Consider the following 121,896-nt stretch of genomic DNA (forward strand, 5'->3'; position numbering starts at 1 on the left):
ACAACCTAAAGGTACAGATTCTTTTTTTTTTTTTGTCCATCATGGGGCTTGAACTCTGGGCCTGGGTGCTGTCCCTCAACACTTTAGCTCAAGGCACTGCTCTACCACTAAAGCCACAGTGCTACTTCCAGTTTTCTGGTGGTTTATTGGAGATAAGAGTCTCACAGACTTCCTTGCCCAAAATGGATTTGAACCATGATCCTCAGATCTCAGCCTCCTGAATAGCTAGGATTACATGTGGGAGCCACCAGAGCCCAGCTAAGGCACATATTTTTAAGGCAGGAATAATTACATAAAACCAAATTGGGAGAAAGAACTAGTAGAACTTAAGACTTGAGAATGACAAAAGGCAATACATTTTAAATTATGCTACACATTAGCCAGTTTTTTCACTGGTAAAGCAAAATACCTGAAGCAAGTTACTTATGAAGAGGCTTATTTAGTTCAGTTGTAAAAGTCCAAGGGAATGACACCTACATATCATCAATTGTCTCACATCCCAAATACACTTTTCCTTTGTTACTTTCCTGATCAGGCTACAAATTTTCCAATCTATCTACTCTGTTTACTTTTTTTTTTGGCAGTTGTAGGGCTTGAACTCAGGATGTAGACGCTGTCCTGGGGCTCTTTTGCTCAAGGCTAGCACTACCACTTTGAGTCACAGCTCCACTTCCAGTTTTTGAGTGGTTAATTGGAGATAAGAGGCTCACAGTGTTTCCTAACTGGGCTGGCTTTGAACTAGAATCCTCAGATCTCAGCCTACTGACTAAATAGGATTATAGGAGTGAGCCAACAGCTCCCTGCTGTCTGTTATCTTTTCATCTAAAATCTCCCTGTAAAAGCAACCAAAAGCAGCCAATAAAATCCATTCTACAGGCATATGCTTTGTTATTTTGAAATATTTTCTGCCAGATATACTCCAGAATTCTGTGTTTTGGAGGCAGAGGCTTGAGACAATGTCACACTAAGTAACTAAGGCTACAATGAAACTCATAATCCTCCTGTCTCAGCCTCAAGTGCTAGAATAAACCAGCATTCTTTTTTTGCCAGTTGTGGGGCTTGAACTCACAGCCGGGATGCTGTCCCTGAGTTCTTTTGCTCAAGGCTAGTGCTCTATCAATTTGAGGCTCAGGTCCACTTCTGGTTTTTGAGTGATTAATTGGAGATAACAGTCTCCTGTAGACTTTTCTGCCAAGGCTGGCTTTGAACCATGATCCTCAGATCTCAGCCTCCTGAGTAAGTAGGATTACAGGTGAGAGCCACCCACGTCTGGCTTAGACCAGCATTATTAAATCCAGCCTTCCACAAAGTCTTTTTTTTTTGTTTTTGTCAGTCGTGGGGCTGGAACTCTGGGCCTGGGCGCTGTCCTTCAGCTCTTCAGCTCAAGGCGAGCGCTCTACCACTTGAGCTACAGCGCCACTTCTGGTTTTCTGGTGGTTTATTGGAGATAGGAGTCTCACGGTCTCTCCTGCCCGGGCTGGCTTTGAACCTCGATCCTCAGATCTCAGCCTCCTGAGTAGCTAGGATTACAGGCGTGAGCCACCAGCGCCCAGCTCCACAAAGTCTTAAGGCATTAACATAATACAAGTTCCTTGTCATGGCACAACAAAGATTGTCTTTAATCCAACTTCCAGTTGAATTCTCATTTCCATCTGAAACTTCATTAGCATAAATTTTACTGCATACAGTTCCACCAGCATTGTTGCCATAACAATTTACCAATCTCTAAGATCTAGTCTTTTCCAATCTCTTCATCATCTAAGCATTTACCAGAATTGCCAATAACTTTCCATATATAGAAGTCTAAGTTTTTTCTAGTCTGCTTCTCTAACACTTCCAAGTACTTCCAGTTACCTAATTCCAAAACTTTATACATATTTTCAGGTATAGTAATGGTCTCAATCTTAGTTCTTTGGATCTGAATTGACCAGCAAAGGCCTATGTGTTAAACAAATGGTCTCTAGCCCATGGCACTGGTGGAAGGTGGTAGAGTCTCTAGGAGATATAGTCATTGGGAGTGTACCCTCAAAGACTATTATAGGACCCTGTTCTCTTCCTATCTCTTTTATCCTTGGCCATGAGGTAAATTGGCTTCTATGATCACATACTCCAATCATAATATGTCTCACCATAGACTCTAAAAGAAATGGGGATAACTGACCACTTCTAAAAATGTGAGTTAAAATAAACCTTTCAAAAATAAAAAAAATAAATATACCTTTCCTCTTCCCATGTTGATTACCTCAGGAATTCTGTTACAGTGATAGAAAGCTGACTATTATACATACTGATGAAAAAATGTTTATTTACTCACAGTTTTGGAAACTGGAAATCCAATCACAATAGTGCATATTCCATCAAGTATCCCAAGGCAAATGGAGAGAACAAATAAGGAGAAAATATTAGATATTTCAAGACAGAAAGAAGAGAGAGGGCCAGGTTCAAGCCAACAAGCCTCTCTGAAAAAGTATCAAGAATTTGCATGAGACTACATTAAACTTTCATGGATGCAGTGTCCTAATTAATCTATGGACCTCCTTCTAAGAGGACTCTCAAAGGTCCATACCATCTCCCAACATTGCCACATTGGGAACATAAACGTTAGGAAACATTCAAACCATATATGAACCATTAGGCAGGGCATGGTGGCTCATACCTATAATATCACCTACTTGGAAACTTGCAGAATTATGACCCATATCAATTAATAAGCCAGGTATGGTGGTGTGTTCCTTTGATCTCAGCCAAGTGGAGGCTATAGTTAAGAAGATTATGATCTGAGGCCAGTCCTAGGCAAAAATGTAAGACTCTACTTGAAAAATAACTAAAACATAAAAGGGTTGGGTTGTGTGTAGTTCAATGATATAATACCTGCTTAGCAAGAACAAAACTCAAAGTTCAAACCTCAGCAATGCAAAACTCAGTACAAACCATAGCTCACTATATATAAAAACAACTCAAAATAAATTTTTAAAAGAACACCTAAGTGTAAAACTTGAACAAAACATGGAAACAAATAACTGTGGATTAGGAAAGTTTTCTTAAATCTGACACTTAAAGCAGAGATTTAAAGATACATTACTTGCACTTTATTAAGTAAAAAAATTTTCATCAAAAGATCTCATGAGGCCAGGCACTAGTGGCTCACACTTGTAATCCTAGCTACTCAGAAGGCTGAGATCTGAGGATTGTGGTTCAAAACAAGCACAGGTGCAAAAGTCCTTGACTCTTCTCTCCAATAAACTACACAGAAAAAGCTGGAATTAGTGCTGTGGCTCAAGAAGTAGAGCACTAGCCTTTAGCAAGCCCTGGGACAGTGCCCAGGGCTTGAGTTCAAGCCCCAGGACAGGCACAAAAGAAAGACGCCATGAGGTCAGATGCTGGTGGCTCATATACCTATAGTTCTAGCTACTCAGGAGATTGAGATCTGAGGATTGAGCTTCAAAGTCAGCTTGGGCAGGAAAGTCCATGAGACTTACTCCCAATTAACCAGCAAACAGCTAAGGAGTTTAGCTGTGGCTCAAGTGGCAGAGCACTAGCCTTGTGCAAATAAAAGCTCAGGGCGCTGGGCTAATGGCTCATGCCTGTAATCATAACTACTCAGGAAGCTGAGATCTGATGATGGAGGTTCAAAGCCAGCCCAGGCAGGAAAGTCCATGAGACTCTTATCTCCAATTAACCACCAGAAAAACCAGAAATGGTGCTGTTGCTCAAGTGATAGAGCACTTGCCTTGAGCTAAAGAGCTTGCCCAGGCCCAGAGTTCAAACCCCAGGACCAGCACACACACACACAAAGTTACAATGGTTATCATTGTGTTACATTGTGAATTTTACTGAGTTGTACTGGGTAAAATGGCAGTTTCTATTATACAAACTTTACCATAATAAACCAGCAGTTACTATATCAATAGTCAGTGACAGTCAATGATTCTATTTGAAGTGAGATACTATAACTTCAGGAGAAGCATCTGAAGAGCCTCTTGACAGGGATCTTAGCAAACACTGCCAACACAAGGATACTGGTAGTTCACTGAGCTAGTTTACCATTCATCATGTCATCATCAGGTGCTGCCTTGCTGAGCTTCAAGACCAGATGCATTATCCATGATTCTAAAGATCTTCGGTGACCATGGAAAGTATATGTCAGTCTTTGTGTTTGCATGGGAGAGACCATACATATCCCAAGGACTATGAGTGGAGCTGATGTGATATATCTGTTGCCCAGTTACAATACATAAAGCCAAGTAGCAAATTCTTGAGGATGTAAAGATGCAAGATGCTATAGAGCACCAAGTATAAAGAAGTAGCAGAAATGGAAGACCCATGTACAAAAGCAAAGCTCTACATCATTCAGAGATGTTAGAACATGAAGACAAGATTGGCCCTGAATTAATCCTGAGCTATCTGTCTCTGATTTTTATAGGATTCTCATGCCTGACTTTACACTTAAGTGACTGAAAAGAACAGAAAGTTTAAGGTATTTTGACATTATAAACTACAATTATTAGATTATTTTAAGAACATTCCCTTTTAAGGAACAAAGTTGCCTGGGCAACTGACAGGTGCTTTTAGCCTAAAAAAGGAAGAATCGGGGCATGTCAATTTTTTTCTCCTTTGCAAATGATCTGTAGAAATAGCAGCATCCATCAGACATAAAAGAACTGAGAGGACACTTGATTGTCAGGACAGAATTGTTAGAAAAGGAAAAGAGCAATGGTCTGCTATATGGCAATTATATAGCAGATACTGGATATTGGAAATTGGGGATTATATGAAACAGAGATGGTCCTGGAATGCTTGTATATACTATGAAAATCCCATCTCTGGAGTGACTAAGCCCTTGTGCTGGTTGGTCAGGTTGGGTCAGCATGCTAAGGCTAAAAGTGGTAGCAAATATTTTAAAAAATTGAGCAGAGATTGTCCCAACCCGCAGGACGTCAACGAGGGCAGTGAACCTAAGTGAGAAGGAATGAAGGGACAAGAGACACGAAGAATTGACAGCAAGACAGGGATTCTGATCAAGCTGCCAATTTTTACTTATGCTTGGAATAAGGAAGCTTTTTCATTGGCCGTTAAGGAAGCTTTTTCATTGGCCGAAGCAGCTGAAGGATGTTTGCTTAGGGCCAGGTGAAAAGGGGGTAGTTAGTAGCTGCAGGGTGTTTACTTAGGGCGGGGTGAAAAGGTTGTATTCTGTAAACTCAGCCTCAAGATGTTCCAGTGAGATAGTCAAGCCTATCATGTGGAGAGACTCCCTTTTGGCTTCCAACAAGAGATAAATAGTAGAGCTGAGGCAACTAAGATGCGCATGCCTTTCAAATTAGCAGTGACTCTATAGATCGTGCTTATACATACAGTACAAAGCAGTGGTCTATGACCAGAAGAAGTGGAATTGACTTTCAATGTGAACCAAAAGAAGGCAAAGAAAGCATTTAAAAAAAAAGAGTGGAACACTGATAAAAGAAAATGTAGAGCCAGATATGGTAGTGCACCCTGTAATCCAGCTTATCTGGGAGGCAGAGGCAATAGGATCTTGAGTTCAAAGCCAGCCCAGGCAAAATTGCCAGCAACATCCTGTCCCAAAAACATAACTTTTAAAGTCGGTAGGGACTGGAGATGGAGTTCAAGTAATAGAGCTCTACCTAGCAAGCACAAGGCTTCAATCCCTACAACTACCAATAAATAAATAAAATATGAAGTAGAACAGAATTCAACCTACTTCTTCCTTACATTTCCAAGGGTAGGGCTATGTTTACCAGAATCCTGCAAGCGTCACAGCTTAAATATTTATCCAACATTCAGGAATTAAAATTGATCATAATATAAAACCAACTGGATTACAAAAATTACTTGAGCAGTAGAAAAGTAAAATATATTAAAGTCATTCATCAGACTCTACTGTTGCTAGTAAATGATAATTAGATAAATCTGTTTTCTAGAGTTGCTAGCAAAGGTTGTCCAGGCTGCTCTTATTGCAAGGAGTAAAAAGAGCTGGCCCTAAAAAGCCAGCACTGCAGATGGAGTTGGGAGAGGTACTTCCTGTGTAATAGGCAGGGGGAAAAGCACTCAAAAATAGTGGAAATTGGGGAGGGGAGACAGCAAATCAAACTACAAATAGAGAGTTCAAATATATCATCAAGGGACTGGGAATGTGGCTTAGTGGTAGAGTGCTTGCCTAGCATGCATGAAGCCCTGGGTTCAATACCTCAGTACCACATAAACAAAAAAAGCCAGAAGTTGTGCTGTGGCTCAAGTGGTAGAGTGCTAGCCTTGATAAAAAGCTCAGGGACAGTACTCAAGCCCTGAGTTCAAGCTCCAAGACTGGCAAAAAATGTGTGTGTGTGTGTGTGTGTGTGTGTGTGTGTGTGTGTGTGTGTGTGTGTGTGTGTGTGTGTGTGTGTGTGTGTGTGTGTGTGTGTGTGTGTGTGTGTGTGTGTGTGTGTGTGTGTGTGTGTGTGTGTGTGTGTGTGTGTGTGTGTGTGTGTGTGTGTGTGTGTGTGTGTGTGTGTGTGAGAGAGAGATCAACCAATGTGTTTAAACCTGGAATTCTTAACCTTTTTTGAGTCATAGGACCAGCAAAAAATAAAAATTAAATGAAAAGGCATTTTTGCTGCAGCTCATGCCTGTATTCCTAGCTACTTAGGAGGCTGATATCTAAGGACCTTAGTTAAAAGCCAGCCTGGGCAGAAAAGTCCATGAATTCTTTTTTATTTATTTATTTATTTTTACTTTTTTATTTTTTGCCGATCCTGGAGCTTGTGCTCACGGCCTAGGCAGTGTCTCTGAGCCTCTCTGTGCTCATGGCTAGCACTCTACCACCTGAACCACAGCACCACCTCTAGCCCTTTCTGTCTATGTGGTACTTAGGAATTGAACCCAGGCTTCCCGCTGTTAGGCAAGCACACTATCACTAAGCCATATTCCCAGCCCTATTTTTTAATTTTTATTTATCTGCCACTTGGGCCACAGTGCCACTTCCAGCTTTTCCTGTTTGTGTGGTACTGAGAAATTAAACCTAGGGCTTCATGCATGCTAGGCAAGCACTCTATCACTAAGCACATTCCCAGCCCTGTAAAACTCTTATCTCCAATTAACCAGCAAAAAGCTAGAAGTAGAACATTGGCTCAAGTGGTAGAGCACCAGCCTTGACTAAAAAAAAAAAAATCTATTTTTTTGTCAGTCCTGGGGCTTGAGCTCTGGTCCTGGGCACTGTCCCTCAACTCCAGCTCAAGGCTAGTGCTCTACCACTTAAGCCACAGCACCACTTCTGGTTTTCTGGTGGTTAATTGGAGAACAGGATCTCACAGGTCTTCCTGCCCAGGCTGAATCTGAACTGCAATCCTCAAATCTCAGCATCCTGAGGAGCTAGGATTACAGGCATGAACCACCAGTGCCTGGCTGAGTGAAAAAAGTGAGAGTGTGAGGCTCTTTGTTCAAGCCCAATACCATCACAGAAAAAAAAAAAGAATAAGAAAGAAAGAAAAAAAGGCATTTTATTCCACATGACCAACCACTCAGAAATATTTAAAACTAACAAAATATGGCAAAAAAAACCCTCTATCTGAGCTTTGATAAAATTATAACATTCATTATGAATCTCAAAAGAAAAATGTGCGTTAGTTTTTGTAGAATAGGGCTTTAAAAAGAACACAGTACTATTTGAAACGAATACAAATCAAATGTCAGAGAAAAGTAATTAACCTCTATTTATTTTTTCATTTCTCCTAACATTTACCTAACTCAGAACATAGTGACTAGGTTTTAATAGATTTGGAGGAGGAAAATAAACCCAGCATATTACCCTTTAAACAAGTTTTCTTCCAAAGTCCATTTCAACAATAGCTTGGAAATTATTGTACTAGCAGGAGAGACCTAGCATTATACTTTCTCATAATAGGGCCAAAGAATCCTGCTGGCATCAAAATGCACACATTCCAAACTTCTTACCTTAGTCAAACAAAGAAACAAGATACAGACTTTGTTTCATCAGGAAAGCCTTTGAAAGGAAATTTGACAAATGAGATGAATTATGCTTTAAAATATATTTTTACTATCTTAGCTATTACTTGCACTTCTATATGTACTTCTGTTAACTCTGTTGGCCAGAACACAGTAACTTGAGCTTGTCATCCAATAGGCAACTAGAAGTTCCTAGTCACAATAACTTCACAGCAGAAAGTCTAGTCCCAGTCCACAAAGACACACAATTTAGAGTAGATAATAATGTTAATCTCTTAGAAAGTTTCTGAATGCTCATGGACAACAGCAAGAAGTTGTATTTGCTAGTATAAACATTCAAATAGTTTACTGATTTGCAGTTAAATTAGCGTAATCTATACTGGTTAAGAACATAGATTTTGGGCTAGGAAGATGGCTCAGTGGTAGAGCGCTTGCCTTGCATGCCTCTGAGGCCCTGGGTTCGATTCCTCAGCACCACATAAGCAGAAAAAAAAAGCCGGAAGTGGCGCTGTGGCTCAAGTGGTAGAGCGCTAGCCTTGAGCTGAAAAGCTGAGGGGCAGCGCCCAGGCCCAGAGTTCAGGCCCCACGACCGGACCCAAAAAAAAAAAAAAAAAAAAAGAACATAGATTTTGCTAGGTATTGGTGGCTCAGACTTGTAATCCTAGTGAAGTGCACCCTGAGAAGGGGCCCAAGCTGGTATGATTCCATTTTGACCTTTGCCTTTGTTTTGGGGATTTTAGATTCCTTGGGCCTAGTTCCTGGAATGAAAAAAAAATGCATCTGGTCCCCCTCCCCTTAACAACCTAACCCACCCTGATTGTTCAGTTAGACTGACTGATAAAACAGATAGGTTGTAATCTGGCTCAAACTGGTGACACCAGTTTACTTACAGTAAACCCCGCCTTTTGCACATGCTTACAGTAAACTCCACCTTTTGCCCTCCAGTAGACCCCACCTTATCCGCTAAATTTGCATGCCATTTTAAACCAAGGTGATAGGCTGGTTTAAACAGCCATTACAGACTAACTGTAACCTCATTGGCCATCTGTGTGTGGTCTGATATGGCTGCACAATCCTTTGTGTGTATTATGATCCCATTGGTCACCTGAGCATGACCAGCCAGGCTCGACCTTATGGATTTTGCCTTTAAAAAGCAAAGTATGTGGGCTGTTTGGTGTCACAGTGTCAGCTCCCGAGCTTGTGCGTTGGCCCTGACCAGTCAGTGTTAGAACCTTCAATAAAGTTGCTTCTTTGTTAACAACTTTGTTGCTGTGGGTTCTGTCACTCCGGATGACTAGGTGGGCTCGCCTGACTGAGTAGATGGTCTTCCGACTACAAGGTGGGCTTGCCTGCCTGAGTAGGGGTCTTCCTACTACACTAGCTACTCAGGAGGCTGAGATCTGAGAATTGCAGTTCAAAGTTAGCCCAGACAGAAAAGTCCATGAAACTCTAACTCCAATTAGCCAGCAAAAAATTCAGGAAGTGGAAGTGTGGCTCAAGTGGTAAAGTGCCAATCTTGAGGGGGGAAAAACTGAGTGAGAATGTGCGGCATTAATTAGTTTAAGCCCCAGTACCAGCACACATACCAAAAAAAAAAGAAAAACAGTCTTTTGCCAGGCATTGGTGGCTCACACCTATAACCCTAGCTACAAGGAGGCTGATATCTGAGAATTGCAGTTCAGAGCCAGCACATGTAGACAAATTCAAGAGACTTTTATCTCCAAACATCAGCAAAAAAGCCAGAAATGAGAGATCGCTCAAGTGGTACAGCATTAGCAATGAGCAAAAACCTGAAGGAGAGCCAGGTGCTGGTGGCTCATGCCTATAATCCTAGCTACTTAGGAGATTGAAGCCAGGAGAACACATTTTGAAGCCAGCCCAGACAGGAAAGTCTGTAAAACTTCCTATCCCCAAATAATCACCAAAAAGCCTGAAATAGTGTGGTACAGCATTAGCCTTGAGGGAAAAGTTAAGAGAAAATGCCCAGGCCCTGAGTTCAAGCCTCAGTTACAGAAAAAAAAACCGACTGAAAACAATTTAAGAGACTCCCCCGTCACATTTACTAGTTGTGTGACTTTGTAAAAGTTATACTCCTCTGAGACTCAATTTCATGATCAGTAAATAAGGAATATAACATAAGCTATCTATTAGACAATGTTGTTGTAAGAATTAAATGAATGTCTTTTCCAAATCCTCTCCTAAAACCTCACTCCCTTAGTAATACAGTCCTATTACTTCTTCACCAGTCAGATCTCGGCAGCCTCCTTCCAGGAGCATGGACCTGGGAAAGCTCTAGGTGTTCCACAGCCAGCCCTTCCCCAGGTGAGCATCCAGAGTTATTAGATACTATGCAGTACAGTGGGGTGCCGCTGGCTTAAGCCTGTAATCCTAGCTACTCAAGAGGCTGAGATCCGGGGCTGGGAAGGTGGATCTGTGGTAGAGTGTTTGCCTTGCACGCATGAGGCCCTGGGTTCTGATTCCTCAGCACCACATAAGCAGAAAAAGCAGGAAGTGGCGCTGTGGAAAAAGTAGTAGAGTGCTAGCCTTGAGCTGAAGAGCTCAGGGATAGTGCCCAGGCCCAGAGTTCAGGCTCCACGACCGACCCTTCCTCCCCCCCCCCAAAAAAAAAGGAAGCTGAGATTGAGGATGATAGTTTAAAGCCCTAGCCCCAGCCAGAAAGGCCCTGCCCAGACCTGAGTTCAAGTCCAGGACCAGCAAAAATAAAATTTGCTATACAGCATTACTTTTGTTATTTATCTCATTAACTTAACCACAAAAGGCTAAGAAAACAAAGTAAAAGTTAAAATCTAGTTACTATAACTTCTACTTCTTTTCAAAATGGAATAGGAAGGGAGTGGATTTTACAACATATAAAGAAACTGTTTTCAACACTGTTCAACAAGAAATGGTCAGGCACTGGTAGCTCATGCCTATAATCCTAGCTACTGAGGAGGCTGAGATCTGTGGATTATGGTTCAAAGCCAACCTGGGCAGGAAAGTCCTTGAGACTCTTATCTCCAATAAAACACTCAGAAAAGGCCAGAAGTGGTGCTGTAGCTCAAGCGGTAGAACATTAGCCTTGAGCATAAAGAGGCTCAGGGACAGCACCCAGGCCCAAAGTTCAAGCCCCAGGACCATCAAAAAATTTTTTAAAAAAAGAAAGAAAAAAAGAGAAATGTACTCATTATCTGACATGTAACTTATATAACCTGATTTATATAATCTGTATATCACCTTTACAATAAATAATAATTTTTTAAAACAATGGGCAATATGCAGTAGAGAACTGTAAGTGCAAGTATTTGAAAACAAAGTGAGACCTGAAATTATATCTGGTAATTTACCTGAAATTACTGTCTTAGGTAATTTCCAGTCTGTAACAAAAAAGGAACCTAGAGCCTAAAAGATTCATTGAGTCAAGAAGACAGAAAGAGTTAGTGCACTGTGGCTCAAGTGGTAGAGTGCTAGTCTTGAGCACAAAGAGGCTCAGGGGCAGCACCCACACCCATGGTTCAAGCCCCACTACCAACAACAACACCACCACCAACAACAAAAAGACAGAAAGCAAAGTTGGGGAAGGGGCCTAAGTCTCTAATTTTGGAAGTTACATGGCTGAGCAATACATTTTCTCAAGGGCTTTATTGTAACTAATATCTCTGGCTGAAGCCACCAATTATTGGTTTAAAACTGTTTTGCAAAAGTTGCCTTTCCACATCTTCTTTCATGAAAGGTGCCTTTCTCCTATTTTCTCTATTCTCCAGTGAAAGATGCCTTTTGTAACTTTGCGATTAACAGCAGGGTTAGCTATTCCTTGGAAAAGGAATCAGAAAGACACAAGTCATGACATTCTAATCAGTAACCTTCCTTTAGATTTACAGAACCCAGGATGTCTAGTGAAAAACAAGTAACTGTGGCCTGTGTCTCAGAAAAGCAGACTACCCAAAACCTATACCCTACCACACACTTATATGCTGCCTTCAAATTCATATATAAGCTTATGCTTATTTATAAGCTTATGCTTGCAACCCCTAAGCAAAATAATTTGCTGATGATAGCTTCCATCTGCTCTGGCTTGCTACACTTCCAAGTAAATCTTTTCCCTTGATCCAACAATGCATCCTCAAACCATTGGCCTCCATGTATGTGCGTGTGTGTGTGTGTGTGTGTGTGTGTGTGTGTGTGTGTGTGTGTGTGTGTGTGTGTGTGTGTGTGTGTGTGTGTGTGTGTGTGTGTGTGTGTGTTCTGGGGCTTGAACTCTGAGTCTGGGCACTGTCCCTGAGCTTTTTTGTCCAAGGCTAGCACTCTACCATCTGATCTACGGGTCCATTTCTACCAATAAGTCTCACAGACTTTCCTGCCCAGGTTGACTTCGAACCTTAATCCTCTCCTGAATAGCCAGGATTAGGGGCATAAACCACCAGCTTCAGGCTTCAATGGCCTTTGAAAGTATCAAATAATGAGCTAGAGTTTTGTAGCTGTTAATTACCTAATTAGCAGTGGCTCATTCCTGTAACCCTAGCTATCTAGAAGCAAAGAATAGGTAGATCACAGTTCCAGAAGAGCTAGGACAAAAAGTTAGCAAGACCACTATTTCAACAAATAAGCTGACTGTGTTTGCATCTATGATCCCAGATACTCAGAAAACCATATGAAGGAGGACCAAAGTCAAGGCTGACCCCAGGCAAAAATGCAAGACCCACCTAAAAAAATACCTAAAACAATAAAAAAAATAGTATGGGAATGGTACAAGTGGCTGCCTGGCAAGTACAAGGCCCTCAGTTGAAACCCCAGTACTGCTCTCCTCCTTTTTCTCATTCTACTATCTCAATGGTTTTGTGCACTCTCCATTCCAACCCTTACCTACCTTTTGATTCATCTGTATCCTTCAATTTTTTAAAATAGAATGGTCTTCCTCCATCTCACTCTTAGATTTTGTTTCCCTAATGTTTTCTTTTTCATTTGCTTTCCATTGTTGCCTTTATTTTGTGTTATGTATCAGTGCTAGGAATGGATCCCAGGGCCTTATGCATTCCAAACAGTGCTCTATCACTGACTTGCACACATTTCTTCCAGTTCTCAATTTTTATAGAAATGGAGTAAAGAAATATTTTTTTTCAGGGCCTAGGTACTGTCTCTGAGCTCCTTTTGCTCACGGCTAGCACTCTACCACTTGAGCCACAGTGCCACTTCTGGCTTTTTGTGTTTATGTAGTACTGAGGAATCAAACCCAGAGCTTCATGCATGCTTGGAAAGCACTGTAGCACTAAGCCACATTCCCAGCCTCATATACTTTTATAAAAATAAGCTAAGTGATGTAAAAGCATAGCCAAGTGATGTAAAAGCATAGCCAAAGCCCCAATCTTTATATACGTATATGTGTGTATGTGTTTTAACTGTAAAAATACTGTACAGAGGGGTTACAGTTACATGAGTAAGGTAATGAGTACATTTCCTATCTAGCATTGTTACCTCCTCCTTTGTTTTTCCCCTACCATCCCTTCCCTCCCAACTCCCCAATTCCTCCCCGCCCCCCAAGTTGTAAAGTTTGTTTTCAACATACTGTCATGTACATCTCATTGTTACAATGGGTCAACCTGTATCCTTATTTCAGCATTTTGTTATTTCCTTTCCCCTCCCCAAATTAGAAAAATGTATATACAAGATGCAGGGCACCAACCTCAAATACAGTGAAAACAGGGGTTATACCAAGGGGAAGAACATACAAGAGAAACAAAAAAAATTCACATAGTACATTTTAAATACATTAAAAACAATAGCAAGCAAGAAAAAAACCACTTGTGTCCCTATCTTGAGGTTCATTTCATTTAACATCATTTGTCATATGTACATAGCCTTTGACCTTTTCTGCTTGCCCGAGACTTATACTAGTTATTGCAAATAAGGGAAACCATGGAACCTCTGTTTCTTTGGGCCTGGCTTACTTCACTTAATATAATATTTTCCCAGTTTTTCCATTTCCTAACAAATGCAAAGCCCCAATCTTTCTTTGGCCTGTCGAGTCACAGAGCTTGTCCAGTCATTGACCGTGACATGCCAGCATTTTGCCTCCTGGATCTTGGCATTAAAGTCAGGAAGTAAGGGTGAATAATGGTCAAAACAAAGAAACAATAAGCTTAGAAAGGAGCACAGTGTTCTTTCAGAAAAGCAACTACAGGAAATTAACTCAGTAAAAATTATCCCTAGGCTTTTTTGTTCTTTAATAGTTCATTCCTAGGTGCACCTGTTGCATCAACCCATACTGGTTGTAATTCCCAATATTTTATTTTAACTTCATATTAACATAGTAAAACCCTGTCTCTCAAAAAAATCACTATTCTCCCCCTATTCCTCAAAGTCTGATATATCCCAACAGCCAGTACATCCCCATCTACCATTGAAAGTTTTAGGTCTCCTCCTACCTGTCAGAGAATATTCAAGCACCATCTAAGTCTATAATAGGGTTCCTTAGTATCAGCTCAGCAATGGGCAATCCAGACCTAAATTTTTATCATAATACCTGTTTCCCTAGACCACTCCTGGCTCCAATTGTCACAGATCTCCAAGTTACTTGGGAAAAACTCTGAGATGCAATCTACTGTTTAGGATGTTTCTTAAGGACTACCCTTGGACTCAACACCTGTGAAAGGAAGGGAAGGAAAGAGGATTGAACAGAGAGAGAAATAACTATGATGCAGTCTCAATGAAGGCCTCAGCTAACCTCACAGGTAGGAGGGATGGTTTGAAATTAGAATGCTGGTTGCCTCACATTAGGTTAAGTGGGTTGGGCTTTTATTTCTCACATTGATTAGTCATCCATGTGGTGTGGAATGCTCTTGGAGGGAGGAATTATATTGGATGAGGCAGTTTTCTTTAGCCAAGATATCCCTAAAGATGACTGACACTAGTCTGCAGAAATGGCTCACGATAGAAACCTTGTCTAGCAAGTGCAAGGCCTTACCATCACAGTACCATAAAAAGAAAAGAGAGAAGAGAGAGGAAGGAAGGAAGGAAGAAAGGAAGGAAGGAAGGAAGGAAGGAAGGAAGGAAGGAAGGAAGGAAGGAAGGAAGGAAGGGTTACTGGATCAGTCAGTCCACCCTGCCCCCTGACCTAACCCTATTTAGGCCCAGGTGAGCATAGGCACCACTATGCCATGCCACGTGCTAATAAACATCATAAAAATTGTATTCAGGGGCTGGGAAGGTAGCTCAGAGGTACAGTGCTTGCCTTGCATGCATGAGGCCCTGGGTTCAATTCCTCAGCACCACATAAGCAAAAAGAAAAAAAGCCAGAAGTGGCGCTGTGGTTCAAGTGGTAGAGCGCTAGCCTAGAGCTGAAGAGCTGAGGGACAGCATCCAGGCCCAGAGTTCAGGCCCCACGACCGGACCCCCCCCAAAAAAAATTGTGTTCAATGTTTAAATATGTGAGGACACTAAATTCTGATATAATCCCTGGGGTGCAATATAACTTTAAATTGTTATCTATTTATTTATTTATTTGCCTATTTATCTATTTATTATCTTAAAGAAGCCTCCCACAAAGGTAGAAAAGTAGAGAAGAAATGGTCTATAATAGCTTCTCACAATATTGTTTATCCTGCAGTGCGAGAGAATCCTAGGGCATTCCTCCAAGACATGAGTCAGACTGTGGTTGAATCTTGGCTATGCAGTGTCTGTAAAGCAGTTCAAGGTCACCAGGGCAGCATGGACGAAATAGTCCCTATACTCCAGAGATTCTAGATAGAAACACAGTATCTAAGTGTGGTAAGGTGACAATTCAAAGAAGCCACATTTTGAGAGGTAAAATCTTGGAGTCTTTATTAGAATGCTAGCAGTCTGCACATACAAAAGCTTGCAGCCCACAAATAAACTTAACACAGGAAACAGGCCCAAAAGGAAAGAAAGAACAAAAACAATATCAACAAACCAATTCAGCTTCAATTGAGAGCTGAATTTGGGTGCCATGGTGACCAGAGACAAGCCAGGAGATAGGTCAAAGGACAGGAACACAGAGATGCATGGCATGGCATAAGTGCCCCAGAGCTGGTACAGGCTTGTATAGGATCAGGTCAAGGGGCAGGGTCATAGGAAGCTCCCAGTCCCAGGCACTGAACAGACAGGTTCAGTAACCTATAGGCCAAGTGCCCACCCCTGTCTCCAGGGGTTCAGGCATACCCATCACCTGTGGATGGGACTCCCCCCGCCCCCGACCCTGCATGAAGACAAGATGCCATACCCTACCATTCACCATGTGGCTAATGTGGCACCAGCCAGACCTGAACTCCCTACTTCATATGGATAACTGGTCCATTAAATTCCACTTTTGTTTCCCAGCAATCTATTAACCTTGCAGCAACAACAGTGATCTTATTAAAATGTCATTCTAAATCATATTTAAAATCATTCAATGATTCCTCACTGCTCTTAGGTTATAGACCAAACCCTTATTTTATATGGGATTCTGTTCCTTTTCTGGAATGTGTATGTGGTATCCCATTCATTTCAAACAATTTCTGCCTCCTTTCTTCAAATATCCTACTCTACCAATCATTTCAAATTATTTTCAATGGAGAAATATGTGCTTTCCCTTTTGATCAACTATCATAACCACCAGAAAACCGGAAGTGGCGCTATAGCTCAAGTGGTAGAGCCCTAGCCTTGAGCTGAAGAGCTGAGGAACAGTGCCCAGGCCCAGAGTTCAAGCCCCAAGACCAACAAAAAAAAAAAGTTAGTAGAAAATTAGCCCATCAGGGAACTACAGCTTATACAAACTGAAGATGGTAGGATAAGCTGATAAACTAAAACTTGCCGGACAACAAAACGGGGAGGGTATAAAAGAATGAGGAAATAAGGATAGCAGAGTTAATCTCAGCAACACAACCATACAGAAAACAGAAGGCAGATCCACCAATCAGAAAGCCATCCAATTCTCACTATGTAATCAATGATTTCTCAATGGTCTTAGGTTAAAGATCAAATCCTTAGTATATATGCTAATAATCAGGGAGAAGTTTGGAGACTGTGCTAGGTGGCTGACCTGGGCTGTCTTCCCATGGCAAATCTATGCCACATGCTCTCTTTCTTTGTCATATCTCTTTTCTAATAAAAAACATTATTCTGTGTACCAGTACTAGGGTTTGAACTCAGGGCCTGGGCACTTTCTTTGAGGTTTCTTGCTCAAGGCTAGCACTCTACCAATTGAGCTATAGTTCCACTTCCAGCTTTTTGATGGTAAACTGGAGATAAAGAGTTTCACAGACTTTCTTGCCCAAGCCAGTTCCAAACCACAACCTCAGATCTCAGCTTCCTGTGTAAATAGGACACCAGAGCTCTGGGCCATTCTGCCAATCTTAACCATCAGTTGTACTTTGTAATGCTACAGATAAAACCCAAAGCCTTATACGAGGCAAGCACTAGATTACAGAGCCACGTGTAATTTTGTCTCATGGTTTACAAGAAATTGTGAGCATTAGGTTCTACCTATGATAGTCAGATTCATATAAAGTAAGCTGTTATATATGTAGCATTTGCCTAGTTAGAATCTAAAAAGCATCTCCATTTCTAGATTTTCTATCTCTAGCCAACCTGATCTAAATTTCCTCTCCTTGCCACTCATGAGCTGCAACCAGAATTCATCCAAGCTAAATTATTTAATTCTTTCAACTATGTAAACAGGATAAGAGGATTTTGAGAATGTATTTTCTTATCATACTGCAGAAGAGGCAAGTTTGTCTTCTGACTGGCTTATTACAGAGCAATCCTATTTCAATTCTTTACCTTGTAGAGAAAACAAAACTCATTTTGGGTTAAACTTTCTGTCACTGTGACAAGATACCTGACACAAGCAGGAGAAAGTGTTCCTTTTGGCAGTCCTGGCAGGAGTAGCATGATGGAGCCCAGGAGCTTCCATAAAAAAGACCCAGAAGCAAAAAGAGAATGCTTGTCTCTCCTATATTTCTCATTTCCCCCCTTTTATTCCAACTGGAGGGCTATGGAATAGTGCTAACCACATTCAGGGCAGATTAATCCTCTCTAGAAATGCCCTTACATACACAGCCAAATGTGTTCTTTCCTACTCTCCTAGGTGCTACTTACTGCAGTCAAATTGACAACTAACATTAACCATCATATTTACTTCTGAGTTATGTATTTAAAGCCAGGCATGGGGATGCATTCCTAAAATAACAGCACTCAGAAAGCTGAGGCTGAAGAGACTAGGTCCAAAATAAAAGAAAGAAAAGATGTTTGCATGTGAAAATGGATATTAAACAAATAATACAAGAGCAGGGTGCAGAGGGAACACACTGACAGTGGGTAGGAGGAAAACAATCCCTTGAGGATTTGTCCTTTAGTGTTCCCAACCAGTTCAATATAATATAGTTCCCATTTTGCAGATGTGCAAACTGAGGAAATCCAAACCTCCAAAATCCTGTTCTAGCTCAAAACTCTTGAGAGGTGAAGAGAACACATCTTACTTTTGGACTGGTAAAGCAGGAGTACTGAGAACTGACCATTGAGATTGGTTGAAGGCTTTCTGAGCAATCTTTTGAAGAGTGAGCCTGCAAACAAATATCACTTTGTAGACACTCTCTTTCACATCACATATATCCTAATTTCTTTGAAACCTGCTAGCCTTAATTATAATAATGAGAAGTGCTGTATGTATGTATTTACTTGTATGTATGAAGACAGAATAGCAAAAAGTCGAAATTGTTTTGATAGGGGGAAAGGGAATCAAGGTGAATGAAAGAGGGGATTAGATTAATAGGGTAAATTGTATGTCTGTGCGGAAATGTCACAATGAAACTTCCTTTGTATAAGTATGCTAATGGAAAAACACAAAATTGTTTTAAGAGTAAGAGCTGTTTATCTCCACAGAAATTTTTACTCTCCGGGAGCTGGTGGCTAACACCTGTAATCCTAGCTACTCAGAAGGCTGGTTTTTCTGCAGATGATGCATCTTTTTCTCCCCCTCCTTTTTTTGTGCCAGTCCTAGAACTTGAACTCAGGGCCTGGACACTGTCCCTGAGTTTCTTTTGTTCAAGGCTAGCGCTGTACCATTTGAGCCACAGCTTCACTCCCCGCGTCGTTTTTTGTTTCTGGTAGTTTACTGGAGTCTCCCAGACTCTTAAAATAACAGGCTTGAACCACTGGCGCTCGGCACCACAGAACCCCTTGCTCTCGAATTCAATGACCACTCCAACAGTTTTCAATTTGATCTGCGCCTATAAATGCAGGGTGGATCACCCTCTTATCACCTTATAATTACAAAGACAAAGAAAAACTATTAGACCTGAAGCGAACACGGATAAAATATCCGACAAGCATCCAGCCGTTTCTCTCCGCCCCGGAAAAAGAAATAAGGAGATACCAGCGAGACTTAACGCCCACCCGAACGCCTCTTGGGGCTTCCTATTGGGTAGATATGAGCGCCCTGCTTACGCTATCACAACGCGCTTTTCAGCGCGTGGCGTGGGGCGGGGAAAAGGGTACGCAGCTTGCGCGCAGGTCCTTTCTATGGCCGGTGGATGGCTCTTCGACCTGCCCGGAGTTCACTAGCACCGCCCCGTCTCGCACTGCCAACCCCGCCTTCTGGGCGTCAACTTCCTAGATTTCTCCACCTTTAGCAAGATCAACGAGAAGACTCCTCCTGCATGTAGAGCAACCCGAGCAGGAGCCTAACCGAGTGGCGTAAGAACGTGAAAGGAAAGCCGTGAACGTCTGCGCATTCCTGTCCCGAGCCATTCTAGATGCGGGTGAGTGTCGAGGCCTCAGCCCCCACCCTAAGTGGAACCCGAAGTGATTAGACCCCCTTCCCTGAGATGCCAAGTCCTAGCCCATTCCCAGCATGCTCCACGTGGGATGCCCTGGCAGGTGCTAGGCAGAGAACTGCCTTCAGAAGGGACAATACATTAGCTCCTCAATGAAGTCTTTAGATGAGTCATGTCTTCTCTCACCCTCATTCTGCATTTTGCCCGCCCTTTTCCACAGTTTACACCATCCACCTTCACCTTTAAAAAAAAAAAAACTCATTTCAGGAATCATTTGGATAATTTCTGCTTTGTTTCCGTGTGCATTTTTTTTCCTTCAGTGTGCAATTTCAAGGTTCAGTTGTGTATAATCGTGTACATCCCTATATTGTATTTTTAGCCTCCCCTAATGGGGAAATAGTTTAAATAATTTAAATTTTGTATTTTGTATAAAATTTGTAGGCTTCTTGATTAACATTTTTGCATCTGGGGATGCGATCAGGAAGAATTTTGACCTGTATACCATAATAAAGTCAACAGAGACATGTGACTTCATATACTGGCCAGAAATAATGAATATTGTGTAATGTGAAATGCAAAACTAAGCAGAACTTTTTCCTGTTGGGAATGTGTAGGAATGCCACCATCCTGCCTCTCTTCTCACCCCATCCTCACACAGGAATTCTGTCTCACAGTCTGTTCTACACCTTGTGCTGATAGAAGTCAAAGTCAGTTCCATCTAGAAGGAAAGCATAGATATGATTTCCTTATAACAGCAACAATGAGTTCCATATAGTAGAACAGTGGTGTGTGCAAAACCAGTTATACTCAATACATCCCTTTTTCATATATAGAAAAACAAAGTTTTTGCATAATTTATTAGATTCTCAATAACATAGTAGGAGCACTGTGTTGATTATTGTGTAATGGAAAAAAGATTAAACTGAAGTCATGAAGATCTAGTTTCTACACTTCTACCACTGATTACCTTTTGATTATTGGGTCAGTCTGAGGTACTCCATTTCCTATCTGTAAAATGAAAGAAATATTAGTTAGGACTTGATGTCATGAAGGCTTCTTTCAAATTTAAGAGACAAAGGGAAAATTTAAGTAGCACAGTAAAGAAGATTTTTTTGTGGAGTTTGAGGAGAATTGGGAAATGTTTGCCTTTTCTTAGCATAAATGTGAAACATACAATTTTTTTTGTCGGTTGTGGGGCATGAATTCTGGGTTTGTGTGCTGTCCTTGCGCTCTTCAGCTCAAGGCTAGTATTCTACCACTTTGAGCCACAGTACCAACTTCTGGTTTGCTGGTGGTTAATTGCAGATAAGAGTCTCATGGACTTTCCTGCCCAGGCTGGCTTCAAACCTCATTCTTCAGATCTCAGCCTCCTTAGTAGCTAGGGTTACAGGTGTCAGCCACCAGCACTTGGCTTTCCAAATAACTTTTAATTGTGGTCTTTTATTACATTAATAATTAGGATACTGCACTGTAAACCATTTAGTTTTAGAAACAGAAAGGTTAATAATATATGAGGATAGTATCAATTTCAAGAAACCTGGTTTAGATATATTAAAGGTTATTAAGTTATTAGCCATCAGTTTAATAAAGCACTGTATTGAAAAGAGAAGTTAGAATTTAGGGGGAAATTTTTGGATTAAATTTGAATTTATCTGTTCTCTTTAATGGCTTGATATAAAACTCCATTTATATATTTGAGCTATTTAAATAATATAATGTGTAGTTGCTATAAAAAATTCTTTAAGCTAGGCACCAATGGCTCATACCTGTAATCCTGGCTACACAGGAGGCTGAGATGTGAGGATCATAGTTGGAAGCCAGCCTGGGCATGAAAGTCCATGAGACTCTTATCTCCAATTAATCACAGAAAAAGCCAGAAGTGGTGCTGTGGCTCAAGAGGTAAAGTGCTAGCCTTGAGCAAAAGGAGCTTAGGGACAATGCCCAGACCCAGAGTTCAAGCCCCAGAACTGGCACACAAAAAATTCTTTGAAGGGACTGATGAATGGACAAGTTCTGTGACATTAGTTTCTATGACAAATACTTTATTACTTGGTTAATTAAATCCTTAAAAATAGCCCACTACAGCAAATTCTATTTTGTAGAAAAGTAAAAGTTTCTACAAAATTCTAGATTCTGAAGTGTTTGGGAAGCTGTTTGGGGAGGGGGGTTGCTTTGTTTTTAAACAGTAAAATGTAAGTATATAAGAAATACCAGATTAGAGGGCTAAACAAAATATTTTAAGAGTCTTTTTCTTCTTTATAGGAAAAAATGCTTTCAGAAAGCAGTTCATTTTTGAAGGGTGTGATGCTCGGAAGCATTTTCTGTGTCTTGATCACTATGCTAGGACACGTTAGGATTGGTCATGGAAATAGAATGCACCACCATGAGCACCATCACCTACAAGCTCCTAACAAAGAAGATATCTTGAAAATTTCAGAGGATGAACGCATGGAGCTCAGTAAGAGCTTTCAGGTATATTGCATCATCCTTGTAAAACCCAAAGATGTGAGTCTTTGGGCTGCAGTGAAGGAGACTTGGACCAAACACTGTGACAAGGCCGAGTTCTTCAGTTCTGAAAATGTTAAAGTGTTTGAATCAATTAATATGGAAACAAATGATATATGGTTGATGATGAGGAAAGCTTACAAATATGCCTTTGATAAGTATAAAGAGCAATACCACTGGTTCTTCCTGGCACGTCCCACTACATTTGCTATTATTGAAAACCTAAAGTATTTTTTGCTAAAAAAGGATCCATCACAACCTTTCTATCTAGGCCACACTATAAAATCTGGAGACCTTGAATATGTGAGTGTGGAAGGAGGAATAGTCTTAAGTATAGAATCAATGAAAAGACTTGATAGCCTTCTCAATATTCCTGAAAAGTGTCCTGAGCAGGGAGGAATGATTTGGAAGATATCTGAAGATAAGCAGCTAGCAGTCTGCCTGAAATATGCTGGAGTGTTTGCAGAAAATGCAGAAGATGCTGATGGAAAAGATGTATTTAATACTAAATCTGTTGGGCTTTTTATTAAAGAGGCAAAGACTAATCACCCAAACCAGGTAGTAGAAGGATGTTGTTCAGATATGGCTGTTACTTTTAATGGACTAACTCCTAATCAGATGCATGTGATGATGTATGGGGTATACCGACTTAGAGCATTTGGACATGTTTTCAATGATGCACTGGTTTTCTTACCTCCAAATGGTTCTGATAATGACTAAGACATGGAGTAACAAGAGCCATGCATTTGGTCATCATATTTGCTCTCATTTGTGGTAACAATTACATATCCAATACTGGGATGTTTCTGTTTTCCTTGTCTAATCTGGAGACACTGGTATAATCATGCATTAAAGTTTACTATTATATCTTTAAATGGAGTGGTATTTTTTCCTTAAAATGCTTTGTGAAAAATTTAAATATGTTGGAAATAAATGCTTGGAGAATAATAATTTCAAAAGTAAAGAATATATTTATTAATATGTGATAAAGTCTTGGTCATAAACATTAAAAATCAGTGTGGCATCTAGTCTTCCTGATTAAAAAATTTATCCTGTCTTTTTAGCATTCTAGTATATGTAAATGAAATCTCTAGTTGTTATTTTCTGTTAGAATGTTTAGCTGTTTCCTTTATATCTAATGTACACTTATGCTTTAAATTTCCTGAATTGCCAATATATTTGCCTTTTTTTTTTTTTGGTCCAGTTGTGCACCCTGAACTCTGGGCCTGGGCACTGTCCCTTAGTTCTTCAGCTCAAGGCTAGCGCTCTACCACTTGATCCACAGCGCCACTTCCGGGCTTTTCTACTTATATGATACTAAGGATTTGAACCCAGGGCCTCATGCATGCAAGGCCAAGCATTCTACCACTGAGCCACCTTCTGAGCCCTTTCTTCTTTTTCTATTTTTTTGGCCAGCCTTCTTAAGGAATACAATCAAGCAACTAAGAAAATATTCCTTATATCAAATATCAATATTTTATATCAAATATTGATATATTCCTTATATCAAATATTCCTTATATCCAAAGAAAATTGATAGGTGAAATGAAAATTACTTTTTCTGGAAACTAATTTTATTCCTTAGCATACAAAATTTTTGTGTAGTACTGTACTTGAGCATGCAGATATTGAAGTTAGAATGACCATGAAGAATGTAATGTCATTGATCTGCAACTTGGATAAAAATGTACCACATGAGCTTTATATATTCCTGCTGAGTAAAAGTTCTGTGGACATTTCCTTTGAAGAATTTGGGTGTTGTTTTTGTTTTGTGTGTGTGTTTTGTTGTTTGTTTTTATTTTTACAGTTTTCACTTACATAAGTTGATTCTGGCCTGAGTTTTATTTTGTTCTTGAAATTCTGGAAGTTCCCCAGGTTCTTGCATAACACACATAACTGTTTTTGGTACAAAGGCCCTAAACCTAAACAGCTATTTTCAATTAACATACCATTTGTCTAAATTCAATGACTACTCAAAATCTAACCAGTGGTGTATAAATTGTTCTTGTGCTCACAGATACATGGCATACCTGGAGTTGACATATCCTATAATTTGGCCAGCCTTTGCACTAACCCCATGATGCTAATGGACTCCCAAAGCTTTAGCAAACTAGATAATTTCCTGAGGAAGTCTTTGGCTTCAGATAATTGATTCTTTCTTTTGGAGGGGGTGGGGTCCAGTCGTGGGGCCTGAACTCTGGGCCTGGGCGCTGTCCCTCAGCTCTTCAGCTCAAGGCTAGCGCTCTACCACTTGAGCCACAGCGCCACTTCCGGCTTTTTTCTTTTTTGCTTATGTGGTGCTGAGGAATTGAACCCAGGACCTCAGGCATGCAAGGCAAGCACTCTACCACTAAGCCACCTTCCCAGCCCAGATAATTGATTCTTATGAGTAGTGTGTCAGCCGGGCGCTGGTGGCTCACGCCTGTAATCCTAGCTACTCAGGAGGCTGAGATCTGAGGATTGCGGTTCAAAGCCAGCCCGGGCAAGGAGAGACCATGAGACTCCTATCTCCAATAAACCACCAGAAAACCGGAAGTGGCGCTGTAGCTCAAGTGGTAGAGCGCTCGCCTTGAGCTGAAGAGCTGAGGGACAGCACCCAGGCCCAGAGTTTAAGCCCCACGACCGACAAAAAAAAAAAAAAAAAAAAGAGTAGTGTGTCAAACCCTTTGTTTCCATTGCTCTGGTTGCTATTGGGATTTTTGGTTAAGATGAAGTATTATTGATTTGTCTTGGGGTTTATTTGTGTGTGTGTCTGTGGGTGTGCGCTCTGCAGCTTGAACTCAGGTCCAGGACACTGTCCCTTAGTTTTTCTTTTACTCAAGGCTGGTGCTCTCTTATTTGAACCACATCTTCACTTCCAACATTATTAGCTTTGAAGAATCATAAAACTTCTTTACCAAGCACCCTAATATGTGGTCTCAGGTGAAGTACTATTAATCAAACATGCCTAATATGAGGACAATGACAGTGTTTCTCTGAGTGTGAGACACTGACCCAAGAAAAAAATATTTTTCTATTTGTATTTTCTTGTCTCTAACATCAGTATATGTAAATTTTCATCATTAAATATATTTGTATAGCAAAATATGTCAGAGATTGCATTTCATTATCATATTTGCTAATAGATACTAGGTAATACGGCCTTTTAAGTCAAATTAATGCTCAATCATTTTATAAGTATAATCCAGGGGCTGGGAAGGTGGCTCAGTGGTAGAGCGCTTGCCTTGCATGCTCAAGGCCCTGGGTTCGGTTCCTCAGCACCACATAAGCAAAAAGAAAAAAGCCGGAAGTGGCACTGTGGCTCAAGTGGTAGAGCGCTAGCCTTGAGCTGAAGAGCTGAGGGACAGTGCCCAGGCCCAGGGTTCAGGCACCATGACCGGACCCAAAAAAAAAAAGAATAATCCATTATAAAATGCCTAAACATGCTGTCTATGAATTTATATCCAATTTTATAGATATAATGAGTCAGTAATTATAGTTTACCAAGAACAGTGCTACTGAGGTCATAGTTAACAGATTTGATATCCATTTATGTTGGCTAGCTTTACTGAGAAAAATAATACATTCAGTAGTCAAAAACTAACCCAAATTCCACTGTATTAGGGAGAGAATTGAAAAGATTGCAGAGCAAGAGAAGTTGGTTATGAATGCAAGTATACTTTCTTTTGGGGGGGGGAGGGGGGCCTGGGCGATGTCCCTCAGCTCTTCAGTTCAAGGCTAGCACTCTACCACTTGAGCCACAGCACCACTTCCGGCTTTTTTCGCTTTGCTTATGTGGTGCTGAGGAATCGAACCCAGGGCCTCAGGCATGCAAGGCAAGTACTCTACCACTGAGCCACCTTCCCAGCCCCACAAGTATACTTTCATATGGCAATCCACACTCCTTAAACGCATCTGAGATGTGATGTCAGTGAAAATACTATTTGTTTTGTTTGTGAAGGTACTGGGGCTTGAACTCAGGGCTTTACACTCTTGTTTGGCTTTTTTACTCAAGGCTGCCCCTCTACTACCTGATCTATACTTCCACTTCTAGCTTTTTTTGCTGGCCAACTGAAGATAAGAGTCTTACAGAGCTTCCTGTCAAGGTTGGCTTCAATCCATGATCCTTAGATCTCAGCCTCCTAAGAAGCTTACAGGAATGAGCCACTGGCACCCTGCCCAACTAAAATCTTTCAGATCACAAGAAATTGAAAATGTTAAAATGTAAGTATGCAGAAACAGACATTTCAATCCCTATGGAAAAATATGCTCTGTGTGTGTGTGTGTGTGTGTGTGTGTATGTGTGTGTGTGTGTGTGTGTGTGTGTGTGTGTGTGTGTGTGTGTGTGTGTACACACATGCTTTTTTGGTCAAGGGTGACATTCTGCCATTGAACCACGGATCCACTTCCATTTTTTTTAGTAATTAATTGTAGATCTGAGACCTACTTTACTGTCTGGGCTGGCTTTGAATCTTGATCTGCAGATCTCAGCATCCTGACTAGTTAGGATTATAGGCAAATAAGTTGCTTTTTTAAAGTTGCCTCAGTGCTAGATCTGAAACTCAGAGGTAAAGTGCTTGCCTACCATGCACCAGGCCCTAGATTTGGTTTTCATAGGTTTAATTTTCAACTAGAGGGAAGGCGGGTTCTTAATTTAAACACTAAAGGACTATTAACACTGTTATTGTTTCATCATGAAAATAATGGTAAAGTTTGCAAGTTTTCAAATGTCAGAGTATTGAACTGTAGGGTAAGCCAATCCCAGGCTTGGAGAACCAAGTATCTACTTTCAAAACAGAAGGTAGCTGGTCAGCAGTGGCTCATGCCTGTAATCCTAGCAATTCAGGAAGCTGAGGTCTGAGGATCATGGTTCAAAGCCAGCTGGGGCAGGAAAGTCTGTGAGACTCATCTCCAATAAACCACTCAGAAAACTGGAAGTGGTGCTGTGGTTCAAGTGGTTGAGCACTAGCCTTGAGCTGAAGAACTGAGGGACAGCAACCAGGCCTAGAGTTCAAGCCCCACAACCAAAAAAAAAAAAAAAGTGAGCCAAAGACTTAATTTGCAGGAATAAATCATTCTTTTTAACTATGCACTTTTCTGCTTTTCCAAACATAGTTCCTGTAAGCAAATTCATTTCCCTTTTTGCCCCATGATCAGACAGCCTATTTCTATTCTTACTACTTTGTTTTTTGTTTTGGTTTCGTTTCATTTTTGGTTTTTTTGGTCATGGGGCTTGAACTCTGGGTCTGGACACTGTCCCTCAGCTCTTAAGCTCAAGGCTAGCGTTCTGCCTACCACCTGAGCAACACTGCCACTTCCTATTTTCTGGTGGTTAATTCAAGATAAGAGCCTCACAGACTTTCCTTACCGAGCTGGCTTTGAACTGCAATCCTTAGATCTCAGCCTCCTGAGTAGCTAGGATTACAGGTGTAGCCACCTGTACCTGGCCAGAAAGATAATTTTTTTGTATTTTTTTAAGTCTAGAATTTTTCTTCTTTGGTGGAATTCCAATAATACTTACAATTTGAACAGCATAAAATAATTCATTGAGGCTTTGAAAAATCCTGTGTTCACATACTAGGTGTATTTAAAATACCTTATAAGAAAAACAATGAGAATTAGGATGCTTTGTTTTCCTACTTTTGAAATGGGACTTTTTGGTGTCAGTCCCAGGGCTTGAACTCAGGGCCTGGAAACTGTCCAAGCTTTTTTGCTCACAGCTAGCACTCTACCACCACTTGAGCCACAGCTCCTTTTAAAGCTTTTTGTGGTTAAGGAGATAAGAGTCTCACAGACTTTCCTGTCAGGCTGGCTTTGAACTGTGTTCCTCAGATCTCAGTCTCTCTTGAGTAGCTAGGATTATAGGCCTGACATGGGACTTTTAAAAAGTAGGGGTGGGGCTGGAAAGGTGGCTCAGTGGTAGAGCGCATGCCTTGCATGCATGAGGCCCTGGGTTCGATTCCTCAGCACCACATATGCAGGAAAAAAAAGCCAGAAGTGGCACTGTGGCTCAAGTGGTAGAGCGCTAGCCTTGAACTGAAGAGCTGAGGGACAGCACCCAGGTCCAGAGTTCAGGCCCCACGACCAGACCCCCCCCCAAAAATTAGTGGTGGTAGTACACACAGGAGCTGTGGCAGGAGGATCAGTTCTAGTACAGCCTATGCTACATGGCAAGACCCTTATAAAAATGGAATAAATATTGAAATGATCTGATGAATTTGACTTTTTGCTTTTTACCTAAAAGAAAACCTAATTTAGTATATGTTGACATTAAGAAATCTCCTTTAGCCAGACACTGGTACTTATGCCTGTAATCCTACTCAGGAGGCTGAGCTCTGAGGATCATGGTTCAAAGCCAGCCCAGTCAGGAAAGTCCATGAGACTCCTCTCCAATAAACTACTAGAAAACTGAAAGTCCAGATATAGCTCAGTTTTTAATTAACCACTTCTTATAGTTACACATCTTTTCCTTCCACTAATACAGGTCTTTTTAGTCATTTAAAACAAAAGTTCCCACTTTTAGTATTTTGTTTTTGTTACTTATGTTGACTATATTTCAGAATCCCTGTAATTGCTAAAATAATTTATTTAGAATTAAACATTCTGTGTAGCTAGGATTATAGGTGCGAGCCACCAGCAAAACTCCCTATTTGTAATAAACATGATTAGAAAAAATATAGCGTCATCTTATCTTCCCATGCATAAATTATATTACCTGAAAGGTTTTCCTTTTAATCAAATCTGCCTCATAATCTTAGTATTGATCTTTAAAATGTCATTAATTTGCTCATTTCATGTTTGATCTGATGGTGATTTAGTCCTTTAATACTATTTCATGTCTTATTAATGCTTTAATACATAATACTTATTTGGTTTTAATACAATACTAAACAAATTGGTATTATACTTGGTAATATTTACTATTACATCTGCCATATAAAGTACAATTAAAAAATAAAGAAAAGGCTCCTTTGTGGTTGGAAGCATTGCATAGTTGGTAGAGTGCCAAGCCAATGAGAGAAAGCATCAGGTAGCAAGTTCAAGTCCCCAGGCTTGGACCAAAAAAGCAAAAAGCATAATAAAGCTGAGTGCCAGTGGCTTACATCTATAAATCGTAGTTACTCAGGAAACTAAGATCTAAGGAATACAGCTTAAAGACAGCACAGGCAGGAAAGTGTGGAAGACTCTTCTCTCAGAGTAGCTACCAAAAAAGCTACAGGTAGTGCTGTGGCTCAAGTGGCAGAGCACTAGCCACGAGAAAAATTTTAAAAAGCTCAAGGACAGTGCCTACACCCTGAGCTCAAGCCCAGTACTCTTACACTGGTGTAAACGCACACACACACACACACACACACACACACACACACACACACACACACACAATTATATACAATTAGACTTATTTGTATATAATTATATACAATTAATTTTGTTGTCTTAGTATGATTAGTAAAGTAGTAAACATATATTCTGTGGAGCTTCCAAACTCCTTATTTTTTCGGTAAGTTTTTTTCATATTTTTTACATTGTTATTTTTTAAATTTTATTTTCTTGTAAAGATGCTGTACAGAGGGGTTACAGTAACATGAGTAAGGTAATGAGTAGTTTCTTGTTACCCCCTCCTTTGTTTTTCTCCTACTTCCCTTCCCTCCCTCACCTCCCTGACTCCTCCCCCAAAAGTGTAAAGTTTATTTCCAACAGTGTCTTATAAATAATTTTTGGTAAGTTTCTGACTGCTAGACACCTTAGGAGTGATGCATTATATTGACATGGGATGCATGCTTTACCACTGTTTTTCTTCCATTACAATGTTATTTAGTGGATACTCTTAGAAACTCAAGAGGTAACTCAAATCGTGTAATTCAGTAGAAAGGTAGTCAAAGTTCAGCAAAACAAAACCGGTAGTTGAAAGGAGTGGGGTGGGGTCAAGGGGAAAGGGATGGAAAATGAAGATAAAAAGGGGAGAAGGCAGGCAAGAATGCAATGTATATCCTACAAAGAAGAGTGAGAGAAGGGGTGGGTAGAGATGGGCGAGAATGTTGAAAGAGGTGACATTGCTCAAGGTATATTATATTCATAAATTGCTTTGTTAAATGACAACTCGTTTGTACAACTACTTAAAGATAATTTTAATTTTTTCATTGTTATTATAAAGGTGATATACAGAAAGCTACCTGAGCTCTTTTTGCTAAAAGCTAGCACTCCACCAATTTGAGCCACAGTGCCACATGAAATACCCTCAAAATGTAAATGCTCATGAATAAATCCAGTTGCTTTTTTTCAGGTTCAGAATATATCTGTAACTATGTATATGTGTATATATTAGTATATATAGTGTCTATCTATATGTATGTACATAGAGAAACAAAGGAAAACTACTGGTACTAAGAAGACATCAAACCACTGTACAAGAAGAGGACTGGTCAGGCCCTTGGGGCAACCACTTAGTTTGAATGCTGAATTATTACAACTCCATGACAGTGGGTTGCTTAAACCTTTTATTAGATGCAACCTAAGCAGTGTGTGTGTGTGTGTGTGTGTGTGTGTGTGTGTGTGTGTGTGTGTGTGTGTGTGTGTGTGTGTGTGTATTTATATATGTACTTTCTTTTTGGTTAGGCATGGGGCTTGAAATCTAGGCTTGGGTGCTGTCCCTGAGCTCTTCAGCTCAAGGTGAGCGCTCTATCACTTGAGCCACAGTGCCACTTCAGGTTTCCTGGTGGTTTGTTGGAGATAAAAGTCTCAGAGACGGGCTGGGAAGGTGGCTCAGTGGTAGAGTGCTTGTCTCTCATGCATGAGACCCTGGGTTCAATTCCTCAGCACCACATAAGCAAAAAGAAAAAAGCTGGAAGTGGCGCTGTGGTTCACGTGGTAGAGCGCTATCCTTGAGCTGAAGAGCTGAGGGACAGCACCCAGGCCCAGAGTTCTGGCCCCACCACCGGACCCAAAAAAAAAAAAAAAACAAAAGTCTCAGAGACTTTCCTGCCTGGGCTGGCTTTGTACCTCAGTCCTCAGATCTCAGCCTCCTGAGTAGCTAGGATTACAGCCATGAGCCACCAGTGCCTGGCTAAGGAATATTTTTATATTTAGCTCATATGTACTTTGCAGGTTTTGATGACTACATCAATCATCAAAAAAGCATTTGTAACAAGTGGTGAACAAATGCAGCTGTGGTACTCCCTAGACACTATGTTGAAAATGAACTATACAACTTATGAGTGGGGGTGGGAAGAAAAAACTGGGAAAGAACAACGGAGGGGATGACATTATCCAAAAAGACATGTATTCATTCATCACTAGGCTTGTGTATATCACCTTTATAATAACAAAATATTATAAAGTGTTTGTAAATTCCTACTGACTTATAAATTAGTATAAGCCTCTAAGCTCTACTCTGTTTTTCTGGCTATTCTGGGATATAAAGTCAAGGTGGTGTTAGGCAGGGGCTCTACCACTTGAGCTGCACCTCTATCCCTACCCCAATTTTTTGGGGGGGGAGGGTCCGGTCGTGGGGCCTGAACTCTGGGCCTGGGCGCTGTCCCTCAGCTCTTCAGCTCAAGGCTAGCACTCTACCACTTGAGTCACAGCGCCACTTCCGGCTTTTTTCTTTTTTTGCTTATATGGTGCTGAGGAATCGAACCCAGGGCCTCAGGCATACAAAGCAAGCGCTCTACCACTGAACCACCTTCCCAGCCCCCCTACCCAAATTTTTTAATGTAAATTTTCCATATTCACTAGACCAAAATATTCTTACGTGCAAGAGTTATTTGTGTATCATTCATCTGTTTTTTGTTTTTTGTTTTTTTTTTTGCTAGTCCTAGGGCTGGAATTCAGAGCCTGGTCCCTGTCCCCAAGCTTCTTTTGCTCAAGGCTAGCACTACACCACTTGAGCCACAGCGCCACCTCTGGATTTTTCTGTTTATGTGGTATTGAGGGCTTCATGCATGCTACCACTAAGCCATGTTCCCAGCCTGTATTATTTATCTTTGTGTCATCTCACTTAGAAACAAATAGATGAGAAATACCCATAAAGCTGGAGTGATCTTGGCTGAGTAAAAGTGAGCCAAATACACAAGAGTGGCTTGACACCAAATTAATTCTGTATCTTAAAATTAACTAGAGACACATTGCCTGAGAGAACAGTCTCTCCCTATTATTCCTATTGAGAAATATGGATAATGTTTTCTTCAAGCACAATGCCAAAAGATGCTGATATATCTGCTAATACACAAACTAACATGTAGAAACTAAAAAGTTTTGCAAACATCCCTGATGAAAACTAATAAACTGAAACTTCAGATCTAGGGGAAGCAGAGAATATACACAATTAGACCACATCACCAAGGCAACATAGTCAGTGTACTTCAGCACAGTAGAAAAACAAGCACAGATGTTGATGTTGAATATTTAAAGTGTTCTCTACACCCACTGTAACAGTGGCAATACAATAATAAAATGATAAATTATTCTAGAAACCAGGCAATTAAAAATTTTAACTTTTCTTGGGTGTTTTCTTGTGTTGTTTTTCACTGCTAATGCTTCACAAAAGGAATCTCAATTATTACTTTGGCATCAAAAATAAAAGCTCAATTTTATACCTGTACTTACCCCAAACATGTTTTGTACATTCTTTTCCCCTAAGAAAAGGAATTATTTTGTGTATATATAGATATATGTGTGCATGTAGTTACCATTTGGTCCCTCAAAAGGTACTGTAGGCCCTACATCCATCATGAGTGTATTACACATTTCACATGTAAATAAATGTGGGACATTTGAAAAAATAAAAGCTCTAAAGTTTCCTTTCAATATAAATTATGTATATTCTACATTATTTTTAATAATATAGGGAGAGATAGGCTTCAAATATGGTGCCCCTTCCCTCAACTGAAGACATGAGTTTGAAACCAGTAAGTAAGCATAAAATTAGACTATAAAATGAACTTTTCTAAAAGAATGACTTTTTTCCTTTTTTTTTTTTTAAGGGAGAAGAGATTTATTCTAATGTATGTTTTTAGAAGTTTCAGTCCATAGTCCTTGCCTCTGTTGATTTTAGGCCTGTGATGAAGCAGAACATGGTGGTGGTAACTGGCAGAGGCTTTTTACCTCATGGTGGATAAACAGAGAGACAGAGGGGAACCTGGGACAAAATACAGTAGGCAAGAATGTTCCACCCCAGTGATAAATTTTCTCTAGGTAGGCTCCCACCTCCTAAAGTTTCTAGAACATCCAAAAACAACACCATCTAATGGGAACCAAGCCCATCAGAGGACACTTTATATGAAAGATGACATTAAAAAAAAAGAAAGAAAGATAACTTATAAATTTACTACTGATGAGACCATTTAACACTTCTGGGAATAAGTAACAAGAAAAATTGGAAAAAAAAATTGATTACAGCCAGGCACCGGTGGCTGAAGCCTGTAATCTTAGCTACTTGGGAGGCTGAGATCTGAGGATCAAGGTTCAAAGCCAGCCCAGGCAGGAAAGTCCATGAGACTCTTATTTCCAATTAACCACCAGAAAACCAGAAGTGGCACTGTGGCTCAAGGTGAGCGCTAGCCTTGAACTGACAGGCTGAGGGACAGTGCCCAGGCCAAGTTCAAGCCCCACAACTGACAAATTGATTACACTGAAGAATGTAACTGTCCTAACAACATAAAAATATAGGCAGAACTTGAAATGGATATAGGAAGTAAAATCTCAGAACAGGCTAAGAAAGAGACAAGATTTTGACAGAGGTAAGCATTGTAATTCATGATGAAGCAGGAGAAATTCTCCAAACTTTACCCCAGTCCAAATGAGATATTATCCCGTTATCAATTTTTCTCTGTTCTTATTCATGTTTACCAAGAAATTTCCCGCTCAGTAGTTGTTTGCCCTAGGAAGACCTATCATTACAAATTAATACATTTATATTCTAACTGGGAAATCTCCAAATGTCATCAGTGGGGAATAATTTGTCAATCTGAAAGTCAGACCCAAGATCTATATGTACCTATGCTACAACTTGGGAAGCCCAGCTGGAACAGCCAGCTAAATGATCTCTCTCTCTTTTTACTTTCTACCTTCATCTTTCTCACCAACTTCTAACTGTAACACAGGTTACCACAATCTTGTGTCTAAATCCATCTGAAAAATAAAATCACATGTCAAATATTGGTAAGCAACCGAGTGAGATGGCTGAGACACTATCACAATAGCAAAGTTATTGAGAAGAAAGGTCTTTATCACTACATACATTCACAAGCACTATTTTAAAACCAAAACAGATTAGTCACTAAAATTAACCCATAGCCTTCACAACAGCAGAACATACATTTTTGAGGACCCGAAAAATAAGCATTTTTTCCTATAATTTTACTCAAGTTGTTGAACCTTAATCTATCAAGCCTTTCTGTTTACAGAATATATAAGGGTCACACAAATGAGTTAAATTACTTCACAGTGATGTAATCAACAAAATCCAGAATAAATATAGAAACTTCAGAGGACAAAGAATGAGATGTTTAAATAATTTAAATAAGAGGAAGTAAATTTATGAACTAATGGCAAGTATCAACCAAATGCAGCCTAAGGATCTTGTCTGGTATCTAATCCAACCAAATGAAGAATTAATAAAACTAACACTTCTGTTTATAGTACTGATGTTAGAACTCAGGGCCTCAAAATTGCTAGGCAATTACTCTAAACACTTAAGGCATGCCCTTGGCCCTAAAACTTTTTTAAAAAGATTGAAGAAAGTTGACCAAGGGCTGGGAAGGTGGCTCAGTGGTAGAGTGCTTGCCTTGCATGCATGAGACCCTGGGTTCAATTCCTCAGCACCACATAAGCAGAAAAAGCCAGAAGTGGCGTTACGCTAGCCTTGAGCTGAAGAGCTTAGGGACAGTGCCCAGGCCCAGAGTTTAAGCCCCATGACCAGCAAAAAAAAAAAAAAAAAAAAAAGAAAGAAATTGAACATACCAGGAAATAATCTTAGTAGATGTTACCAACACATTGTACTTACAGTTTTTAAAAGACTTGTCTTGGGCTGAGGATGTGGCTTAGTGGTAGAGTGCTTGCCTAGCATGCATGAAGCCCTGGGTTCAATTCCTCAGTACCATATAAACAGAAAAAGCTGGAAGTGGCACTGTGGCTCAAGTTATAGAGTACTACCCTTCAGCAAAAGAAGCTCAGGAACAGTGCCCAGGCCCTGAGTTCAAGTCCCAGGACTGCCAAAAAAAAAAGATTGGATGTTACTGGGTTACTTTAAAATAATTGTGGTGTGGGAAAGAATTGCAGCACAGATGAAAGAAAATTGGCTCTCAGCTGAAACTAAAGTAAAATATATACATATATGAAGATCTATTATACTATTTTCCATATGTTTGAATATATCTAAAACTTTCCATAAGAAAAAAAATAAAGACAAGTGAAAAAAAACATCAACAAAAGAAAAGTGGCATTGGGGCTGGAGATACAGCTCAGTTGATAGAGCACCAGTCAATGAGCAAAAGCATCAGCTACCAAGTTTGGCTCATGGTCTCGGACCTAAAAAAAAAGAGAGAGAAAAAAAAAAGAAAAGAGGCACTACTGGATACCCCGAGATAATAGAATAATATTCCCAGTATAGCTTTTAGTCTGATTAACTACAGGAATTATCTGGACGCCCACCATAAAATTGCAAGCTCATTTACCAAGCCATCTTACAATCATAAACAGAAGCTATATTAACAATGGTAGAGTGCTTGCCTAGCACTGTCCAGTTACTTACCAAATAATTTTCAATGTCCAAGTTTGATCCCCAATTTTAACTTGTATTTAAGAAAAATTAAAATACATTGTTGGTGGGAATGTAAACTTGTTCAACCACTTTGGAAAGCAGTATGGAGGTTCCTCAAAAGACTTCACATAGAACTCCCCTATGACCCAGCAATCCCACTTTGGGGCATTTACCCAAATGTTTACAAACAAGACCACACTAAAGCTACCAGCACAACTATGTTTATTGCAGCATTATTTACCATAGCTAAGATATGGAACCAACCCAGATGCCCCTCAGTAGATGAATGGATCAAGAAAATGAGGTATATATACACAATGGAATTCTATGCCTCCATCAGAAAGAATGACATTGCACCATTTGTTAGGAAATGGAAAAACTTGGAAAAACTTATATTAAGTGAAGTAAGCCAGGCCCAAAGAAACATAGGTCCCATGGTTTCCCTTATTTGTAATATCTAGTATATGTATGAGTCAAGCGGAAAAGGTCAGATAATGTGATGTCAGGAAAATGAACCCTTAGATGTGTATTTTAATGTTTTTTTCTTTCATGCATGTGTTTCTAACGCATTTATAAGATTATTTCTTTGTTGCTTTGTATGTCCCTCCCCCACAGTATAACCCCTGCTTTCACTATATTTGATGTCAGTATAACTTGTGGAGGAGATGGGGAAAAACCAGTTGTTTAAGGATACAGGTGGACCTGTTGCAACAATGAGAAGTACAAGTTGTCATGTCCAAAACGAGCTTTACAACGTCGGTGGGGGGGGGGGGGAGAAGGGGGGAAGGGGGGGAAGGAGAAGGATTGGGATTGGGGGGGAGGGGGGAGGCTGGGAAGGGATGTGAAGGGTAAACAAAGGAGGAGGCTGCAATGCCTGGTAAGAAATGTACGCATTATCCTGCCCATGTAATTGTAACTCCTCTGTACAGTATGTTCACAAATAAAATTAAATTTAAAAAAAAAAGAAAAATTAAAATAATTTCTGAAGCTAACAAAATTTTAGAATCTGTAGAATTTATTAATCACAATCAGAGGTGTTTGATTCATGCTATTCATTGAATTCATCACACAGACACAAACACAGATACTGCACAATATCCATATTTAGCCCAAGTGCCTTCCTTCTGAGGCTTATTTATATGTCTTCATATGCCACAGCCCATCATTTAAATAATGGATATTTTCAATGCCAATTCCTTTGTTGACTTTCTCACTGCAGAGTGAACAAAACACATAAACATATTTTATGCATTTGTAAAGGTATGCATGACAAACATGTTCAAAGTGCTTTGCTGTTTTGTAATTATTGAGTCACATTTAGGGAATTTATTGCTACCATACTTAGATCATTGTCTATATTAAGATGCATTAATGCTGGACTCCAGTTGCTCATACCTATGATCCTTGCTACTCAGGACCCTGAGATCTTGGATTACAGTTCAAAGCCAGCCCAGAAAGGAAAGCCATGAGATTCTTATCTCTAACCAACAATAAGCCAGAAGTGGTGGCTCAGTGGTAGAGTGCCAATCTTGAGCGAAAACCTAGGGAAAGTGTCCAAACACTGAGGTCAAGCCCCAATACAGGCATATACACAGAAAAAATTCCTAAAGTATCATATATATATATATATATATATATATATATACATACATATATACATATATATATATGTATACATATATACATATATATATATATATATATGAAACAGATGTATTGACACATGGGTTCTTTTTAGAGTTCCTAAGTAAAAAATGCAATCCTATAGACAAAATAAGTTTCAATGGCTTCCTAAAAATTATGAAAAAAAAGAAATGAGGGGCTGGGAAGGTGGCTCAGTGGTAGAGTGCTTGCCTCGCATGCATGAGGCTCTGGGTTCAATTCCTCAGCACCACATAAGCAGAAAAAGCCGGAAGTGGCACTGTGGCTCAAGTGGTAGAATGCTAGCCTTGAGCTGAAGGGCTGAGGGACAGAGCCCAGGGCCAGAGTTCAGGCTCCATGACCAACAAAAAAATAAAAATAAAAAAGAAATGAGGCTTCTGTGCTTAGGTATTTGTAAGATGTGCCATGATTAAGAGTAAAGTTCGCCTGATAGTTTCTGGCTTGGTTACTCATATCTCAAAAGTGTAGGGGGCCAAAAGTGAGACTCACATATCTTCTGCAGACATCTTCATAACTCCAACACATAAAGCATGCTGTTTTCCTTCTGCCATGATTGCCTGAAAATACACAGCTAAGAAAATTATCTCTCAAAATAGCTTTAGGGATGGAAAGGATATAAAGATATAAAGGATAAAAAAAACCTGCCATTCTGATCCCCAAATGTCCTTTCCTAGACCACAAACTCAGATTCTTGAGAGGAAAGACTTAACAGTCTGTGAATATATTGTAAACAATGTAAACAATAAATGCTAAATAAATCATCTAACCATTTTGGTTTCAAATAAAATGTTAATACTACAACTCATATGAATAAAACCAGACTAATCATGCAAAAGAGTAGATATCTTGCAAATAAATTCCAAAACCTATGAAATAAATATCCATTTCTCTAATTGTTTTGGTCCCCAAATAGTGTAAAAGACATAGTAAAATAATAATTGCATACCAACTGGGTGTGGTGGTATACTCCCATAATCTTGGTACTTGGAAAGCTAAAGCAACAAGACTGAAAGATTGAGACCAGCTTCAACTACAGCAAATAAATACAAGGCCAATCTGAGCTACTGTGCAACTCTGTCTCAAAAAAACAAAATAATAATAATAATAATAATCCAATTTTTTATTTTGAAGAGTCTCAGGTAAAATGAGTACAGTACTGGCTACCACCTGAAGCTTCTCGAACAGTACTAGCACACACATACACACAAAAAAGAACCCCACTGCAGTAAGTATTTATAGGGCACCAGCCAAGCCATCAAGAGGCTATGAGTTCAACTCCAGTACCACCATAAAAGAAAAACATTACAGACTGGGAATATGGCTTAGTGGTAGAGTGCTTTCCTTTCATGCATGAAGCCCTGGGTTCAATTCCTCAATACCACATAAATAGAAAATGTCAGAAGTGGCACTGTGGTTCAAGTGGTAGAGTGCTAGCCTTGAGCAAAAGAAGTTCAGGGATGCCGGGCACTGGTGGTTCACTCCTGTAATCCTAGCTACTCAGGAGGCTGAGATCTGAGGATTGAGGTTCAAAGCCAGCCAGGGCAGGAAAATCCATGAAACTCTTATCTCCAATTAACCACCAGAAAACCGGAAGTGGTGCTGTGGCTCAAGTGGTAAGAGTGCTAGCCTTGAGCAAAAGAAGCTTAGGGACAGTGCTCAGGCCCAGTGTTCAAGCCCAATGACTGACAAAAAAAAAAAAAAACCCTCAGGGATAGTGCCCATGGCCCATGCCTTGAGATCAAACCCAAGGATTGGCAAAAAAAAAGAAAGAAAAAAAAAATTGGTTCCAGAGTACAGAAGACCTCTACTATCTTTTCAGCAACTGCTTATAAATCTATAACTATTTCAAAGTACAAATTAATTTATAAAGTAGCTAGGTGTAATAGTTCACACCTGTAGTTCTGCTACTCAGGAGACTGAGGCAGGAAGATCACTTGACCCATGAATTTGAGACAAGCCATTAAAACACAGCAAGACTGCACTAAAAAAATAAACAGGAAGTGGCACTGTGGCTCAAAGTGGTACAGCACTAGAGAAAAAGCTTAGGGACAGTGCCAGGCACTAAATTCAAGCCCCACATCTGACAAAAATAAAATAAATAAATGTAAAATAGTTACTCAGAAAGTCTTCCATTTAAGGAGAAGTCTATTACTTAAAATCTACCAACACTTATAGAAACCATATCAGCTATGTCCTTTCCACTAGTAATCAAGAATCTATGAGGCTGGGAAGGTGGCTCAGTGGTAGAGTGCTTGCCTTGCACGCATGAGGCCCTCGGTTTGATTCCTCAGCACCACATAAGCAGAAAAACCCAGAAGTAGGGCTGAGGCTCAAGTGGCAGAGCACTAGTCTACAGCTGAAGAGCTGAGGGACAGCACTTAGGCCCAGAGTTCAGGCCCCACGACAGACAAAAAAAAAAATCTAAGGACATTCTCCAAGTCTTATAGCAATATGTCCTAATTAGGCTGCAATACAGATGAGACTACTTTATAACTTGTTTTCATCTAACTTTTATGAAGCTATCTAAGAGGCACATAATTTATTATTAAGATTACAGAAACTATTTCCCATTACTTCAGATGTAACCAGAAGGGCATGAGAAAACAGGTGCCGGTGGCTCACACCCTGTAATCCTAGCTACTCAGGAGGCTGAGATCTGAAAATCGGGGTTCAAAGCCAGCCCAGGCAGGAAAATCTGTGAGACTCTTATCTCCAATAAACCACTAGAAAACCACAAGTGGCACTGGGGCTCAAGTGGTAGAGCTCTTGCATCAAGCTGAAGAGCTCAGGGGCAGTGCCCAGGCCCAGAGTTCAAGCCCTGAGACCAAAAAAAAAAAAAAAAAGTAACCTCCAGAAAGTCCATTTAACCATCTAATATTCTCTTGGCTGATAGATCTTTTTATACTAACCATACAACACATGTATTTTTTAGCACTTAGAGCCTGGGAAGGATACAACAATGGTATCTACTGCAGCAGGGTAAAGCTTAGCTCCAGGAGAAGTTAAGCCTGGACACATGATATTTGCTCCACTGAGTACAAATTTGATGGCTCCTTTGTCAACCTGCTGGTGTGGCAGGATAAAGGGATCTAAAAAAGAAGAAATAAATTATATAAATTATTAAGAATGAGACTCAAAGAAAAAGGCAAAGAACATGAATGAATATTTTCCAAAATTATAGTACTCTCTGACTGATGCAAACTTAAACTAAAATATTATCTTTCACTGATTCTACTACTAAATATTTTTAAAGCAGGCTTGGAATATGGCTTAGTGGTAGAGCACTTGCCTAGCATGCATGAAGCCCTCGGTTCGATTCCTCAGTACCACATAAACAGAAAAAGCCAGAAGTGGTGCTGTGGCTCAAGTGGTAGAGTACTAGCCTTGAGCAAAAGAAACTCAAGGACAGTGCCCAGATTCTGAGTTCAAGCCCAGGACTAGCAAATAAGAAATTCTCAGTTTTAGCAAGACTGTAGGGGTACCAGTATTTTCATTTATAGCTAGAGCCCACTGAAATGGGTATAAACATATTTAAGACTACCTAGCAACATGAATTGATAACCTAGTAAAAGTTTATATTCTGACTCACAGTAATTCTACTTCTAAGACTTTTTTAATATATATTTTTATTGTAAAGATACTGTACAGAGGGGTTACAATTACATGAGTAAGATAATGAGTACATTTCTTACCAAGCATTGTCACCCCCTCCTGTTTTTCCCCTACCATCCCTTCCCTCCCTAACTCCCCAACTCCTCCCTCCCACCCACCCAAGTTGTAAAGTTCGTTTTCAATATAGTGTCTTATACGTTTCATTGTTACAATGGGTCAACCTGTATCCTTGTTTCAGCATTTTGTTATTTCCCTTTCCCCAATGTATATACAAGATGCAGGGCACCAGAATCAAATACAGTGAAAACAGGGGTTATACCATGGGGGAAGAACATACAAAAGAAACAAAAAAAATCACATAGTGATTTTAGTCCCTATCTTGGGGTTCATTTTACTTAGCATCATCCTATATGGTCCTATGTACATTGCTTTTGACCTTTTCTGCTTGTCTGGTAAGACTATCCTCGACATATACTAGTTATTGCAAATAAGGGAAACCATGGGACCTATGTTTCTTTGGGCCTGGCTTACTTCACTTAATATAATTTTTTCCAAGACTTTCCATTTCCTAACAAATGGGGCGGTGTCATTCTTTCTAACAGAGGCATAGTACTTCTAAGACTTTATCCTAAAGAAAAATGAGAGATGTATAACATGTTAGGTCAAAAGATATCCATCAGGGCTGGGAATGTGGCTTAGTGTTAGAGTGCTTACCTAGCATGCATGAAGCCCTGGGTTCAATTCCTCAGTACACAGAAACAGAAAAGGCTGAAGTGGCACTGTGGTTCAAGTGGTAGAGCGCTAGCCTTGAGCAAAAGAAACTCAGGGACAGTGCTCAGGCCCTGAGTTCAAGCACCAGGGCTGACAAAATAAAGGAAAAAAAGAAAGATATCCAGGGGCTAGGAAGGTAGCTTGCCTTGCATGCATGAGGCCCTGAGTGCAATTCCTCAGTACCACATAAGCAGAAAAAGCCGGAAGTGGTGCTGTGGCTTAAGTGGTAGAGCACTAGCCTTAGGTGAAGAGCTGAGGGACAGTGTTCAGGCCCAGAGTTCAGGCCCCACGACCGGACCCCAAAAAAAAAAAATCATGTTTTAGATGAGTACTCAATGCTCTGAGAAATGTCCATAATAGAATATTAAGTTAAAAAAATTAAGTAGAGGGGCTGGGAAGGTGGCTCAGTGGTAGAGCGCATGCCTTGCATGCCAGAGGTCCTGGGTTCTATTCCTCAGCACCGCATAAGCAAAAAGAAAAAAAAGCCGGAAGTGGCGCTGTGACTCAAGTGGTAAAGCGCTAGCCTTGAGTTGAAGAGCTGAGGGACAGTGCTCAGGCCCAGAGTTCAGGCCCCATGACCGGACCAAAAAAAAAAAAAATTAAGTAGAAGCCTGGTGCTGGTAGCTCATGCCTATAATCCTAGCTACTCAGGAGACTGACATCTAAGTATCAAAGTTCGAAGCAAGCCCAGTCAAAAAAAGTCCCTGTGAGACTCTTATCTCTAATTAACCACTCAAAAACTGGAAATGACACTGAGGCTCAAAGTGGTAGAAAGCATGGGAGGGAGGGAATGAGAGGGAAAGCGGGAACAGCTAACCCTAAGCAAAAGGAAAAAACACTCTGAAGAAATAGTTGTATTGTCAACGTTGTATTGACAAAGCTTATAGAATTCACAAACTTTATAGACCAAGATAATTATAATTTGCTTTGTGAAAGTTAAAATGTGTTTGTATCACTATCCTACAATACTGTGAAATTTATGTAATCACTTAATCTCAATAAAAAATTATTTTAAAAAAAGAAAAAAGAACTCAGGGACAGAATCCAGGCCTAGAGTTCAAGACGAATGACTGACAAAACAAAAACAAAAAAAAATTAAGTAGAAAAAGAAAAGTATCAGAAAGACCAGTGATATAAGACTCACACCTGTAATCCCAGCTACTCATAAGGTAGAGGTTGGGAAGAATGCAATTTGAGGTGACCCTAGGAAGTTAGTGACACCTCACAAGTACATGAAGTGGTACACAGTTGTAGAATTGTCTGAGACCCACCCAGGCAAAAGCAGGAGAGCCTACTTGAAAAATAATAAAAGGAAAAAGGGTTTGGAGGCATGGCTCAAGTATCTGCCTAGCAAGTCAAGGCCCTAATATCTAATGCTGAGTCCTAATTTTAAGCCCTGTCAAAAAAGACTGTGCCAAAAAAGACTAGAGGGAGAAGTAGGGGGAAAGGGAGAAAGGATGAGTACTTAGAACACAGGGGATAGTTAAGACAATAAAATCACTCTGATACTGTGTAAGGATGTCAATGGCAATGCTATAAACAATATAAGAAACAGAGGATAGGAAGCTGTGTGCCAGTGGCTGACACCTGTAATCTTAGCTACTCAGGAGGTTGAGATCTGAGGATCCCAGTTCAAAACCAGCCCAGATAGGGAAGTCCCTGAGACTCTTATCTCCAATTTACTTTTTTAGTTGTGAGGCTTGAACTCTGGGCTTAGCTCTTCAGCTCAAGGCTAGTGCTCTACCATTTGAGTCACAGCACCACTTCTGGTTTTCTGAGTGGTTTATTGGAGATAAGAGTCTCTCCGACTTCCCTGCCAGGGCTGGCTTTGAACCATTATCCTCAGATCACGATCCTCTTGAGTAGCTAGGATTACAGGCGTGAGCCACTGGCGCATAGCGATTTTTTTTTTTGTCTTATTTCCAATTCACCAGCAAAAAGCTGGAAGTGAAGCTGTAGCTCAAGTGGTAGAACACTAGCCTTGAACAAGAAAGCTCAAGGACAGGGCTGGGAAGATGGCTCAGTGGTAGAGTGCTTGCCTTGCATGCCTAAGGCCCTGGGTTCGATTCCTCAGCACCACATAAGCAAAAAGAAAAAAGCCGGAAGTGGCGCTGTGGCTCAAGTGATAGAGCGCTAGCCTTGAGCTGAAGAGCTGAGGGACAGCACCCAGGCCCAGAGTTGAGCTGAAGTGCTGAGGGACAGCGCCCAGGCCCAGAGTTCAGGCCCCACGACCGGACCCCAAAAAAAAAAACCAAAGAACAATATCCAGACCTTGAGTTCAAGCCTCAGGACCAGGAAAAAACCACAAATTTACCAAACTTAATACAATTACTATACACAAGCTTTGACTGAACTAATATATTTACTACACATTATCTTTTTGTTTTCTATACCTTCATCCTCATTGATATTTTACCCCTTATAATTATAATGGTGATGATGAAGATGAGGATGATGATGATGATTGATGATGTTAAGTAGAACTGAACATTTATTGAACAATTACTATATCATTATAAAGGCTATCATATATTAAACACTTACTATGTTCCAGGCATTGTGCTAGGTACAATACATGCACTATTTCATTTAATCCTCACAACCTCAGCAAGATGTACAGTTATAGTGTCCATTTCTAAAGATAAGGAAGCAAAACTTAAAGAGGTTAAATGATTTGCAAAAAAAGTGATATGCACTGAAAATTGAACCTACCTCTGCCTAAATCCAAAGTCATGTATTAAACATCCATATTATCTTGCTTTTTACCTAAGGTGTTCTACAAAGTAGGTCTTCAAAACATTACTAATTAAGACAACCTTTTCCTCAAATATGACAATGCTCAATTTACAGAAAAACTGGAAGAATAGTTCACTGTACACCTGAACAGTCTCTACTTAGAATCAATAATTGTTCATTTAAAATGTTTTGTGCAGCTAGTTGCTGGTGGCTCACACTTGTAATCCTAGCTACTCAGAAGGCAGAGATCTGAGGATCCCTAAGGATCTTAGACTCTAATCTACAATTACGCAGCAAAAAGCCAGAAGAGGAGCTGTGACTCAAGTGATAGAGTGCTAATCTTGGGCACAAAAGCTAAGGGATAGTACACAGGTCCTGAGTTCAAGTACCAGTAACAAGCATGCACATGTACATGCACACACACACACACACACACACACACACACACCCCGCACACACACACACACACACACACACACACACACACACACACACACACACACACACACACACACACACACACACACACACACACACACACACACACACACACACACACCCCGCAGTCATTACACCTAAAAATTTAACAATACTCTTACAATATAAGTTTATAGAAGCCAGGCACTGATGGGTCATACCTGTAATCCCTTGCTACTCAGGCTGAGATCTGAGGATCGAGGTAGGAAGCCAGCCCAGGCAGAAAAGTCTCCCTGTTAGACTCTGATCGCCAATGAATCACTCAAAAACTGGAAGTAAGAGCTGGGCGTCAGTGGCTCACGCCTGTAATCCTAGCCAGGAGGCTGAGATCTGAGAATCACAGTTCAAAGCCAGCCCAGGCAGGAAAGACCATGAGACTCTTATCTCCAATCAACCACTAGAAAACCCGAAGTGGTGCTGTGGCTCAAGCAGTTGAGTGCTAGCCTTGAGCTGAAGAGTGAAAGGACAGCACCCAGGCCCTGAGTTCAAGCTCCAAAACCAACAAAAAGTTTATAGCCAAACGATATCCAAATTATCCCAATAGTTATGAGGAAGTTTTTTATATCTTTTTATGGGGGAGGGCTTGTATTTGTTTTTCAAACCAGAAACAAATCAAAGGTCATGGTAAATATTTGATAACTTTTATCTCTGCTATGTCAGTTGATCAGGAATTAATGTCAAAATGTCTGTTACCACAATAATTTCACTTAAGACGTATCATTGTATAAGTATTTAATTTCTCAGTTTTTAAGCCAATAGTCAATACTTTACCAAATAATTACAATTATTCCCATATAAATATTTAAGTGCTTCACCTCTAGAAATTTGTCTACAGGTTACTGCTTCTGACCTCTGCACCACCAGGTAATTCAAAATTAATCTCTTGTTACCAAAAAGATAAGTCACCAGCACCAACATTAGAGGCTGCCAGTCACCACCTTTCCTTTCTTTCTACCTCTTGACTAGAATATTAGATGACAAAGAAGAAACTTTCAAAACTTTCTGCTCACTGGGATCTTATCTGCCTTGGATATTCTCTTATACTCAAACTAATAACCTGCAAATGTGGGTATCAAATAAATATTACTTGGATTACACCTGACCATGGTATTCAACTAGTATAAATGAGACTCCTACATTTAGTTAGTTAATGCTTTCCCATATACAGAATTACAACTATTAGGCAAATCTAGATACAAATTTAAAAGAAGATAATGCTCCTAAGTCTTATCAGTTTGTGAAAATATATTTGTATAATTACCTAATTGTTATCTATTCTCCTAAATACGTTCTTACCTTCATAAAGACAAGGATTATGTCTATTTCAATCGCTTTCTAAGTATATAGCTCAGTGCCTGGCACATACTAAGTTCAATAAATATTTGTCAAATGAATAAATGAATGAAAGAATGAATGGAAACACTTTTGTGCTTTCTAGAATGCATAATAAAAGGATTTATATTTTTCAGACTTACCACAAGATGAGCCTTGACCTTTTATATCCTTCATTAACTACTAATTAACAAATTAACTATTAAAAGTTATTTTCAACTCTTTCTGTGACTTTCTATATCCCCAAATGCAAATTCTAACAAGACTTACATTTGTGAAGTAACCTTAGGGTTGGATAAAAAGGCCCTTCTCTTTGTCTAAAAAACAGTAATTCTCCATTTACTGTTAGGATTTCTATATGTTCATGGCTGTAAAACAAATGTTACAAAGTATCAAGTTAGAGAGGATCTGTCAAAAATCAATGTAGTCAAACATCCTTGCAAATGTATAATATAAAATTGACACATATAAAGATACAGTAAACTTTTTTTTTTATTTCAGTAAAGAGCTTAGTCAAAAGAGAAGATTGTTTATTGTTTTTCCTATCATACATCATGGAAGAAAAAGAGACAAAAATAGTATCTGCTACAATCAATTTCATTATTTCAATTCCATTGCTAACCAATCTCTAAAGAATAAAGCAAACTCTGAATGAAAACATTGAGCTACTATTCCCATTATTTATCTATCTGTAGTTAATTTGCAAATAATCTAATTTAGAATGAATACAAGTAATCGCTTAATATTCAGCTATGCTAAGGTTTACATAGAGAAAAAGAAAGACTTACCATCGAACAATTTTGACAGGATCTTTCTTAGGCATGATTTGATTAAGCCATGGCTCAATACCTGGAAACTGATCTATCAATTGGTTCTTAATACCCTTAATAACTGAGGTTTTCAGCTGGATACAGTTGGACACATTTTCTTTTTCATCAAATCTGCAGAGTGATTTTTTCAAGAAAAACAAATGCATTGCTAAGCAAAGTCTCAGAATTCCTCTAAGTATTATTGTAATTTATGGTCTATTCCAAAGCAAATATTTATATTTTAAAATAATTATAAACTAAATTATTTTAAATGCCATTTTTCTTTCATTCTGTCCAACACAGAGCCATACTTAGTACAATATTAAACTGTCATGTAAAGAGTAATTAGTGAGGGAGAGAGAGACATATCTTGAACTATAAACTACATACATGCCTTTCCTGGAAAATCTTACTTTAAAAGAAGAAACAGAGAGGGATTGGAGGGTAGGGAAAGAGGAAAAAATGAGGGAAGGGGTAACAAGTTAGACAAGGAATGTAATCATTACCTTACTTATGTAACTGTAACCCCTCTGTACATCACCTTGACAATAAAATTTTTTTAAAAAAGAAGAAACAGTTTCACTCCCACCAATAAGACTTCTTTTTAAAAAGATAAACCCCAAGCATTAAAACACAAAAAACAACCGAAGCCTAAAGCATTCAATCGGCCCCTACTAAACTAAATAATCTTTTGAGGTTTTTAAAGCGTTGGTGATGATTTCTAAGATCTTTAGCAATTTTTTCTCAAAATTTCACATGCAAGACCCACCTTCCTTTGCCCATGTTCCCGTTTGATTTTTGCGTCTACCAAATCTAGAAAGTAAACGCACTAGGTAGGATCCCAAGCAATTTTCCCTTCCTTTCACTGAGTAGCCAAGGGGCAATCACGTTATTTTCAACACAAGGTTAATCAGGCAACTAGGCAATAGGCTTGACAGGCCACTGGCTTCCTGTCACCCAGACTCCTTCGCTTCCATGACCCAGGAAGTCAAGCCTTCCCGTATTCAGTTCATAACTAATAAACACATGGCAGCGAGCGCAGGGCTCCCCTCTCAGCTAAAGAGGATATGCCCCTAAATCGCAGTGCAAAGATGTGATTGGTAGAACCCTGGTAATGGAGATAGAATTACAGGAGGGGGCAAAAGAAAGATGGGATAGCGAAAAAGAAAATGGGAGTGGAGGTACCAAAACCCCATTGAGCATTAGGAATGAAAAGCTTAAAGAAGTGTGGCAAGTCGCGAGTGAGAGAAAACCTTAGGGAATCAGGATGGCAGGGGCAGAGGGGAAGAGAGAAAGAGGATTTTAGCTCTCACCCTCTCCTCCATCCTCCATCCCCACCCCCCACCGCCTTTGTGATCAGTCGATGGAGGTCACAGCATGTCCTTACTTCTTGAACATGATCCAAGGTGAAGGGGGCGACGATGGGGAAGGGCCCGGAAAGGGAAAGAAATTGAATTAGCAAAGATCCGGCAGAATCCCTTTACACGAGGAAGGCCGGCACTGACAGTCTGAGCAGGTGTCGTTATCCGGAAGGTGACCAAGCCATCCGCGCTTTACGGCTCTAAGTGAAATCTGACTACTTCCGCTGCTCTGAAATCCACGTCTACGCTTTTGCCGGCTCCTTTAGGGTAACCGATTTTTCTCCATTGGGGGCAGCCGAAAAGGCGGGACTTTGAGAAGAAAGAAGTGGTGGAGCAACTCTTTCAAGTTGCCGGAAGAAGAATGGAGGCGGGGAATAAATCAAAGCACTGTTTATGTCAGTTGGGTCAGCTACGGGTTCCTAAAAGGGCCAAGATCATCTTTCTGTACTTTGTTCCTTCTGTACGGTTGGCTTGGATTGTTTTTGTTCTTTTGGGGTGTGTGTGTGTGTGTGTGTGTGTGTGTGTGTGTGTGTGTGTGAATAAATCAAAGCACTGTTTATGTCAGTTGGGTCAGCTACGGGTTCCTAAAAGGGCCAAGATCATCTTTCTGTACTTTGTTCCTTCTGTACGGTTGGCTTGGATTGTTTTTGTTCTTTTGGGGTGTGTGTGTGTGTGTGTGTGTGTGTGTGTGTGTGTGTGTGTGTGTGTGTGTGTGTGTGTGTGTGTGTGTGTGTGTGTGTGTGTGTGTGTGTGTGTGTGTGTGTGTGTGTGTGTGTGTGTGTGACTTTAACTTGAACCCAGGGCCTTGAGCTGTTTGTGCTCAAAAGTAGCCCTTTTACCACTTGAGCCACAGTCCCATTTCTGACTTTTTTAGTGGTTAATTGGAGATCAAAGTCTCATGGACTTTACTGCCACAGTTAGCTTCGAACTGCTTCCTCAAGTCTAAGCCACCGGAGTACCTAGGATTACAGGCATAAACCAGCAGCAATGATCTACACGTGTGTTTTGTTCCCTGTCTGGGGCAGCCGAATGGATTAGTACCTACCAAGCACGGTGAACTCACACAAGCATAACACTTTCATGTTAAATTACTGGTAGGGTTTTCAGGAGTATCAAAATAAAACTACAACTTACCTAGTAAATTTGAATTTAAAATAGACAGTGAATACTTTTTTCAGTATAAATGTACCTTGTCATTATTTTAGGAATACCTACACTAAAAATATAAATAATACTTGTTTATCTGAATCTGAGTGTACTGCTGTTTGGTTTTTTGTTTGTTTTCTTTCTGTTTTCTATCTTCTAACCCTATTCACTGGCAACACTCAGGTGCCCCATAAAATTGTTAAATAAGAGTCGCTAGGTGTAGTCTCTGACTTCATCCCAATTCTTATAAGTTGGACTATAAATCAAGAGAAGTAATTCTTGAAGAAAAGAATGACCTCTAGGCAATCAATGCTAGTTGGAATCTGATGGAAGGGATAACAGCTAAAACATTTTACTTATTTATGGTTATTTTTGTTTGTTTGTAGGGGTTCTTTTTTTCTGATAACAATACTGAGACTTGAAATTAGGACCTAGATGCTATCCTTTAGCTTTATTCACTCAGGCATGGGACTCTATCACATGAGCCACACTCCACTTATGGCTTTTTTTTTTTTTGAAGAGGGTATTAGAGAGAAGAGCCTTCTGGACTTTCTACACAGGTTGCCTCTAAATTGTTTGATTCTCATATCTCAGCCTTCTGAGTAGCTAGGATTACAGACATGATCCACAAGTACCCAGCACAGGGCATTTCTATAGAATGTTTACAACAATTTTTTAATGTTTTTTTCCTTCTATCAGAAGGGGATTGACAAGAAAAATGCTTCAAAGACATGATTTCTCATTTAAGGATGAGAGCCCTCAACTGCATCAGCAGGAACATAAGTGGGGGCATCATATACAGCACTTCCCCTGAAAGAAGTCAAGAACAAACTAATACATACATTTCACCCTCTATCAATAGAAATTAAGAGAGTATCCATCTATCTAGTCTTTTTGTTGTTGTTGTTCAGTCACGGGGCTTGAACTCTGGGCCTGGTGTTGTCAGCTCAAAGCTAGCATTCTACCACTTGAGCCACAGTGCCACCTCAGTTACCTGGTGGTTAATTGGTGATAAGAGTCTCACGAACTTGCCTGCTGGGGCTGGCTTTGAACCTCAATCCTCATATTTCAGCTTCCTGAATAGCCAGGATTACAGGCAGAAACTATGGGTGCCTGGCTCTAGTAAGTTTTAGACTAACTTGGACTACATCATGAGACCCTGTCTCAAACCAAACCAAATAAACAAACAAACCACAACCCCAGGTGCCAGAGGCTCACACCTGCAATCCCTATTACTCAGGAGGCTGAGATCTGAGGATTGCTGTTTCAAGCCTGGACAGGAACATCCATGAGACTCTTATCCACAATTAGGGAAAAAACAAAAAACAGAACTTGGCTGTTACTCAAATTGTATAGGAACACCTTTAAGTGAAAAAGATAAGATGCTGTGATTGGGCCCTGAGTTCAAGCCCCAGTACTGGCATGAAACGGGGGTGGGGGGGTGGGGGGGTGGGGGGCGGGGGGCAAAGAGCTCATGTAATCTAAGGGTTCAGAGGGAGTAATTTCAACTTTTCCCAAACATCTTTACTTCTATAAGCAGTAGTCAAATGAGTGCCCACAAACACTCACTCCTCCCTCTAGCCTCATCATCACTATACCTTGAGTGTACCAAGAACTGTTCTCATTAGAACATCTCATTCCAATATATTAATCACAGTAAGAAGCCCCAGACTCCCAGGCCACGCCTCACTGGGTCCACTCTAAGTTCCATTTGGCTGTGTATATCCCCTATTCTGTCCCATCTGTCATGTTTCCCCAGCTGCTGAATCTTTTCACCATACTTTCAATAACACACACACACACACACACACACACACACACACACACACACACGGCTCTGTTTTGTGTGCTTTCTGCACCTTATTCTAAAGGAAATCTGAATCCATCCCAGAGCCACTGCTTTCTCTGTAGTCCTCAAATGGTAGCTGTTTATTCTCCCAGAGGAAGAAATAGGAGCCCCTCCTTATTCCTTATGGACACAAACCATCTACAGAGTCATATATGTTAATTCTATTTGGAATAAGATCTTTGGAAAAGTGGATTAAATAGGGTCAGGAGGGTAGAGTTCCCATAATGCATTTATGGATTTATAAGAGGAGAAAGATTCAAGCTAACAAGCTTGTGCTGTCTCACCACATGATGCCCTCTGTCATATAATTATTACCCTACATAGCAAGAAGTCTCTCACCAAATGCTGGAAACCTATTCTTGGACTTCTAGAACCACAAGGTAAGTAAACTTCTTTTCTTTTTTTTTTTTTTTGGGGGGGGGGGTGGGGGTCTGGTCGTGTAGCCTGAACTCTGTCCCTGGGCACTGTCCCTCAGCTCTTCAGCTCAAGACTAGTGTTCTACCACTTGAGCCACAGCGCCACTTCCAGCTTTTTTTTCTTTTTGCTTATGTGGTGCTGAGGAATCGAACCCAGGGCCTCGAGCATGCAAGGCAAGCGCTCTACCACTGAGCTACCTTCCCAGCCCCTAAACTTCTTTTCTTTATAAATTTACCCAGTCTATGGCATTCAGTAATAGCAACAAAAAATGGACTAGCCAGGCATCAGTGGCTAATGCTTGTAATCCTAGCTACTCAGGAGGCTGAGATCTGAGGATCATGGTTCAAAGCCAACCCAGGCAGGAAAGATGGTGAGACTTTTATCTCCAATAAACCACCAGAAATCAGAAAGTGGCGTTGTGGCTCAATTGGTAAAGTGCTTGCCTTGTGCTGAAGAGCTGAGGGACAGGGCCGAGGCCCAGAGTTCAAGCCCCATGACCGACAATAAAATAAAGTAAAAAGGACTAAAACACATCCAAACCATAACATCTGCCCACTCTATGCTGAGAACCAGGTAGCTGAATCTGTCTGTCTGAGCCATTCTGACTGGATACATTTAAAAAATAAATTCATGAATATGAATCTTAAATGGGCTTTTAATGCATATTAGCAATCATATTATTTATGTCTAGATAAGTACTATCCAATACCACTTTCTGCAATAGTGGAAAATTACTGTAATCTGTGTTAGCCATAACAACAGCCACTAGCACATATAGCTCCTTATAGTTATACTCATAGAACTTTTAAATCAAGTCCTTAGTCATATTAGCCACTTTGAAGTACTCAATAGTCAGATGTGGCTAGTAGCTAAGTGTGGTACAGTACCATAGAGGCCCCTTTTCAATTCCTCTAGCTATTTCCCTCTTACAGCTCCCAAAATCTTCCACAGACTCCCACCACCCCATCTACCCACTTAAACCAGCATCTGTACCCATAAATCTTGTCTTCTTTTACTGTGCATCAGTGATTTTCAAGGTGGGAACTGGAGACTTCTGTGCATCCATGAGATCTTCCTGTTTCCAACTATATTTCTTTATTTTTGTCAGTCCTGGGGCTTGAACTCAGTACCTGGGCACTGTCCCTGAGCCTCTTTTCCTCAAGGCTAGCACTCTAATACTTGAGCCATAGTGCCACTTCCAGCTTTTTCTGTTTTGTGGTACTGAGGAATCAAACCCAGGGCTTTGTGCATGCTAGGCAAGCACTCTACCACAAAGTCACATTCCCAGCCCCCAACAATATTTCTGTATTTCTTTCTGAGTTCTTTTTTTGTGGTGCTGGGTCTAAGACCCAGGACTCATGCATACTAGGCAAGCACTGTAGCATTGAGCCAAATTCTAGCCCTTTTGCATGTTCTTACTAGCTTTCATGGGATGGTCTCAGACTCATAAGCCTCCTACCTCTGTTTCCTAGGAAGCTAGGATTAACGGCACAAGGTACCATGGCTGGCCCCAGTGTTTGTGCATATGCGCTGTTATAACGAAATATTTTGAGACAAGTTGGTTTATAGATAATACAAAGTTTATTTCTCACAGTCAGTTCTGCAGGCTGAGAACTCCAAGATAAAGATGTTATTGGGTTCAGTGTGCACTGAAGCCTGTTCTTCATAGATAAAAAAAGAGAGGGAAGGGCAAGCCCTTTTATAAGGGCACATAATCCCATTCATGAGAGTTATCTTCAGTTGCCACCTAAATGCCATTTCTCATAATACTTTTGCATTGTGGATGAAGTTTCAACATGAAGTTTGGAGAGGATGAAAACATTCAAAGCACAGTATATATCTAACAAAACAACTTATCATGACAGATTCAGTAAAGAAAACATATAAAATTCAGCTTCTGTTAATCCAGATTAAAAAAACAAAAACAAAAAACTGCAGGACCCGCTATGGTAGGTAGCAAATGATTATAGTCCCAGCTTTTGAGAGGCTAAGGCAGGTGGATTGTGAGTTCCAGACTAGCTTGCTCTACATAAAAAGATTCTGTTTCAAAAATTATGATCTTGGGCTGGGAAGGTGACTCAGTGGTAGAGCGCTTGCCTTGCATGCCAGAGGCCCTGGGTTCGATTCCTCACCACCACATAAGCAAAATGAAAAAAAGCCGGAAGTGGCACTGTGGCTCAGGTGGTAGAGTGCTAGCCTTGAGCTGAAAAGCTGAGGGATAGTGCCCAGGCCTAGAGTTCAGGCCCCACAACCAGACCCAAAACAAATAAGATTTGGAAAACTAGCACAGCCAAAAGGAGCTACAGAGATGAAATATAATGTTGTTTCCTAGACAGGTACCTAGAACAAAGAAAATAACATTAGGATAAAAAAATAAAAACTAAAGGAAGGGGCTGGGAAGATTGCTCAGTGGTAGAGTGCTTGCAGTTATTCTAGAGTCTGAGCTCCGAGGATCAATGTTCAAAGCCAGCAAGGACACATAAATCCTTGAGAACTCTTATCTCCAGTAAAAGCTGGTACTAAACACATGGCTCAAGTAAAAGAGGACCAAGTGTGAGCAAAAAAGGAGAGAGAGAGGGAGGAGGGAGAGAGAGAGGGAGGGAGGGAGAGAGAGAGGGAGGGAGGGAGGGAGAGAGAGAGAAAGAAAGAATACTAAGCCCTAAGTGCCCCAGTACTGGCACACACACAGAGAGAGAGAGAGAGAGAGAGAGAGAGAGAGAGAGAGAGAGAGAGAGAGAGAGAGAGAGAGAGAGAGAGAGAGAGAGAGAGAGAGAGAGAGAGCGCTTGCTGCATGTCCTTCATCTTGTCCAGAACTCCCTTCATCTCTAATAAATCTTCTTTTCTCATCAAGCTATGTAGTACCCTTCCAGTTGATTTCTCTGCTTTGGCTATGTTCCTTATCCAATATTTTATATGGTCTATTGTGGTCTTGTAAACTTTTCAGTGGCTTTTGTTCTTAGAATGAAGATAAAATTATTATTATAGTTGTTGGTTGTGGGGCTTGAACTCTGGGCCTGGGCACTGTCCTTCAGCTCTTCAGCTCAAGGCAAGCGCTCTACAACTTGAGCCACAGTGCCACTTGTGGTTTTCTGCTGGTTTATTGGAGGTAAGAGTCTCATGGACTTTCCTGCCCAGGCTGGCTTTAAACCATGATCCTCAGATCTCAGCCTCCTGAGTAGCTAGGATTAAAGGTGTGAGCCACAGGTGCCCAGCGAAGATAAATTATTAAAATAACCCCCAAAGCTTTGCATACCTGGTCAATATCTAACCCTTCACTTCATAAAATTTTCTAGCTACTGCCTGACCTCTAGTAACCTAGTTCTTCTTTGACAGAGTGTCCTTTTGCCACAGGGCTTTGGACATGCCCCAGGGCTAACCTGGAACACTGCTTCTCTCTTTTCACCTGGTTAACTCCAATGCACTATTCAGATCTCTGAGAAAGATTTACTTTCTCAGGGAGCCATCTCTTACTTCATAGATTCCTATACCTCTTCTACAGCAGATTCATCACACTTGTCATTTTACACGTATTTGAATGGGCACTGGAATAGCATCTGTCTTCATGAATAATTATAAGCTTTATGTGGCAGATACCAAGGTAGTTTTGCTAGCTGCTGTGAACAAGTACCTAACAAAATCTCTGATATATATTATGTGGTAAGTATATATGTGTTGGAAGACAAGAAAAAAGGCAGACAGCAGGGCGCCGGTGGCTCATATCTGTAATCCTAGCTACTAAGGAGGCTGAGAGCTGAGGATCATGGTTCAAAGCCAGCCTGGGCAGGAAAGTCCATGAGACTCTTACCTCCAATAAACCACCAGATAATCGGAAGTGGTACTGTGGCTCAAGTGGCAGAGCCCTATCCTTGAGCTGAAGAGCTGAGGGACAATGCCCAGGTCCAGAGTTCAAGCCCCACTATCGACAAAAAAAAAAAAAAGCAGACAGAGAATAAGGAAGGAAGAGGGAAGGAGGAAAAACAGAAAGAAAAGGGAATTTCCTTTTATAACTATTTGTAAATTTTTGTTTTTCTTGTCCTCCTTCCTTCCTTTTTTCCTTTGTTTTGTGAGATATAGTCTTGCTAGCCAGACTAGCTTGGCTTGAAACTCACTAGCCCAGGCTGCCCTCAAACTTTCAATTCTCCCCAGGCCCCCAAATGGTAGGATTACAAGTGTGTACAACCATGGCTGTCTTCCTTCTTTTATATTCCCGAAAGACTTCATATGTCTCTAATTTATGTAATTTTATGCATAAAATACATCAACAGTCACATTCTTGGTGTCATATGATTTATATGAATATTAAATAATGATTTATCCCGTGGGGGGGGGGGGGCTTGAACTTAGGGCCTGGGCACTATTTTTTGCTTTTTAGCTGAAGGTTGGCACTCTACCACTTGAGCCACATGTCCACTTCCAGCCTTTTTGTGCATAATTGGAGGTAAGAGTCTCAAAGACTTTCCTACCCAGGTCCACAATCTTTAGATCTCAGCCTCCTGTATGGCTAAGATTTGAGATGTGAGCCACTAGTATCTGGCTTGTATGTTTTTGAGATAGAATCTTGCTATGTAGGGCTGGGAAGGTGGCTCAGTGGTAGAGTGCTTGTCTTGCATGCATGAGGCCCTGGGTTTGATTCCCCAGCACCACATATGCAGAAAAAGACACAAGTGGCACTGTGGCTCAAGTGGTAGAGCACTAGCCTTGAGCTGAAGAGCTGAGGGACAGTGCCCAGGCCCAGAGTTCAGGCCCCACAACCAGCCAAAAAAAAAAAAAAAAAGAATCTTGCTATGTAGTCCAGGCTGGCTACTAAGTCACAGTCCTTCTGTCACAGTGTTCCAAGCACTAAGCCTGGATAGATACTTTTATGTGGTAGACTTTTTCTGAACACTGCTAGAAAGTTTGCTGGCTGTTCATATTAGTAAGGAAAATTTGAGTATTGAGGTGTCGTTCACTGGTAGTGTTTGACTAGCACGATAAGTTCCAACCTAATTTCCATCCTCAGACCTTCAGAAAGCAGGGAAACAAATTGATGAACAAAGTTTGCTGGAAGTTTCCTTAGCAGTTCTTTTGGCCTGGGTTCCTGGATTGGTTTATCTCCTGAGGGAGAGAACTTTGGGTCAGTGGATTGAAGAGAGATAAGAGAAACCCCAGAGGACAGAGGCCATGTGTCTAGGCATTGTGATTGGCTCTGATTGGACCTGCTTTTGCAGGGTGATATGTACCTGAGCTGTTTGTATGGGAATGAAATTTCACCAATATTCTACTGGTCAACTAAAATTTGTTATTGTCCTATCAGGCTCGTGAGTGGTGGGTCATTTTCCTCTCTGTAATCTGTCACAATAATTTTACTCTGGCAGTGGTACTTTAGTGTATCTCTTTTGTGATCAAACCTGTATTTCTCCCTTCTTGTGTTTTCTATAAGTCCAGAACATACTAAAGTCTATTCTACTTTTTTCTAGAATACAACCCTCATATTACAAACTTTTGCAAGCAAATATACTTTCTTTAGTGTTAGATCCTAGCGTTTAAAAATATTAGTATACATTATAGAAGGAAATTTCATTGTGACAATTCTCATGTTTACAATGTATTGTAATAATTGCTTCTTTTTTTCGTCGGTCGTGGGGCTTGAACTCTAGGCCTGGGCGCTGTCCCTCAGCTCTTCAGCTCAAGGCGAGCACTCTACCACTTGAGCTACAGCGCCACTTCCGGTTTTCTGGTGGTTTATTAGAGATAGGAGTCTCACAGTCTTTCCTGCCCGGGCTGGCTTTGAACCTTGATCCTCAGATCTCAGCCTCCTGAGTAGCTAGGATTACAGGCGTGAGCCACCAGCGCCCAGCTTGTAATAATTGCTTCTAAGTTTTAACTTTAGAATAAGTTGGAGGAAGTAAGGACATGGTGGTCACAAAGGCACAAAAATCTCCCTGCCTCAGTGTGTGTGTGTGTGTGTGTGTGTGTGTGTGTGTGTGTGTGTGTGTGTGTGTGTGTGTGTGTGTGTGTGTGTGTGTGTGTGTGTGTGTGTGTGTACAAGTACTGGGGCTTGAACTCAGGGTTTCATGTTCTTGCTGAGCTTTTTTTGTTTGTTTTCTTTTGTTTTGGTAAATGCTGGCACTTACTAATTGAGCCACACCTCTGTTTGTAGCTTTTGGATGGTTAATTGAAGAAGGGAGTCTCATTTTCCTGCCCTGCTGTTGCCAAACAGGAATCCTCTGCCAGATAGTTGTAATCCTAGCTACTCAGTAGGCTGAGATCTGAGGATGGCGGTTCAAAGCCAGCCCATGTAGGAAAGTCCGTGAAACACTTATCTCCAATAAACCACTAGAAAAACTGGAAGTGGAGCTGTGGCTCAAGTAGTAGAGTGCTAGCCTTGAGCTGAAGAGCTCAGGGACAGGGCCCAGGCCCAGAGTTCAAGTTCCATGACCAAGAAAAACAAACAACAACAACAAAAACAGGAATCATAAGATCTCAGCCTCCTGAATAGCTAGGATTAAAGGTGGGATCCACGCCTTCAAGTGGTATTATTTCTTGGGGTCTAGGTTGTGGAGCCTGAACTCTGGGCCTGGGTGCTGTCCCTCAGCATTTCAGCTCAAGGCAAGTGCTCTACCACTTAAACCACAGCACCACTCCCGGCTTTTTTTCTGCTTATGTGATGCTGAGGAATCGAACCCAGGGCCTCATGTATGCAAGGCAAACGCTCTACCACTGAGCCACCTTCCCAGCCCCTTTAAGTGGTATTATTAACGATAGACTAACCCAAACTTTTGGAAATGTGTCATTTTCTTTTTTTCTTTTTTTTTGTGGGTAGTGAGGCTTGAACTCGGGGCCTGGGTGCTGTCCCTGAGCTCTTCAGATAAAAGTGAGGGCTCTACCACTTGAGCCACAGCACCACTTCCAGGTTTCTGGTGGATAATTGGAGATAAGGATCTCATGGACTTTCCTGCCTGGGCTAGCTTTGAACTGCAATCCTCATATCTCAGCATCCTGAGTAGCCAAGATTACAGGTGTGAGCCACCAGCGCCTGGCTCAATTTATTTTATGATTTAATATCAAACAGGTCTTTAAGAACGTTGTGGTTTTCTGCGCAGTGATTGGCCAACTCTGCTGTCAATCATCTATGAAGACCGTTAAAGGTCCAGCCTCCTCCGTTGGCCTGTACGGAATAAAGCTCATTGTGAAGTTGGTTATTCTGATAGTCTCTTCTGCCGTACCGGTTTTGAGAGGTCGGATGGACATTAGATAGAACAAAACAGCAAATTTCGTTGATCCTACAGTGACGGTGAGCTAAACAGGCCTTTTGACATAGGGAAATGTATTTTCTTTAGAAACTTAGCAAGGTGAGCCTACTTTCGGGCCCAGCAAACTGCATGGCCCAAAGTAAAGCCACATTTCGTGGCTACTTTTAGTTACTTTCTCTGTTAGACTCAATTTCCTTATTCCTAAAGTGATATATTAACCATTATAGCTCTTATTCACCTTTTATGTGGACAATTTATGTTAGAATCATGAGTATATGTGAAGAAAATTACCCATCCAGGTCTTGATTACTGGTTTCGGTTGCCTACGAGCCCATACTTAGAAAAACATACAGAAAAAAAAAAAAAGGGAGGATCGGGCGTCTTTTATCTGTTTGTTTATTTTTGACCTTCAAGCCAGAGGGGGGTTCTGAGGGAAGTGTATTTAAAGTGTATGTCAGATGTGCTGGGCCCTGGTGGCACACACCTGTAATTGGGGCTAAGGTGGTTTAAAGCCAGCCCAGGCAGAAAAGTCCATTAGGCTCTTATCTCCAGTTAACCACAAGAAAATCAGAAGTGGAGCTGTGGCTTGGAAGTGGTAGAGTGCTAGCCTTGAGCATGGAGCCCAGACCCTGGGTTCAAGCCCCACAATCAGCATTAAAAAAAGAGAGAAAAAGGAAGGAGGGAAGGAAGGAAGGAAGGAAGGAAGGAAGGAAGGAAGGAAGGAAGATACTAGTGTGACAAATGCATTTACCTCTCTCAAGATAGCTTTAAATAGAAGAGGAAAAACAAATAGAAGAAAACTACTGCAGGAACAAGAAATGTACTCATTACCTTACAGGAAGGAAGGAAGGAAAGAAGGAAGGAAGGAAGGAAGGATGGAAGGAAGGAAGGAAGGTGGATGATACTAGTGTGGCAAATGCATTTACCTCTCTCACGATAGCTTTAAATAGAAGAGGAAGGGCTGGGAAGGTGGCTCAGTGGTAAAGCGCTTGCTTGCATGCCTGAGGCCCTGGGTTCGATTCCTTAGCACCACATAAGCAAAAAGAAAAAGCCAGAAGTGGCGCTGTGGCTCAAGTGGTAGAGCGCTAGCCTTGAGCTGAAGAGCTGAGGGACAGCGCCCAGGCCCAGAGTTCAGGCCCCACGACTGGACCAAAAAAAAATGGAAAAAAAAATAAATAGAAGAGGAAAATAAAAAGAAGAAAACTACTGCAGGAACAACACTACCTTACTGTAACCCCTCTGTACATCACCTTGACAATAAAATTAAATTAAAAGAAAAGAAAGAAAACTAATGCAGAAATCTGGAGGGTTAATCTGCAGCACCAAAATAATAATAAAAATAATACATGCTTATAATCCTAGCAACTCAGGAGGCTGAGATCTGAGGACGTGATTCGAAGCCAGCCTGATCAGGCAAGTCCATGAAACTCATCTCCCATAAAATTCTCAAAAAAAACTGGAAATGATGCTGTGGTTAAAGTGGTAGAGTGCTAGCCCGAGTAAAAAGAAGCTCAGGGACAATGTCCAGGCCTTGAGTTCAAGCCCGAGGACCACCAATAACAACAAAAACAAAAAACAATCATCATCATCATTGAAGAGAAGAGGATAAAAATAAAAGCAATGGGTGTGATTAGCAGGCTAAAACTTATTTTAAGCATTAAAAAAATAAACAGGATAGGATATATTTGGTATAAAAACTAGGGTCAAGGAATCCTTAACACCATACAAATAAGGGAAAGGCTGCTATTAAAAAAAAAAAGTGAATTGTGTTTCTTATAGGCCCTAAAGACAGGATGTCACAAACTGGATCAGGCAAAGGGAGTGATGATGGATCAAGCTCAGAAAAAAATTGTGAGTAAATGATCTGCTAAAACTTAGATTTAAGTTTAAATTAAGAATATGTCCAGCCAGCATGAGTGGATTATTGAAGTATTTCTGGGCTGGAGTCATGCCTCAATGGGAGAGAGCCTGCCTAGCAAGCACAGGTATGAGTTCAAACCCCAGTATCACTGGAAAAATAAAGTATTCCTAAGAAGTTCAAGCATAGTGAGATAATAAAAATCAGCAAAGTGGAAATTAATTTCCCCAAAGAGAACCAGGAGCAGTTCTATGGACCATAGTTTTCAGAACTTTAGTTAATTTGAATTATTGTGGTGCTGCCCAAGAGTATTGTTATTATCACAGTTCACACTTGGTCTTATTTTCCTTTCATCCCTTCCTTCCTTTGTGATTCTCAGTGATTCTCATCCTATTTGATGAGTCCAACATATAGGTCTAATTCCAAAGTGAGTATGGCTCAATGCAGTATTATCAGTAGCCACAGCTGTAACAGCAAGTAAGGTATATAAAGTGTTATGCTAAGAGGCCTAAGAATTGCTGGGCTAGACTTCAGACTAGTATATACCACCTTGAATTTCCTTTTTAGCTATTCAGTTTTGTTATGACTGAAACTATCCTAATAAATAGTCTACTCTTAATTTCCCTGAGTATTTCCCAGGGAACTCAGAGAGAATCAGTTCCTATTTTCCATCTTTATGACCCCAACTCACTTTCATTCCCTTTGCTTGGCTAATTTCTGCCCACCCTCAGAACTTTAAATTGAATGTCTATCTCTGAACATTACTAACTCCCTCCCCCCTCCACCATACCATCCTATCTCTCTCTCCAAGGTGGGCCAAGTATCCCTCTACTGGGTACCCAGAGTAGCATTTATAGTTCTGCCCTACCATTATCTGCCTCATCTACTAGGTCAATTGAGAACTATTTAAGGGCCAAGAATGTTTCAGTATACTTAGCGACCAGATCATAACCAGTCAATGTTTACCTGGATTTTTTTTTGAGTGTGTGCCAGTACTGGAGTTTGAACTAAGGGTCTAGGAACTGTCCCTGAGCTTTATGTTTTACTTCTCAAGGCTAGCACTCTACCACTTGAGCCACAGCTCCACTTCTGGGGTTTTTTTTTGGTAGTTATTTGGAGATTACAGACTCACAGACCTTCCTGCCTGGGCTGGCTTCAAACTATGATCCTCAGATCTCAATCTCCTAAGAAGCTAGGATTACAGGCAGAAGCCACTGGCCCCTGACTTTTACCTGGATTTGGTCAGAAAGCTCAGCCATAGGATGAATGTCCAGCCAAGGAATGGAATATTTTTCTAGAACCAAATAGCCACTGTTTCCTGAAATGGACATTACCCGCTAATTTGTCCTACCTTTTTGATGATGGATGGCCTGAACTGCATCCAAGTATGGTCTTCTTTTGGGTATTTTGATTTGGCTTTGAACAGCTCTCTCTAACTTGTATGATACTTGAGACTATTTTATAACATATCTTATTACTGAATCATAAAATATGAGAGGTATTATATTTGAAATTGCTGAACAATTGGATTAAAATCTTTGTCTTTGTGACTTTGGCAAAAAGATTTTGTTGAGCCTGTATTTCATCTGTAAAATAGGAATGATATCTGATCTACCTAATAGTAGGATACAATAGGATTGTGCATGAAAACAATTTTAAAAACTAATATGGCAGGGTGCTGGTGGCTCACTCCTGTAATACCAGCTACTCAGGAGGCGGAAATCTGAGAATCATGGTTCAAAGTCAGCCCAGGCAGGAAAGTCCTTGAAGCTCTTATCTCTAATAAACCAGCAGAAAACCGGAAGTGATGCTGTGACTCAAGTAGTAGAGTGCTACACTTGAGCTGAAGAGCTGAGGGACAGGGGCCAGGCCCAGAGTTCAAGCCCCACAACGGATAAAACAACAACAACAACAACAACAACAACAACAACAAAAACTAAATATCAACTATAATAAAGAAAGGAGTGACATTGTCCAAAAAGAAATATACTCATGGGCTGGGAAGTTGGCTCAGTGGTAGAGCACTTGCCTTGCATGCTCGAGGCCCTGGGTTCGATTCCTGAGCACCACATAAGAAAAAGCCGGAAGTGGCGCTGTGGCTCAAGTGGAAGAGCACTAGCCTTGAGCTGAAGAGCCTGAGGGACAGTGCCCAGGCCCAGAGTTCAGGCCCCACGACCGGACCCAAAAAAAAAAAAAAAAAAAAAAAAAAAAAAAAAAAAGAAATATACTCATGCCAGTGGCTCACACCCATAATCCTAGCTACTCAGGAGGCTGAGATCTAAGGATTGCAGTTTAAAGCCAGCCCTGACAGGAAAAGTCCATGAAACTTATTTCCAGTTAACCACCAGAAAACTGGAAGTGGTGCTGTGGCTAAAAGTGGTAGAGCCTTGAGTGCAAAAGCTCAAGGACAGCCCAGGCCCCTAGTTCAAGCCCTATGACAAAGAAAGGAAAGAAGGAAGGAAGAAAAGAAGGAAGGAAGGAAGGAAGGAAGGAAGGAAGGAAAGAAGGAAGGAAAGAAGGGAGGAAGGGACAGAGGGAAGGGAAAGAAAGAAAGAGAGAAAGAAAGAGAAAGAAAGAAAGAAAGAAAGAAAGAAAGAAAGAAAGAAAGAAAGAAAGAAAGAAAGAAAGAAAGAAAGAAAGAAAGAAAGAGGGCTGGGAAGTTGGCTCAGTGGTAGAGCGCTTGCCTTGCATGCCTGAGGCCCTGGGTTTGATTCCTCAGCAACACATAAGCAAAATGAAAAAAGCCGGAAGTGGTGCTGTGGCTCAAGTGGTAGAGTGCTAGCCTTGAGCTGAAGAGCCGAGGGACAGCGCCCAGGCCCAGAGTTCAGGCCCCACAACCGACAAAAAAAAAAAAAGAAAAAAAAGAAAAATGAAAAGAAAGAAAGAAGAAAGAGACTCATTACCTGATTTATTAAAGGGTAACCCCTCTGTACAACACTTTAATAATAACAATGAAATTATATATAAAAAAAATAAAAAGTTATTGGTAGAGATAAAGCACATCTCACAGATTCAAGAAAAACAGATTTGGTAATACAAATTCCTGAATGGGGATGATAATTCAGAAGTTAGGGAGCCAGACATGACAACTTAAACCTGTAATTCCAGCTACAAGGGTCAAGTGGACATAGGGAGGGCTAAGGACCAAGGCAAGTTCAGGCAAAAAGAAAATTCATCTTAAATAAGCCAAGCATGTCTTAAATATGCTCTCTGGAGTACACTTAGAAACTAGCCCTGGGCAAAAAGTACAAGACTGTGTCTGAAAAATAACTAAAGCAAAGGGCTTGAGACTTGGCTCAAGTAGCAGATCATTTTCCTTAGAAGCTGGGCGCTTGTGGATAATTCAAATCTATATTCTTTCTTTTCTGAGATAGGATCTCACTTGTAGCCCAGGCCGGTGCAGAACTCATAATCCTTCTGCTTCAGCCTCCAGAATGCTGGGATACAGGTATGTGCCAACCCACTGGACTCTTAAATCTGTAATACTAATGTCTGCTTTTTGCTAATAAATACATATAAAATTTTTAAGTGATTTTGGAAACTGAGATAAGTAATAAAACTTGATTAGATTTAAATGTAACGTCATTGGGAAGAAAAATTAGCCCTGGACAATAAATACTATGAAGTCAGATAAATATACTCCCCAAAACATTTCCTTGTGACTTAAAGGGTGGTGGTGGTTGTGGGATCTTTAAGAATTCAAGGCCAGTAGGCTGGGAATGTGGCTTAGTGGTAGAGTGCTTGCCTAGCATGCATGAAGTCCTGGGTTTGTTTCCTTAGTACCACATAAACAGAAAAAGCTGGAAGTGGTGCTGTGACTCAATTGGTAGAGAGCTAGCCTTGAGCCCATAGAAGCTCAGGGACAGAACTCAGGCCCTGAGTTCAAGCTCCAGTACTGGCAAAAAAAAAAAAAAAAGAATTCAAGGCCAATTCAAGGCATTGGTGGCTTATGCCTATAATCTTAGCTACTCAGGAGTAGGAACCCATGAGGATCAAGATTAGAAACCAGCACAGGGAGTAAAAGCATTAGACTCTTATCCCCAATAAACTATTTAGAAAAATCCAGAAGTAGCGCTGTGGCTCAAGTGGTAGAGTGCTAGCCTTGAGCAAAAGAAGCTCAGGGACAGCACCTAGACCCTAAGTTTCAAGCCCCAGGACCAGAAAAAAAATAAATCAAGGCCAAAGCACAATGCTGAGGCTCATTCCTATAATCCTAGCTACTCAAGAAGCTGAACTTTGAGGACCATGCTTCAAAGCCAGATTGGGCAAGAAAGGCTCTGAAATTCTTTTTTTTTTGGGGGGGGGGGTCCGGTCATGGGGCCTGGGCACTGTCTCTCAGCTCTTCAGCTCAAGGCTAGCGCTCTACCACTTGAGCCACCATGCCACTTCCGGCTTTTTTCTTTCTGCTTATGTGGTGCTGAGGAATCGAACCCAGGCCTCAGGCATGCAAGGCAAGCGCTCTACGACTGAGCCACCTTCCCAGCCCCAAGGCTCTGAAATTCTTCTCTCCAATTAATCACTAAGAAGCTAGGAGTAGAACTGTAGTTAAAGTGCTAGAGCGCTAGTTGAGCACAACAGCAAGGAGACCATGTCCGGGCCCTGAGTTCAAGCCCCAGGACTAGCAGAAAATAACAAAAAAAAAAAAAATGAAAAATAAAAGAATTCAAGGCCAGCTTGAGTTTCCTAACAATTTCTTAGAATACCTAGTGAACGTCTCAAACTTCTCTGAAGAAGAAAGAAGGATGGCCAATCGACACATGAAGAAATGCTCAACCTCCCTAGCCATAAAAGAAATGCAAATCAAAACAACATTAAGATACCACCTCACTCCAGTTAGAATGGCAAAAATCAAGAACTCTAATAACAACAGATGCTGGAGGGGATGTGGTCAGAAGGGAACCTTACTTCATTTTTGGTGGGAGTGTAAACTTGTTCAACCACTTTGGAAAGTAGTATGGAGGTTCCTCAAAAGACTCCACATAGAGCTCCCCTATGATCCAGCAATCCCACTTTGGGGCATTTACCCAAATGTTTACAAACAAGACTAAAGCTACCAGCACAACTATATTTATTGGAGCATTATTTACTATAGGTAAGATATGGAACCAACCCAGATGCCCCTCAGTAGATGAATGGATCAAGAAAATGTGGTATATATACACAATGGAATTCTATGCCTCCATCAGAAAGAATGACATTGTCTCATTTGTTGGGAAATGGAAAGGCTTGGAAAAAATTATACTAAGTGAAGTAAGCCAAGCCCAAAGAAACATAGGTCCCATGGTTTCCCTTATTTGCAATATCTAGTATGAGTCAAGCAGAAAAGGTCAAATAAGGTGATGTTAGGAAAATGAACCCTAAGATATGTATTTAAATGTTTTTTTTTTCTTTCATGCATTTGTTTCTAACGCATTTATAAGATTATTTCTTTGTTGCTTTGTATGTCCCTCCCCCACAGTATAACCCCTGCTTTCACTGTATTTGATGTCAATATAATTTGTGGAGGGGAAGGGGAAAAACAAGTCATTTAAATAAGGATACAGGTGGACCCGTTGCAACAATGAGAAGTACAAGTTGTCATGTCGAAAACAAACTTTACAATTTTGGTGGGTGGCGGGGAGGATTGGGTGGGGAAGGGGAAACAAAGGAGGCTACAATGCTTGATAAGAAATGTACTTATTATCTTGCCCATGTAATTGTAACCCCTCTGTACAGTATTTTCACAATAAAAATTAAAATTAAAATTAAAAAAAATGTAGAGGCCCTGGGTCTGTTAGGTCAATGTAGATTTTTTGTGCAGTTACTGGGGCTTGAAGTCAAGACCTGGGTGCTGTTCTTTAGCTTTTTCACTCAAGGCTAGAGCTCTAGCACTTAAACCACGAGTCCACTTCTAGATTTATGTGTGTGGTTAATTTGAAAAAAGGGTCTCATGGACTTTCCTGCCCAGGATGGCTTCAAACCTTGATTCTTAGATCTCAGCCTCCTGAGTAGCTAGGATTACAGGTGTGAGCCACTGTTGAACTGACTTGTCAGTTTAGATTTGGGAAAATGATTCCTACAGAAGGCAATGCTTGGGTTGGGAAGGTGGCTCAGTGGTAGAGTGCTTATCTTGCATGTATGAGGCCCTGGATTCGATTCCTCAGCACCATATAAGCAGAAAAAGCTGAAAGTGGCGCTTGGCTCAAATGGTAGAGCACTAGTCTTGAGCTGAAAATCTGAAAGATGGTGCCCAGGCCCAGAGTTCAGGCCCCACGACCGACAAAAAAAAAAAGAAAAGAAAAGAAGGCAATGCTTTACAGAAGAGCAAATAAATAATTGTGAAATTTTAGCTCAAACGGGTACCCTAGGTGATTCTATTGTGCAGTCAGAGCTGAGAACAGCTGATTTAAGCATGAAGTGGCCTTGCTTGTGAGGAAAAAACCTGAACAAGATAGGAATTTATGAATCACTCCTGAAGTGAATAGGTTTGTTTGTTTCTTTGTATTTTGCCTTTTGTTGGTACTGGAGTTTGAACTAAGGATCTAAGACTTGTTTGGTTTGCCTGGCAGGCACTCTTTTATTTCAGCTATGCCTTGCAGCCTGTCTTTGGTTAAATATTTTGGAGATATATCTTTCAGACTTTATGCTTGGTCAGGCTTCAAACCTCAGTTCTCTCCAGCACAGCCTCCTTAGCAGCTAGGATCACAGGCATGCACTACTTACTAGCCCACTGGTGCCAGCTATTTGTTTTAAAATGGTATTGGAGTTGAAATCCAAGGCCTGGATTGTGCACATCTTCTAAGTTCCTTAATTGTTTTTAATACATTACTTTTACTTTTTAAAGATCAACAGACTTTTTTTTTTTTGGGGGGGGGGTCCAGTCATGGGCCTGAACTCTGGGCCTGGGCGTTGTCCCTCAGCTCTTCAGCTCAAGGCTAGTTTTCTACCACTTGAGCCACAGCGCCACTTCCGGCTTTTTTTCTTTTTGCTTATGTGGTGCTGAGGAATCGAACCCCAGGGCCTCAGGTATGCAAGGCAAGTGCTCTACCACTGAGCCACATTCCCAGCCCCAAGATCAACAGACTTTTAATGTATATGTATATTATTGTAAAGATACTGTACAGAGGGGTTACAGTTATATGAGTAAGGTAATGAGTACATTTCCTATTGAGCATTGTTACCCCCTCCTTTGTTTTTCCCCTACCATCCCTTTCCTCCTCACCTCCCCAACTCCTCTCCCCTCAAAGTTATAAAGTTCATTTTCAACATAGTGTCTTGTACATCTCATTGTTACAATGGATCATCCTGTATCCTTATTTCAGCATTTTATTTCCCTTTCCCTCCCCAAATTAGAAAAATGTATATACAAGATGCAGGACACTGGAATCAAAAACAGTGATTACAGATCTTTTTTAAGCTAAGAATTGTGGTTATTTTTATTTTTTTGGTCCTGGGGCTTGCAGGGCCTGGACACTGTCCCTAAGCACTCTAACACTTGAGCCACAGTGCCACTTCTAGCTTTTTCTGAGTAGTTTCTTGGAGATAAGAGTCTCATGGACTTTTCTGCCTGGCCTGGCTTCAAACTGTGATCCTCAGATTTCAGCCTCCAGAGTAGCTGGGATTACAGGCGTGAGCTACCAGCACTTGGCTGGGGTGGTGGTTCTTCATGTACTTTTTGTTTTGTTTTGTTTTGAAACAGGGTGTTGCTGCATAGCCCAGGCTAGTTCTCAATCTTCCTACCTCATCTGAGTTCTGAGTGCTCAGTTACAGGTGCATGCATGCTACCAAGTCTGTAATTTTATAGGATAGCCTTTGCTTGAGCTTTAATCTTGTAGCAGCTTATTGTTCTTGATTATATAATAAAACCCCTATTTATTAATTTACTTATTTGAGACAAAGTCTCTCCTGGCCATGTAGCCTAGACTCACCTGGATCTCAGATCATCCTAACTCTGCCTCCCCATCTTGGGTGCCAGGATTACAGGCATGTCTTGGTTCAAGTTCTTTTTACTTGATACATTACTTTGTTTTCATTCCAGTACCATGTACTTGGGTTCAAACTCAGGGCCTTATCCTCTTGCTTCTCCCCACCCCCCACCTATGGCTTGCTCTCTACCTCCATTGCTCCCAGGTAATTTGCTTGTTAATTGGAAATGGTGTTTCTGCCAAGGCTGGCTTTGAATCTCAATCTTTCGGATCTCAGCCTTCTGAATACCTAGGATTACAGGTGAGAGCCACTGGCACGTGGTTATATGATGCACTCTTTTTTTGGGGGGGGTCCGGTCATGGGGCCTGAACTCTGGGCCTGGGTGCTGTCCCTCAGCTCTTCAGCTCAAGGCTAATGCTCTACCACTTGAGCCACAGTGCCACTTCTGGCTTTTTTCTTTTTGCTTATGTGGTGCTGAGGAATAAAACCCAGGGCCTCAGGCATGCAAGGCAAGCGCTCTACCACTGAGCCACTTCCCAGCCCCTATGTGATGCACTCTTAAGACTTGGTTCAGAAACATATCTAAATTCTCCGGCATGTACAGTCTTTTCTTTTTAAGGAAAATCATACTCACTGAATAATAAGGCTTCCAGAAGTGTGTAATTAGGGGCAAATCCCTGAGGACTAAAACCAAGTAGCCTGGGGAAAATCCCGGTGATTGATAAAGGGATATATTTTATACTCTACCTCTTTTTTTTTTTTTTTTTTTTTTTTGTTTTTTTTTTTGGTCGTGGGGCTTGAAGTCTGGACCTGGGTGCTGTTCCTCAGCTCTTCAGCTCAAGCAAGTACTCTATCACTTGAGCCATAGCACCACTTAGGTTTTACTTGTGATTTATTGGAGATAAGAGTGTCACGGACTTTCCTGACCAGGCTGGCTTTGAACCTCGACCTCAGATCTCAGCCTCCTGAGTAGCTAGTATTATAGGTGTGAGCCAGCAGCACCTGGCTTATACTCTACCTTTTTTTGGGGGGGGGTCTGGTTGTGGGGCCTAAACTCTGGGCCTGGGTGCTGTCCCTCAGCTCTTCCGCTCAAGGCTTGAACCACAGCACCACTTCTGGCTTTTTTTCTTTTTGCTTATGTGGTGCTGAGGAACTGAACCCAGGGCCTCATGCATGCAAGGCAAGCGCTCTACCACTGAGCCACCTTCCCAGCCCATACTCTCTTTTAAATGATGTGGCTACAGATACTGGGGGATGGATCAGGTAGGGTACTCCTTGGTTGTACTTTTCCCTTTATTAATACGTTTACCTTTAAAATAAAGGTTGGTTAAAAGAAAACCAATAACTACACCTCACTGGGAAACACTGTAAACTTTAATTAATGTTTTGAAGGTATGTGCAGAACTCACAACATGAAAGATTCTATAAATAAAATATGTATTAAGTGCCCAGTCTGGTTTAGTTTGATAATGGCTATAATTGTATGGTGTTCTACACTTCAGTTTGATTATTAGTAGGTTCAGCCCTGAAAAAAATGTATTTTATTTAATGTTTAGAATGCATTTAACTCTGGTTGAGAAAGTCTGGGTATATTGAATATGTATGTACCCATATTTTAGCTATATCCAACTAGTTGATTTTTGTTGTTGTTGTTGTTGGTCGTGGGTCTTGAACTCAAGGCCTGCGTGCTGTCCCTGCAATTTTAGCTCAAGGCTAGTGCTACCACTTTGAACCACAGCTCCATTTCAGGTTTTTTAAAGTGATTAATTAGATTCAGGGTCTAACAGATACTCTTACCACTGAGCCATGCCTCCAAACCCTCAAGTGATTAATTAGAGATAAGAGTCTCACTGACTTTCCTTCCCGGAGCTGGCTTTGAACCTCGATCCTCAATTTTAGTCTCCAGAGTAGCTAGGATTACAGGCATGAGCCACCAGCACCTGGCCTAGTTGATTTTTTTTTTGCCAGTCCTGGAGCTTGAATTCTGAGCCTCAGCACTGTCTTTGATCTTATTTTGCTCGAGGCTAGTACTCTACCACTTGAGCCACAGCATCATTTCTGGCTTTTTCTGCTTATGTGGTACTGAGGAATCTAACCCAGGGCTTCATGCATGCTAGGCAAGCATTCTACCACTAAGCCATATTCCCAGTCCCTAGTTGATGCTTTTTTGTGCTGGTAACTCTGGGCCTTGTCTTCTTGCTTGGCTTTTTATGTACCAATCCTGTGGCTTGAACTCAGGGCCTCGTTACAGCCCCTGATCTTGTTTTTGCTCAGGGCTAGTGCTCGACCTTTTTCAACCACAATGCCATTTTCAGCTTTTTAGTAGTTAATTGGAGAAAATTCCAGGCTTTTTTGCCTGGACTGGCTTTGAACTGCAATCCTTAGATCTCAGCCTCCTTAGTAGTAAGGCTTACAGGTGTGAGCCACCAATACCTGGCTTACTTGGCATTGCTCACAGCTGGTACTCTACCACTTGAGTCTTAGAGTTCAGCCTCTTGAGTATTTAAGTATTACAGGTATAATAAATCACAGCTCTTCTTCCCCAGTAATTGTGGAATTGTGATATAAAACATGTCTTATGAAACAATGGGAAGATTTTTCTTTTAAAATTGGTTCCAGGGGGGCTGGGAAGGTGGCTCAGTGGTAGAGTGCTTGCCTCCCATGCATGAGGCCGTGGGTTTGATTCCTCAGCACCACATAAGCAGAAAAGGCCAGAAGTGGAGCTGTGGCTCTAGTGGTAGAGTGCTAGCCTTGAGCTTTAGAGCTGAGGGACAGAGCCCAGGCCCAGAGTTCAGGCCCCATGACCGGCCAAAAAAAATTGGTTCTAGGGAGCTGGGAAGGTGGTAGTGTGCTTGCCCAGCATGCATGAGGCCCTCGTTGGATTCCTTAGCACAACGTAAGCAGAAAAACTCAGAAGTGGTGCTGTGGCTCAAGTGGTAGAATGCTATCCTTGAGCTGAAGAGCTGAAGGACAGTGCCCAGGCCCAGAGTTCAGGCCCCATGACTGACCAAAAAAAATGGTTCCAGGGTCCAAGTAGAAACAAAATTCCGGTAATTTCTAAGTTGTTTTGTGTAACAAAATGTAAATCTTAAACAAAAAAAAATACTTTAAAATTAGCTCAGCGCTGTAATCCTATCTACTCAGGAGGCTGAGATTTGAGGATTATGGTTTGAAGCCAGTGCAGGCAGGAAAGTCTGTGAGACACCACCTCCCCCTTTTTTGTCTTCTGTCTTAGGGCTTGAACTCAGGGCCTGGGCACTGTTCCTGAGCTTTTTCTCTCAAGGCTAGTGCTCTACCACTTTGAGCCACAGCTCCACTTCCAGTTTTCTGGCGGTAAATTGGAGAAAGTCCCATGGACTCACCTTTCTGGGCTGGGTTCAAACCATGATGCTGAGATCTCAGCCTCCTGAGTAGCTACGATTACAGGCCAGAGCCACCAGCACCTGGCCTGTGGGACTCTGATCTCCAGCTAAGGACAAGAACAAAAAAGCACCAGAAGTGGAGCTGTGGCTCAAGTGTTTGACTGCTACCTTTGAGCAAAACAACTCAAGAGTTAGTGCCCAGGCCCTGACTTCAAGCCTCAGAATCAACACACAGACACAGATACACACACACAGACAGACACACAGACAGATAGACACACACCCCAAGTGGGCCTTTTTAAACAAAGTGGTAGAGACTGCAAGGTAAGCAAATGGTCTGAGCTTAGAGAGTAGAGGAGGGAAAGGAAGAAGGAGAAGAGGAGGGAGAGGGAGAGAGAGGGCAAGGGAGAGGGGGGGGAGAATTTTTGTTAAATAAAGTTGATTTATTTGTAGTGTTCCATTTTTATTCATCACTACCTATACCATAGCAGCAGCTTTTACACTACTCTTTAAGCCTGTTACTTCTGTTTATAAAAGCCTTGTCTTCCTGCTGTCTACCACTGCCTATACAGGATAGGCAACACAAAGTTTTTGGTTTGGTGTCCCAGGCACTTTTGTGTGTCATCTCCCATACTCCCAACTCCAACCAGATATTCTACTTTCCAGACTAACTATACTTTCCATAAATGGGCCAAGCAAACATTTTCACACAATTTCTTGCCATGTTATTGTTTCCATTGTTCAGAGTGTACCTGCTCCTCCTTGTCTTTGTTAGCTACTACTTTGAATCCCAGTATTGCCTTTGTGAAACTGATCCTATTTCACATTTTCCCCCACAGTGCTTGTTTTGTGTGTTCCCAGAGTACTTTGTACTTTTTTTTTTACAACAGTGCTATGGATATTGTTTTTTTTTTTTTTTTTTGGTAAGTCATGGGGCTTGAACTCTAGGCCTGGGCATTGTTCCTGAGCTCTCCAGCTCAAGGCCAGCACTCTATCACGTGTGCCACAGTGCTACTTCTGTTTTTCTGAGTTGTTTATTAGATATAAGAATGTCATGGACTTTCCTGCCTAGGCTGGCTTTGAACCATGATCCTCAGATCTCATCTTCCTGAGTAGCTAGGATTACAGGCATGAGCCACAGCACCTGGCTTGGAAATTCATTTTGACTGTCTTAACACACTGGCTTTTCAAAGGCAGGTGCCTGGCATTACAACTCTGGATAAATGCTTACTGAATGATCAACAGGTTGGCATGTAGTTTATTGGACATTGTGTTCTGTCCTCTGAAAATGCCCTAGGATTACATAAATTGTAGAGAATTTACAAGGATATTTTGCTAATTTAATCACATTTCAAGGTATTTGTTTTATCAGTAATGAAAAAGTAAACGTTGAGTGTTGCCAATATTATTCTTTTCTACAGTGTGTCCTTTGAAACTGTATAAACAGATTCAGTAAATGAAGGGAGTGAGTCTTAGCTTGTTTGGTCTGCAAATGACTGATGGGTTTGGGTGGAAGGGGGGGCAGAAATCCCTGGAATTATGGTGGGGACTGCTTGTCTGTTAAGTTTAGTGGCTATAGCCCTCATCGAAAAGCTATTGGTAGGAATGTAACCAGACTTAAAGCTTTACTACTTACTGAAGAAAGTATGAAAATTTGGTTCCTTTTTATTATTCGGCTTGAGGTAGCGTTGACATAAAAGAGAAACACTTTTGTTACTCCATAGAATAAAAAACTCCGTTTTTTCCTTGGCCTTTTTTGGTCTTTTTCTTTAATCGTAATATAGTGCAACATTATTCTCTAGCATCAAGCATAAAGACTTGATTATATTTTCCTCCACCACCTTGTAAACCCTCTCTTATTCCTTTCAAAGTTTCCGTTCTCGGAGTTTCCTACTTTTTACTCCTTTTTTGTCTTTTCCTAGCTAGCTCACCCCGCCCCTCGCTGTCACCAACTATCATCATCCCTAACAGATTCCCTTCCCGCTCCTACTGTAGACTGCCCCCCCCGCCTCCCCCCCCCCCCACATACAGCGGTCCGTCCGCCGCCCGCCCGCCTCAGGTTCAGAAAGCTCCAATCAGAAGCTTCCAAGGCCCGCCCCTCCTCCTTTCTACTTCTCTTCCCCCCCCCCTTTCTTCCTTAACCCCCCCTATAGTCCTGCGAACCTGGGGGCTTTGAGATCTGGGCGCTATGAAAAGTGTCTGCCCAGTCACTTCCGGTAAGGACTCTGCAGTGCGAAGGTCCCTGAGGGACCTTTAAGGAGGGGGTGGGAATTACTGGTTGGGCCGGGGGTGGAGGGTGCTTCCAGAGAAGAAGAGAGAGAACCAGAGTGGGAGCGTACTAACCCGGGCGACTGGAGTGCGTTAGCCGGCCCGCCACGAGCCAGCTCTCCCCCACCCCATCTGTAGTTCCTCACTGTACCCTTCCCCTCCCCCCTCCCTGCCCGGGGTGGGGGTGGGGGGGGACAGACAGCGTCCCTCCCTCGGCGCCGCGTGACCGGAAGTGGCGCCATCTTTAGCCTCTTGTGCTATTGACAATAACAAGCCCCGGTTCTCTCCTCCTCCCCCTCCCCCCCATCCACAGCGTCTCCCCTCCCAGGGAGAGGGAGAAAAGGCGGAGGTGGAGTTGCTGCTTCACAGACTCAGAGTCGCTCCTGCAGAAAGTGGGGAGAGACAGATTGAAAAGCAGGGGAGGGGGGACGGCACGGCCGTTTACCTGTCTGCCTCCTCCTTCGCTCTCTCCTTTCGTTCTGCTCACTCCCGGTGTCAGCCTAACCGCCTTCCCAAACCCTCCCATTCCCCGGTGCCCCCCCCCCCACTTTCCTTCTCGTCCTCTGTGTTTCTCCTCTCTTCTTTTTTCCCTTCCCCCTCTGATACCGCCACCTTCTTTCCTACACGTAAGCAGGCATATATAAACGTAGATTTTTGATGCTCCTCTGCCTGTTGACCCCGCTATTTTCATGTTTCCAACAGGTTTTTCTTCCCCCAATCCCTCAGCTGCTGCTGCTGCACAGGAGGTCAGATCTGCCACTGATGGTAATACCAGCACTACTCCGCCCACCTCTGCCAAGAAGAGAAAGTTAAACAGCAGCAGCAGCAGTAGCAGCACCAGCAGCAGTAGCAGCACTAATAGTAGTAACGAGAGAGAAGACTTTGATTGCTCCTCTTCCTTCTCATCCATTCCTCCCTTACAACCCAGGGATTCAGCATCCCCTTCAACCTCCTCCTTCTGCCTAGGTGTTTCAGTGGCTTCTTCTAGCCACATACCAATACAGAAGAAGCTACGTTTTGAAGACACCCTGGAGTTTGTAGGGTTTGATGCGAAGATGGCTGAGGAATCCTCCTCCTCCTCCTCCTCATCTTCACCAACTGCTGCTACATCTCAGCAGCAGCAACTTAAAAATAAGAGTATATTAATTTCTTCTATGACTTCGGTGCATCATGCAAACGGCCTAGCCAAATCTTCTACCACCGTCTCTAGTTTTGCTAACAGCAAGCCTGGCTCTGCTAAGAAGTTAGTGATCAAGAACTTTAAAGGTAACCAAGGCCAAAATCCCTAATCACCTACTAAGGATTTGACACTTGAGTAGTCACGTGCTCTTTTATGTTAATATATTAAGCAGTATAGAGGTGGCCTAATGTTTTATGTATAATCATTGAGGTGAAGGGGAAATCCTTTTTTCGTGTGGAGGGTTCATTTTTCAGAGGGTGGTTTGTATTCTTTTGCTGAAGCAAACACTGGGCATTTCTGTAGAGTGTTTTTCTATTTGTCTCAGGCTATTCTATCTAACTTGTTATTCCTTGTAACTGACAATCTACAGTATGATTGATCAGGATTTAACAGGTGAGAAATTTGTATTCTAAAGAGAATTATTTATTTCAAGTGCATACTTAGCCTGGACATTAATTTTTTTTCTGCTTCAGTAGGCCACATTCTTCAATCTTTAGAAATGCAGATGTGATCTTTTTATGCTTGAAATATATATAAGTAGATTTATAATATTGACTACTATATTTATTATAATATTGACTACTATATTTATGAAACATCCTGGAAGCAATATTTGGACAAAATGTTTTCAGTCTCTGCATTTCCCCTCAAAGATAGGTATTGGAAGTGAAAAATGTTATGTATACACAGAAGTAGTAACTCTCTGTACACTATTCTAAAGATAGGAACAGTTACTACATTTTTTTTCACTAGGATAGCTTTTAAAGTATTGACCTGAAGCTTTTAGGAAAATTTGCTCATAGAGTTTGCGATGTCACTTGAAGAATTATGAACGCATTGCTTTAAAAAATAAAATTTCAGCTGAGTTAATTTTTTATCTATTATATGTTTCTGTTTTTCTAACTTTTTCAACACTAAACTAGCAGGTAGTAGTTGCTAAAATGTTTATTAAATGGGACAGCAAATGAATGAACTGAAGCACTCTACTAGATAAGTGTCTTGTGGCTAAATATTAACATTGAGAAAATTAAGTATTCTGTGCTTGTGTTTTCAACATTAGTGGAAATCAATCAATGTGCTCTATTTTGTCTCAAGCAGAGGATTATGGTATTTTTTAACCCTTTATATTTTATATCACTGCCTTTCTATCCCCAGGCTCACAAGTATATTCCTTTTGATTCAATACTAGAGCTTGCTAAAGTGAATATAAATCATAATTGACTGTGTTAATTATTTCACTTAAAGTTGTATTGATTTGATAGCCAATGATTTTTAAAGAAATGAGCTGTAATACTAATTGCATTTGCAAACTGATTTCAAATTTTTTGTTTATTTTTCTCTTCCTCTGGAAGTAAAAGCATATTTAAGTATTTGGATGCTTTAAATGTTTTTTTCACTTATTGCTGGCCCAGCGAAGTTAAAGTCAAGACTAAGATGGCTCTTTCCATTCTGAGAATACTGCATAGATTCTGAAGTTATCTAAAGATTTAAATTGTTTTAAATTTCATTGTACTTGTCAATGAGGTCTAAAACCGAAGATGTTTTCTACATTTCTGTAATTGCTGCACAAATTTTGGGGGCAAATAGACTTACATTAGAATTCCACCTTTGCCATTGACTATGGTGACCTTGAGCAAGTTTACTAAATGAGTTCCTGGCCTGTTTTCTTACTTAAAAAATGATGGTATTAATATACCCAGGCATCTTATTGTTGGGAAGATAACTTTATAAAATACACATGGAAGTATTTGAAATCTTAGGAACAAGATTTATGTTGGCTTAGGTTTTATACACAATAGAATAAATCAGGATTGTTATTTTTTATCTTGTCATTTTTTAATTTTTATTTTTTGAAGCAATTCAATCAATAAGAGAAAAAAAACCTCACCTTCAGTTTTAATAGTATTCTGTATTTTAATGAGTATTCTACCATTTGAATTTTATTTATATTGAGCTTAAATACAATTTTTATTTTAATATTTAAGCATAATAATTACAAAGAGCCTGGAATAGTAATGCTGTTCAATTTTATGTATCTTTAGTTACTATAGCCTATACATTATTCTAATACCAGTCTTTTGCATATCATTTAGATAAGCCTAAATTACCAGAAAACTACACAGATGAAACATGGCAGAAACTGAAAGAAGCGGTAGAAGCTATTCAGAATAGTACTTCGATTAAGTACAATTTAGAAGAACTTTACCAGGTACGTACTTTTATGGACAACCAAATTTGAATTACATAAATTGTGGTAGGAGTCATATGGATTTTCTTTTCTTTTTTTCAGTTTTTGAGACAGGGTGCTGCCTATATAATCTAGACTTGGCCTGGAACTCCCTATGTAGTCTATGTTGGTTTTCAACTGCCTGTGCCTCCCAAATGCTAGGATCACAGGTGTGAACTACCATGCCTGACTTGGTTTTTACTTTCTGAAGTGGAGTTTTGGTTTCTTTCTAATTACAGTTCCCTCGTTAGTTGAGACATTCTATTTTATAATCAGACCACAGAGTTTCACACTTGATAAAGATTTGGATAGTTATACTTTGATATGGTGTTTTATTTATAATGGAGTGCTATAGCATAGATGATTTCAGTTCACATCTCATTTCTTTGGTGTTATCCACCTACAGGAAGCACTTCAAGATAGCTGATCTTCTTTACAGCATTTAGTCCGCCTCATTAGAAGCTGTTTGCCCGTTTTTTCTTGCTGTTTATGCTTGTCATCTCTTCTGCTCAACTGTAAGACATACACCTTAGCCTAGAAATGAGCAGCAGGTTGTAGTCTAGCAACTTAGTCTGAGGTTCAAATTTGTTTCTTTCTTTTTTTGGGGGGGGTCTGGTCATGGGACCTGAACTTTGGGCCTGGGCACTGTCCCTCAGCTCTTCAGCTCAAGGCTCTACCACTTGGGCCACAGCACCACTTCTGGCTTTTTTTTCTTTTTGCTTATGTGGTGCTGAGGAATCGAACCCAGAGCCTCATGCATGCAAGGCAAGTGCTCTACCACTGAGCCACCTTCCCAAATTTGTTTCTTTTGCATAACAAATAGGTCTTTACTTGAAATATTTAACTTGAATATGTTGAGAGCAATCATTGACTTAGACTTCATACCAAGAGAGATTGCTCTACCATGTTTTTAACACATGTAACTAATTTAAGGAGTTCTTTTCCCTTAGAGGATCAGCATTTCAGTATTTAAATATACCTCTGTGTATAATATCTTGAGGCTTTTATGTGTGATTACTTTGTAAGAAGTTATAATAGTTTAGTTATCACTATTTATAGTTTTGACATTTTTTTTGCCAGTCCTGCAACTTGAACTCATGGCCTGAGAGCTATCCCTGAGCCTCTTGTGCTCAAGGCTAGTGCTCTATTACTTGAGCTACATTCCCACTTCCAGCTTTTTCTGAATAGTTTATTGGAAATAAGAGTCTCACGGACTTTATTGTCCAGAATAACTATGAACTGTGATCCTCAGATCTCAGCCTCTTGAGTGGCTAGGATTACAGGTGTGAGCAACTGGCACCCAGCTTTGTGTGTGTGTGTGTGTGTGTGTGTGTGTGTGTGTGTGTGTGTGTGTGTGTGTGTGTGTGTGTGTGTGTGCGCGCGCACACGCACGTGCGCGTACGTGTGTGTGCCCATACTGGGGCTTCAAGTCATGGTTTCTCATTCTTAATTAATTTTATTTATATTTGTTTATGTGATACCAAGGAATCCAACCCAAGGCCTCGTGCATGCTAGGGAAGCACTCTACCACTAAGCCACATTCCTAGCCCAGTGTCTCATTCTTGATCACCATTTTCACTCACAACTGGCACTCTTATCTCTTGAACCATAGCTCTAGTGCCAGGTTTTTTGTGTGCCAATACTATGGCTTAAACTTAGGGCCTTCAAGCCAGGTGCCAGTGGCTCACAACTGTAATCCTAGCTACTCAGGAGGATGAGATCTGAGGATCATGGTTCGAAGCCACACCAGGCAGGAATATCCGTGAGACTCTTATCTCCAATAAGCCACTCAGAAAACTGGAAGTGGTGCTGTGGTTCAAGTGGTAGAGCACTAGCCTTGAGCTGAAGAGCTGAGGAACAGTTCCCAGGCCCAGAGTTCAAGCCCCATGACTGACAAAAAAAATAATAGAATTTATAAGATTAGAGCAAAGAATAGAGCAGGGGATCCAGGTACTGGTGGCTCATCCCTGTAATCCTAGCTACTCAGGAGGCTGAGATCTGAAGATCACAGTTAAAAGCCTCCCCAGGCATGAAAGCCCATGAAACCTCCAATTAACTATTCAAAAAACACCTGGAGGCTAGGAATGTGGCTTAGTGGTAGAGTGCTTGCCTAGCAAGCATGAAGCCCTGGGTTCAATCCTCAGTACCACATAAACAAAAAGCCAGAAGTGGCTGTGGCTCAAAGGGATAGAATGCTAGTCTTGAGCAAAAACAGCTCTGGGACAGTGCCCAGACCCTGAGTCAAATCCCAGGACTAGCAAAAAATCAAAAACAAAAGCAAAACCAAAATATCCAGAAGTGGAGCTATGGTTCAAGTGGTAGAACACTAGCCTTGAACACAAAAGCTCAGGGACAACGCCAAGGCCCTAAATTCAAGCTCCAGGACTGGCACAGAAAAAGAAGAAAAAAAAAACTAGAATAGGGAAGGCTTTAAAATATGTGATCCAATGACTTTTCTTCACATAATATACAAGATAGCAAGATAGCCTACAAAGCATATTTATCTTGTATTAATCTCATTTAAGCATATTGAGACTCATTCTGAAGTCAATAGGGTAACAGTTACTATCCCCAGAGTCATATATTGGCTATTGAAAGAACAAAGGAACTTGAATTGACAAGTTGTTTACTAGTTTGGTACTTATTTTTTTGTATATCATGGGGCTTGAACTCTGTTCCTGGGCACTGCCCCCGAGCTCTTCAGCTCACGGTGAGCACTCTACCACTTGAGCCACAGCTCCACTTCTCGTTTTTTGGTGTTTAATTAGAGACAAGAGTCTCATGGACTTTCCTGCCCCAGCTGGCTTTAAACCATGATCCTCAGTTCTCAGCCACCTGAGTAGCTAGGATTACAGGCATGAGCCACCGGTGCCTGGATTAGTTTGGTACATTTTTATGCTATAATGCTGCCTTACTGACAATACCACATTATTTTAAGTACTGCTGTATTACAGTGTTCAAAGCAATTAAATAGTTTTCCTTTCTGAAAAAAACTATTTGGAGCATGTGATAAATGTTCTCATTTGTATGTTTATTGTGTTTATTTCGGTATGTTAGTGTACAGCATATTGAATTTCTTTTCTTTGCAAATTCTTTATTGTGCTTAAGTGATTACATAATTTCACAAATTTCACAGTGTTGTGGGATAGTGAATGCTTAGTTAAAGTCACAAACACAGGACTGGCAAAAAAAATTTAAAAATAAAAAAATAAAATGAAATAAAATGAAGATATTTTCAACTAAAAAAATGTCACAAGCACATTCTAACTTTCCTGGGGCAAATTGTCTATCATGGTCTATAAAATTTATGAGTTCTATGAACTGTGACAATACAGTTATTTCTTCCGCATCAGGTGATGTGTACATTTCTTTCCTTTTGCACAGTGTCAGCTGTTCCTTCTTTCCCACTCATTCCCTCCCTCCCATTGCTGCCATTGAGTTGCTTAGTTCATTTTGATTGATGTCCAGTGCAGCTGATGGGTCCAACTGTCTGTTGTATGTTTTTCTCTGATTTCTTTATATTACTTTATATCTTTCATACTTCTTTTTATCTAAAGTTTTTAATCAAGTTGAAACTCTCCACACATTAAACACTTAACTTCCCATTCCCTCTACCCCATACCTCTGATAACCACTATTCTACTTTCTCTGAGTTGTTTATTCTAGGTGTCTTGGGTAAAAGAAGAATCCTACAATACTCTACAATAATCCTACAATACTACAATATTCTGACTTATTTATAATTGTATATTACATATAACCCCAATTATGCATTATATATAGGCTAATAATCTTATTTAGCTGAACATAAAATCTTTCATCTTATAGCTAGTGTCAGAATTCTTTTCCTTTTAAAGGATAAATGATTCTCATCAAATTTACCATTTCATTTATCTATTAATCTGCTGGTGAACACACGATTTCGCTGCTTCATACTTTCAAAAATGTTGATTGTAGTTGTAAATAAGCTCTCACCACTTTGAATATTTTTCTTGGGCTTTTGATTTGAATATATTGTCCCTGATACCTTTATTCTGTTAATCTTTTTTGTAGTTCAATTTTTTTGTCTTTATTAGCTTATATTACTCATTCCAACAGGGTACATTTTATTCCTACATTTCCACACATTTATCCTTTCTTTACTTCAGAAGTTTTACCTGCTGTTTGATTATAGCATTAACCTGATGTCAGAAGTGTACCTTCTTTCTCACTGTTTTGAATTTTTTGTACCTTATTGGTTCTGCTACAATAAATTCAAAAGCATTTGTTTCTAGCTCTTTTATTGTGTTTGGCCTTGATTTTTATAAATGCTCCTTGGAATTTTCTTTACAAAAAGGAAGATAGTGTGGCCTGTGGCTCAAGCCTCAAATCCTAGCTGCTAAGGGACTGAGATCTGAGAATCACAATTCAAACTCATCTTAGGCAGGAAAGTCTGTGAGACTCTTACTTTCAGCTAACCCCTCTTCCCAAAAAAGTAGTGCTGTGGTTCAAATGGTAGAGTGCCAACCTTGAGCAAAAAAGCTAAAGCATACTGCCCAGGGGGAGGGAAGGGGGAAATTCTATTTTTGGATTAAAACTTAGGATGCAAGTCCCAAGTGTGGGTTTCACATACTGTCTACTAAGCCTTGAATTTCTGAAAAGAAAATGTTCTGAGTGCATTTGCAATAAGCAAACATTGTATTTGTTTTGCCAGCATGGGGCCTGAACTCCCAGCCTGGGTGCTTTCCTTTAGCTTTTTTGTTCCAGGGTAGTTGATCTACTACTTGAGCCACAGCACTACTTCCAGCTTTTTGGTGACTAATTGGAGACAAGAGTGTCATGATCTTTCCTGTCCAGGCTAACTTCAAACCTAAATCTTTAGATCTCAGCCTCCTGAGTAGTTAGGAATACAGGCATGAGCCACAGGCACCCGGCTAATGGTTATTTTTGAGATGGGTCTTTTCAATTTTCTGTCCTGTTTGGCCTTGAACTGTCATCCTTTTGCTCTTAGCCTCCTAAGTAGCTAGGATTACAGAGGTGAGCCACCTGTTCTTGGCTGAGATCCTTTTTCCCCTAATCCTGTATTTGTGACATAGTCTTGATGTATAGCTGAGGCTCACTTTGAACTCATGATTCTTCTGCCTCCTGAGTGTGAGGATTACCTGCCATTCTAAAATTTTGGATGATATATGTTTAAGTCATACTTTCCTCATTTGTGTAAGAGGGGAATTGTCATTACCTATAATATCAGGTTATTTAATTGTAAATAAAGTACTGCAAAAGAGTGCATATAGGTTATCATCAATGATAAATATTTGAGTATTTATAAAAGAAATTTTTATTTTAAAATTGCATTTTTGTTTTAGAGCTCTAAAGCCACATATTTAAAAATTCTAAGTCCATATTAAGCCAAATTAGCTCCCTGATGAGTAGATTACATCCTAAATATGTTTCAAGTAGATCCTATTAGTGAAATTAAGGGAAAAAAGAGAACCATTTTTCTCTACACTTCTCAAGTACATGTCCTATTTTCACCTGTAGTATCTTACAGTGAGGATTTTGTTTTTTGCATTCTTTAAACCAGGTAATATTTAAAATAATGAGTTTATTATCTTCATGTTCTTGTACTTTTGCTTGGCTTACTCATTCAACTCTGGTACTCTAAGACCACCACTTCAGCTACAACTTCACTTCTGACTTTTAAAAATTATTATTATTATTAATATTATTTGTCGGCTGTGGGGTTTGAACTCTGGGCCTGGATGCTATCCCTGAGCTCTCCAGCTCAAGGGGAGCACTCTACCACTTGAGCCACAGCACCACTTCCGGTTTTCTTAGTATTTTTTTTGCATATAAGAGTCTCACGGACTTTCCTGCCTGGGGTGGCTTTGAACCCCAATCCTCAGATCTCAGCCTCCTGAGTAGCTAGGATTACAGGCATGAGCCACCAATGCCCGCTAAATTGTTATTTTTATGTGTGTACTGGAAATGGGGCTTGAACTTAGTAACTTTTGCTCTTGTTTGGCTGCTTTTGCTTCAGTCTGTTGTTGTAACCCTGAGCCATACCTCCACTTTCAGCATTTGGAGATAAGAGTCTCACAGATATGTCTATCCAGGCTGGCTTTGACCATCATGTCTTCAGATCTTAACCTTCTGTGTAGCTAGGATTATAGGGATGAGCCACTAGCATCCAGCAAATTTTCTTTCTTTTTATGTTGCTAGTAATGGAATCTAGACCCTCAGGTTCTTCTACTTGAGCTGTACCTCTATCCCACCTCAGAAATTCTTTTTTTTCCCCAGTCCTGGCAGTTGATCTCAGGGCCTGGACACTGTTCCTGAACCTCTTTGTTCTCAAGGCTAGCACTCTACTACTTAAGCCACAAGCACCACTTCCCCCTTTTTTTGAGTGGTTCATTGGAGGTAGGAGTCTCATGGACTTTTATGCCTGGGCTGGCTCAGCCTCCTGAATAGCTAGGATTATAGGTGTGAGCCACTATTACTTGCAGAAATTCTTATACCTTACAACTAAAGATAGGTGAAGTTGTATGTGTATAAAGCTCAATTTAATTAGCCATTTTATTTTTCACTATCCATTTCCTTCTGGGGAACAATATTTGGTACTCAGCCTCTTTATCGTGGCCTTGAGGAACAAAGCTCAGAGACAGTGCCCAGGCCCTGAGTTCAAGCCCCAGGACAGGTATGTGCACACACATGCACGCGCGTGCGCGCACTCACACACACACATACACACACACACACACACACACACACACACACACACACACAAGAGGACATATTAATGATTCAGTGACAAGTCATTGTTATATGGTGGGTGAGAGTGCTATATGATTCACTGGCTTCTGAACAGTTAAGAACTTACTGGAAGCAGTGGGACCTAGTTGGGAAATATATGGTATGTGTAAAAAGGTAGGTTTATCTACTGCTTTTGGGGAGAAAGCAAACATAACAGAAGGAAATGGAATATGTAGTGTTTAGATAAATTCTACAAATGGGAAAAGAGTAGAGGGTGAAGTATGCACTAAGTAATATGACAGGAATCTAGGAGGGGAAATGATAAATGTTGAGAAAAGTCATTTAAGAGGAATACTACTATACAAAGAAAGGAATTCTCCACAAAGAAAATTACCATAGGCACAAGAAATAAATATAAATTTACCATTATATAGTTCTGGCTTAACTCCAGGTTGCTTTGGCTAAAATATCCTAGTCCTTCTTAGCTGTTGAGATAATTGACTTCCTCATTCCTAGTGAGATATGGTGACTTCCCCAATGAGATAAGTGGATTCTTTTAAAGTTTTCCTTACATTTACTAATGTATAGGACATGCATACTAGGAATGTGACTTCCAGTTGCTTATTAATAAAATACACTCCAGTCAACTAGAATTTAGATGCCCTTCATCAGTCTATTTTAATGGAAGTTTTATCTTGATATATTTGTTATTACTAGTTTGAGTTACAGATAATATGAATTCATTGGAGTTTTATCATTCCTGTTGTTTTAAATCTCTCTTTTGATAGACATATAACAAGAAATTCACAACATCTGAACTTGTCCTGTGGGTTTTAAGTGTAATGGAGGACCAATTCAACTTTTACAATAAAGATGTAATAGTTTCTTTTGTAATTAATATTTATTCTTTTGTGCAAAATGTAAAGCTTCTACAAGCTTAAATTGAATGATAGAGAAAATTTTTGGTATTTAACTATGTAAGGTCTGAACAGGAACACCTCCCTCCATCTTGGCTAAGTTTCCACCCAGTATTTGTTACCTAGGTAACTGGCAGACCTGGAAGTAGTCACCTTCCCCTCCAGCTAGGTCACATCCTTGGCCACCTCTGATCACATGCCTCTCATCTGACCTTAAGAGGTCACATCCAGATCCAGTGTGGCCACACCTTTCCCCCACCTGGCCACACCTCTTCCTGTCCCTGGCCTAGATAAGCCCTGGCCCAGAGGTGGGTCACCCCCTTCCTACCCTCCCCCCCCAATTTCATTTTCAGCCATGCTTTTCCACTATGCATGGCAGGGGCAGCAGTTCAGTAAATAAACTTCTCCTGCCTGAATAGCGTGTGGTGTTCTCTTCATCAGCTACCTAATGAAACCTACCTATTTAACATACCTTACAAATTATATTCATTTTAATACAGCTAACAGAAATTTCTGCTTTGATCTGTTCAGGAAAACCCAAGAAAGTATAAGTAAGTTGAAATTTCATTGTAGTGGCAGTGTAATGCTCACTTGATATAAAAATATTGGTGAAGGAAGTGGTGCTGTAGCTCAAATGGTAGAGCACTAGCTTGGAGCTGACGAGCTGAGGGACAGCGTTCAGGCCCAGACTTCAGGTCCCACAACCAACAAAAACAAAAAACAAAAAATATTGGTGAAGCTGGGCTCTGGTGGCTCACACTTGTAATGATAGCTACTCAGGAAGCTAAGATCTGAGGATCCCGGTTCAAAGCCAGCCCCGGCAGGAAAGACCCTAAGACTCTTTCCTCCAAATAACTACTAGAAAACTGGAAGTGGCGCTGTAGCTCAAGTGGTAGAGTGCTCTCCTTGAGCTGAAGAGGGCAGGGATAGCACCCAGGCCCAGAGTTTAAGCTCCACGACTGACCAAAAAAAATGTATTGGTGAAATTATTTTAGAGTTAAGATGGATGTGCTTATAAAAATTATTAAATGGCTGGGAATATGGCTTAGTCGTAGAGTGCTTGCCTAGCATGCATAAAGCCCTGGATTTGATTCCTTAGTACCACATACACAGAAAAAGTCAGAAGTGGCACTGTGGCTAAAATGGTAAAGTGCTAGCCTTGGGCAAAAGCAGCTCAGGGACAGTGCCCAGGCCTTGAGTTCAAGCCCCATGACTGGCAAAAAAAATGCATTAAAATTTTGGAAAGACAGTTTTTATATTTGACAATTGCTATAACTTGGATATGTAGAACTTGGCTTAACTCCCTTTATCGTTAATCTATGTGTGAATATATTATTTTATTTTATTATATATGTATTAATTTCTTTTTTACAGTATATTGGTCATGGAAAAAATGCACCACTTACATTGATATCTATCTAGCTAGCTAGCTAGCTAGCTAGCTAGCTATATATCTATATATCTATCTATTTTTGGGGGGGTTCCAGTCGTGGGGCTGAACTCTGGGCCTGGGCACTGTCCCTCAGCTCTTTAACTCAAGGCTAGCGCTCTACCACTTGAGCCACAGCACCACTTCTGGCTATTTTTTCTTTTTCTTTTGTGGTGCTGAGGATTCGAACCCAGGGCCTCATGAATGCAAGGCAAGCACTACCACTGAGCCACCTTCCCAGCCCCAATATATATATATATATATTTTTTTTTTTTTAAGTATTTTTTGGCTGGTTTTGGGCCTGAACTCTGGGCCTGAGCTCTGTCCCTCAGCTCTTCAGCTCAAGGCTAGTGCTCTACCACTTGGGCTACAGCACCACTTATGGCTTTTTCTGCTTATGTAGTGCTGAGGAATTGAACCCAGGGCCTCATGCATGCAAGGCAGAACTCTACCACTGAGCCACCTTCCTACCCCCTTACATTGATAAGTTTATCTTAGCTTGTGTTGAAATTGACTTCTAAGTTGCTCCTGGTGGCCTCCAATTTGTGATCTTCATGGATTAGCTTAGTGAGTAGCTGGGATACCTTGCAATTTAAAGGGATGAATAACTATTTTTTTTTGGTTGGTTGTGGGGCTGGCTTGAGCTCAGGGCCTGGGTGTTGTCCCTGAACTCTTTTGCTCCAGGGCAGAACTCTACCAGTTGAGCCACAGCTCTACTTCTGGTTTTCTGGTGGTTAATTGGAGATAATAGTCTCTTGGACTTTTCCTTCCCTGGCTAGCTTTGAACCATAATCCTCAGATCTCAGCCTCCTGAGTAGCTAGGATTACAGGCATGATCTACCAGCGCCCAGTGAATAATTACTTTTAATAAGCTAGTATTACAGAAATATCAACAAACTAGGAAGTTCTTGTAGATAATTGAGAAACACTTCTTACCCTCTCCCTAAGAAATTCTATATTTTATTTTGTAGGCTGTAGAAAATCTTTGTTCTTACAAGATTTCTGCAAATTTGTATAAACAGCTGAGGCAGATTTGTGAAGATCACATCAAAGCGCAGATTCATCAGTTCAGAGAATATCCTTTCAAAAACAAAATATCTTACATTCTTATCTTCTCCCTTCCCCTCACTGTTTAACCCAGCTTGAAGTGGAATGTCTATTTTGTACATTTATCATTTTTGTTCTTTGCATTTTAGAGGATTTTTTTTTACTTTTTAGCATTAGAGTTCAAATATATCTGTCATATGTAAGTAAAATTTCCTCTTATTGTTACCATTTTGTAGTAGCAAATTTGTAAGAAAATGATAAACCGAAGATATTATGCTCAATTATGTGTAGGACTTATTTCAAAATTTTAATTATCATATAGGTGATGTACAGAGGGATTGCAGTTACATAAGTCAGGTAATGGTAGGACTGATTTTTAAAGGTGCCTTAGTGACCTTAATTTTTTTGCATTTTAAGAAATACCTTTTGTTCTTTAGTTGTTATTGTTTTATTTAATGTAAAGATTTTTTGTGTTTGTGATAAATATGCTTATATTGCATATATTACTTGTACTAAACATTTTAAAATATCCTTAACATACACTATGGATTCATTGGATAGTGTTCTTTTTCTAAAGAAGATTGACAGATGCTGGCAAAACCACTGTAGGCAAATGGTAAGTTAAAAATAATATTATAGGGGCTGGGAAGGTGGCTCAGTGGTAGAGCAAGCTTGCCTTGCATGCTTGAGGCCCTGGGTTTGATTCCTCAGCACCACATAAGCAGAAAAAAAACCGGAAGTGGTGTTGTGGCTCAAGTGGTAGAGTGCTAGCCTTGAGCTAAAGACCTGAGGGACAGCACCCAGGCCCAGAGTTCAGCCCCATGACCGGACCCCACCAATAAAAAATAGTATATTTCAGCTTAGACTTGGTAGCTAAAAAATAATCAAGTATAGGAATGTTACTTATAAAAGCCTTGTAGCCTGGTGCTGGTGACTCACATCTATAATCTTAGCTACTCTGGAGGCTGAGATCTGAAGATCAGGGCTTAAAGCCAGCCTGGGCAAGAAAGTCCTAGATACTCTAACCTCCAATTAACCACAAAGAAAAAAAATGTGGGAAGTGGAGCTGTGGCTTATGTGGTAGAGCGGTAGCCTTGAACACAAGAGTCTGAGACAATGCTCAGGATCACAGTTCAAGTTCTGGGACTAGCAAAAAATAAAATTAAATTAAAATTAAATAATTAAAAACTACATCATTAAAAAGTTGCACTTTGTTAGTCTTTATTTTCTTTTTCTTTTTTTTTTTCTTTTTCTTTTTGGGGGGGGAGGTCTGGCCGTGGGGCCTGAACACTGGGCCTGGGCACTGTCCCGTCCCTCAGCTCAAGGCTAGCGCTCTACCACTTGAGCCACAGTGCCACTTCCGGCTTTTTGCTTATGTGGTGCTGAGGAATTGAACCCAGGGCCTCATGCATGCAAGGCAAGCACTCTACCACTGAGCCACCTTCCCAGCCCCTTTCTTTTCTTTTTATTTATTTTCTTTTTATTTTCTTTTCAGGGCCTTATGTTTGCTAGACAAGCATTCTATCACTTAAGTCACACCCAGCCTATTCCATCAGTCTTAAAGGCTGTCTCTTATCTACTGTTTGATTGCCTCTGAAAGTACCTTAGATTTTATTTTTGTTTTTTAACATGAACAAAGGTTTATTTTGGGACAGGGTCTCTAGTCTGCTTCTCCCAGTTTCTCTTGGACATGGATGTAAATTCCATGAACTTGATGAACTTGAGAGCCCACTTGTCCTTGGACACCTTGAGCAGCCCTGTGGCAGCCATTCTTTTTTTGGGGGGGGAGAGGTCTGGTCGTGGGGCCTGAACTCTGGGCCTGGTTGCTGTCCCTCAGCTCCTCAGCTCAAGGCTAGCGCGCTACCACTTGAGCCATAGCACCACTTCGGGCATTTTTTTTTCTGCTTATGTGGTGCTGAGGAATCGAACCCAGGGCCTCATGCATGCAAGGCAAGCACTCTACCACTGTGCCACCTTCTCAGGGCCCCCCCCCCCACACCTGGATTTTCAACTCAGGGACTGACATTGTCCCTGAGCTCATTTTTTTTGTTTCATTGTTTCTTTCTTTTTTTTCTCAAGCTAGTTCTCTACCTTCTTGAACCACAGCCACAGCCACACTTCTGGCTTTTTTTTTGTGGTTAATGGAGATAAGAATCTCACAGGCTATCTTTGAACTGTCATTCTCATATCTCATCTTCCTGATAAGCTAGGATTACAGGCGGGAGCTACTGATGCCTAGCTCAATATTATGGTATTTTAAATTTATTCAGATCAAAATCTTTTTTTTTCTACTCTGACATTAGTTTATTTCTTATAAGTTGAATTTTTTGTGCTAGTACTGGGGCTTGAACTTAAGGCCTCATGTTCTCACATCAGCCTTTTCTCTCTAACATTGGAACTCTAGACCTGAACCATGCCTCCAATCCAGCATTTTTCTGGTTAATTAGAGATCGATTCTGGAGGAGTTTTTTTTTGTAAGAAAACTTGGCAGAGTTTTATTGATTAACTAAGCAAGCAAATAAGCAGACGAACAGATGGAAAGGAAACAGAAGGGCAGGGGCACACTCAGAGTATGGATACTCTGGAAGAACGATACAGAGAGACACCTACAGACAGAGTCTGAAGGACTTTTCTGTCTGGGCCTGTTTTGAACTTTGATCTGAAGAGCTCAGACTTTTGAGTACTGAAGACTGTATTGTGAACCACCAGTATTTAGCATAAATTAAAATCTTAAAATATATTCTCAATATGCCACAGGTAGAATTTAGCCCTGTTGCTAAAGAGGAAGTGTATGTGTGCCCTTGATTCCCTTTTTTTATTTTCAATTCCACTGCACTAATTAAAGCATTAAATAGCTATTATACTTTAATATGACAATTTTGATGAAAAAAATTTGAATTTTTAAATATTTGATTGTAAGTGAATTGCTCTCAAAATTGGCTATTTGTATTAATTCATATTTGAAATATTTAATTTAGAACTACCTTTTATCTGTACCAATTGGCTTCTAAATTGCTACCTTTTATCTGTACCAGTTGGTTTCTAAATTGCTATGACGCTCTATATAACAGGTATAGTATCCTTGAGTCTCTCTTTTTTTGTCCTGGGACGTGAACACTGGGCCTGGGTGCTGACCCTGAGCTGCTTTTGCTCAAGGCTAGTGCTTTACCACTTGCACTACAGCTCCACTTCTGGCTTTTTTTGGTAATTTATTGGAAATAAGAGTCACTTGGACTTTCCTGCCTGGGCTGGGTTCCAACCACGATCCTCAGATCTCAGCCTCCTAAATAGCTATGATTATAGGTGTGAGCCACCAGCACCTAGCTTGATTCCCTTTTCATACTTTCAATTACTTCTTTTTCTTTTTCTTTTTCTTTTTTGTCGGTCCTGGAGCCTGAACTCTGGGCCTGAGCGCTGGCCCTCAACTCTTCACCTCAAAAGCCACAGCGCCACTTCTGGCGTTTTCTGCTTATGTGGTTCTGAGGAATCAAATCCAGGGCCTCATGCATGCAAGGCAAGCACTCTACCACTGAGCCACCTTCCCAGCTCTCCAATTATTTCTTAAGTAGCAGAGAAGTCAGAGGACTATTGTGTTTCTTTGCTAAACACCTCAACGAGGATTATTTATTTTCAGATAAATATGTTTATGTGTATGTTGGATCTTCAGAGTCTAGTATAAAACTCGTTTTTTTTCTTCTATTGAGAGCAAGTATTTCAGTTTCACAAAATATAAAACTTGTTTAATTTCTTTTATTTTACAGATAATGATTAGAAGCATTTTTTTGTTTCTGGATAGAACTTATGTTCTTCAGAATTCAATGCTACCTTCCATTTGGTAAGGATGCTAGAAAATTGAGAAGATTTGTTACAAATTAACTTAATTACAATCATGAAAGAGCAAGTCATACTGTAATATCCTACAAATTCACATTTGGCTCTGACATATGCTAATACTGAAGATGGCTAAATTTTCCCTAGTGTATACTAAGATATGAAGCAATTTTTCTTGCTAGGCAAGATTAACACTTGTGCTGGAATGTCTGTGAGTGAATTGCTACTGATCATCAAGACTTCAATTGTTTTCTTCTAATAATAGTATATAGAAAAATTGATGTGCACACAAAAGTGAAATGTTATGGTAAACTCCCATACCATGTGCCTAATTATCTGTAGTCGTAATCTGATTTTGTAGTACTGAAGTCCATTAGTGAGTGACTAAATATGCCAGTACAGTGAAAATGGTTTTGTGTTTGAACTAATTCTTTGTTTCTTGAAACAAAGTCTCATTATGTAGATCAGGTTTGCCTGACATTCACTATGTAGTCCAGGCTGGCCTCAAATTCACAATACTCCTGCCTCAGCTTCTTGAATGCTGAGATTACAAATATGTACCACAATGCCCTGCTTTTTTGAATTAATATTGTTCCTTGACTTGGTGAAATCAAATGTTATCAGGAGATAATATAATTTCCTCCACCAGAGGAAATAATAAAAACTTAATTATGGAGGAAGACAGGAATTTAGTTTTCATTAAAGACAAAAATGAGTTTTCTGTATGTTTAATCTAATAATGTTATTCAAAATTTAATATGGATTTAACTTTTTACAATTTCTCCTTTGAAGCCTAGAATCCTAATTAATATGTAAGAAGTTAAGGCTATTCAGAAAATGGTATTGTCAATTAATTTAGTTTTTTTTTAATTTTAGGGACATGGGACTAGAATTATTTAGGGCTCATATTATAAGTGATCAAAAAGTCCAGAATAAGACAATTGATGGCATTCTTCTCTTGATTGAGAGGGAGAGGAATGGTGAAGCAATTGATAGAAGTTTACTCCGAAGCCTTTTAAGCATGCTTTCTGATTTGCAAGTAAGTTATTTCACTGCCTATAGATATGATTTAGTACCCACATTCATAGTGTTTTTCATATAGAAGACATTCAATAAATATTTGTTGAATAAATGAACTTCATTTTGCTCCCTGCTGCCAGATTTATCAAGATTCTTTTGAACAGCGATTTTTGGAAGAAACTAACAGGCTCTATGCAGCTGAAGGCCAAAAGTTAATGCAAGAAAGAGAGGTATTTAAGTCATGTTTAATAAGTCCACTTTCTCTTACAATAGACCTTACTTTGTAGAATATAAACTTCCCTATACATTTATCTTCCCAACATTATGCTGCTTTTCTCTCACTTAGGTGCTCCTTTCTTTTCTCTCTTCTTAAAGGCCAGAATTCTGGATCATAAACTCTACCTATAATTTTACATATGATTCACCCCTGTCACAGTTTGACAGGGCTGCTCCCAGGATCTTTTGGACTTGACATTTTCTGAATGATTTAAGGGGCGGAAAACAATAATATAAAAAACTATCTTTGTAGGTTCCTGAATATCTTCATCATGTTAACAAACGTCTAGAAGAAGAAGCAGACAGACTTATTACTTACTTAGATCAGACCACCCAGTAAGTATTACATGCTCAGCCTAATACTTTAAAACTGTTAGGAAATCTCTTACGGCATTTTAGGCATCTTAAACATGTTAAAAATACTTTTCAGGTGTGATTTAGATTTTTAACTGTTTGTTTTATAAATACAAATTTCAAGTAATTATTTTCTCTAGTTAACTGGATTTGATCAAGGATTTGATTGTTGGTCCTATGTATTTAAATTATAATTTAAAATGATGTTAAAGGCTGATGTGATCTTTTAAGTATTTAGGGTGTTCACAGGAAAAACTTTCTGTACTTTCCCTAAATAGTCTCAGGGAGTTGCAGTAAACAGCATAGATAACTTATTTACTTTTGTAATAAAAAGAGAAACTTGGAAAAAAACAGCCACAGCAAGATCATGGAGATATTTACTAAATCTAATTTTGAAATACACTGTTTTTCTTCTTCTGTGCATAAAGTAAAGTAATTGAACACAGTTAATTTGGCACATTGGATGGGAAACATCAAAATTAGCATAAATATAATGAACTGTTTGATTTTTTTTTTCCTCATAAGAGGCTTTGATTTTCAGGGAAGCCAATGTCAATCATTTTAAATTTTTTTCCCTTGTAGGAAATCATTAATTGCTACTGTTGAAAAGCAACTTCTAGGTGAACACTTAACAGCAATTCTTCAGAAAGGTAATTGGCAATTTGCCAATAATGTATTTTTAATGGTAATTACAAACTGAGTAGGGAATTGTAAACACTTAGCCATTTTAAAAGCTTGAGAGCTACATTTCTGAGAATAGACAACCCTTTCCCCTATTCAACGTTGAAAATTTTCTGGAGTTACTAGTTTCCTTAAGTGAAAGAGGAATTGAGAAGAGTTCACTGGTACCAATAAAGAAACACTAAAGGCCCTGAGGGTGTGGCTCAATGATAAGAGCACATGCCCAGAGTTATCCCCAGCACTACAAAACATGAAAACTGGAAATTTGGGAATCTTTATATATGAAGACTAAAGCAAGGAAAGTCATTCCTTTTGCAAGTTTTTTTCTTTTGTATGTTTTCTTTTATTCTTAGACTATATAGCCAAGCACTTCTATTAATCCTAGATTTTTTTTTGTTTTTTGTTTTTTTTTTTCTGGTTGTGGGGCCTGAACTCTGGGCCTGGACACTGTCCCTCTGTTCTTCAGCTCAAGGCTAGTGCTCTATCACTTGAGCCACAACGCCACTTCTGGCATTTTCTTCTTATGTGGTGCTGAGGAATCGAACCCAGGGCCTCATGCATGGAAGGCAAGCAGTCTTACCACTGAGCTGCCTTCCCAGCCCTAGTTCTAGATGTTTTTATGGTATACCCAGAATTTTAATTTAAGAATGATATAAATAGGCAAAAAAACGTTGTTGCCAACAACATTTTCTTTTAAGTGATATAATTAGAAATTTAATGTAATCAAATTACTATTTTGTTTGGGAAATCAGATATATTAAAACACTTAAATTCCTCTATTTATGTATGGCTTTTGGTTTATTATAGTCCATATTCAATACTCAAAAATATAAGTACATATACTAATGCTAATTATAATGTGGCCCTGCATATGTATATTTGAAATGAAAATTTATGTAAGCCAGATTTTAAACATTGGTTTATATATCTAGTCCATCATGTAAATGACACAAACAGTAATTCAGCTAACTTTTTCTTTTCTTGTACTGGTACTGGGTCTGGACCTCAGAGCCTTATGCTCTTGCTTGTTCTTTTCATTCAAGGTTGGCACTCTACAACTTGAGCCCCACTTCCAACTTTTTTTCTTCTGTAACTTTTCAAATAGGATTTCCATTTTTCCCCAAGATAACCTGAACCTCAGTTCTCTTATTTATGCTTCCTGTGTATTTAGGATGACAGGTGTACAGCACTGCTATGCTCATTTTTATATTGGCTGAGGTGGAGTTTCACAGACTTTTTGGCTTAGCCAGCTTTGAAATTTAATCCCCTTAATCTCTGTCTCCAAGTACCTAGGATTACAGCTATTGCATCTACTTCATTGTTTTCTTTCTTTTTTTTTTTTTGTCAGTTGTGGGACTTGAACTCTGGGCCTGGGCACTGTCCCTCAGCTCTTCAGCTCAAGGCGAGCACTTTACCACTTCAGCCACAGTGCCACTTTATTTATTTATTTATTTTTTGGGTTGTCTTTTTTTTCTTTTTTTACATTTTACATTTTTACATTTTATTATTATTAATATCTTTAAGTAATTGTACAAAGAAGTTCCCATTCTACAAAACAGTATATGAGTACAAGGTGTATGACAACATTGTCACCCATTGCTCCTAACCCATCCCTTCTGCCACTTTTTTAAAAAAAAATTGAGATTAGGTGATTACATAAATTTCACATGTTTCACATTATTGTGGAATAGCGATACTTAGTTAAAGTTACAAACACATTTTAACCTTCACAGGGTACATTGTCATTATCATGGTCTATAAAGTTTGTGAATTATATGAGCTTTGACAATACAAATTATTTCTTCCACATCAGGTGATGATTATATTTCTTTCCTTTTGCTTAGTGTAGGCTGTTCCTTCTTTCCCTCTCATTCCTCCCTTCCCATCACTGTCTTTGGGTTGCTTAGTTCTTTTTCTTCTATGTCCAGTGCAGCTGATGGGCCCCTTTGTTATATGTTGTTCTGTTTCCCACTTATTCTGTTCTTCCTCCTAGCTTCCCTCTGTTGCATGCATATATCTACCATATATATAGTCAAGAACATGGAGTCATTTAGCAATGATAAAATGGGTGGCTGTCCTTTGTTTTTGAGCCCTGTTTACTTTGTTATATCTTCTTGTATTTTGGCTTTAGCATCTATATATCAGGGAGACCATGTGCCATTTGTCTCTTTGTTCTTGGCTTACTTCACTCAAAATAATTTCAATCCATTTCCTGCAAATGCCATAGTTTTGTCCTCTAAATGGCTACATAATATTCCATTGTATATAGCCACCACAATTTTTGGATCCACTCATCAGTAGTGAGGCATCTGGGTGGTTTCCAAATCTTGACTATTGTGAATAGTGCTGCAATAAACGTGGAGGTGCATGTGTCTTTGTATACTGGTTCCTGTTGTTCAGGGTAGATGCCTAGGAGTGGTATGGCTGGGTCATAGGGAAGGTCTATATTTAGCTTTCTGAAGTACCTCCAGACTGCTTTCCAAAGTGGTTGTATTAGTATACATTCCCACCAGTGCAGTAGGGTTCCTCTTTCTCTGCATCCCCTCCAGCATTGGTTGTTGGTCGAATTTAGAATGTGGGCCATTCTGACTGGGGTAAGGTGGTATCTCAGTGTTGTTTTTATTTTCATTTCCTTTATAGCCAGGGATGATGAACATTTCTTCATGTGTGTCTTTGCCATTTTTATCTCTTCTTCTGAGAAGTCTCTCTTTAGTTCCCTTACCCATTTCATGATCGGTTTGTAAGATTTGTGAGGGGTTAGTTTCTTGAGTTCCCTGTACATAATGGATATTAGGCTGATATATTGCTGGTAAATATTTGTTTTCCCAATTAGTTGGCTTTCTTTCAAGTTTGGTTGCTATTTCTTTATCTGTGCAGAAACTTTATTTTAAGGTTGTCCCATTTATCGAGTCTCTCTCCAGTTTGTTGTGACCCTGGGACTCTGTTCAGGAAGTTCCTTCCTATGCCTGTAAGTTCAAATGTCTCTTCTATTTTGTCTGTCCTGCAGTAGTTTCAGAGTTTCAGGTTTGATGTGAAGGTCTTTAATCCATTTTGGGATTATGTTAGTGCATGGTGACAGGCTAGGGTTCACTTTCAGTTTTTTCCATGTGGCCACCCAGTTTTCCCAGCACCAGTAGTTGAACAGGTTATGATTCTTCCACTTATGTCTTTGGTACCTTTCTCAAATATCAACTGACTGTACATATGCGGCTTTATTTCTGGGTCCTCTAATCTGTTCCATTGGTCTTCCTTCAGGTCTCTTTTTGTGCCAGTACTAAGCTGTCTTTGTTATTATGGCTCTATAGTAGAGCTTGAAATCCAGTATCGTGATTCCTCCTGCGTTGTTTCTTTTGCCTAGAATTTCTTTGGCTATTCTAGGTCTTTTGTTGTTCCATATGAACTTTTGGAGTGTTTTCTCTATTTCACTAGAGTATGTCATTGGGATTTTAATGGGAATTGCATTGAGTGTGTATATCAATTTTGGCAGTACGGCCATTTTCACTACATTAATTCTGCCCTATTCAGGAACATGGGAGGTCTTTCCATTTCCTGGTATCCTCTATGATTCCTTTTTTTAAGCTTTTATAGTTTTCATGAAATAGACCCTTTACATCTTTGGTTAGGTTAATTCCTAGATACTTTATTTTTTTGAGGTTATGGCACTTTACTGTTTTCATAGTAACCAAAATAATCATAATAATTTTCACTCAGAAAAGTGGTCAGTTTGGGTTTAATTTAAAGGAAATGTCTATATTCTAATTTACATACAGACCATTTATAGGTCAAACCAATAATATCACATTAACAATTTTAAATTTCATTAAAGCAGGTACAATTTTTTCACTTGTATGTCTACTGTATTTTAATGCCAAAATCTCTCAAAATTCAGGTTTAAATAACCTTCTTGATGAAAACCGAATTCAAGATTTATCTCTCCTATATCAGCTCTTTAGCCGAGTTCGAGGTGGAGTTCAGGTTCTCTTGCAACAGTGGATTGAATACATCAAGGTATTAACAATTTAACTGTCAGTTTTTCTTTAATGGTTTATGTTTTATGTACCCAGTTCACATACCCAGAAAAGCATTTAAGCATTTCTTCTAAAATCCCAATTTATTTATTTGTGTTATCCTGGGGCTTGAACTCAGGGCCTAAGTGCTGTCCCTGAGCTTTTGTGCTCAAGGCTCGGGCTCTCTCACTTGAGTCACACAGCTCCACATCTGGCTTTAAAAAAAAATAGTTTATTGAAGATATGCATCTTATGGACTTTCCTGTGCAGGCTGGCTTCTAATGCTATCCTCAGATCTCAGCCTCTTCAGTTCAGGATTTCAGGTGTGAACCACTGACACTCACCTGTTTATTTGTATTTTACTTATTTATTTAACTTATTTGTTGGTTTGTGTGTATGTGTGTTTGCATGTGCATGTGTGTATGCACCAGTCTGGGGGTATGGTTCAAGTGGTACAGCACCAGCCTTGAACAAAAAGCTAAGCAAAACTCAAGGCTCTGAGTTCAAGCCAATTTACTAGCCCAAAACAATTTTCATAGATGCCTTATTTATAAGGAAAAGATCTTAGAAACTTCCAATAACACCCTTGTAGGATATTTTCTACCTGGTGGTCATTCTTACTAGTTTTGTAAGTATAGATTAATGGTATCACTTTTGATATTTTCCTCATTTCAGAAACATCTAATATTTTAGGTTCTTCAAATATACATGGCAACTTACACTATGATTTTGGGTAGTTTTCACTTAAGATAATCAGTTTTAGTAAAAGAGTCATTTTTTATTTTTAGGCCTTTGGGAGTACTATTGTTATTAATCCTGAAAAAGATAAAACCATGGTTCAAGAATTGCTGGATTTTAAAGATAAAGTTGACCATATAATTGATATCTGCTTTCTGAAGAATGAAAAATTTATCAATGCCATGAAAGAGGCATTTGAAACATTCATTAACAAAAGACCAAATAAACCTGCTGAACTTATAGGTATGTTTTTCAGTCCTTTTGTGATAATTTAGTGTTCTTTTGTTAAAAAAAATCTTAAAGTCTGAAATTTGGCAAGGTTATAATTTAGCTTTATTTGGGGTTGCTTATCTAGTAATACCACCCTCCAAAGTATCTCTCAGGACACGAATGTAAAGAATAAAGTTATTCAAGCTAAAGAACATCTCAAAGCCCACATACAAACATGACACACCTTCTTTGTCAGAAGGACATTGGACTCTATTTACTTTGACAGTAAACTAGGTTATCCTTTTTCTAAGCCATTGTGACTTAGAATTGGGGTAGGGTGTTGTTTCTAGAGGTACATCAAGCTGTAAGAGAAAGGTAGCATGAAATTACTGAATGAAAATGAATGTAATTGTCTGAGTCTACTTAGATATACTGGAAAGGTCTAGGCTCCTCTGTCAAAATGATGAAATTTTGTTGAAATCTGTTTATCTTTTAAAAGTTCTGCAGAGGCTGGGAATGGGGCTTAGTGGTAGAGTGCTTGCCTACCATGCATGAAACCCTGGGTTCAATTCCTTAATACCACATAAACAGAAAAAACTGGAAATAGCACTGTGGCTCAAGTGGGAGAGTGCTAATCTTTAGCAAAAAAAGCCCAGGGACAGTGCCTAGGCTCTGAGTTTAAAGTCCTATATTGGCAAAAAATAAAGTTTTGCAAATTTTACCTTCTACTCTATCTGATTTATTTCAATAAAAGTTAATTTTAGCAGAGCTTGGTGCCACATGTCTGTGATCCCAACACTCAGGAGATTGAGCCAGAAGGGTCCTTAGTTTGAAGGTTGGCTGGGCTAGATGGTGAGAGATTTTGTCTCAAAATAAAAATTAAGAATATAATTGGTAAGAATATTTACAATGAATGTAAAATGGAAACTACCAAAGATACCCCAGATCTTGGTGGCTTTGATTACTCCCACTATATGCAACTTCCCTCATTGGGTTTCTGTGCTCCATTTTTTTTCAGTCATGGAGCTTGAACTCAGTGCCTGGGCACTGTCCCTGAACTTTTTTGCTCAAAGATAGTACCCTGCTACTTAGAGCCACAGCACCACTTCCGATTCTCTAGTGGTTAATTGCAGATAAGAGGCTCATGGACTTTAGGCTGGCTTCGAACTGTGTGCAATCCTCTAATTTCAGCCTCCTGAGTAGCAAGGATTGCAGGCATGAACCACCAGGGCCTGGGTGCTGTCCCTGATCTTTTTACTTAAGGACATTGCTCTACCACTTGAGCCCTAACTCTACTTTGGACTTTTTGGTGATTAGCTGAAGAGTTTCACAAACTTTCATGCCCAGGCTAGCTTTGAACAGTAATTGTAATATTTCAGCCTCCTGAATAGCTAGGATTTTTACACATGTGAGCTACCAGCACCCAGTATATACTCCATTTTTTTTTGTTGTTGCTGTTGGTCCTGGTACTTGAACTTGGGACTTGGGCCCTGTCCCTGATCTTTTTGCTCAAAAGGCTAAAACTTTACCATTTGAGCCACAGCTCCACTTTTGGCATTTTTAGGGGTAATTTGTTGGGAGTAAGTGTCTTATGGGCTTTCCTGCCCAGACTGGCTTTGAACTGCAATTCTAAGATCTCAGTTTACTGGGTTGTTAGAATTATAGATGATAGCCAGCAGTTACTGGCCATACTCCATTTTAATAAATATTATGATAGCAAAAATATAGTCAATCTGGAGTCAGAAGACTAAGGTTTGAGTTTTTGGCTCTGGTATTTATCGCTCTGTGAGAGAAAAAGGGTGGATGAGTACAATTGTTATATTCAATGTACACATGTGAAAAATGGAATTGATTGGGGTTGGGAAAGATAGGGGAGAACAGTAGAAGCAGTGTCATTGGTCAAGATATAGTACTTATAAAGTGATTTACTGAATTGAAACCCCTTTGTGCAACTACTTAAAGATAAAAATAAAGCAAATATGTATGCACACTTGTATGCGTATGTACATATGCACGTACATGCAAACATTTAAGCACAGAAACGTGTATTATACTCCTACTTGAGTTTGTGTACTGCTCAGTGCCTTGTGGATACTGATGGTTACTAAACAATAAACTTTCTCATTTTAGCTAAGTATGTGGACTCAAAGCTTCGTGCAGGAAACAAGGAAGCTACAGATGAAGAACTTGAGAAAATGTTGGATAAAATCATGATCATATTTAGATTTATCTATGGTAAGTAGTTATTACAGTTTTAATATTCTTCTTTTATATATATATTTATTGTAAGTATACTGTACAGAGGGGTTACAGTTACATGAATAGGGTAATGAGTACATTTCTTCCTTTGATTTCCCCCCCCATCACTTCCCTCCCCACCTCCCCAAGCCCTCTCTTCCCCCCCTTCCCCGACATTATAAAACAAAACACTAACAAATAGCAAGTATATGTAGCCTGGAGAGACTATTTGTGGATTAGACATTTAAAATTGTATTTTATTCCTTGCATTTAATTAATTGGGAATACTGGAGGAATATTACTTAATGGTCTTGTGCTTTGACTTTTCACAATTAAGAATCTAGACTTTTGCTGTTTATGTTAATCTCTGAGTTTTGGTGCTAATGCTACTAGTTGACAAAAGCTTTTCTAAGAACAGTTAATGTAGCTTTAATTCTTTACAGTAAAGAACTTTGGAAATATCTCACACAGAGCTGGACCTTTTTTATGTTTTTGAATTTTAAAAACTCATATAACATATATAAATTGAAATAATTAAGTCCTTCACAGTCATTTTGTCAGCACTTAAATTGTGTGTTTATTACTTATATAGGCAAGGATGTTTTTGAGGCCTTCTATAAGAAAGATTTAGCCAAACGCCTGTTAGTTGGGAAGAGTGCATCTGTAGATGCTGAAAAATCAATGCTGTCCAAACTTAAGCATGGTATGTTTCCATTCTCTTATTTTTTTCTTTGATTTCTTTCTTTTTCTTCTTTTGGTGGTACTTGGGTTTGAATTCAGAGTCTCAAGCCTACTAGGCAGGTGCTTTACCACTTTATGTATACCCCTAGCCCTCTCTTTGATACCTTTTTGTGTGAGTGTGCTGGTCCTAGAGCTTAAAACTCAGGGCTTGGACAATGTCCCTGAGTGTTTTGGTTTTTTTCAGTCGTGGGGACTGAACTCTGGCCCTGGGCACTGTCCCTCAGCTCTTCAGCTCAAGGCTAGCGCTCTACCACTTGAACTACAGCTCCACTTCTGCTTTTTCTGCTTATGTGATGCTGAGGAATTGAACCCAGGTCCTCATACATGCAAGGCAAGCACTCTACCACTGAGCCACCTTCCCAGCCTCTCCCTGAGTGTTTTTTTTTCAGTTGTGGGGCTTGAACTCTGGGCCTGGGCTCTGTCCTTCAGGTCTTCAGCTCAAGGCAAGTGCCCTACCACTTGAGCCACAGTGCCACATCTGGTTTTCTGGTGGCTAATTGGAGATAACAGTCTCAGGAACTTTCCTGGCTGGCTTTGAACCTCGATCATCAGATCTCATCCTCCTGAGTAGCTAGGATTACAGGCAAGAGCCACCAGCGCCTGGCTCGTCCCTGAGTATTTTTGCCTAAGGCTAGTGCTTTGCTACTTGAGCCACAACTTCACTTCCAGCTTTTTACTGGTTAATTGGAGAAAAGAATCTCTCAGATGTATTCACCTGGGCTGGCTTTCAACAGGGACCCTCAGATCTCAGTAGCTAGGGTTACAGGTATGAACCACCAGTGTCCAGCTTTTCTTGGTATCTGGGGAAAATGTTAACTTGCCGTTTCTTTTTTCCTTGGTTGCCTTTTTTGTCAATCATTTTATGTATAAATGATACAAGTACAATTGAGCAAGCTCATGGGGTTTCTGATTTATTATGTCCAGAGCTGTTGCCCTTTTAAACTAGAACATTATTCTTGATTTTTTGGTCAGTGATAGGGATTAAACTCAGGGCCTGAGTGCTTTCTTTTAGCTTTTTTGCTCAAGGATAGCACTCTATCACTTTGAGCTACAGCACCACTTCCAGTTTTTGAGTGGTTAATTGGAAATAAGAGTCACACAGGAACTTTTCTGCTCAGGTTGGCTTCCACCCACAATCCTCAGATCTCAGCCTCCTGACCAGCTAGGATTACAGGTGTAAGCCACCGACGTCCAGCTTATTCTTAATTTTTGTTTGTCTAAAATTTTATCTTACATCTGTATAGTAGATGAGATTACTGCCAGACTAAGGAGTTACAGGAATAGTGGGGCATATATTGTGGATAAAGATTTCTTTTTATTATAAATAGTTATAGATCATATTTCATGCTAAAGTAAGTTTCCCATTTAAAATTCTTTGTTTCTCTACCAAAAAATGCCATAAATGTACAAACATTTTTAATAGAATGTGGAGCTGCTTTCACCAGCAAACTTGAAGGAATGTTTAAAGACATGGAACTTTCTAAAGACATCATGATTCAGTTCAAACAGGTAAAAGTGAGTTAAACTCTTAATTCCTCAAACTTAAATACATTTATCTCCTGTGGGAGTTTATATTGGTGATTATACATCCCTGTATTTGTTGTAAATATTTCATAGCACTTAAATGATAATCATAACAAAGGAAAAAGATCATCAATGAAATGTAAGTGTATTTGACCTACTTTAGGATTTTTTTCTCAGTAAACACCCATTATAACAGAAAAATAGAAATAAAATTTATTAAAATGAGTCAACATAAGAAATATTGTAGCTAGATAGTGGGAACAGTGTTTTTCCTAGTATCTAATCACTTGGTAATTTGCATGTTCATAGCTTTTAATGAAGAGAGAAAAGAGAGGTGATAAAGTAGTTTTATGAAGTTTCTGGGGATATTGGGGATGAACAGCTGGATTTATAATTTTAAACATGTAGATAGAAAATAGTTTTGAAATATTTAATAACATTACTGGGTACAGTGATGTGGACCTATGTATAGTGTCAGTAATCGATATGTTGAAATGGGAAGATTGCTTGAATCCAGGAGTTTGAGACCAGCCTTGGAAATAGAGAAAGACCCTGTCTCAAAGAATAAGAGCAATGATAGCATTGATGATAGTGATAGCAATTTAGACTTTTCACCTTTGTGGTTTTAGTGATGACTTTTTAATTACTATATTGGTAAGTTGGGAAATGAAAGTGAAAGACACAAGAAAAAAATCAGTGTCAGTAGGATCATGGATCTTGTAGTAGCTATAGAATAAGATTTGTAAGCTTTGCCATACCCTTCTACTTCCTTCCCTACTTCAGGTTGCCTCCTGAAAGCAGGTGGTGAAAAATCTCAGACTTGGGCTGTCTTGTGGGGTGAGGTTGCTGCAACGTGTTCCAAGCCACAATATTAGTCTCCAAAAGTGGGGACTTCAGGTGGCATTGGGGGGCAGAATGGAGAAGACATCTTATTCACCTGTATGTGAAAAACTAGTCAAGTTAATAATGCCTAGAGTAATAATAGTAAGACGTATCAAAATGGTAACCTCTGTACTTTTCTAGTGCATTTTGTGTAGACTTCCTTTAAAGTCCTCTTAATAATCTTTTATGTTCAGGATGATCAATCAGTATTCACATGTAGTTCCTTGTATGGAATTTCTTTTTTTTGTTGTTGGTTGTGGGGCCTACCTGGGCATTGTCCCTGAGCTCTTTTGCTCAAGGCTAGCACTGTACTGCTTTGGATCATAGCTCCACTTACGGTTTTCTGGTGGTTAATTGAAGATAAGAGGCTCATGGACTTTCTTGCCTGGTCTGGCTTCAAACTGTGATCCTCAGATCTCAGCTTCCTAAGTAGCTAGGATTAAAGCTGTGAGCTACCAGCACCCTGTTAGGAATTTCTTTAATGTGTATTATGACATGAACAGTATGTACTTTATTGTACAATCTCATTGCTTGTGTTGATCTTTTTATAGTATATGCAGAATCAGAATGTTCCTGGGAATATTGAATTAACTGTGAATATCCTGACAATGGGTTATTGGCCAACATATGTGCCTATGGAAGTCCATTTGCCACCAGAGGTAAGATTTACTATTTAGATCACAATACTTTTTGCTTGTCATTTAAAAATAGATGCTTTAAAAATGCTTATGTCAGCAGTCATACCAACAAAAAATACTAAGTGTTAATATTTTATCATTGTACTTAAATTTCTAAGTCTTTTTTAGTGCATAGTTAATGAGTGATGTCGGGTTACTAAATCAAGGGTCAGTTTCTCTAACTTTTTTTTTTTTTTTTGGTCGTGGGGCTTGAACTCTGGGCCTGAGCGCTGTCCCTCAGCTCTTCAGTTCAAGGCGAGCGCTCTACCACTTGAGCTATAGCACCACTTCCGGTTTTCTGGTGGTTATTGGAGATAAGAGTTTCACGGACTTTCCTGCCCAGGCTAGCTTTGAACTGCAATCCTCAGATCTTAGCCTCCTGAGTAGCTAGGATTACAGACATGAGCCACCAGCACCCGGCTTTCTTTAACTCTTATTTCCCCAGTTTATATAGGACCCTTACTTTCCCTAGTTGTCAGTATTTTTTTGGTACATGTACTGGGACTTGAACTCAGGGTCTGGGCATTTTTCCTTAACTCTACCACTTGAGCCACAGTTTCACTTCTAAATTTTTGGTAATTAAGTGGAGATGTCTCTCTCCAGCCTGTGTGGGCTGGCTTTGAACTGTGATCCTCAGATCTCAGCCTCCCTAGTAGCTAGGATTACAGGCATGATCTATAGGTGTCCAGCTTGTCAATACTTTCTTGCCCATATTTTACTTGGAGACATGATTACTGAGTGAGGGGTACATGAGTAAATTCATCCCAATTCCTGGGGAAATAGCTAGAAAAGTTAAATTAGGGAGGCAGATACTGAGAGTCTTCCATGGAGATGATCCTGGAAGCCCAGGAAGTAGATTTCTCTCATTAAGAATATAGAGGCAAAGAAGAAAAAAATGTACAGAGCCAGAACTTCTGAAAAGGTTGAAGGTGAGAGTGTGTTCCCAGCTCTTGCTTAGGCTGTATGAGGCCCTGAGTTAACCCCAGAAAAGGAACACACTTGGCAAGTAGTCGGAAGAAGAAACTGTTATGATAACTTGAGCAGAAGCAGCAGTGAGAGAAAGGAACTGGCATAGTGTGGAGGCACAGAAGCCACTGGAGGTGAATGTTATAATAGGGAATAGTTAAATAGTTCAGAGATCAGTATAATGACTGACAAATGACATTAAATTTGGTGACTAGGAAATTATTACCATACATAAAGTGACTGAGATTATTTAAAACTTTCAGAAATTGCAGATAGGTAAGTGAAAATATTGGTGAGTGTGATATTTTTATGGAAAGCTAAAATGTTGCCTTAATTTTGTACTTTAGATGGTAAAACTACAGGAAATTTTCAAGACATTTTACCTAGGTAAACACAGTGGCAGGAAACTCCAGTGGCAATCAACACTTGGACACTGTGTGCTAAAAGCAGAATTTAAAGAGGTAAGTGGATGATACTTAAACTGAGTTTTTAGTTTCATCTTTAATATTGATATCACTCATTGAGTTCAAATCGTTGTGTTAAAACTATATTCTAGACATTTGTATGACAGTAGTGATAGCTTATTGCAATTTACAATCTTTTCTACAATTGATATGACTCTTTGTACAAGACCTAAAGACCTTATCCCCACACATGCTTCTTCCCTACCTGTGAATCCAAAATTCATACTGCCATTTGTCAGAAATCTTGTTGCTTGGAGCTAGAGAGTAGAATGGGAGTTTAAGGGAACAGCAGGGTCCATAACTAATTTAAAAATATTCCTGAACTGAAGCTTTTCATGATTAATCTGAACCAAACAAGTGAAGAATGTACTTGAAATAGTGAATTCTTGCTGCTTGTGATGAATATCTTTAGTGACAGAGTTATTAATTTTTATTACTTTAATTAGAAGGCTTTCAAAAGACTTGTTAAAAGCCAAGTAATCCTTCACCTTATTTTAGGTAAAGTCAAATCTAAACTTTACCCTGCACATAGTGTATTACCACCTGAAGTGTTTTTAAGAGTAATGTTAATCCATTTAAGCCTACTAATTAAATAATGTTTTTCCTGTAAGAGATTACTTATTTATTTTTTTTATGTGTTTTTTAAAAAAATAATGTCTTAGCATTGCTATTTCTCCCAACAGGGTAAAAAAGAACTCCAAGTGTCTCTTTTTCAAACACTGGTGCTGCTAATGTTCAATGAGGGGGAGGAGTTCAGTTTAGAAGAGATCAAGCAGGCTACTGGAATAGGTTTGTATTAAAGCAGTTGAGTAACAAACATTAGGTGTCCACTATGTAAGGCATTTGGATATAAAAGAATAGTCCTTCTCCATACTCTTAGTATAACCAGGGACAATGGACAATGATACTTGAAGTTCAAAACCAGTAGGTACTAGTCTGTGGTGATGACTGGAAGTGTATTAGTTCAGCAGTAAAAGATCATTGTAGACTGGAAAATGGGAAATCCCCCATGAAGGAAGTTTATTTTTTTTGTCAGTCAGGGCCTGGGCATTGTCCCTGAGCCTTTTCACTCAAGGCTCTCGCTCTACCACTTTGAGCAGCAGCACCACTTCTGGTTTTCTAGTAGTTAATTGGAGGTATCTCACAGACTTTTCTGTCTGAGCTGGCTTTGAACTGTGATCCTCAGATCTCAGCCTCCTGAGTAGCTAGGATTAAAGGTATGAGCTACTGGCGGCTGACAAGGAAGATCTTGAGCTGGACCTTCCAAGTTTCTTTTTTAATTTTCTTTTTTTTTTAACTATAAACATGATATACAGGTGGGTTATAGTTCTTTCTGAGTTTTGGTAGGATTAAAAGCATGTTAAGCCAAGTGCTGATGGCTCACACTTATAATCCTAGCTACTAAGAGGCTGAGATCTGAGAATATCAGTTCAAAGCCAGCCTGGACAGAAAAGTCTGTGACTCTTATTCTCAGTAAACTACTCAGAAAAAGCCAGAAATGTTACTGTGGCTTAAGTAGTTGAGTGCTAGCCTTGAGCAAAAGAAGCTCAGGGACAGTACCTAGACCCTGAGTTCAAGCTCCAAGACTATGAAAAAAAGCATATTAAAGCAGGGGGAAACCCATTTGAAATGAGGCTTGGAATAGGAACAGTAGAATTTGGCAGAAATCAAAAAGCCTAATTGTAGCTTAGACAAGTGAGAAATAAAATGTATTAAGTAAGATAGGTAAGATCTGATCATGGAGCCTGATAAGTCTAGTAAACTAAATACATGTTCTATTTGTCTCAAGTGTGTGACATAATGGGAATACCTTGTTTGGACAACTTTCCTGAAATCAATAGGACAACTTGGAGAATGAAGAGGTTGTAGTTCAGAAGCTATAAAGATAATCCAGGGATAAAAAGCTAAGGGGCTTATACTAGAATGAGGCAGTGAGAATGGAGAAGAGCTTTTTCTAAAAAGCAACTACTAGAAAGTGGTGCAGTGCTAGCTTTGAGCAAAAGAGATCAGGGACAGCACCCAGACCCTGTGTTCAAGCACCATGACTAACAATAAATAAATAAAATATATAAATACATAAATAAAATAAAAACAACTCCTAGATACATAGAGGAATTAGAGAGATCAAAGACATTAAAGATGATTCCAGGATTATGTCACCAGTATAAGTTATAGTATTATTACTAACAGTTGGAAAAAGCATAAAAATTTATGGGAAATATCGAGATTATAGAACATTATGCTCATCTTGGAGTTAATAGCAAAACACCCAAATGGAAATACCCTGTAGATGAGAAATTAGAGAGAAGTGAAATGTTATTGCTGATGATTTGCTAGTTTTCTGCATGGAATGATAATTGACGCTTTTAGGAGACAGCTAGGAATCCTGCTTTTTTTTTTTTTTTGACAGTCCTGGGACTTGAACTCAGGCCTGGACACTGTCCTTGAGCTTCTTTTGCTCAAGGCTAGCACTCTACTACTTGAGCCACAGTTCCACTTCTGGATTTCTCTGTTTATGTGGTACTGAGGAATTGAACCCAGGGCTTCATTTATGCTAGGCAAGCACTCTGCCACTAAGCCACATTCCCAGCCTCAGGAAACCTGTTTTTTTCCTGCCCAGGCTGGCTTTGAACCTCTGTCCTCAGATCTCAGCCTCCTGAGTAGCTAGGATTACAGGTGTGAGCCACTGGTGCCTGGCTGAAACCTGCTTTTAAATAGAACAGAAAAGTCTTTGGTGACCTTGGGGTAAATGAAACAGCTTTAATAGATGTGTGGGTGGAAAATACATTGATGTTGAATGTCACTCTTCAATGCTGAAGCTACTAACCAATAACTAAAACTGTTCTTTCTTCAGAGGATGGAGAGTTAAGGAGAACACTGCAATCATTAGCTTGTGGCAAAGCTAGAGTCTTGGCAAAAAATCCAAAGGGCAAAGACATTGAAGATGGTGACAAGTTCATTTGTAATGATGATTTCAAACACAAACTTTTCAGGATAAAGATCAATCAAATCCAGATGAAAGAAACGGTAAATCTTTTGCTTATTTCTATTCCTGATATATTAGTGAAGATAGATAGATAGATAGATAGATAGATAGATAGATAGATAGATAGATAGATAGATACATACATACATACATACATACATACATAGATACATAGATAGATACATAGATACATAGATACATAGATACATAGATAGATAGAGATAATTTTCATAGCAAAATTTTATAAATTATACCTGTTGTACAACTATTACTACTATTAATATTTTCTGTGCTCATATCTAGCTAGATAAAACTTCAGTGTTTAATTTTGGGTTTCTTTGGAGGGGGGTAGATATGCATGTGATTGGCTGAATAGTTAATGAACTTTACCTTTCCTGAATTGCTGGGGGTCAAACCTACAGCCTTGCTCATGCTAGGCAAGCACATTACTAATACTCTACATCTCCAGCCCATCCGTATAGTTTTTTTTTTATTGTGAAAATACTGTACAGAGGAGTTACAATTACATGGGCAAGATAATGAGTACATTTTTTATCAAGCATTGTAGCCTCCTAGGGGCTGGGAAGGTGGCTCAGTGGTAGAGCATTTGCCTTGCATGCCAGAGGCCCTGGGTTCGATTCCTCAGCACCACATAAGCAAAAAGAAAAAAGCTGGAAGTGGCACTGTGGCTCAATTGGTAGAGCCCTAGCCTTGAGCTGAAGAGCTGAGGGACAGTGCCCAGGCCCAGAGTTCAGGCCCCATGACTGGACCCCAAAAAAAAACAAAAAACAAGCATTGTAGCCTCCTCCTTTGTTTCCCCTTCCCATCCCTTCCCATCCTCCCTCTGCCCCATCCATATCGTTTTATATCATTATTTTTTTATTTAATACTCAACCTTTAGAATTTTTCCACACTATGAAGTATTTGCAAAATGACAAGTTGCTGCATGATAGTCTTTTTTCTTCTTTTCTAAACATTTTATTTATTTATCAACTCTAATGGGGTTTGAACTCAGGACCATGCCTCCAGCCCTTTATTTCACTGGTTATTTTTAGGATAGGTTCTCACTTCCTATGTGCACACATGTCTGACTTCTTTTTTTTTTTTTTGGGGTCCAGACGTGGGGCCTGAACTCTGGGCCTGGGCGCTGTCCCTCTGCTCTTCAGCTCAAGGCTAGCGCTCTACCACTTGAGACATAGCACCACTCCCAGTTTTTTTCTTTTTGCTTATGTGGTGCTGAGGAATCGAACCCAGGGCCTCATGCATACAAGGCAAGCACTCTACCACTGAGCTACCTTCCCAGCCCACATGTCTGACTTCTAATGCTCCTCCTTTTAGGCTTCCAATCATTATTGGAATTAAGGTATACACCACACATCTTGCCTTCCTTTCATGGAGATAGAATCTGCCTGGACTAGTCTGGCACCAGCCCTGAGACCCTTCCAATCTCAGCTTAAGAAAGATGACAAGGGGCTGGGAAGGTGGCTCAGTGGTAGAGCACTTGCTTGCCTTGCATGCATGAGGCCCTGGGTTTGATTCCTCAGCACCAAATAAGCAAAAGGAAAAAAGCCAGAAGTGGCACTGTGGCTTAAGCGGTAGAGTGCTAGCCTTGAGCTGAAGAGCTGAGGGACAGCGCCCAGGCCCAGAGTTCAGGCCCCACGACCTGACCCAAAAAAGAAAGATAACAAGCATACACCATTGTACCCAGCTGTAGGTTGAGAAAGGGGTTTATGGACTTTTCTGCTGGGGCTAGCTTTGAAACTTGGCAAAACCTGTGCCTAGCCTATGTGATACTCTTTTACCTGTTCATTATAATTTATTAAATCACTGTTCATTGTTGGGATATATTCGTGACCGTTTAACATAGTAAGATAAAACTATAAGACATTTTTCCTTTTTTTGTCAGTTGTTGGGCTTGAACACTGGGCCTGGTCACTGTTCTTCAGCTCTTCAGCTCAAGACCAGCACTCTACCACTTGAGCCACAGCGCGCCCCTTTGGTTTTCTGGTGGTTTATTGGAGATAAGAGTCTCATGGACTTTCTTGCCTGGGCTGGATTTGAACTGTAATCCTCTGATCTCAGCCTTCTTAGTAGCTAGGATTACAGGCATGAGCCACCGGTGCCAGGCCTATAAGAAACATTTTTTGTACCTTAATCATTTTTTTTGAGATAATGTCTTCTTGTATATCCTAGGCTGGCTTAGAACTAAGGATCCTCCGGCCTCAATCTTAAGTGTTAGGATTACAGGCAGGTGCCACCATGCCCAGTTCTACATAAATCTTAATCTCTCTGATTTTTCCCTTATGGTAAATACAGGGAAGTAGATTTTGAGGTCAAAGGATATGAACAGGGGCTGGGAAGGTGGCTCAGTGGTAGAGCACATGCCTTGTATGCCAGAGGCCCTGGGTTCGATTCCTCAGCACCACATAAGCAAAAAGAAAAAAGCCGGAAGTGGCGCTGTGGCTCAAGTGGTAGAGCGCTAGCCTTGAGCTGAAGAGCTGAGGGACAGCGTTCAGGCCCAGAGTTCAGGCCCCATGACCGGACAAAAAAAAAAAAAAAAGGATATGAACATTTTTTTTCCTGGTGTTTATTTTGTTGAACTTTGACTTTGCCTTTCTTAGGAATTACACTGTTTGAATCTTCCCTTCAATCTACTATATTTCAGTTAATACATTTTATACACTTGCATACCACCCAGTGTATTTACTTATAAATTCATAAGCTAAATCTAGCTTCCATATATTAGGGAAAGCAGTAATCCTTTGTCCCTCTGGGCCCTGTTTACTTCACATGTCTTTCCATTTCTTTTTTTTTTTTATTCTTTTTTTTGTTTGGGTCCGATTGTGGGGCCTGAACTCTGGGCCTGGGAGCTGTCCCTCAGCTCTTCAGCTCAAGGCTAGCGCTCTACCACTTGAGCCACAGCGCCACTTCCGGCTTTTTTCTTTTTTGCTTATGTGGTGCTAAGAAATTGAATCCAGAGCCTCATGCATGCAAGACAAGCACTCTACCACTGAGCCACCTTCCAAGCCCCCATCTTTCCATTTCTTTGCAAGTGTATAATATTATTCTAATAGTTGAGTAAAATTCCATTATATATATATATATATATATATATATATACACCATATATATGTGTGTGTGTGTATATATATATATATATATATATACATATATATATATACACACACACCATATTTGTCTGATCCATTTGTCCATTGAGGTGCTGATACCATACCTTGGCTATGTGAATAATGGAATGAACATGATGGCTTTACTGTATCCTGGTTTGTAATCTTTTGGGTAAATGCACAGGAGAATTGCTGCATCATAGGGTAGTGCTTTGCTTAATATTTTGAGGAACCTCCATACCGCTTTCCAGAGTTACTAAACAAGTTTACATCCCCACCAACAGTGTGTATTAGGGTTCCCTTTTTGCTGCATCTCCACCAGCATTTGCTATCATTTGTTTTCTTGATAATGGCCATTCTAACTGGGGTGAGGTAGAATCTCAGTGTTGTTTTGACTTGTATTTCCTTTGTGGCCAAAGTTGAGCATTTCTTTATGTGTCTATTGTCCATTTTTACTTCTTTTTTACTTTTTTAAAAAACTCATTAGCCCATATAAGATACTTTTAATGAAACCAACTGTTAAGCCTTTTGAAATGGGTTTTCAGTACCAGAAAGATTCAATGCAATTTATTTTATTTATGTATGTGTTTGTTTATTTATCTGTAGGTAGTTTTAAAATGGAATTTCAGCCGGGTGCCGGTGGCTCATGTCTGTAAGCCTCGCTACTCAGGAGGCTGAGATCTGAGGATTGCGGTTCAAAGCCAGCCTGGGCAAGAAAGTCTATGAGACTCTTATCTCCAATTAACCACTAGAAAATTGGAAGTGGTGCTGTGGCTCAAGTGGTAGAGTGCTATCCTTGAGCAAAAGGAACTTGGGGACAGTGCCCAGGCCCTGAGTTCAAGCCTCAGGACTAGAAAATAAAGTGAATGATGAATTCCGCATTAACCATCTGTACTTTTAGAAAAGCAATTTAAACATGATGTTTTTCTATTAGCTAATATTGGTATTTACCAGTACAGGGCAGAATAAATAGGACAGAAAAGTTAATGTTTTTGGATTTTTTTCTGTTAGATCAGCACTTAGAAGGTCCCATTCAGATAATTCAGTACACTTAACGAACAAAAAGTTAATAGGTACAGTTTCTATGAGTAATAATATAGTTGCAATTCAAGGACTGTACTTATGTTTAAAACATTTTTAGGTTGAAGAACAAGCAAGTACTACAGAAAGAGTATTTCAAGATAGACAATATCAAATTGATGCTGCAATTGTTCGAATTATGAAGATGAGAAAGACACTTAGCCATAATCTTCTTGTTTCAGAAGTATATAACCAGTTAAAATTTCCAGTAAAGGTAAGTATTTCTTTGTTTTTCTGTTGTTATAAATGAACAAGAATATATTTTCAGGTACTAATTTTACAAGTATAAATTTAAGACTTAAGACTGGAGAGCAAGGATTTAATTTCTTTTCATACATATGATTCAGAAAACAACTTTATTGGCATATGTGGATAGCTGTGTAAAAAAAGGAAAAACAGGGCTGGGAAGGTGGCTCAGTGGTAGAGCGCTTGACTTGCAAGCCTGAGGTCCTGGGTTCGATTCCTCAGCACCACATAAGCAAAAAGCAAAAAAAAGCTGGAAGTGGCGCTATGGCTCAAGTGGTAGAGCGCTAGCCTTGAGCTGAAGAGCTGAGGGACAGCGCCCAGGCCCAGAGTTCAGGCCCCATGACCGGACCTCCCCCCCCCCAAAAAAAAAAAGAAAAAAAAAAAGAAAAACATTTTATAAAAGACATCATACTTGAAAGGCTAATGAGTAAATGAGGCTTTCAAATTTTCACTATATTTCTTCACTATATCTTTTGAACCTTCCTTTCTCCATGAAATAACTTGATTTAACAGATTTATTTTGTTTGTTTAATAGGTTGAATTACATCTTCTGTTTGGTTAACTTACATAAATGTTTGTTTTTAAGTTTTGGATTTTTTTTTGAATACTGGGATTTAAACTTGGTCTGATCCTTGTTAGGCTGACCCTTTACCACTTGTGCCATGCCTCTAGCTCTGCTTGGCTGTTGGTTATTTACAGATGGGATCTTAGAAAATTTTCTGCTCTGTTTGGCTTCAAACTGTGATCCTCCAGATCTCAGCCTCCTGAGTAGCGAGAATTACAGGCTTAATCCACCAGCACCTCGATATAAAATGTCTATTAAAAATGGTGCACATGTGTGGGACTATAGCTCAAAGATAGACCACTTGCATAGCATGTATGGGTCCCTGGGATTGATCTAAGGTACTGTGGATAACATGAAACAAAAACAAAACCTGTACTTAATCATCATAAAGGATCTTATTTTAAATTTTTGTTTAACCTCTACTAATTATAAATGCTAATGGAGTTCAGTGTGATACTTCTACAACTTACCTATTTTGTGTGTACCAGTCAAATCCAACCTTACTTTAGTGTCTTTTGAAAAAGTCTAGCAATAGTTGTAACTAATATTAGTAATTAAATGGCCATGTCCCAATTTAAATGCCCAATTATAAAAATCTTTTAAACAATGAGGTATTAGATTATTTTCTAAGTTTTAGGAGTCATGGCACAGCAGTAACCTATGAGAGAAAGCATCAGGAACCAAGTTTGAGTCCCAGCATCAGACCAAAAAAAAAAAAGATTCCTGAACCCTTGTAATGATTAATAAACACTTTTTTTGTCAGTTGCGGGGCCTGAACTCTGGGCCTGGGCACTGTCCCTGAGCTCTTCAACTCAGGGCTAGCTCTCTACCACTTGGGCCACAGCACCACTTAAAAAACACTTTGTAGAGTTTGCATACATACCAAGCTGTTAGGCTTCCTAAGCGCTTTGGACTTATGTACATAAACTTGTTGACTTTGTTTTTACTTTTGTAAAGTGGAAAACTTCCCTATTAAGACAGTTAAATGAGATAAGAACTCTAAAATACATACCTTTTGCTAGGTGCAGGCGGCTCATGCTTGTAATCTAGCTAATCAGGAAGCTGAGATCTGAGGGTTGCAGTCAAAGCCAAACTGGCAGAGAAGTCTGTAGACTCATCTCCAGTTAACCTCCAGAAAGAAAACCGGAAGTGACACTTGCTTAAAGTGATAGAGTGCTAGCCTTAAGCACAAAAGCTCAGGGACAGAGCCTACGCCCTGAATTCAAGCCCACAACTGGCAAAAGGGTAAAAAATAGAAAAACAAACAAAAAAACATAGCTTTGAATTTGGCATATAATAAGTAGCTATTAATAGCTTGTAATAAGGTAGACAATTTTCTCCAAACCTAATACTGTCTTTTCATCACCCCACTTCCAACCTTCAGGCTCTGCCTAAAATTCATTTCCCTGCCAACCAGGGAGTTCATCGATGCTAGGAAGTTGGCGAGAGTAGGGGGTCACTGTAATAAACATTATATTCTAGGTCCCTTCCATAATGAAGAAAACATCATTTGAAATTCAAACCTTGCTCTAGCCTCTCTTCCTCTCCTTCTTCTTCAGCCTTTTTTTTTCCCATGGCCTCCCATAACTGTGGATTCCACCAACCACAGATTGAAAATACTTAAAAAAAATTAGCTGGGGGGCTGGGAAGGTGGCTCAGTGGTAGAGCGCTTGCCTTGCATGCATGAGGCCCTGGGTTTGATTCCTCAGCACCACATAAGCAAAAAGAAAAAAGCCGGAAGTGGCGCTGTGGCACAAGTGGTAGAGCGCTAACCTTGAGCTGAAGAGCTGAGGGACAGCGCCCAAGCCCAGAGTTCAGGCCCCACAACCAGACCCAAAAAAAAAAAATTAGCTGGGAACACGGGGTTCAGTGGGTGGTTGAGGTAGGAGGATTGCTTGAATTCAAGGCCATTCTGGATAATAACACAACGTAAAAGTTGGGCCTGTACTGAATATGTACAGATTATTTCCTAGGATTATTCTCTATATAATATATGACAATGTAGTATAAAATCTTTACATTGTATTAAATATTATAAATAGCAGAGACTTTTATACAAGGTCTCTGTATAGCCCTTTAACATATGATCCTCCTGCCTCAGTCTCCCAAGTGTTAGGACTATAAGTATGGATTACCATACCCAGCTTTGATGATTTTAAAGTCTACTTGAGAAAGTGTGAAGATTGATTGTAAATATTACATCCTGTGTATACAGGAGGCTTAAGCATTAACAGACTTTTTGATATCTGTGACTCCTGGAACCATCATGTGAATATGCTAAGAGCTGACTTTTTTTTTATGGGCAACTTTGGTTTCATGTAGTTGAATTTTGTGATCTAAGAGTTATGTACAATCATGAAGACAAGCTATAGGCTTCCTTGACTTTTTTTTTGTCATTTGTGGGGCTTGAACTTGGTCTGGGCGCTGTCCCTGAGCTCTTCAGCTCAAGGTGAGCACTCTAGCACTTGCGCCACAGTGACACTTCTGGTTTTCTAGTGGTTAATTGGAGATAAGAGTCTCATGGACTTTCTTGCCTGGGCTGGCTTTGAACTGTGATCCTCAGATCATAGCCTACTGAGTAGCTATGATTATAGCCTTGAGTCACCAGCTCCCAGTTGCTTCCTTGTGACTTTTAAGCCAAAAGTAATATTCGAACTCCAGATCACTTACAGTGGATAACAGAGTCTTACATTAAACCTGAAACATGCAGATGTAAATTATATACTTTATCAAGTCATTTTGTGTAGTAATTTTTCCCATACATTTTAGAATTTAATTTATAAAAATGAAAACTAACTTGGAGAACCAGCTTTTTTTTTTTTTTTTGAGACAGGGCCTTAGTTTGTAGATCAATCTGGCTTAAGATTAAGGGCCTGTGCCACCACATCTGGTTGAAAACTAGCTTGCATAAATTTGTACTAAGGACAGTAGGCTAAAATCTGAGGATTACAGTTTGAAGCCAGTCCAAGCAGGAAAGTCTATGAGACTCTTATCTACAATTAGCCACCAAAAAGTGGGAAGTCTAGGTGTGGCTCCAGTTGAACAGTGACAGCCTTGAGTGGAAAAAGGGCAGGGCCAATGCCTAGGCCCTGAGTTCATCATCCAGTATTGGAGCACACATGCACACACTTGTGAAAGCGTACACACACATGCGCATGCACACACACACACACACACACACACACACACACACACACACACACACACACACACAAAGTTGTCATTTGTTCCAACTACTTTTATAAAACAAAATACCATTTTTTCCTAAACTGTAAATGTGTTCCTTGTGTGAAATTATGGTAAATTTGGATTTCATTATGCATAGGATAGCTGGTTCTGGAAAGATCTCTCTAAAATAGATAAGCAGTAGTAAATATTATATTACAATGACAAGAGTATGATTATTTTATTTTTATTTTTTGATAATTTTATTTTTTAAGTGGTTGTGAGTTTTGAACTCAGGGCATGGGTACTGTCTGGACTCTTGCTCAAGGCTAGTGCTCTATCACTTTGAGTCAAAGCATCATTTCCGGTTTTCTGGCAGTTAATTGGGAGATAAGAGTCTCAGGAACTTTCCTGCTGGGGCTAGTTTTGAACCATGATCTTCAAATGTTAGCTAGGATTACAGGCATGAGCCATCAGTGCCTGGCAAGACTATGATAATTGATGTATAAAATGTAGTATATAAACCTTTGTTTTCCTGAGATGATTCTTTGTTTTGTTTTCCATATATGTGTTTGAGGCCTACCTACACTCAACCTAGAACTTATGATCTTCCTGCCTCAGCCTCCTGAGTGTGGGGATATCATGTATACACCACCATATCTATCCCTTGTTCATTTTTGTATTAGGGTTTTGGTGAGTGGGTTTATACTAAAGATTATGAGCTTTCTATTGAAAATTTGTCTTCTTTTGCAGCCTGCTGATCTAAAGAAGAGAATAGAATCTTTAATTGATCGGGACTACATGGAAAGAGATAAAGAAAATCCAAATCAGTACAACTATATTGCTTAGAATGTTGGCCTTGAAGCATTTGTTGTCATGCTGTAGCCAATGGATAAACTAATTTGTTGATCCTATATTATTTGACTTCTTTTATACTATGGATGACCAAAATGAAGCAATGTTAATGGAAATAATTGAGTGGACTTTCTCTCAGTGGTTAACATGCCCATTTTAAAGAGTAATACTTACCTTTAAAAGAATGTTGTTGAACTCTTTGCATGTTATTTAGTATGATGTGAAGAAGTCTCTTAAGAAAAGTTCTTGGTCTTTATGATTCCTCTTTGGAACTGGGGAAGAGATCCCTGTGGCTATTAAGTTGTGTTGGGGGGGGGGTTCTTACACACCAATAACTATGAAGCAAAAGGTTTATTTGCTTAATATGTCATTTAAAGATACTTAAACTGCATGCAAACTTTATTTACTGTACAGAATTCTGGATGTATTTATCAAATAGAAAAACCACCCTGGACTTGATTGTTCACCTGTTTTGTGATTTCCCTTGAAAAGAAAAATGAATTGTCATAGCTATTGATATTTTACTAGATAATATTCTGTTATGCTGAAAGCGGTGTTTTAAAGAAATCTTATTTGGAAACAGGTTTTGAAGTAAGGCAACAGTTGGTTTCATAATATCTTGTGTAGTCAACTTAAAATTTTCTGTTTGTGAGTATGGGATATTTGTATATGGCTTAGCCCTCAGTTTACTGTGCTAATTAACTGGTACTTACAAAAATAGCTGGAACAGAAAAATTTTCTGACCAGGTCATACTAAAGAAACATCATAGGAGAGAAAAATCCAACTCTTCCTTTATATTATAAATGAATCTAATATGAAAATTGCAAAAGAGACCAAAATCAATGTTATTTGTAAGTTATTTCAGGAGCAAAAATTCATCAAGTAGTTTTCAGTATGCCTTAGTCTTTAAATGTTGTTTGGATAGTTTGTGTGTGTGTGTGTGTGTGTGTGTGTGTGTGTGTGTGTGTGTGTGTGTGTGTGTGTGTGTGTGTGTGTGTGTGTGTGTGTGTGTGTGTGTGTGAGAGAGAGAGAGAGAGAGAGAGCACATATGTGTGCATGTGCATTTGTGTGCACACACGCATGCATACGTGCTAGTCCTGGGATTTGAACTCAGGGCTTGGGCGCTGTCCCTGAGCTTTTTTTGTTCAAGGCTAGCGCTCTACCACTTGAGCCACAGCTTCACTTCCGGATTTTTTTGTAGTTAATTGGAGATGAGTCTCATGGACTAGCTTCAAACTGCAATCCTCAGATCTCATTTTCCTGAGTAGCTACGATTACAGGCATGAGCCACAGGCACTTGGCCTCTGTCTTTAACTTGGACCAATTGTAGTTTGCTATAGGCTTCCTAGGATCTAACATTCCAGTTTACTATATGTATTTTTTGGAAGCATCCCAACACTTCTCTTTGTTGATAAAGCTTTTACTACCATCCTGTTCTAGTTTCTTGAAACTCTAGAAATGAAGATCTTTCCTCTTTTGCCCACACAATTCCTATTTGGGAATTTCTGAATTCCTTCTAAAATTTCTTGAAGCGTTCTTATAGCCATTGGACACCTGCTTTTCAGGGAAGTGTCCTTAGATTGTTCATACTTGTAAAATTACAAAAGTATTGTTCTTTAAATTAATAACGAGTAAAAGGCTTCTCTATTGTCAGTGGGTTTCTGTTTTGCCTCCTTGTTTGTTTTTTCTTGAAGAAATTCATCATGGAGGAGAATCAGAAAAGTTTACTGTTTTTTTTTCTTTTTCAATTGAAACTTTTTAATGCTTTCACAACAGCCTATGTCCTTGCCTGTTAGGAGCCATTAGGAAGAATGCCTGGTCCTAACTTTCAGCTTGGGACTTATAACTCGTGTCTACTATTGATTATTTTCTTGAATTTTCAGAAACCTGTGGCCAGCCATATATACATATGTATACATACACATATATGTGTATGTATATTTATATATATATATATCCATTTCTGTTTAATTGAAAAATCTTGCACACTTGTCCAACTATATATAGTATTTAGAATCCCTTCCTAATTCTTTTTGAGCAGCAATTGTCTAAATTTTCTTTGTTCCTCTGGTTTCCTTACGGGAGATCTTCTAGTAATGATATGCAGCCATTTTGTTTACCTTCTCTCCATACTAGACCATCTGCAACAGTGTTCTGACTCATCCCTGATGGTCTCTGAGATATGTAGACTATTACAACAGAATTGTAACTTACTTTAAGCATTTTTAATAGATTTATTCCTATTGGGAAGCTTAATGTCTTCTTCCTTATCTTGAAAGCGGGTCTCTTCCCTGAGGTTCTTAATTCTTTGAAAACTTGATACTGTTTCATCTGAAAAATTAGCAAGACAATTAAAAGAAGTTAAGGGGAGCTGTTTAAGAAATTGAAAATTTATTTGCAAACTATGTTGAATCATTGTGATTTTCAGTTGCTCTGTATTAATTGAAGTTTTGTGCTCTTTTCCCTGTGTACGTGGTGGTTCTATTTTTCTCCAATAAAACTTTTATTTAAAAAAGTTTCTGGGGAAGATCTTTAAAGTTGAAATATTATGAAAAGGTTATAAAGCCACAGGACTTACATCTTCATAATGATTTTTTTTCATGAGTTCACATTTTACCATTTCATTAGTTTATTGATTTAAATTTTATGGTAATTGTGCAATAATGAAGAATTCTCAAGGTCAATAGTGCTTAAATGTTATTTTAGAAAATTAAGGTATATACACACATTGCTTCGTTCAAGTCCTCAAAGACAGTTAGTTTTAGAAAGTATGGAACTAATGTTGAGAAGATGATGTAAGATTGTTAGTTATGGCACTTGATCTGCCTGTTCTGTTAATAGTTTGTTTTCCAAGGCAAAATACTGTCACAGATGTTTCTTGGAAATTTTTCTTAGTTCCTGAGTCTGCTTAATAGTCTTAATACAATGTCTTGCCATAGTCTTGAAATTCTTACTATATATGTTT

At 39.8% G+C, this 121,896-nt stretch overlaps 3 protein-coding genes across 14 annotated transcripts; 2 read left to right on the forward strand and 1 right to left on the reverse strand.

Moving 5' to 3' along the window:
* Positions 1 to 19,546: 19,546 nt before the first annotated feature.
* Positions 19,547 to 24,406, forward strand: C1galt1c1 (C1GALT1 specific chaperone 1). The gene is made up of 2 exons (XM_070039788.1): positions 19,547 to 19,709; positions 21,987 to 24,406. The coding sequence occupies exons 1-2, from the start codon at positions 19,704 to 19,706 to the stop codon at positions 22,947 to 22,949; spliced, it is 969 nt and encodes a 322-aa protein (XP_069895889.1). The 5' UTR covers positions 19,547 to 19,703; the 3' UTR covers positions 22,950 to 24,406.
* Positions 24,407 to 36,968: 12,562 nt separating this feature from the next.
* Mcts1 (MCTS1 re-initiation and release factor) lies at positions 36,969 to 49,073 on the reverse strand. 2 transcript variants are annotated; one of them, XM_070039791.1, is made up of 6 exons: positions 48,754 to 49,073; positions 47,346 to 47,498; positions 46,828 to 46,925; positions 40,585 to 40,718; positions 38,119 to 38,186; positions 36,969 to 37,180 (listed from the first exon to the last, which is right to left on the reverse strand). In XM_070039791.1, the coding sequence occupies exons 1-6, from the start codon at positions 48,762 to 48,764 to the stop codon at positions 37,099 to 37,101; spliced, it is 546 nt and encodes a 181-aa protein (XP_069895892.1). In that variant the 5' UTR covers positions 48,765 to 49,073; the 3' UTR covers positions 36,969 to 37,098. The 2 variants fall into 2 exon arrangements, with proteins under 2 accessions (XP_069895892.1, XP_069895891.1); XM_070039790.1 differs by lacking the exon at positions 48,754 to 49,073 and adding an exon at positions 48,136 to 48,319.
* Positions 49,074 to 59,328: 10,255 nt separating this feature from the next.
* Positions 59,329 to 121,471, forward strand: Cul4b (cullin 4B). 11 transcript variants are annotated; one of them, XM_070039796.1, is made up of 22 exons: positions 59,329 to 59,412; positions 61,151 to 61,222; positions 75,467 to 76,030; positions 78,038 to 78,153; positions 88,221 to 88,324; positions 88,840 to 88,912; positions 92,058 to 92,131; positions 93,004 to 93,166; positions 93,288 to 93,377; positions 93,677 to 93,759; positions 94,360 to 94,427; positions 98,348 to 98,466; positions 99,254 to 99,446; positions 101,544 to 101,648; positions 102,244 to 102,354; positions 103,816 to 103,907; positions 105,350 to 105,457; positions 106,789 to 106,902; positions 107,589 to 107,694; positions 109,760 to 109,932; positions 114,161 to 114,313; positions 118,829 to 121,471. In XM_070039796.1, the coding sequence occupies exons 2-22, from the start codon at positions 61,165 to 61,167 to the stop codon at positions 118,922 to 118,924; spliced, it is 2,763 nt and encodes a 920-aa protein (XP_069895897.1). In that variant the 5' UTR covers positions 59,329 to 59,412; positions 61,151 to 61,164; the 3' UTR covers positions 118,925 to 121,471. The 11 variants fall into 11 exon arrangements, with proteins under 11 accessions (XP_069895897.1, XP_069895893.1, XP_069895894.1 ...); XM_070039792.1 differs by lacking the exons at positions 59,329 to 59,412; positions 61,151 to 61,222 and adding an exon at positions 66,169 to 66,321; XM_070039793.1 differs by lacking the exons at positions 59,329 to 59,412; positions 61,151 to 61,222 and adding an exon at positions 66,170 to 66,321 and having other exon boundaries at positions 88,843 to 88,912.
* Positions 121,472 to 121,896: the final 425 nt, after the last annotated feature.

The sequence above is a fragment of the Dipodomys merriami genome, unplaced genomic scaffold (genome assembly GCF_024711535.1).
Source record: "Dipodomys merriami isolate MVZ:Mamm:240054 unplaced genomic scaffold, mDipMer1.0.p SCAF_3, whole genome shotgun sequence".
Taxonomy (NCBI): Eukaryota; Metazoa; Chordata; class Mammalia; order Rodentia; family Heteromyidae; genus Dipodomys; species Dipodomys merriami.

Excerpts from the sequence above, each read along its gene's own strand:
- Cul4b (XM_070039792.1), top strand. The coding sequence starts at position 66,222 with ATGATCCAGCAATCCCACTTTGGGGCATTTACCCAAATGTTTACAAAC. Across the intron at positions 93,378-93,676 it reads AGTTAATGCAAGAAAGAGAG|GTTCCTGAATATCTTCATCA; the intron begins GTATTTAAGTCA and ends CTATCTTTGTAG. Across the intron at positions 105,458-106,788 it reads AAGTCCATTTGCCACCAGAG|ATGGTAAAACTACAGGAAAT; the intron begins GTAAGATTTACT and ends TTTGTACTTTAG.
- Mcts1 (XM_070039790.1), bottom strand. Across the intron at positions 46,926-47,345 it reads CCTGTCAAAATTGTTCGATG|CCATGAACATATAGAAATCC; the intron begins GTAAGTCTTTCT and ends TTTGTTTTACAG. Across the intron at positions 40,719-46,827 it reads CCTAAGGTTACTTCACAAAT|ATCCCTTTATCCTGCCACAC; the intron begins GTAAGTCTTGTT and ends CTTCTTTTTTAG.